Below are 144,179 nucleotides of genomic sequence, written 5' to 3' on the forward strand. Positions count from 1 at the left end.
TATGCATTAGACAAAGATTTTAACTTGAAAAAGAAAAAGAAGACTAATATTATAGAAGTCTACAAAATCATAATTTGTTTGGAGGAGGTAAAGAGGGAAAAATTATCATACAGAGGTTTAGTATTTGCCTTTCCTCCCAGCATAAGTACTTATGAGAAGCCATTAAAATTATCAGGCAAAATATTTAAACTGAAGCAAAAGAGAAGTACTTTTAATAATGCACTAATGGTAGAACTGCCTGCATGAGCAGATTTTGGAAACCAAAAGTGTAAATGAGGACTAGGCACATGAATGAAAAACAGGTCCATTCATGACTAAAAAACTTTCTGATCTGCATATAATCTTTGCTTCCACAAATCCCTAAACTGCTGCCAAAAACTGGGAATATATAACCAGACTATAGGTTAGGATTACTCTACACATGCCTATTGTCTTCTACTCCTGCCCTAAGCAGCTGCTGCTGGCATCTACCAGGAACGGGTTGGTAGGCTAGCTGAACCACCATGGCAATGTCTCAGTCTCATAGCTCTAGACTGTGACATATGAATTAATTCAACTAATTTAACCTGCCCATGAACTTAAATGAGTGCATTAAAATAATATAATTTTCCTGTGCAGTAAAAATTCTAGTTCAGGCAGAATTTAAGCCTAGTATTCAAAGTCTGTCCTTCCAGGAATACCAGGCCAATACTCAGACTGTCCAGACAGATGCACAAGTTATCAAAATTTAAATCCTGAAGTATGAGAAATGGCAAAAACCCCAAAGCACACACAAAAAAAAAGCTAGTGTCACTTGGTTTTCCAGAGAAAATTTTCTGGTGTAAATGGCCCTTCAGCATCACTCTTGAGGGCTGGGTCCAGCTTTGAAAGAAAATGCCTGTGGATAGCACAAATTTTCCTCAGTTGAATACAAGTTTACAAATTTTGTTGCTTGTCTTTTATTTTTCTTTACAACAAGGACATGCGATTTTAAATTAACTGCTCTTATACTTCATAACACCTACTTTTAAGAGATAAATTTGCAATGAGTTATTAAAACAAGACCAAAAAAAAAAAAAACCCAAACTAGAATGTTCTTACTAAAATACGTCAGTCCATCTGCCCAAACTTAACATGTGTTCAGTCCTAAGGTGAGCTATAGATTTGAGTTATTTGATCTCAATTTGAAGAGATGGTTCTGTACCCTTGGCTAGCATATTTCTTTTTATATCACTTTAAATTGAGTTGTAATCTTCTGAGGCAAGTCCATTTTGTATAAGAAAATTTTAAAATCTTCTGATTTCACACTGGTTTAAATAAACCTTAGAGTTGATGGGTAACATTCCTTGATCATTTTATATATCTAAAATATAGATTAAAATTACTTTCTAATTTGTCATGGTTGGGTATTATAAATTTCAAATAGACTGTGTGGGTGTCAACCTTATCATTGCTCTCTTAGCCTTAATTGTCAAAAGGCAGGTGGGCTGAGAGGCCTTTAGAACACCTGTGGCTGGTAGTCTTCAAAAAGCTTTGCAGCTTGCAAGAGGATTCCTTTGTACTTAACCGGCAGGGCTGGCTGGAGGGAGTTTCCATGAGTGTTGAGAGTTCCTTTAGAGGCCAAGTGACAAGCTGCATCAAAGGGAGAGGCCTTTCCTGCGTCACTGTTTTCCAGTTTTCCCTCTGTCTTTGAAGTTTTATTTTTTTCCCAAAGGTGTTTGTGACTCTTCAGTTTTAACTTCAGGTATCATTGCTCCACTTGTCTTGAGGGTTACCAAACAGACTGAACTTCATTCATATGCCATGAGTGACTCTCTTACACTTTCCACCTAATGTTTGACTTTCTGGAAAGCTTTCACCCAAAGCACTGCTGAAGCTTGCTGACTTTATCCAAAGCACTGTACAACTGCACTCTAGCAGGGAAATGCAGTTATATGTTGGGGTTAAGATGCTGGAAGTCATGCAGGTAGTCAGCAAACACCAGAATTTATGAAGGATACTGTTTAATGGGGGTAAGGATGCATTCTCTACATCAAGCTTCAAAGACTTTTCTGATGTATTTGTGAATAGTGAGCCCTCAAAACAAAAGACGCACATTCAGCATCAAGTTAAAATTCCCTCAGTTAGGCACTCAAGTGATCCAAAATGAAATAAAATGAAGCAAAATACACATATGGAGACTGACAAGTGCTAAGATATATCATAATAACAGCCTCTCATGAATACACCAATAATTGCATTTTGTTTTCAAGAACATTTGTGTTGATGAACTTCTCTCTATATATTGGATAACTAAATTTGTTAGCTTGTTTAAACATGTATTTATGGCACCTCTTTGTTACTTGGCCATTGATTTTTTTTACTTAGAGGGAAGTACAAGGAGCTGACAACATTCAAATCACTGAAGTTTAGAATTAAGTTGCTAAAAACGAATGCTTGACATGGTGGCATAAAAAAAAGAAAAAAAAACAGGACAAGATGTCTTTGTCACACAACAGTGGCAATCAGTTCCCAAGCTGCTGAAATAAATGAAAATTTCAGCCAGCTGTCAGGCTATTAAATTGATTCTGACCAAATCAGGAATTGGGACAGCCACAGAAGCAGGTGAAGGCCAAATGTTTGCCTGGTCCCAGATGTCTGTAGACTTTATCCACAGTTAGGGTCAGGCTAAAAGTCAGAAAGTATTTGTCTTGCCTCTGTAGACTTGCAGCAGGAAGACAATAAATCTGCTTGTTGACGTCTGAGGTGTTGAGCAGCACTTGGTGTTGCTAAAGATAAGTTAAAAATTAGATGTTTCTGCATTTCCTAAAACTGGAGATTTAAGAAGATACTTCAGGAGATCACAGTCTAATGATGTGATGGGAAATAAGAAAGAGGGCTTTGTAAAAACCTAAGAAAATGCCATTCTTTTATTCAGACCCATTGCAAAATATCATTTCTTGTCAAGTTTAAAAGCATAATTTCTCACACTCTTTGGTTATATTAAAGTGACTTTTGAACTGGAAATGTTCAAGTCATCAACAAATATGTTTGGATCATGCTGAGTTAGGTCTTTTTTGGATGAAGTTCCTTAATATTTAGATATGAAAAAAGGTCAGGGAAAGATCACAGAAAGGAAGTTACTCAATCCCTTACATTTAATTTGCCTCAGGAAGTTTAACTGCCAGAATTCTTGGTGTCCTGATATGTACAGAATGGTATGAATTTTAAAGAAACTAGAGACTTGAAAAAACTCACTATTCTTTTTGTGATTATTTGCCCAATTTCAAGGAAAACACATTCAACATTCAAATTCCCATTTGATTATCACAAAGCTTTAAAAATCCCCCTTTTCCCAATGTTTTCCATTTTTTTCCATAGCCTGCAGTCTGAGGGCACTGCTTTACATTTATCATAAATCCGCCAGTTCAAGCACCAGTATTATTTCCCTTAACTCTTTTGTGTCAGAGAACTTTTGAAAAACATTGTGCACTAATGGTGCTATAATTGTAAGAAGGAGAATGACAGTGGATATTTTTATCAGGGAATCTGAAGAAGCAAACAGCAGATATCTATTACATGGGTAAAAAAGTCTCATATATGAGTTAATGTAGTTGTTTGCAGTGAAAATTACATGTTCAACTTATATTCCTTAAAGATCTCTTATCTACTCTTCAGACAAAATATTTTAGGGACATGCTTATGACAGAATTATTTCAGAACACCAAAAAGAGTAGGAAAAAATTAATTAACACACAGATCCATCATGAATGTAGTGGACACAAGCTGCATGTGTACTCTGCCCACTAACAGGAAACTCCACACAACAGTGTTCAATTGCTTCTGCATGCCTGGGAACTGTAGGTGGTTGAATGCTTACCCTACAGCAGTTTATTACTTCTTTAGTGCTGTGCATCCCTTCAATAGCTCTAGACTTGGTTTTGGAGACTCACAGTAAGCAAAAAGCTCAATGAAATGCAATATTTTGTTAAATTCTTCATTTCTTTACTCTCTTACCTTCTTAAGCTCTCTTTGACCAGGATATTTGAAAGCCTAGTTTCTTTTGCTACTGAATGTCATTAGAGTAAACTAATTTGAGGAATTATTCTTCTGTCTCCTTTTATTCCCCCCCAATTGCATTGTGTTGGGACTAAAGTATCCCATAACAAATACAAGGATATCTCAATATCCCAAGACAGACACTAAACTGGGAAGCATTTCAGACAGTTGTATATCCTTCTATCATAATAGGGGAACATTTGATGATATATTCTGTCCTCTGCACAATGTGCTCATTTCCCATGAACTCAGAGAAAAACTCTGTGGGATCAGTACCTGAAAATCAGATCATGCCAACTTGAACAAGGTCATAAGTAAATGCCTAGCTTCAGGCATGCAGTTTTAATCTCTGAGGACTCAATTATGTGCTCAAATGTTTGGCAGAATTAGGTTTATAATGAAATGAAGAGAGCTTAGTTCCCCTTTTCCTCTTCTTTCAGAGAAGCTTAAAAAGATATTCTAGGAGAAAAGTAGTTCAATGAAAAAATAATTAGCATTCATAATTGCTAATATTTCTTTCTGATTTCTGACAAACTAAATCCTGTAATTTGTGACTATTAATAAGGAAATCAAGGTATTTATTCTCTGAAACACAGTGTGTAAAATAACATTTAATTTTGAATATTTTGAGACATGATTTAAGATTTATTTAAACATTGATATTATTCATTTTTACCAAAGTAGAGAGGGAGTGATGTTCAATTGCCAGTCAGATTGACCATTAAACTGCTTGTTGAGCAGAAAATAGGTTTCCTGTGTTACTTTGGCTTCTTTCGGAATGAAAAATACTCAGTTATGTATGTGGGAATTAATACATTTTTTCTGTGTAGTTTAGTTTCCCTAAAGAATTTCCAAGACTGAGTCAATTTGGTGCAATTCCAACACAAATGCTCAAATTCAAAGGGCTTTTATTGGCTGTTTCCCTACTTTCTTATTCTAACAAGGCGAAAAAAATACTGAAATCTGCAAATCTTAACACCTGTCACTGAAACTCAGTTTTTTGACATGAAAAAAAAAAAAGAAGTTTCAGGTTTTTAGTAAGAGCTCTTTAAGGATATACTGCAATGTTCATTCAGGGAGAATGAGCAATGGCTGGGCAGACACCACCTCTCTCTGACCCGTGCAACTGGCCTGCCACCTCATCCCAAACACATCCAGTGGCCTGAGCTCTGAACTGAGCCTGCTAGCCTCTGTCTGTGTCCATCACTGGTGTTTTAAAACAGCCATCCATCTCGGTTACATCAGCTCATTGCTTTCTGACAGACCTCACTGAAAAGGAGGTTCTGGCCTTTTTGGCACATGTAAAAAACTGTGTAAAATATGCCATTAACACCAAGGAAACAACTTGGTTTTTTTACTGTCCACACCCTCTTTTTGATTTCTCCTTGACTGCATTACTGAGTCATTTGCCTGTTTCCAGCTTCTTTCCTCCACTTCCTCTGGCTACCAATACACGCCAAATACAACCATTATCAGTAGTGTCACACCACTGGTTTTGCTGAGGGCAGACCCTGCACTCCTACCTCTGTCCCCCTCACCTGGTTTTTATGCCTGCTTGTGGCCATGCTTCTCAGCCCCCGTGAGTAATCTGACTGCAGCAATTTGAGGTAACAAGCCTATATAAGTTCCTTTTGGAAACGTGAGAAAGCAAAGTGTTTATAACTTTCTTTGCTCCACTGAGTTCAGACACTTGCTGTAAAATTAATAGCTGGCGTCAGAGCTAAAAATAACTGCACTTTTTAAAACAGGCATGTCCCATCTTGACATTCTTCATTTTTAAAGTGTATTACATTTTGTCTGAGAGTTAACAACCTTTATTAGTATCCAATGGCACTAAGGTGGTGTTATTTTTTACTTTTTTTTTCTTGGATCTCTCTGTGGCATTGTAGAGAGATTTCAGTACTTTTCCACACAAGAACTATATGTAAATATATATATAAATGGGAACACTTATATATAAACATGTAAATATATATATATATATATATATATATATATATATATATATATATATATATATACATTAAAAATGAAACTTTTGCATTTTCAAAAGGTAACCCTAGTTAGAAAATAACTGTAGAATTCTCTAGCTTCACCCCTGGTAAGAACTTAAAATGAATGTGGTTTCACAGCCTTCAGAGAGACTTGAAAAGTGAGATGTTCAATCCTCTCCTTGCATGAGTTTAGCCATGGGAATGGGTGAGAAAAATCAACTGAACGAACAAAGAGTGCTTCCAGCTGAGATAAAATGTATGGAGATAGAGGGTGAGAAAATACAAAATTAAAAGTGTTCTGTCCTTTCAAGACAAGGAAAGTGTGAAGAAGAAGATCAAAACAAATGCCACTAGTCCTGAAAGGCACTCAGCATGTTAATTTTCACTGAGACCAGTATGAGCTTTGCATCATCTCCCTTCAACAGAATTGGGGCTTATTTCCTCTCATGTCTCAATGGAGGGAAAGCTTCTCTCACTACATTTCATTTTTGGTCTGCTCTTGGGGTGTTGGGAGTCCAGTCTAGCCACTATGATCTGTTCCAGTATAAATCATGTGGAGCAGGAGAGGAGGTATGGCAGGATCAATCCCAGAAGTTAAGTTGATTCACATTCTTCCTTTATTAGTATTTTGTTTTCACAAATGTTGCAGCATATCCCTGCCTTCTAATTCAAAAATGCTTCTTGTTCTTCTTAGACAGATAATTAGATATGGGCATAACTGTCTCTGTATTAATTTTCTTTCTATAAGGAAACAATGCCTTACATTAAAAAAAAAGGAGAAATAAGAGAGCTACAAAACAGGCTAAGATGTTTTGTTTGTTTGTGTTTCTGCAGAATAGCTTAGAAAATATAAGTACAAACTTTTTCATCTTCAGGACAACAATAACATTCCGGTAGACTTTTTTTATTTTCAGATTCAATTAGCTGGTTCACTGACCCATGAATTTTGTGTGTCTAAATGATGCATCTTGATTTTGACCAATCTTCACTTGTATTAAGTGACAAAGATAAACCAACCAAAATGTAATAAAAAGTTTCAAATTGAAAAATGAAAACCAAAACTCAAACCCAACAAAACACTTAGATAATGAGGAAACTATTTAAAGAAATGAGACATGAAATTAGTGAATTTTACTCCTATTATCTTTGGAGAGTGTATTTTTTTGCCTGAATTGCTATAAATGCTCTTAACCATAGTATTATCCAGTCCTTCAAGAAAAAAAGATAACCTGTCAGCATACTTCTGTCCTATTGACTTTTCCTCTAGTATGTTAACACCATTAAGTTATTCACTAAGTGATTTAGCAAATATTTGTCATGATTCCCTCTCATTCTCTGTATTTCTTAGATCATGATAGTTTATATTTTTTAGTTAATAGATTCATAGAGATAAAACTCCAAAAAAACAATAATATATGAAAAATTATAAAGGTTTATGGAAAAAAAAACAACAGTCTGCTTTGGATAGCACCTCAAAATTTTTGACTTTTGTATGTGCTCGTATTTTCTCTACTGTTATTTAAAGTAGCCCTTACAGGGCCTGTTTTCTTTAAGAAGTTCCTCTTCATGCTCATGAATTTCATCTTCTTGGATTCAGTATTGACCTAATATTCAGCTTAATGTTCTTCATCCAACTTCATTTATCTTGCTTGAGTAATCAATCAATTTGGCAGTACACGGAAGAGGTCATCTCTGCACTGCTCACCAGAAGCCATGCAATATCACCAGTTTCTTCAATCAGCAAACAAGGTTTGGCAGGGCTACTGTGACAACAGATGTTTTTGAGGGTTCTGAAGCAAAGGTCTAAGTCACAGAGTTGTAACTTCACATCATTGCTTATGAATGTATTTTTCTGTGGATAACTTAAAGAGTCTGGTGTCCGTGTCTGGAAATTTTTCACCTATCCCAAATGGGACCAGAATATCACTGAGATGATAATGCTGAACATTGGGAAAAAAAAAATCAGGGTTAAGTAAAGGGAGCTCTCCATTCTCTGGTAGCAGGTGACCATCCTCCAGGGTCTGTAAGCCTGTTGTGAGAGTATAGCTGTACAGCCAGCCTGCTTGTGAACACACTTGGGTACAAGCCAAAATATTCCTTCAACAAACCTCTACTGTGTTACAAATAGTATATAAGCCTTTTTCTCTTACTCATTTTACAGTGGATATGCACAACTGGGGAAAAAAGAGGCATATTATGTAATTAATTTTGCTGTTCTGCCCTGTTCTGAGCCCTGCTCTTCACTGCAGCCATTAGGATGAAAGTCACTGTTCATACTTGTCTGCTATGTAACTAAGCATCCCAATTTACCCAAAACCAAAATCATTCAAATGGCCAAAAACTGAATAGAATCTGGGCCTGGAGCTATTCCAGGAGTCATCTTTATGATCTATTAATCTTTATGAAGTCACAGTGTCTTCTTACTGCTGCGGTTCAGGAATGGTATGGGTAGATCAGCTGGATTTGTGACAAGTCAAAGAAAAACTTTCCACCAATATCTGTGCCCCTTTTAGAGCAAGGAGTAGGTAAATAAACTATCTATAGGCATACCTGCAACAGCCTTGGGAGACTAAGTGCAGAATGCCAGTAGTACCGGCTGCTAACCATTGCCACAATATCATTATATCTACTCACATGTCAGCAGCAGTCTGATAAGTAATCCAGTAATTGTAGTAGAATTTAAATCTGAAAGAGTATTTAGACTTTCTTATTTAAAATATACATTATTATTAGCCTCATTCTGCCTTTTCTGCTGGAGACAGAGTGTAAAAGTTAAATATGAGCCCAAAATACTTCCCTGTGGACTGTTGAAGCCTAAAACATAAGGGGGATAACGTTGCACACACCAATGCCCAGATGGCTGTGGAGCCAATCAAGGATTTTTGGTAATGACACAGTGTGAGAAAGAATAGGATGTGGTGGGAAAGTGGGAGCATATGAAGGTAGGGCAGCCCTTTTCTGGGACAGATATCCTTGTTCTGGCTCCTGGAGACAAGCCCAGAACAATACAGTACAAGTGCACAAGTGAGGTTGAGATGCAGGTACGGACTACATGGGAGGATCAAGACCACCAAAGACCCTTAAAGCCCTCAGCCATTTCTAGAAAGCGATGCCTCAAGATGCTGAACCTGGAACAGAGACTAGACAGAGCTAAGAGAATAAAGTAGGTATTTATTGAAAGGCCTTAAAGGATATACCTTGGGCAGTAAAAGAATGTGGCCAGGGCTGCACCCAAGAGGGACCCAAAGTGATCAGAAAATGGATGACTGGTCATGAGGTTTCACACTTTTATAAGTTCTGGTCCATTAGCATATTGGGGTTAATTGTCCAATTATAGCTTCGGGTTATGAAGTCCCATCCTTTTTGTTCGCTCCTTTGTTGTTTATACTGTCGGACCTGAAGGTTGCAATGGTTGCCCTTGGTCTCAAGCAGGAAAAGGATTGTTTTGTCTAACTACCCTGTGAAGAGAACTTACCTAGGCAGCATAGAATCTGAGAAATAAGAAAGTTAAAATTTAAGGTGTTAAAAGGTCTAGAAGAATGGACTGAACATGATAACTCATTTGCAGAGAAAGTGAGAAACTTATCTCCAGGGTGAGGAAAACTTCTCCATGAAAAGATACCCCCTTGAGGGCTGGGCGTGGATGTGCACCAGGGCCCTGGATGGCCCATCAGGTGATCAGTTCTGGAGTCAGGATTGGTGATCTCTCTCTTTCTCCCTTTCCTCCTTTCTTTCCCTTTCACACTCTTTTATTAACCTCTCTAGTTGTCTTTTTAGTTTCAACTTATGTCTTTATCTAAACCCCACTTCAATGTATTTATGCTGGTGCCTAAATATTTTTAGCTTTTTATATATTCTTTATGTATTTCCAGCTTTGCAGACTGTTAAATGCCTAGGTATAACTTATAGTACTTTTCTAGCTTTCTTTCTCATAGTGAACAAACATTTATTGATGCATTTTAAAAATTTTGCTTAGTCTTGCTTGTTTGTTCACCAAGGACATTTTATTTTGCACCACATAATCATAGACATAATACAGGTAGGGTAGGAGACTGGAGGGAGTGCTTCAATGGGGAAAAGCCCAGGGGGAGATTACTTAACCAACTGCTCCTTTAATTGGACAATATTGGCTAGATATTCAAATTCTTGATCTTATAAAATCATACGGATCTAATTCCTAGCGCAGTTTTTCACCATACTGTCTACTTGAAGGCTTTCTAATAAAGGTTTTCTTTTATATTATCAGTCTAATGTTGACTGGAAAAATTGTGTTCTATTTCTAGGCATCAGTGGTGGGAGATCAAGGACTAACTTTTACCAATTTCCATGCCAAGTGTAATTTACTAAAAAAACTTTGTAAACTTTTGCACACCTTCTGACTTTTGAAGTTCATTTCAACCAAGAGCTCATTTCAAACAAATCTTGTGTGCTCCCTTCCCATAAAGGTGGGATGCCACATGGACACACATACTGAAAATAAGCTTGAAAACAGCAGGAAACAAATGGAAGGGAAATAAATGTTAGCACCTTCTTTAGTGTTCCATAAAACATCCTTGTTTGTTGTTACAAGGCATAAGAGCATACTTGGTTTAATTCATGTAGAGAACAGTCTGCACAGGGAGTTGAAGTAGGGCTGGTCTGGCATAAAAAAGACACCCTGATTTTATAAAGGTATATAAACATGGTTTGGTGAACTGAACACACTGACCAGATAAAATTCATTCTATTGAAAACTTTTTTTTTTTTTTTCCACAGAGCAACTGCCTTGATCAGGTACTTTTGATAGAAATGTAATATACCATGGATTTTTCTTTCTGTTTTTTTAATCCCAACTGCTTTTAATATGTAAAACCTATTCTATTTTCTACTGTTGGACAAAATTACATCACGTTCAGTAAAAGAAATTTGAAATTCATTTGATTTTTTAACCACTGTTTCAGCTGATATCTTCTCCCTCTCTGTTTCTCCAGGGAAACTTTTGATTTTTCAGTGCTCAGTTTATATGCTAGCCTATTCCCAGCAGAGCTTTTGATTTTCAAATGGAACATAATGTAGAAATCCACAAGCTAGGTCCTAAGGTCCCAGAGCTGTGCTATGATGAGACTGCACTTCAGTAAATGAAAAGACCATATTAGGTGAAACATAAAGGGTTGTTTCTAGTGCAATACTGATTTTGGATCCTGGAAGTTTGGCAGTGGTATGACAAGCACAGGTAAGTCCTGGCAATTCCTTCTTTGGATCAAGTCTCTATCTGCCTGGTTGAATATTAGACATTTATATAATAAAGCTAAAGTGTTTGACACCATATCACATTGGGCTTTACATGGAAAATCTGGAAACTAAAAGCCGGAGATCTCAGGAGAGGTTTACAAAATAGGATGACCAATTCAATGAGCAATGATTTTCAGTGAGATCTGAGCTGTTCTTTTATCAGAATAAGATGTAGGTAAAAAAGATTTTGAAAAGTATGCTTAATTCTTGCAATAGGCATTGCCACGTTTACCGATAAATAAGAGATATGACAACTTTACTACCTAGGTGTCCTTAGGAAGTCCCATGGAGAAATTAACTCTACTCTCTTGCAAGTAATTTGACACAGTTCTACTTTGCACACATCATAAAAGAAAAGATACTTCTAGCTATGACACCTGATATGCTACATTATATAAGACTCCCTTAGTATATTATTCAAGGGATATTAACTTAAAAGATCTTCTCTACTGCAAGTCCAAATAAATTTAATATTATCAAGGTGATTAATCCACTCTCAACAATAGCCATAAATTAATTCAAAGGCACATAAAATGAGTAGAAAGTGGGAAGAAATGTTAACAATACTGAATTCCCATCCTGGAATCAGCAACAACATGTGCTGTCTCACGTTGTCAATTCATAGCTTATTAGGGACTTGGATTTAAAAAGCTTTTCAAGTCAGTAATTTTGGAATCCATCTTTAAAAAATGAAATTAACATTATAAACTTATATTGCTTCAGTTTCTAAATTATTTCAATTATGTTTTAACAGGTTCCATTCCAGTATCACTTGAAAAGATGACAAATTATAAAGTGTTCTGAGTAATTATTGACTACAGTTTTTCACTTTGTTTGATACTTTATGTTTTTTAGAGGTTGTTTTTTGTCATGGCACATGAGATAATTTTCAGGTACTGTGTGGACACTATTTGATGTTGCCTTCAGTATTTTCTGAGTCTTTAAATTCCTCTCAGAGTCTAGGGCCTAGACCCATTAAGAAGCTCTACAAGCAGCCCTCACTCACAAAACCTCAGGGACAGATTCAAACAACAAAGCACCCAACAGAGGTACTGCGCAAGGCTGAGAGTGTTGGGTAAAGAGTTCTTAATTGACAGTCATGGTAGTGACAATCCCTACTCCTTACCCAGCACACGAGACTGGATTATGTGCCACTGAGTCATCCATACTGAGCAGGTAATGTTTTGTCAACAAGGCTTCTCTGCTTCACTCTCATGAGTGTGGTGGGCCTTTGGTCAGAACACTTCTCTTGTGTGACCATGGTCACAAGGGTTTTCAGGATGAAGAGACGAGAATGTTGACTCCATGATCAGAAGGCTTGATTTATTATTTTATGATATATGTTACATTAAGACTATACTAAAAAGAAATAGAAAGGAAAAGGTTTCTTCAGAAGCTAGCTAAGCTAAGAATAGACAAGAATGAATAACAAAGATCTGTGTCTCAGACAGACAGCAAGAGCCAGCTCTGCCATGAGTGGTCAGTAAATCCAAACATCCACAGGAGACCAATCACGGGTCTACCTGTTGCATTCCACAGCAGCAGATAACCATAGTTTACTTTTGGTTGCTGAAACTGCAGCTTCTCACAAGGAAAAATCCTAAGAAAGGATTTTTCATGAAAGATGTCTGCGACACTCTTGGCACTCTGCCTCACACTTAAATACCTGGATATTTAAGTTTCTGGCTGTGATTCCTGATGGACTTTTGAAAAAGAAAGCCGACTGCATCTTTAGATTTAGAATGTTTGGTTATTGTAAGAGATGAACAGATGCATCAGAAAAAAAGGTGTAAATACCATCATATTTCTGATATTGTGTGTCAGAATTTGAAATGGGAGGTAATATTTATGCATGCAGCAACAATCAGCAATAGTATCAGAGGGGAGTGGGCTGCATTAGAAATAGTGGATTTTTTTTATATTTACATGCAAGCTGTGAAGAGAGAAATTAGCACAAGAAAACTGTAGTAATCTATAACTGGGAACAGTAATCCTAGGTATCCCTTTAGCTAGCCTTACTTTAATCTTAGACATCCAGGCTAAGAAGGATGTATAGATTCCAAGCAGAGATGAATTGTTCCATCAAAAAATAAGTTTTCTCTGACTGCCAAAATTATCACAGTGCTGTGGTAATAAAGCAATTAGTGCTGCAATAAATTTTGCTTTTTCTATGATAGCAATACAAGCACAGTACCAAGAAACAAGTTTTCTTACTCATTTGATGGAATATATGCAGTGCTTTTACGTTTCTAAGAAAAGAAAGAAGCCAGATATTTTTTTAAGTCTGCCATTAGTTCTTCACAATAATAGATTTTATCAGGATTTAACTTTATTCATTCACTCTGCTTTTCCAGCTATCTTTGTGTGTGATCTTAGAGCTACTGCAGCTTCTCAACACCTCTGGCAGGAAGACAAAAAAGGGTTTCTGCCTCTACCATCTTTCTTAACTTCTACCAGATATCACTGAGGATATATCAGATATATATATTTATATATTCAAGAATTCTGTTATTAATGGCTAAAGAGAATCTTTCTAAGAAACTGGTGCCCATAATAAGTGTTCTATTCCCTTTTGTAAGTGCAGGGGTTTTTAAAGCTTTTTTGATTCCTGTCTAACGTCATATTATCAGTCTTCCATGCAAGGAATAATCCAGTCAGCTTTTTGGCTGTAACAGCAGCTGTTCATCTAAGTTATTATATGTGGTGTAGAATACTCTCCAAAATCTTCTTTTAATGTGGCAAAATATGTAAAATAAGAGTTAAGACATTAAAAAATTAAAAAAAAAAAGTCCTAGGTTATCAATGATGAGTGCCTTGCTATTTTTTATTCTGAAAAACACACATATGTTAAAATGGGTTATAAACATCCTTACTTCAGATTTTGTGTACTTCTATCCAGTCAAGCCAGATAAATACAGCTCAGGATGTCTTTTTGTGTGTAAATAAGTTATGACAGAAAAATGTACTTTGCATAAAGATAGGGAAACAAACATGAACATATACTCTTCCATTGTTTGTTACTCTACAATTATTTGTTTTGGTTTTCAGTGTTTTATGTTGACTGTTCAAACAGGTTTTAGAAAAGGATTTGTTTACCACAGAAATATAAAAGCAAATTAAGAAACCCAGCAAGACCAAAGACAATTTTTGGCAGAAAATATTTACTTCAGCATGCTGTGGATCTGTTTCAAATATATTGAATTTTTCAGTTACACATTTGTAATTATTTTCTTCCAAATATTATTGGAATGTCTTTATTGGGGCTTAACACCAGCCAGAAACAGCCTCATGCAGCTGTGCTCTATCCTTCCCCTCACTGGGATTAGGAAGAGAATAGCAAAAGAATTGTCAAAAAACTCTTTGTGGGTTGAGTTTAAAGCAGTTTAATAAGGAAGCAGAAGCCACGCACACAACCAAATCAAACAAGGAATTAATTTACCACTTCCCATGGGAGACAGGTGTTTAGCCATTCCCAGGAAAGAGACACTCCATCACATATAACCCTGACTTAGGAAAACAAACACCTTGGACATCACCCTCTTCTTTCTTCTTATCCCCCTAGTTGAGTATGAGTCCATATGGTATGGAATTTCCCTTTGGTCACTTGGTGTCAGCTGCCCCGGCTGAGTGCCCTCCCATCTTCTTGAGGACCACCAGCCTCTTTACTGGTGGAGTGGGGTGGGGTGAAGAGCAGAAAAGACCTTAACTCTGTGTAAGTGCTCCTCAGCAGTAATGAAAATGTCTCTGTTTTATCATCATTGTTTCCAGAACAAATCCAAAACCCGGTTCTATAGCAGTTAGTAAGAGAATTAACTCTACCCTAGCCCAAACAAGCACAAGCTTACATCACCTACCATTTTGAGCATGTTCAAAGTTCCTCTACTGCACCCCAGAGATCATCTGCTGAATAAGTTACTATAATAGAAAGTTACATAAATTATCATTTAATTGCTAGATCTCACTAATAGAGTCTTTCCTTTTTGTTGCATTATATTTCAAGTGCATTCAAAATATTTTATCTGCATGTTTTGTTTTTCATAAATTTAATAAAAAAGTAATCTTATCTAAACAAGTGTGAATGAAATAATATATTTCAAGAAGAAAGAAAAAACCCAGAAGCATCATTGCTTTTGTTGCCTTTCTTCCTGTGAATCTCTACACCTGTCTACCACAAAGACTGAATTCTTGGGCAGCCTCCCCTCCATCATCCCCAGGGTAGTCAGGGGCCTGATGCAGAAATACAGCAGCTTCTCTCCTAGTGCAGCCCAGAGTATGATTCCTCTAAATGTCCTGCTTTTGGCTTAACCATGTTTTTATTCCATGGTAAATCAAATCGCGTTTAGAACTGAAATACTTAGGAAAGAGATAAGTGTCATTGTTGTTTATTAGGCTTGATTGAGGCTTTTCATGACCCTTTTCTGGTTTCCTTGGATTTGGTCTGGTGTTTTGCTTCACCACACAAAAGCTGGTTTCCTAATAATTGGTCACTGTCTTTCCCTGGAAAAGTTGTCACTATCCTGAAATCTTAAACTGGCAGATATTTTCTAGTGTTCATTTGTTTATTTTATGGGAACTACACAGACCATATTGCCATCTTTACTCTGCACAAAATATGTATTTTTCATGACAGAGCTTTTGAAATTATTTTTTGCCTCCCTTCATGGAGAGAGGTGCTATAGCACAGAAAATATGCTAACAGAAAACCAGCTCTGTAAGGGAGAAGAAACACAAACTCTAGCTCCCTGTGGAATATTACAGTGATACATACTAAGTACTTGCAGAACTGTTTGAAATCTTTACATTAAAAAAAATCTATTACTTTTTGTTTGACTATTATGCAAGAATTTTATTTTCAAACTTACTCTACATTTTTATGATTTAATGAGCATCTGAACTCCCAGACATATTGTTGGTCAGAGACTACATTCTGACTGTTGTTAGTTAGTAAGGAGTGTGCAAACATTTTCTTTTTCATGTTGCCTATGTTATTAGTAACATTAGTATCTGACTATAGTATATGGTCAGGAAATCTTTCTTTTAGCAAAGGCTTACTGGGAAAAAAAATGGACTTCATTTTTAATACTTATCTGTGTTTCTGAATGTACCACAGGCTAAAATTGCTTGGGTAGCTCTTTAAATACATATTAAAAGACACATTATATCGCAAAGAGAATAGAAATTTATTCATCCTTGCAAGTGTTTTTCTCACACAGTAACATAAAATAGTTAAGAAAATTAATCATTCCCTCTTGAAAGACAAAAATATTCTGTTGGAACCACATTATTCCAAATCCAACATGTTTGCACCATTTTAAGACTGATCAAATTTGTATTATATCAGTGCTATGGTTTGGGGGTATAGTACTGAATTATTTCTTAAAAACTTGAAAATATCTATTTTAGAATAAGACAAAAAGTAATTTAGAACTTGAAATGCATTTTCAAGTTTAATAATAAAGTACTCTTGCCATAAATACAATTGACCCAAAAACTCATCTGAATGACCCAATTGACCCAAAAACTCATTTTATTCACTCATCTGAATTCAAGAACATTGAAATTGTGGGATTCCATCATACATTTCTTATTGCTCTTCATTATTTTATTGAACACCGATTGAATGTACTGAAACTCTATAGGGATAGAGTTTTTTTAAGAATAAAGAAATACTACAGGGAGCATAAAGTGACAGTTGTCTGGGACAGTGACATCTGTGGCTATATATTTTGTTCATCATTTAGTTTAGTGATGCCCTAGTTTAAATTAGGGCCCCGAGGACTACCTCCCTTCCTAATAGAAATTTAAAGGGATCACTTTCCAGCATAAGTACTTCCCTACTGACATGTCAGAAGAAAGATGTTACTTCGAAACCATGAATATTCCTCTATCAAAGTAGATTAAGGACTTAAAAATGTTTTCATCTGAATTTTGTATTTGAAAGCAGATTGTGAGGGTTAGGCTGAGCTACCCTACTCCACAGATAGTAAGCAAATCAAATTCTGTGGAAGAACACAGGTGTTGTCCTACTTCTAGCAAGTATTAGCTATTTCTAATCCAGTAGGCATATTTAAAAATAGGAGTGAGTAACAGATAACGCATTTGCAGAACCAAAAATAAGAATGCTTTCAAATACTAGGAAAAGGAGTGATTTTTAGTGTACTGTTATATTGCCTTCATCCATTTTGAGGCAGATAAAATTAATCTCATTACTGTGATGATTTCATAGGCAATCTAGATTAATGTTTACTATTAGCAGACACCAGCATCTGGGAATTTCTGGTTTGGGAATACAAACCTTTATTTAGAGAACCTACACATTTACATTTCTTATTAAGTATCTTTCAAAAAATCAGTATAGCAATTAAAGCACATGATAGTGTAATCTTTAGTAATTTGCAATTGGTCTTCATTTGCAAGAAAAATACTAACAAGCTTTCCTTTTTATTACAGCTCTAGTTGGACAAACACTGTGTCAGGAATGTAAAAGCCCCAGGCAACCTTCAAGGATAATTTTTATTACATCCATTTGAAAAGAAAAGGAATGAACTGTTTGTACATCATAATATACACAAATACTAGCAAAAGACCTTTCTTACTTGCTTGGTAACTCATGCACAGCAAATTGTTTTCCTCTGCTCCAACAGATATCATCCATGTAGGTTTGTTTAAATTTCAATATTTTTAAAAGGTTCATTTTCCTTATTTGCTTTATAACATTGCCTGAATTACCAGGATAAAGGTATTGAATTCCTAAAAATATAAAATTCCCATTGAATTCCTAAAAATATAAAAATATAAAATTCCATATTGAATTCCTAAAAATATAAAAATTAAAAAAATAATATAATAAACTTTCTTTTTCATATTCCAAAGCAGAACCTATAAAATTAACTCATAGCAATTTACAAACCTGAAGAGAGCTCAAGCATCTCTACTGTTTATTTCTTTAAGACGTATAAATTTATATGTATTATTAACTGACTCATGCAGTAGGAGACCAGATGGGTTTGTATTGCTTAGATTTGCTGGAGGAAAGCTGAAAGAGGAACGATTCCTAAGTGTAAATATGTCCTGAAATGAGTCCATGATAAGGAAAGGAACTGAGATCTAGCTTACTACTTTTTTCATTGCTAACTATAATGGTCTTACTCTTGGGCAATACAGTTCTGTGACTTGTATATTGATATATTGTTATGCTCTGATCCTTTTTTATCTCTCCCAATAAAGTAGATAACTTCCATTTCAAATCCCTTTTTCAGACATTGAATAAATGGAATCTAGAGAAGCTGTAAAGATGCCTATTTCTAAACCATCATCCAGAATGCTGACAATTAGTACAGGTAAACAGCAACATATATCAGAAAATATTTGCAAGTTCTCTAGTTTCCAGAGCTCTATTCAAGGAGAGAATAATGTTGACCAATGACTCAAGAAATTATACTTTCTATTAAGTAAATAATTCAGCTGTGTTTTATTCCATTTAAATAACCCCATAAAGTGCATTATCCATATCAAAATTAAAAACAAACAAACAAACAATCCATTATTACTGATAAAAATTATTATTTTTGTCAAATTCAAACACCTGCAGCTCTTCTGGAATCTATCACTGACTTTGATTTGCCAACCTGAAAGATGAGGCATGCATTTCTTATTCTCATCCTGATTAGGACAAAATGAGGAAAAGTGTACAAAAAAAAATAAAAGTGGCTCTTTTTCAATGATTTTTTTTTGAGAGCAAAAGGAGATTTCTGAGACAATAAGTCAAAAAAAGCAGTTGATATAACTGTATTTGCTCATGTGGGGAAGTACCTTTTACAGATTCTAATATCCCTGAAACAATTATGCTTCTTGTTCAGAATATCTCCCTTAAATTCATCTCCCACCTCCTTTGGCTGGAAGGTGAGGACCAGCTACCTCTGTGGCATGGTGTATGCCCACAGGGAAAAGGCACCATGCCATCTATAGAAAATTAGATTAATTGCTGACTATTTCACTTCAGAGTACAACTCAATGATCCTTGTGGGTCCCTTCAAACTCTGAGTTATCAGTGATTCTGTGCTAGTAAATCCTGTGATGTCTCTCCATCTCAATTGAATTTAAAGATATGTGTCAAAAATCAGGAGCATTTTTACACTGGGTCTTGCAGAAAAAAGGTAATAATATTATCTCATGGGTCCCATTTGATATAATTGACTTATTAACTGATCTTCATGAATGGAAATATTATTAAGAAAAAAACTCACAATACTGAAATTATTTTTTTCAATGGTTTAACACTTGTGGGTGAGAGCAGAATTAGGTCAACTGCAGTACATCTGTGACTAAACTGCACTCTGAAAATTAACTTTTAAAAGAATATACAAGTGGATTTGTAGTTAAGGAAAGCAGAAGGAGCACAATGTAAGTCTAATAATTTGCTGAGAACTACATTTTAAAAATAAGGGAAAACACATGAACATATACTCATCTTTGTCAGCTTACAGCAAAGATGTTTTACCAACTCTTGTAGAGCTTACCTACTGTTGCATAAGTACAAAACTACTGGTATCATCTGGCTCTATTTTATCAGAGAAACAGGACACTTTCTAAGCATCTTAGCTGAAATCATATCTTAACATTTATTCTTTCCACCAAGTCAGTGAGTCAGAGTGAGTTTTATTAACAGTAAAAGAGATTACTGCAGGTATGGAAAATCCTCCTCGATCTTACACAGATCAAAAAGAAAATGTTTATGCATTTATATATTTATTTATGCATTCACTGTCGATGACTACATCTCTAAGTGAACATTTTCCTGGCTGTGAGAACAGGAAAGACAAACCCTCATTATTGTGATTTATTTGTGGAAAATGTAATGTGACAAGGCTTGTTTATTTTACCATATCTGTTTTTCCTTTCTGTACAGTCAAATATAACCTCCAGTTAGACTTGTCTTTGAAGTTGTGTGATAGACCTGAATGTCACTTCAATGACAATGTATTTTTGCAATGCAATTTTTTAAGTTCACCAAAAAGTACGTTGTTTTAATACAGACTATCAGAAAAATTGTATGTGAAGGCATATTTGGCTTTTGGTAGCATAGCACATAGTCATTTAAGCATCATCGGCTGATGGACCTCAAATACTGCATCTATCTTTTAAGGTAACAAATATATATACCCAAGCTTTCTATCTAAAGTAAATTCATACGTGATTTGGGTCATCCCTAAATGAGTGATGAAGTTGTATGTTGAGTAGTTTGTTCATCAAAGGTTTAAATTGCTGTCTTATGTTTGAGAAGTCACAATCTCATGTCTCTGGGTAAAGTAGGGAATCCCAACAGAAAGTAAGATTCAGATCCATCAATACAAATGAGATTTGAATAAAGAAAATAAAATTGGCAGCTGGTTGGATAAGATATTCCTTCCTTTCAAGAGCAAATCATCTTCTTAAAGGTAAGAAACAGATATCTATAGATATTTAAATCACTGTCCAGTAATGAATAACTGCAAAATACATTTGTAAAAGTTGGCAAAATACTGGATGAGTAAACAAATAGATGGAAATACAGAGAAAAAATATTGTAAAACTTTTGATTGTAAAATGATGTTCACAGAAATTTTAGCAAAAGCCTAATCTATGCTGGAAGGGTGAGCTTACACCATTCAATTCCACAAAGTTTTATATTTTAAACTCATTAGTTAGAAGGAACATTATGTAACAGTTCAGCAATAAGGCAATACCCTGAAGTGATAATATTTGACTAGTTTGGTTCAGCTAAGGTAACTCAATAAAATAAAAAGCAACTTAATACAGTAAGTCTAACTACTTGCTTCTGTTTCTTTATGCATGTATTTATTTTTTTACTTATTTAAAGGCAGTCATGCTTTTGTTGTACTTTAGAGACAGAGCCTAAGAGCAATCCCTATTTTTTATCTTTCTGGTTGGATTACTAGTTAGTTGGCTCATCAGTTTTTCCAGATGTGGAAGGCATGAAGGTCAGACTTTTTCAGAGTCTTAGGAAAAAATTGATCTTCAGCTGTGCCATATATTTTCTGGTAAACATAACTATCTATGAATTACAAAGAGACCCTGTACCTGTTGGGAAAATGCTCTCAATGTCTTAGGAGACTATATAATCTAGTAATAATTAATTAGTTGACTTAATCAGCCTGATAAAATTTGAAGAGTACATTTCACCTTCATTTGCCTAATCTACTTGTCTAGGCAGGTAAATTAGGAGTTAGGTCCTCTTTCTTTAGTCATCTCATCACAAGCTGTTCTGGTTAAGTTGTTTAAGACAATTCTTCCACAGATGTGTAGATCTTTACCCTCTGAAACTTCACCCAAACTGTGTTTAAATGCTGTATCAGAACAAAGTCGCAAGCCCAGTTCCTTAACCAAATAAATCTGGCAGCCTATTCCCACTCAGTAAAACCAATTTGAGACTCACAGATAATGTTGCACTTAAACTGTCTATATAAAAACTTTCTGTCTTTTTTTCCCCTGCTTTTGTCCTTGAGAGAGTTGATCCAGTTTGTTTTTCAATAGCTATTAAGAGTACCACAGGTGGTGAGATGAGGCTTACTGATCAGGATGGGGGATGGGGACATTTCTCCTGCCACTATGGAAATGGAGGAGAAAGCTGGAGCATAGGCTAGAGATCAGGGAGGAGCCATGAGCATAGGGGAAGGAGGGAAGATTGGAAACTGGTGTCTTGAATGCCCCCCTTAGTCACTGGGACATGCATATATTGTCCTAAAAACCACATTCCTCTGACATTGCTTCAGCTTCCACATGTTATGGATGAAGCAAGAAGCAAGAAACACTGTCCCAAATCTGAAACTTTACAGCATGATTTTTTTTTTTGAATGCTGTTGTTGGTGTGGAAACCATGAAAACATGTAAACATATCTCTGGAAGACTCACCAACTGCTCTCCATACATGGGCAGCCAGTCCACACAGAGCCGACCCTGAGCAAGTTCAGGAAGATTATCTGCAATTTAACAGCCATGGTCATCATTTTCCCAAAAGAGCAGTTAGTTGAGAGCTGGACGAAATATGACTTCATCTGAAAACACAGAATTTCTAGAAGGCTGTGAGTAGCTAATGGGACTGTACATTGTGAGGTGACAGAAGGTCTATGCCATTAATTTGGCCATCTGTGACACTAATGTAGAATCCATCAGCACACTTTACAATTTTCCAGGGCCTGTCCCAGGCACCAAAATCATGTATCAAACATACACCAGCTTAGTTTCAGCTCATACCTCAGCCTAAAAAAATCCAACATCTAACTCTCTGCTCTTCCAGCTGCTGTTTGGTAGTTGCCTGGATGCAGCAGACAATCTGTCCCACATGTCCTCCTCCTTTTACATGCTCCCCTATGTGCATCCTCTGCATTCCTGGACATTACTTCTAAATAATTTCCTCTTTTCACAAAATGCTGCAATCATTTCTTTCATTTTCACTCTTCATTTCTGGTAAGTCCTTCCAAACACTTGAAAATGAGCCCTTCAGTCAGACTTCTCTAAGACATCAGGTCTCTGGAAATCTCAAATGTCGGTAGCAGAACCAGTCTAACAGTCTAAAAATTCTTTTGGATATCTTCTGGAAAGTCTGTTATACTTTTGCTGTCTCCAAAAAATATATACCTCTCTTAAAATCTACTACTCTCTAAGGTCCAGGAGGAAGTAGCAGACATACGTGACAGTGAAGAGTACCTCTAGGACTGGCACTGTACCACAGTTGTGACATGGATGGTCAATAAGGGCAACTAATTTCCAACAATCCTTTCCTAAGAGTATAAGATACAGGTATGCAAGAAAAATCAGTCCACTGATCCACTAGGATCACCAGAGAACAGAAGATGCTGAGTAGATGCTCATCCACCAAAGGAAAAGGTGTCCTGTGCATAGACTTCTGAATCAGAAAACTGGTGGCAATACTAGGAGGAAATAAGGGACTTATTACAATACTAAAAACAGCATGAAGAAGAAGTGGTGCATAATTTAAATTTTTAAAGTTTCTTTGTGCACCACAAAAATCTCAGAGAAGGATGTGTTGGGAAGGATGTGTCAAGAATTATGGTTCTGATCTAGTGGAACAGCACCATTTCAAAGGAAACAGCTGAAAATCAACGGGGTTCATTCACAGTAGTCTTTCACTGGGGCTACAGCTCCTTTTTTGCTTTGATAACTTGGACAGAATTTTAAGTCAGTAAAGCATTGACGAGATGTTTCTAGTACTTTTAATATAAGAAATACTCCAAAAGAATAAGAGGCCTTTAAACTTAAAAAAGATTAGACTGATGGAAATATAAATAGAATTTTAAAATTTTTTTAAAAAGAAATTAAAAAGTCATATGGAAGAGATATCAGAATATTATATAATCTATCCACTGTGTCAGTGAAGCCACGTATTTGCTTCCAGGAGCAATTTCAGTATACCTAATGGCTTTCTGAAAAACCCACAGCATCCCTCTGGTCCCATGATAAAAGGAATGTATGTCTTCAGGATCATCCCTGGAATGTTCTTCTCCCTTTGCATGCTTGGTGCTTCCTATGGGAGAAAGAATTTATGTCTCTGTTTACAGCAGTGCTCTTGAACTGCTTTTCTTTAAGAAGCAGCACACAATGGAGGAAACAGAAAGTAAAACAGATGCTGTTCACTACTGTAACCATGGCATCTCTGTAATGAGGGGAATCATGACTTCTGGACAGGACTTGCCATTTGCAATGTAGAGGAGGTGGTCTTCTCTGAGGGGCCAGTGCTTCCCTATGAGATTTTTTCCTGTCTTTTTGGACACTTGTGCCTTGTGGAGCTGTCCATCTCTTTTGGTTTCGCTCTTGTAAGTCAAATCCGAGTGTTTGAAGAGTGATTATTTGCACTTCTGAATGGAGCAGAGTCAAAATCTCAGTGGCTATAGGATAGATGAGGAACAGCCCAACCTTCTATTATGAGCAACCTCATATGAGCTCATCAGATATTTGTAGGCACTGCTCTGTTGTCTGTCTCTCTGCAGCACCACTGAAATGCTGAGTGCATTTGTAAAGCACTCATTGTGATGATGGAGTTGGACAATCTGCTCATGAAGCCTCCTGCTTCCATTTCCCACTTTTCTCCAATGCCCACTGCTGCAGAAAGGTGTGGAGTCCTTAGAAGAAGCAATATAATTTATAGCAGACAGGTTGGTGGAAAAAAATTCAGCACAGGCCCCCTTTGAGCCCTGCCTGAGGGTATATGCCCAAGGGGCACAAGAGATGTCAGGGAGATTAAGAGACTGAGTCTGCACAGTCAGATATGTCTCACCTTAATCAGATGTACACCTTTTTTTAGTTTGGTCTGAACACCACAATGTTTGATGTGCAGGAATGAAATGTTGTTTGGGGACCTGTGTCTGGGAGTCCAAATGCATTTGAAGGGACATGAAAGCATGCTTACAGTGATAGACCTCAAAAAAAAAAAAAAAAAAGAAGTTGTGTGTCTATTGCTTTTGATGGGCTCTAAAAATATTTTATCTTTTTTTTTCCTATGGATTTAATGACAGGGTTATGTATTCAAGACCTGCTTCTCTCATTCTGAGAAAAAAGAAGTGAAAACTGAAAGCCAAAAGTGATAAAAATATATAAATTTCTTTATAAAGATTAATCTTAACATTGCTTAGATTGATCTAGAACTTAACACCAGAAACAGGAATACAGAAGAATTAATCTTTGGGTTAGTAAAAAATCTGGTGTGAGCTTCTGAATACAAATATCAAGTTGAAATCTTGAACACCATAACAAGGAAAAGTCAAATTTGTCATGGTATTGTTCTGTGTTGTACTTGGAACACTGAAATTTTATTTAAAGATAATAAGGAAGACATGAAAGCATTTCCATGCCACTAAATAAAAATACTCTGGGACTGCCTTAATCTTCATTAAGACACATACCAATACCATCAGTCCGAGCTTTACAAAGTGTGTTCAAATAGCTGAGAAAAAAAGCATAAATGAACTGGAGAAGCACTGTAAAGAAGACCTAATTTAGAAAGCAGTCTGTGGAGACAGTACATAGCGAATCAGTAAAGTATTCTGTTAACATGTGTAAAAAATGCTGCATGATGGAACAGCTCATTTCTTTACAGAAGATCTCTGCAGAGATCTCCATCTGTGCTGCACTATGTCCCCTTCCATCTGACAATGCAGCTTTTAATAGTCATATTTCCAAGATGTTTTTGTAGGTCTGGTAACAATGGAAGAATTAAAAATGTTTTCTTCTCTTCCCTTGAACACGTTACTTCTGGTTTTTTTTCATTCTTCTCTTAAAACCTTTTCAGCTGCTCATCTAAAAAGTTACTGAGTGAAAAATTTTAAAGCCAATGAAAATATATGGTCAGGATGTCACAAGGGCCAGGTGGCAACACACCAGTCTAGCCAGGAGTATGGCAGTAAGGGAACACTGGGCCAGGTCCAGCCCTAGGAACTGAGCACGTCACTGGGATGGGAACCAATCAGAGTAGGCTGGGAAGGGGGCCCACAAGCGGTCCTGGCTCAGAGGGTCCAGGGACAGAAAGGTCAGAGCTGCAAGGAGTTGGAAACTGGCCCTACTGTGGCATCACTGAGGCAAGTGCTCATGTCCTGAGAGGGGTGAAATGGTATCCTGGGCTGTGGTCAGGATTAGGGAGCCCTAAGGGACAAGAGCAGTAGGTTCTTCTGTGTCCTTATGGCCTATAAATACACGTTCACTGTACAGAATCATTGTAAATAAAGATTGCAATGTTAGAAATAAACATTTTCATAATATTTTCAAGTGCATCTGAATGAAAGCACTAGTTTCCCACACAATTAGGTCTTCTCTAGGAACATTATTCTTAATGAGACGCTTCATAGTGGTTTTCAAAAAGCTTCAACTTCCTGTGGAGTAGTGTTATCCTTCCTAATACCTGTACTAAAATCTCAGAACTATGAAAAGTGATTTGCAATTCATTAGTTTTATCACCTCTTCAAAAAAAGGTTGTTTTAGAGATCAAAGAGAGATCTGAAATCCCAAACATCTGATAAAATTAAAACTAATGCTATGTTGGAAGATAAGGTCTGGCTCCAGCGTAGGACAACCTATGCACATCATAAGTATCTGACAGAGTCTAAAAGAGGTTGTGTTGATAATGAGGTGGCAAGGGAAAACTCACTTAATCCTCTCACTTTAAGGTGTCAAGAACTAAAAGCTTTTCTATACTTTTTCCTATTCCCACTCCTTTGGAGTAGTGTTTTGATGTTGAAATGGGGGATGTAAAGAAAGGGAAATAAAGATATAATCCTTTTATCTTTCATGGCATGATGTAAAGCAGAAAAAATGTTTTCATGTCAATATTTCTTTCTGATAGACCAGTATGAAATATAATTTTATGTCATATTTTTAGTCCAAGCAAGCAATTTACATGATGATACATGATATAGATCTCCAAAAACAAGGGCGTGGAAGGATGCATTCTCACTGCAGAAAGCTCAGGATATATTGTATGTTAACTGCCTACAGGTGAAGGGCTTGACAAAATGATTTTCTGTAAATCAGTGAAATGGTAAGATGTCATAAGGAACCTGAAGAGCATGAACAGCATTTGGTGCATGAAAGGCTTATAAGACTTCATTGACTAAGCATCAACTTCAGAATCAAGGCATCAGCAAACTCCATCATCAGCAGTACTGCAGTTCTATAGAATTCTTTAGCAACTGAAAATGGTCTCTAATTAGTGAATAAATAGCAACTATGAATATGCAACAGAAAGTATGCCAGCAAAATTAAGGGTTGCCTCTTATTGATTTTTTTGATCCCTAGTAGACTGTCCCAATACTTTTTTCTAAGTAGAAAATGACTGTTGCAATTTTCTGGCCTTGGCTTTAAACGTATAATGATTTCATGGCAACAATTATTTTTATTGCTGTAGTAATAGTAAGACCTGTTTGAGCTGTCCAAAGTACTTCTCAACAGTTCTGTTTACTTCTCAGTCCAGAAAAATAAAGAACTTGTCTTGACAAGTATTGTCCACTTTGCTTGTAATTGTTTTACAGATCTAATTTTCATTTTTATTACACATTCTGCTCTGCATTTGGGTCCTGGCAAGCTAAGAGAATTAAGGAAATATTTCTCAAAAGTGTAAAATCTTTCATTTCAGAAATAATGTTGTAAGTATTGCCAGTGTATTATGTGCTTCCCAGCAGATGATCTTACAGGATCAGTCTCTTTTTTGTAGAAAAAACTCAAAAAATCAATTGGTAGTTTAGTCCTATTCTTATCCCGTACAAGGTGACTTCCATTAAGAAAATAGAAAAATGCATTTTATGACTGTGGCATAGTAATTCTGGTACAGTTTTTCACTTAACTTCAAGGAAATATAATTATATTTGCTGATATAATAATCAGCACCAGATGTGTCAAATGTCTTTGATTAGAGAATGAAAGCTATAATCCCTGTTGTTTTCTGTGAGTTTATATTAGACTGCAATCACAACAATTTAAGGTGCAATATAACCCATTGCACCAGCTTTTCTGAAGCTAAATTATGCCTTGACTCTAATGAGACTGTGAATGCAAATACAGGTACCTAGTGCTGCAAAGCAAACTTTGAGGCCCTTAACATTGTTTAGCTAATAAAAAAAACAAACCAAGAATAATCAGTATGGGTCAAATGCACATGTTATTTTCTGAAGCTTTCTTAACACAGCAGAATTTATTAGGCAAAATCTAGCCAAGAGATTTGTCTTTGTCTGGAGCTGCACTGTTAATGACAGACATTGAATACACATATTAATTTTCTACAGTTCTCACAGTTCAGGACTTTTTTTTTATCCCAGCAGTTTTCACTTTCAAAATTCAAGTGTTTCACCATGTTACAAGTTTCTCTAAAAGGAAAAAATTGAAAAATTTTTCTTCCAGATGCCTTTTCTTTCATTCTTCCTTCTTTTCAAAAGACATAAGGAAAGAATATATTTTAATTTATTTTAAAGATTTCCCTTATTTATCAGAAACATTATTTGTCCTTATTTGACTATTTGGGTATGAAGTCTAGAATGAAACCCAAAAACCTAAATGAAGTTGAAGGAATCACACTGATTGTTGGAGCTGAGCATTTTTGTCACACATTTATTATTTTCCCTTCTTTTGTTCGCTTTTTGTTTACATGGTAATTTCATTAATCAATTTTTGCACGGATTTCATAAGCATTGCTGCATTTCACGATGTATAATAGATGACATTTTTCCCATGGAAAATATTGATTATTAAAAAAAATCTTAGAGCTGAAAATTTTGTTTCATCCAAGGTTAAATTAAGTTGGGATTGTGTACTGGGTTTGCATGGCCTGGGTTTTGGTAGCAGGGCTACAGGGATGGCTTCTGTGAGATGCTGCCAGAAGCTTCCACCTTGTCTAACAGAGCCAATCTGTGGCAGGACCAAAGATGAATGTGCAACTGGTCAAGGCAGGGACAGTTAGAAATGGTGGCATCAGAAATGTGATAACAGATTTAAGAAGAAAGAAAAAAACAAAGTTTTTGTGAAGTTGTAATCGCGGCCAGAGAAGAGCGAGGTGAGAACATGGGAGAGACAGCTCTGCAGACACCAAGGTCAGTGGAGAAGGAGGGGGAGGAGGTGCCCCCAGGCACCTGAGGCGGGATTCCACTCTAACTAACCCATGATGAAGACCACAGTGAGGCAGCTGTGCCCCTGCAGCCCTTGGAGATCAACAGGAATGCAGACCCACACCCCATAGAGGACATCCATGCTGGAGCCTGAGATGAGGCTGTGACCCTGTGCGAGGTCCATGGAGAGAGGGGCCTCTTCTCTAACAGCCTGTCCTTGAAGGACTGCGCACCATGGACGAGTGCAGTCCCCACACTTTGGCAATTTGTGAGGGACTGCTGCCCGTGGGATGGAATCATGTCGGAGAAGTTCATGGAGAGCTGTTGCCCATGGAAGACCCTCCAGTGGAGCAGGGGAATGATTCCTCTCCCTAAACAGTGGGGAAGCACCCTGTGATGAACTGACCATAACGCTCCCCCATTCCCTGACTCTCTGTACTGCTGGAGAAGGAAGCAGAGATGGGAAGAAGGGAGGGGTGGGGGAGAAGGTGTTTTTAAGCTTTTATTTTTCTTCTCATTATCCTACTCAAAATTTCCATGCACATTTACAGAAGAATATAAAAAATCTGATGCTGGAAGAATGTATCAGTAGAATTAGAGCTATGTTTTTTCTGCAGTTTGCCCTTTTTAAGGTACACCAGTAATGTTCATAATGTTGTCTTTTCAAAGACTGAAAATGCAATGTCTAAATTACAGCTGCTGTCCACAGATTTTTCTGTTTCTTTCTGGCCTGATCCTACCCATGAACACCATTTCCTTACCAAGAAGCACAAAAAAGACAAAAGATATATGCTTATTTCATATAGTGAAATAGCTGTAATGTTTCTTATGTTTTATCAATAAGCACTGTAATTACTTGGACTAAAGGTAAATGTGTCCAAATGTTTTCTCTGTCACAAAAAAAGAAACAAACAAAAAAAAAAAAGAAAAAAAGATTCACATATTTTATTCTCTAGTGACAGTGAAGTTCATGGAAGAAATGCATGATATTTCCCTGAACTCAGACAATCCTAGAAGCTTAACATACCACTAATTAAACTACTGTCAATGAATAATTCTGAAAGAAGCCACAGGGAAGTGTCTGAGATCAATTACTTCTAGATTTAATAACTTAATAAAAATTGATGGTGCATGTCTTAGGTATCTCCCAGACAGCAATGTAGTCAAGCCACTCTTGTAAAAGACCATGTCTAATCCATGCCTTTCTGACTTGAACACTTTGTCATGGTAGAGTTCTCACTGTTCTTCGGTACCTTTTTTCCTTCTTTGCTAAGACAGAAATCATAAATTCATTCCAGCAGGCTACAGTATCTGCAAATCAGACTTTATGATATATTGAAACACATGAAGACCATCCAGAAAAAAACAATTCATGAGAGAATTTAAAATGGTAAAATATTTTTTTTTTGTCAGAAAAAGATTGGTAAAACCCATATTTTGGTAAGTTGAAGTTTTCAATAATACTTTCAAGGAGAAATATTCTTAAAATATGTATTTCAATGAATTCAAACATTTTGTTTACTTTTTATGCAACACAGCACATAATAAATATGTCAAAAATTATAGATTTTTTCTAGTAATTGATTCAACATGTTGTTATTACTGAAACAAAATTATGATCTTATTAAGTTTCAATTACATATTTTGAATACAACTGTAATATGCCAACATTTCAAAATTCTCTGTGTAATTACTATATGGTCTAAAGAAGGCCAATGAAAGTGACATTTGAGTTAAGAAAGCAGAACAGTGAACTAACCCATCTGGGAAAAAAAACTCTGTGAGGGAAATTTGCAGGGAAATCAAATTATACTATGCTTCAAAAATATTAGATTTCTGGAGATATTTTTTTCCTCACATTTCTGAAATTTTGGTAAGCCAACATTAAGAAATACCCCTTTCAGTTTTATGTATCATAGTTTTTCTTTTCTCCTGTTACATGGCCAGTGGTTCAGTGGTTATTTTCTCAAGCAGGCCTTTTTCATTGTGATACAAGATAAGTAAACAATTAGCAGCAGCACTCCCCAGTGTGTTTCATGATATTCTCGTTGTTGGTGTGCTGAATTGATTCAGGAGTTACATTATTGCTTTGAATAAACACTTTCAGATGTCTTATTATCCCAATCTTATTTATTCATTTATTTATTTAAAGTTGAAAAGGTTCTTTTAAAAGGTATTCAAGCAAATTTCTTTGAAACCATCTTAAAAAGAAACAATTCCAAAGTGTTTTTTCTAATTAGGAAATCTTGAAGTAATCCAAATTATTGATTTAAGTGCAAACAGATAAATTTCAAAATGAAGCTAAATAAGTCTTAAAGGTTGATGGTCCCTTGGTAATGCAAAAAAGGGTCAGCACAATTTCATGAGAACTAGCCAATTATGTGATTAGGAACAGTCTTTGAGTGATGTTCACACAGAAAGTAAAGAATCTTTCTTGCTCTCTGCTGCAGAACTGCAACTGTCTTTTTCAAATGTGGAGGGATTTTTTCAGAAAGCAATCTGATAGTCTAGAAAATCGTTTAAATTTTATTTAGAAATTAAGTTTAGTAATACCTTTATTTTTTAAAATTACCAATTTTATTTATTAACATTTTCCTTATTATTATATACTTTTATACCATAATAATACATTATATTAATAGCATTGTAGTATTATGTAATAATGTGTAATGCAATTATAACATATGTTATATTACATTATAAATATTATATAAAATAACAATTATATTAATAATATTAATATTTGATGAAATAATGTAATTATTTGAAAACAAAAAAAATTGAGGAACAATTTTTTATACTTTTTTCTTCTTTTTTTCCCCTCTTCTTTTGCTCCACACTACAATTTTTCATATCTAAACAAGACCACTCTCAATTACAGTGGCAGTTATTGATACCTCTTGTCTTAGTCCTTTTGAGTTCACACGTTTTCAAGTCATTTCAAGAAATATGATAATTGAGGATCTAATTAGATTCTAATTTCATTAGGGTGTGTCTCTCTTTTCACACATATTAAGAATCATTCATTCTTAGGACTTAACTACTTATATTCTAGTTTAATATGATTGAAGTAACTCTTGAAACAATTATCATGCACCTGGAAAACAGTCCAGTAGTAGCTTCCACAGATTTTATTTCTCTCTCTCCCTTCTCACTATCATCCTCTAATTCCACTTTTTTTCCAAAACAGGGGGCAAAAGGGACAATTATCATGACTATAAGATCATGGCTTCATTTTGCCTTAGGTTGTAGCACTAGAATACAGAAAAGACTAAGTAATTTTAACTAAAATAGAAAGAAATCTGAAGCTTTGTCAAATTTCTAATTTTAGAGTTGAACTGGAGCTCTAAATGCTCAAATTAGATAATAATTATAAAACCAGTTTACTGTTAATAATTATAAAACCAGTTTACTACAGTTTACTTCTGGCCAGTACCACAGAACCTGGCTAGCAGTTCTTCAAGAAGCTATACAAAATGGATAAGACACAGCTTGAGCTGTTCTTTGGCATCTTGAAGACAAGGAGAAATTAGTAGAGTGGAAGACCTAGTAGCAGACGATTACAAATCCTCCTCTCAAGGAAATGCAAGTATTGGAATAAAAATTTTTAGATCGGCAACATTTGAGAAACACCAAATAAGGAAATATTGCCATGTAAAGATCTTAATCCAAGGACATATATAACACAGTTTTAATCAGTGTTAAACCATATCATGAAAATAAAAAAAATCTGGCTCCATCATTTAGAATTTAATTTCTGATTTAAACTGACTTATGGGCAAATATAGATTATCATTGTGAAATCTGAGAGGGCATTTTCTTTTGCTCTATGTAAAGGTACTGAAAACTGACCCTGTCTCCATCTTAAAAAATGTCTGGATAAGATGTAGAGTGAGATATACACTGAGCATCATTACGCATATGCAAATATTTGGCACATTCAAGTTTAAGTTGCTTTCATCTAACTGCAGGCATTTAATTGAGATGCCTGGCTTCTACAGGGTCTCTCTAGAGTCAGCAGAGAGAAGAAAGCATGTCCTCCAGGTAATTCAGGCCATCAGCCTCATAATGTGGAAGCACAGTGATTACAGGGATAGCTTAGGGTGATGAGGGTCCTCTATGAAGTACTTCATACTTCAGGTTAGATTGACTATATCCCAGGGTTATGTTTTAAACAGAATTTATATAAAGCCTAAAGCAGCTTGGTCAGATTTAATTAACTGAGCAACTCATATAATATACACTGTATATTTAATAAATGTGCTACCTTTATGCAGTCCTTTTGACTTGCATTAGAATATTCTGATGAGTCATAGATTAAAAAAATAACTTATTTTCACAGATCTACTCTCCCTGCACTGGCGCATCATCATGCTCAAGGGGTTCATGGCAATACACCAAGAATTCTTACCTTTCTGTAGCAAAGTCTCCCTGGTTTGCATAATGGATTCTGTCCATTGTAATGCCTGTGTCTAGTCATCCATCTTTTCGGTCCTAGGCATCCCCTGCCCAAGCACCAGAGGGCAGAAAAAATTCAACTTCTCTTTCAAGAAAACCTCTGGCTTTTGCCCTCATATACAACTTCTTTTTTTGACTTGACTTGCAGTCTCTTACAGTTAAATACAGTTAATGATTCTCTTAAACTACAAAAATTAAGACAAAGGTAATGATGAAAACCTGTCAGAAGAATTATCCTTACATGTTTTCCATCTGTTGATAGATACTCTAGATACTTTTGATCAAGTCCAAAGACACATACAAGCTTGCTTTTAACAAGAAAGTAAAAAGTAGAAGTCAGAATTAGTATGCAAATTCTACTAAGAAAAAAGATAGCTGTTCAAAATCTTTGCTGTTTTTTTCCTTCTTTAACAGCAGGCACACATTTTAGAGGCTGCAAAGTGGTATAAAGTGAGGAGCTTGGGAAGGTAGCATACACGTCCACCTGACTGTATACCTATACTAAGCAAAGGCTGCTGCAGCTTGGCTAGTTCTGCCAGACAATTTGTGCAGGTGATTGGGAGATAGAAAATCTCCATTTCAGTGTGGAATTTCTCTGTCCTACAGCCATTAGAAAATTCCTTTTTTTTTTGCTTTCATCAATATCCATTTGTGAAAGATAGTATCAGTATCACAATAATTTCCTGAGGTGTAAAAGGATATTTCCTAATGACCTGTATCCTCATTAAAGTCCTTCTGTATTGACACAGTTGAAACTTTTGATGTTCCCTTTTTCAGAACAATGACAAAAATCAATAGAAAAAGAGCCATGTGTTTAGATTTCAAAGATGAAGTAAGTTGGATCTTGATTTCAGTCCATAGGAGAATCCTGGCCCATGAATCTTTGGAAAGATTAAAATATAAATAGAAACTAGATAATTCTTCCTCTCAAAATAATTATCAAGTCCTCCATAATTTCACTTTGTCAAGCATCAGATGCCATAATAAGAGCTAAAGAAAATCATAATGTCCGTGCATCCATTCATGCATGCATCCATCCACATGCTTCTTTTTCTATTTATTGTGTGTTTCTAGTAGATACTGCAAAAATAATTATTCTCACTTATCTTCTGCCTTGATTGGAATATTTTTGAAACAAAAAAATATAATATCTTTATGTATTACAATAAATATCTCTGTTGTAGTGCGTTTTTATATTTTGTAATACTTTGAAGTAGTTTTGTTTTGTATTCCCATATTTTTCCCAAATGGTTTATCCCAGACTGTACCCCCCTCCCTTTACCTGTGTTATCCCTTTCCCGGGATGAGATCATCCCCAAACCCCCACCCTGGCTCTCTGTCAATCACTCAGCATCCCATCCCTCCATCCAGAAGTTTCGGTCCAAGTTGTCGAGTGATCAGCCAGAGGCCAGGGGTCAGCCCCCCAAGCCTTGCCCCATACGCTGTCCTATATGTCTATCCCCCAGTACCCATCCCTTAGAGTCACTTATTGGTTGGTAAAATGTTATCTGCTTTCGGTTTCCACCTCCCTTTAAATGTAACCTTGGCACATCTCCCGGGGCTCTGGGCAGGAGGCCCCCTGAGGTGCAGGAGCTCCTTTGGGATCCTAATAAAACTTTGGATTAACCCCTGCTCAGAGTCGGCCCTTTCTCTTCTACCGATGTCTCTGGTATCTCTTGTGCTGCACAGGCGCCAGCCCAGGTGCCCTCAGTACCCTCGGGGCACAGAGAGTGTCTGCCCCCAGCCCAGGTGCCCTCAGCACCCTCGGGGCACACACAGAGAGTGTCTCCCTGCCAGCCCAGGTGCCCTCAGCACCCTCGGGGCACAGAGAGTGTCTCCCTGCCAGCCCAGGTGCCCTCAGCACCCTCGGGGCACAGAGAGTGTCTCCCTGTCAGCCCAGGTGCCCTCAGTACCCTCGGGGCACACACAGAGAGTGTCTCCCTGTCAGCCCAGGTGCCCTCAGCACCCTCGGGGCACACACACAGAGAGTGTCTCCCTGCTGTCAGCCCAGGTGCCCTCAGCACCCTCGGGGCACACACACAGAGAGTGTCTCCCTGCTGTCGGCCATGTTTGGGCTCCTCCCCCCGGTGTCTGCCGACTCGGGACTGGCCCAGGGTTCCTGAGAGGCTCGCAGAGAGACCGAGACATATCTCAAAGACAAAAAAATTACATATAGAAGGAAAGACAGCAAAAGAATCCAAAAACTAACTTGTTTCTTTTGTTTATTTGTGGGTTTGGGGGGAGGGGGGGTGGTGTGGTTTTGGGTTGGAGTTTTTTTGTGCCAGTATATTTAGGACTTGGTCACTGGAGCATTTTTACAAGGTAGCCCATGGAGATGTCTAAATCAGGGAGAAGTGCAAATGTAATAATAAACCACAAAAGTTTGCTGTAGTTTTGTTGCATTGCACTGGAGCATGGTGAGAATTTCATAAGCACTCTGGGTGCTCTCAGAGCAAGAGGTCTAAGAGGGATAGCACACCTCTTCTCCTTTGTCCAAGGACTGTCCAAGGACTGTCCCCAGTGCAGATACACATGGAGTAGTTTTTGTCAAATCGTTACATTTCCAGTTGTGTACACACCACAGGACAGAACTCAGCACCCTCTATAAACCTGCTCAACAGGTGCACAGACGGCCCTGTTTCCATGGTTATACTGTTGTTCAGTGTCACAGACAGGGGGTTCAAATTTCCATCACTAAATGCAAACTTCAGTTGTTCCATAACCTGTGGTGTAAAAAACCCTGAAGTCATGGATCCCAGGCCACAGTCTACCAACCACCTGTTGTTTACAGATACCCATAAAAGAATGTAGACAAAAAATCCTACAGTCTATCAAGCCTGTACTCGCATGAGACATAAATTGCTCTCCTCAAGTACCAGAGGAAATATATCTAGCTGTGCTCCTCCTGCTTGCAAGAAAATAACTGTGTAACTCTTTGTTTAATCCTGGGAAAGTGACTTAATCCTACTGTGCATCTACTTTCCAGTCTGCTAAATGCTTTGAAATGACAAGGATTATCTATCTCAGAAAAAAAATACTAGAATTCATTAGTGTTACAAAACAGTTTGAGTTTATTAAATAAAAAATGATAATATTTTGCTATTTTTCTGTCTTAGATTGTATTAAAATTGTAATAATTTATAATTGAAATGTTAAAATATACGGACAAAACTTAAATGGATGAAAACATAAACCTGGAATATAAATAAACAGCTATAAAAATGTCATTTAGAAGAACTGATTGAGTCATGAAAAGGCACAGTATGCTTGTAAAAATATTTTTAAAACAGCAGGAACCTCATTTGGCTGCATTTCCACAGTAATACCTGTTGGTGGCTTGCTAGGAAAAAGACATTTTCCTTAAAAAAAAATCCCTGTTAAAAATGAAAATCCCTCGAATGTGCATTTGAGAGGAAAACAAAAGTGCAACATCTGTATAATGTGGAACTCTATCTAAAATTAGATAAGAAAAACAATCTCTTGCTAAAGTATTAACAAAGCAACATGCTGTTAAAGCAGGTTTATGATACAACCTGAATGGTTTTTAAAATATGTTTCAAGGTTTTCAGGTGGTAGAAGACTCTGTAAAGCTCTTAGCCACTTGGCCTGAGCACCAAGTTGATTCTAATTTTTGTTCTGGAATTTAGAAATGTCAGTTCATGATATTTGAATAGAAAGGGTAGAGATGGAAAATTTATCAGAAATTTAAGGTAAATACCTAAACTTTTTTTAAAAAACAAATTTTGAACAACAAATACTTTAAAATTAGTAATTATAGTTGTGTGATTAACAAGAATAAAATTCTCTGTTGCTTCTAAAACTTATCACTAAAATCTTATATGTTTTTTAAAAATTTCTACCAGTACAGACATAAAAATACAAAGAAAAAAAAAACTATTTGAGAGATCAGCAGTTGCTAATATTCAATAAAACCTCTCACAGACACTTTTTCAGGATTAATACAGGAAGAATATTTTCATCCTGAAATATACTATCAGTCTGTATATGTATTCCAGATTGGACAAAATGTTTGTGATTATGATAATGAGCAAAACAATACTACAGTTGAGATCTGGTTTCTGACTATTTGTGGAAAAGAGACTGTATGTGGGAGATGGATAATTTAAACTCTGTATTTTAGTGGCACCATATTTGTAGAGTTCATCTATCAGTAATAAATCTCTGGTTTTTTACAGAAAATAAACAGATCCTCTCTCCCCTTCCTTCTATGAAAATGCTCTAAAAGTTCTGAAAACTAATTATCAACCATTTTATATTAACACAGGAAAAAAGAGAGATGCCAATCATTTACCTGGAATAGTCACTGAAAATATGAAATACTCACTGATTTGAAAATTAAAGAAAATCTAGTTTTTCTTGGTACCTGAGAAGGAAAACCAGCAGCAACTATATCCCAAATTAGCATTGCGAATAACTGATTTTTACATGAGTACCTCTACATTTACAGATTTAAATTTACAGCTGTAGGCAGTTTCAGTCAATGTAAAATCTGATGAGAACGCCACAGGTAGGGTTACCTTTAAGCCAGCTTGTATGAATAACCAACCACTGAAGGTGTATAGTGTTTGTTCAACTAAAATCTTTCTAAATCTATTGCAAACTAAATCACTAGTCAGGAAATTAACAAAATTACTATTTTTTAGAAAGGATGAACATTAACAAATCTTTCAGTGAATACTGAGCTTAAGAAAACCAAGCATGAATATCTTTAAATACTGCATTACATCTGGCCTCTACTCCAGGCTTCTACTGTGAGAGCTGGATATATGATTTACATATCCACAAAGAAATGGTGATTTCTATGATTGAAACTGACTATTCAGAGGTGCCTCATTTACTAAGAGATCTGTATTTACTAAATCACAGAGGCTGAGAAAGCCATGGTGGAGATATGAAAAAGCTCTCACATTTAATGATGAATGGTTTGGATAAGATTGCTGATCACTATTCAAAATAAGGGCAGCTTTACTGCAGTGGTGAGAACGTTAAAGTTCTTTAGCAGCAAAATACTTTTTGGGAAATAACAGTCCTATCGACAGATTTTATTAATACTTGCAAAGACACAAATAAATAATTTGTATTTATATCAAACTTCTACCTAAAGAATTACTGAGTTAAATAATTATCTCTATAAAGAATTACTAGCTTTTTCTGGCCCTTAACACACTTTGTACCAACATAGCTATAGTTATACATCTATATCAATATATTCTATGATATTCCTCAGGTACCCATATTGGCTATTGTTTCATGGGCTAGCATTGGACACAAGTTCCCTCATCCCTTTCAACTAATAGATTTTTGAGATTAAGAAAGTTTGAACACTTATGTCTCATTTTATTGATCCTGAGTTTGTGGCAGTCATATATATTTACTGAAAAGCAATACTCATACTTTTGCAATGTAATACAGATAATTGTTAGTTTATTAGACACAGATAAAAACTGTACACAAAAGTACAGCTGAAGAAATTGCACAGAGTAGCCTGAGAAGATGTTTTAGCATATTTGCTGTTTACTGGCCATTGCTACTACCTTTGTAATACAGCAGGATAGAGGGAAAGATGCAGGAAACTTACACATTCTTACAAGTCAGTTCACATACCGTGATCATTATTTTTTTCATTATTTTTGAATGCCTACTCGCTTATCTAAAATAAAAGTCTAGCTGCAATGAATTTCAGTAAACACTGTCTTCTTATTTTGTCATCTTTTTTCATTCAAGTACAAAAATGTGAAAATGGGCTAGCTTCTCCCACTACACTGGTCAGCTCAAGTTCTTGCCAAATCCAAAATTAAATGCAGTTCACTTCTCTGCAGGAGACTGATTGACCTATCGTGGCATTTTTTTATTGCACATCTACATTGTGAAATGTACTAATCCCAGTTCAAGATTCTTTATCACCTTCACAGCCATCTATCTGACAGGAAGATATATAGAGGCAAGCACTGGGTAGCTAAGGTAAAATATGAAGATATTGATTTTTCAGGTTGTAGCTGATTAACTCACCTGTAAAACCCAAAACTCATCAGGAACAAAAAAGGTTCAGGTCAAGTGCCCTCATGTCTTCAATCTGACTTGTTATTTTTGGATGATAAAGAGGAAAACATTTTTATTTCTTCAAAGGCTGTGTATTTATTGCCTTTCTTTAAAAGCTGTAGTAGTAGTATTTGATAATATATCTTTTTCTGGACTGTAGCAAACACATACAAAAAGACACACTGAATCTAAAACTAAAGTCAAGTGTTTCTATATAAGGGGAGGGAAGTTCCTGTCACCTTTTTGTTTTTGGGAAAAATTATACCCACATGTTCAACACAAAATCCAATTTGTTATTAAAAATTGGTCCTTGAGAAAAATCCTTATGTCTGGTGTTTCTGATAATCCTTAGATTTAATCACTCCTCCCTTATTTTTTTCCAAAGCAGAGGGAAAACTGAATTCTCAGTAAACACAAGGGCAATGATAATTTGACACTGTTCTTGCACTTCCATATTAAAAATGTTTCCTGTTGGCTTGCAATAGCAAGGAAATGAGGACCAGGATGATGTTATTGTGACATGTGGCTTTTAAAGGCCAGCCATGAGCAGAGAAGATTCAGAACTATCCAGAAAATTACTACCATCAGAATGAAGGAAAAATGTTTTTCTCCAGTCTTATGATGAACTTCAAAAACAAGTCTTTGATTAACCCTCCAAACTGACATATCCCTGCTTGATAATTTTGACAGTAATATTATAAATGCAATTTTGATGCATACAATACCTGGTAATATTCTGATGCCCTTATTGTGTCTTCTAGTTATGGCATTCCAAAATAATTTGTAAGGAAAACAAAGGATGTTTCTTTTATAAAAACTTAGGTTGTTCTCAAGATTTTGTTAGAACCTTGTTGCAATTTTCAAGTCTGGGAATGATTAACACATTATAAAGCTCCCTGAAGTCAGTAGATCAGTCTTTCAGAGAGGTATTTTATATTATATGACTGTAGGAAGTAATTCAGAAGAAACAACATCTCAAACATCATAGGCTCAAACATCCATCCTCATCTAGATATTGTTACTGATCTTCTCTAAGAGATTATTGGCACCATTCTGGGGCTGGCAGCTGAAATGAACTGACCATTCCAAGGAAGGAGGTATCAGACTGTCAAGCTGCAAATCTGCATGTGATCTTCCTCAGCAAGCAGCATTCTGGTAAGTACAACAGCAGGCTGAAATGTGAAAAAGGTCTTCAGCTCTAGATCTTGTTTAAAATACCAAATCAGTCTTCATTATAATAAACAGCCTATATTGCTTCTCTATTTTTCTCCCTCCGCTCTGCTCATCAGAGATTCTTCCTCTTTTGCTGGAATTTCTGTAGCATCCTCCATCCTGCGAGCCTTTTTGGAGAAAATTTGGAGAAAAAATATGGCAATTTTGGAGAAAAAAAATGGTCCTCACAGTAAAAGTAAGGCATTATTTGGGACTCTTTTATCATTTTATCAGGAAAATGTGAACCCCCTTAAAGGGGTAAAACGCAATTTCTAAGTATGATATTTGTACAAGTCTTTGGATGGCTTCTCTTTCCTGCCCTATGCAATATTTCTGATAGACCCATAATACATCACAGAATGAAGAGAAGAAGACAATATTTCATACATTCAGACAATCTGTTTGATATACTTTGGAATTTCTTTTTATGTTTTACTTTGCAATTACCTAGTACCATACAGGTTTTTCTCTGTTTACTGTTGACAGATTGGGTTTGTGTGTGTGAACTGTGTGTGCATCCTGCTGTGACCTGTAAAAAAGAACCCTCCAGACAATTGCACGTATTTAAAAACAAACAAAACATGCATTAAGCAAAGCATAAAAAGTGCAGTGGCAATCCAGCAGTGTCTAGGGAATAGGAAAATATAGGCATCCAGTCTTGAATGTGAGAATTATAGCTGCTCTGTATTTTTTGAAACTAGCTGAATGTGCAGAAGTACAACAGTGAGCTGGAGTTTAATAAACAGGAAGAGTGCAAAGTAGATGATGAGGAATAAGTCAGCTGTTCTTAGGTCAACACACAAGAGATGGAAATCTCCCAGTCAGGAAATTTTCTGATGAGAAATTGTTAAATACAGGATTGCCATCTGAGCCATATGAGCTTTATGATAGGGCCATATTTGAAGAAAAGCCAAGAATATCTCAATGAAGAATCCCTGAAGATATTTAGTAAGAGCCTGAATGAGAGATGTGGGACTCCAGGCGGCTTTTCAAAATGCAGTTTATTGTATCCAACATGTTACAACAGTCCAGGGACATGGGTGACAGAGCCTGTGCCTGCAGCTATCAGCTCCAGCTGCAGACGAGCCTGAAGACCCCTTTGTTACAATGCATCATATACTTTTCTTTGCTGAGCATCTTAATACATAAGAACCAATCTATACCTTTGCTTTTACCTATAGCCTATGGTAACTACTATCATTACCATATTCATGTTGCTGTTCTCCAATTACTAAAAGTTAGTAAATTACGGTTTAAGCTAGAAGTTGTTTTTCAGTTTTCTTGCAGTGGAAAATTCTTTTTTCCTACTTGCAACATCTTGTTTGCCTGTGGAATCTTTTTGCTTGGTAAAAACATCTTCCTTTTTGAGATGGGTTTATCCTTTGCTCTAAGCCATAAAATCCCCTTCTAACTAACATACGCTTTGCCTTCTCAGTTATCCAGTAAGACTGGCTCAGCAATTCTTTTCCTCTCTATCAAAACTTGCTTTCAATTATATTCCTTCTTGAGATTCTACATTCAAAAATCTTTCTGCCAAGCATACATATCTGTTAAACTTTCTTGTCAAACTTTCGTCCTTCCCAACAATATTTTGTATATGAAAAGGAAAGACACCTCATTGTGGACACTTAAGCTGGAAGAGCACAGCTTATAATAGTCTGCAAAATACTCCTTTTCTGTTCCTTTTCTCTCATGTGGAGTCAGTTCTGCAATTAAGTAGCATAAAATATATTTCCCCTAGACTGCTGCACAAAAATCAGTCAATATGAAAATCAGAGAACCATTTTGTATTAATGGAAGGGGACTTTAGTTGATGTTGTTCTTGCTTGTATTTTTATTAGCTGCTCAGAATAAGGGGAGAAGATTCAGGCTGTTGCCTGAATTCTGTTTACCTCACTATGGACTTAATAATTTATGTACCAATCTTGGCCTAATTTTTTTTGGGCCTTAAAAGACATTAGGATACATAAAAATAATTTTCGTTGAAATTTTTTCAGCTCGTAACAATGGCAAGCCATTCATTTATTTAACTGGCTTTCATATATGTGTGATTTCTCTGAAAAAGCTTTTGTCTCTTGTGAGTTGAGGCAAGAAAGTACTTGGAAAAACATTATCGGAGAGAAAGAGTTGGTCAAAAAGCACCAAACATATAAAATATTCACTAATAATAAAAGAATCTCAACACATTCAGTGGAGATAAGGAGTTCTCTACAATGCCCTGTGAAAAATTTACTTATTCAAGATACGAAACTTCACCTCAAAATAAACTTTCCCATAAGTTACCAAAAACTGCTGTCAATTTCAATGTGCCAAATGGGAATGCTTGTTTAGGAGCCATATATCTGGAGTAAAACTGGTGATTTGAGTGAAGATAGGTGTTCAAACTGGCTTTATTTTAAAATCGTAACACCCTGCTCTTTCCCACCCTCCTATGCTAAATCTTAATACTTTCTAGTAAATATTGACAAGTCAGTGTTTCCCTATTGCTGACATGATAGGTTCTGAAACGCATGAACTAAAATACAATTAAAACATCCCATTAAAAGAAGTATTATTTTTTAAAAAAAATTCAGCTATTTTAATTCTTACAGTAGAATTCTCTTTGTACTTCAGAGAGTTTAGTTTAAAACCTATGCAGTTGCATTAAATTCTGGTTTTATGGAGGAACATTAATTTGAAGTGCATTTCTCCTTTGATGTTCCTGACACCAAGAGCTCAATTGCTTGAAAAGATTCTTAGTCACATATTTCTTAGTTCAAATAAAACTTATTTATTGTGTGTTTTTTAGGTCCCTTAAAATATTGAGCAGAAATATTAGCAGAACTTGATTGATTCTTTTCCCCCTACACTGTTAGACACCTGAAATATCTCCCCACAAGTTTAGTGTGAAAAAATGGCTATGGATGGACATTATGAGAGTGTAAGGAAAGACAGATGCACTGATTAAGAAATTAGGTATTCATTGTGACATTGCCACAAACCTTATGTCTTGCCTATCTGAACTTGTAGCATTCATCAGGACTAGCTCATTGATATGTCAGTTGGATATTTCATGTTTAAATGCACCATGCTACAAGCAGTCCTGTAAATCTTGAGCACTTAGCTATAGCTGAAGGAAAACTCTCAAATCCTGTACAAAATGACACCAAAGTTGTCACTGTCTAGGTTAACAATGACAGTGGATATTTAGCTACATGAATTTTTCTGGCTTACCATCTGTCATCATGTTCTGCGCTTTCACTGGCACATAAAAGCTGATTAGTCCACATCAGCAAGTGCTGCTTTGAAGAACAAATTAAAATACACCAAAAGTTATGCAGTACTTTAATTGCCTCCCTGGAATGCATCCAAATTAAAATATGTTTGCATGGATAAAAATGATAAAACAAATCTCCAATGGACAGCAGAACAAATCCATGCTATTTGGTTAAGGTCAGAGAGTCTTGTCCAATTGGGACACAAAACACTTCAAATCCTGCATTGGATTTTGGGCCCCCAACTATAGGAAGGACATTGAGGTGCTTGAAGCAAGTCCAGAGAAGGGCAACTGAGCTGGTGAAAGGTTTGCAGCACAAGTCCCATGACAAGCACCTGTGGGAACTGGTGTTCACAACCTGGAGAAAAAGAGGGCCAGGAACCATCTCATCACTCTCCACAACGACCTAAAAGGGGGCTGTATCTAGGTGGGGATCTACGTCTTTTCCCAGGCAACTAATGACAAAACAAGAGGAAATGGCCTCGACTTGTGCCAGAGAAGGTATTCACCAAATACACATATTAAAGCCCTATGTGTAGTTCAGCTACTTACAGGAGCACAAATATTCCTATGTTTTTAAGAAAGTTACAGCTAATTTTTTAAAAGTGTAATATCTTCTATTGGCAAAGTAGACTCAAAGAAACTAAACCAGAGAGTAAAAAAAAAAAAAAAAAAAAAAAAAACAAGGCAACTAAGGAATTTGTGCTACCTAAATGTTACACTTCTAAAGTAAGTAGCTAAACATTGTGTTACATACATTATTTGTGCATAAACTTTTAAATACAAAGAACATAAGATTGCTATGGAGACAGGCATAATATGATACACATCTAGTTCATCCCCCTTTCTGTCATCCCTTTGTTTTCATCTAGTATGTATCACCAGTGTTAATCTTTCTATTTTATCCCAGCAGCATGAAATAACCACAATAATTACATTTGGGCCTGCATTTTAGAAAGCAAGTTGCTGAAAATGCTTTTTAGTATTTTCTTATTATGCAAGTTCATAAAATGCAAAATTACTATATCTCAATCTCCTTTTTTTAAAGTCTGTCAAAGATGAAAAAAACCAAACCACAGTAAAGCTAGAAATTATTTTCACCAGAAATTGATCTAGAAATAATTTAAGTTCTAGTAGGAAGACAGAAATTTTACAAAGAGTGGAACCTATCTGGAAAAAAAAAAAAATTATATATTTATAATACTTATGTGTGCATTTCTTCCCTTTCCCTTAGGCAGTAGGTGTTTGCCATGAAAACACATCCAGATTGTCTCTATATATTTATACAAGTGCTGTCACCTCTATGGTTCGCCTAAGTATACCTTTATTGGTTTTATGATGTTCTTGCAATCCTGGCTTAGAATAAATACTTCTACTCCTCACAACTACCAAGATAAAATCTTTTAAGAGAAGGGCTCTCAGCTGCTGTTAGCAGTCAGTGCAGAAGGCAGTACCACACCTGGTCTACAACTGGAACACAATGATCAAGCATACGTTCCTGCAAATATTTGGTATTTTATACTGGATGTCTACAAAATACTTAATGTCAAGATGGCTTTTCCTAATCTTCCAGTACTTTGGGGTATAAATTTTGAGTATATGCCAGGTTCCTTTTGAACAATGTTGTGACAAGAATCTGTGCCAACAGAACTTGGGTAAAATATCTTATCCATGCAATTCAGGTGTCAGGTATTCCTACTTTTTTGAAAGAGATTCAATGATGTGGAATTTGCTCAGCTTTAGTATGTATAGCCATTCTTCCTTTTTTCATTTTCCTTCATCATTTCTTTGTATATGGAGTGGTTTAAATATTCATCTAAGATCCAGACATTAACTTATTTCATTCCATTCAACCTTCACATTTGAGTCTCAGTGGTAGAATATATGCAAGATGCAAATGTTTTAAGGGCTTCCAGAATATATTAGAAACAGATTTTTGATTAGGCTGCAGTGGTCATGATATGGATGAGTGCAAGTGAAGCGTGATATAAACAAAAGCATAGTGGTAATGTTTATTATGCCAAAACCTTCTACTGTTTGACCCCTCCTGGCTCTTTTTTTGGTTTTATGACATTCCACTGGTTCATATCCACCTCTTGAAATGTCAACAATACACTTTAAATTTTAGAAATTTAATCAACTCTCCACTGAAAGTATGGAATATGACTCTCCTATTTGATATGTTGCAGTTTGCCGCTAGCTCATTTTAGATTAGTTCTCATTACTAGTTGGGCTGTGAAAGATACTTGTTAAGCACCATATGCTCAAAAGGACATAAGTCTTAAGATTAAATTCTGCTGCCTCCTCTTGGCCAACAGTTCATTATAACAGACCTTGTTTGCATGCATCACCAAGTGCTCTTGCCAGAAAAAGGTGCAGTAGCATTTTGTGGTTTATCTGCCAAAAATCCAAAATAAATAATTTCATTTCAATTTGTTAGTTCCAAATTCTTAGCATTGATGCAATGATAATAAAGAAAAAACACCCTAATAGTTTTGCAGGGATCAATGGCAATAAGGCCTTCAGGCTGCATGGAAATAGAAAAGAAGCTCCCAGAATAAGTGAAAATAATCTTGAAGTCATATGTTTTCTGCCCCTTTAACACTAACCAGATCCATTTGATATATCAATGTTTTCAAAATGAAATTCAACATGATCCTGAACCAGCTGTTGTTCATATACACATATTTGGGCATATTTTTCAACAGTGAATTACACAGTAAGTACATTTAAAATTCCTTTTTTAAGGATAAGGACAGCTTTCTTATAGAATTGGACAGCCGGGCATTTATTTGGCACATTTCAGTGAAGCTGAAGGAGATAAATTAAGTCGTGGCAGTAATAACCATGCTCTGTCCAGGCACTAAATCCTGCTTCTCAGCAGGACAAAACAGCTTGGGGACAGTTATTCTAACATGGCCATGCTGTTTCAAGAACCTGAGCTAGCTTATTAAAGGGTAGTAATGGTACAGCTTCATGGCACAGCAACATCACTGGTGCACTCAGTCTTCATCTGCAGACTACTCAGTCCAAAGAAGGATAGAACTAACTTTAACTGAGAGTTTCTTACACAGACACTATTATTGTGCTATGTTTTCAAGCTTAGCCATCAAAATAATTATTCCTTTCAGCACTAAGAACCTTATTAGACCTGTCATTTTAAATCATCCTTTCACCCCTGTGCTACTACAATTCTTATCAGAAGATTCTCAAAACACCTTTAGGTGGGTGGGTGTGTGCTTCATAATGAAAGGACCTTTATAAATACCTTCAGAGTGTTTTGACAACTTACAATTACATTAATGTCAAGTCAGACAAACAATACCTACTTGCTCCCTACAAAAAAGAAAAAAAAAAGCCTACCTAGAAACGGCAGAAAGACACCTAACTAACATCCTCTTGTGTTAATGTGTAGGTCTGAGCTGGAATAAAAGCTGTGTTCTCCCCTCAACACCACGGCAAGACTCAAAGCACAGCACCATCTGACACCTTGTCAAGAAGTAAGAGCCATCTGACTTCAGGATGTGGCAAAGCCCTATTGTACCAATGAGGAAGATAAGAGCTAGTTCCAGGAATCCTGAAATAGTTCCCTAAGAAAGCAATCTATTATGGTTAATGCTGGGATTGTTTCTACAGTTTTCATTCTAATTTCTTTACCACAAATATGGATAGAACCCAACATTTTGACATGTAAAAGGAACGCATTTTAAATGAAGCAAACAACTGTGTATAAGTATTTGCACAACTCCTCTTACAATAGCCTAATGCAATTCAGGATAGACTTTTAATAACATGAGAAACATAAAGACATGTCAGCCAAGTAAGGCTGGCATTTGGGGGCAATATAACAATAAGCTCATCCGATGTTCTCAAAGACAGAGAGGAGGATTTTGAAGTTATACAGAAAAATTGCAATGCAACAATATTTTATGTTGTTTTAAAACGAGCAAAACCTACTAGCCTTAAAATTTACCATTTTTAAGACTAATAAAAACAAAGAAAAGACAAAACACACACACAAAAAGCCAACAAAACCAAATAAACAAACAAAGGAAAAGAAAAACAGAAAAAGAATAAAAGAAAAAAAGATGACACTAACCTTCATTTCATCTCACTAGTATTCAAGTGCATCAGACAAACTTTTACATTTCTTGGATGTTCTTTGTTTCATTTCAAAGTCATTACCTCCAACAGTTTGATTAAACAGTATTCTGGGTGGTGAAAATAAATAAATAAACATGCCAGCAAAAGTGCTACTTACAAGTATTTCTACGAAATTGAGTGAAATGCAAAGTGGAAGTCAGATTCTTCAACGCAAATACCTGGGGACAGAAAGAATTCTCTCACTTCAGTCATAAAAAAGGTGGTAAACTAAGAGAAAATCAGTGGTGCCAAGCAACAAGACAAGAGGCAACAGGCAGAAACTGATGCACAGGGAAGTTCCACCTGAATGTGAAGAATATTTTACTTCTTCACTGTGCAGGTGACCGAGCACTGGCATAAGATGCTCAGAGAGGTTGTGGAATCTCCCTTACTGGAAATCTTCAAGAACTGTCTGGATATGATTCTGTGGAATGTGCTGTAGGATGAACCTGCCCTAGCAGGGAGATGGATCACTCCCAATCTTACCCATTCTATCTTCAGTGAAAAAATAAAAACAAATTTCAAAATGTTGCCCAAGACAAAAGAGACTGCTTTAGAAAAGAGAGTGTACTGCACAGGAAAAATTACATAATGATTCATAATTACATGAAGGACACTCACATAATTAATGCAAAGACAGTCTGCAAACACCCTTAATCCTCCAGTATGTATTAAGCCTGAAGAAAAGGAATCACTGTTACAGAAAATGGGTAAGCTTTAATCTATATCTATACTGTCCTTGACATTTTTTCTGAGATTCTTGATTATTACCAGTTCACATGGTAATGCTGAGGATGTGCAGAAGTTTTATGCTATAGGATAGTAAGCCTTTTAATGAATTTAATTTAATCTTATTTCATTTGTGCAAATCATCCTGCAACAAATACTGAATTCTTTGCAAATAGTGAGTATAACTTTTAAAACATATTATGCAAATAAGATTTCAATCTGGCAAACATTACAAACCAAACATTTCAATATTGCCTGTAATAATATGCCTGGATGAATAAAGGGAGGTCTATACATATATCTATTTATTATACTTAGGCTAGTTCACATTTTTATCTTGACCTCATGGTGATGTCTCTACTAAAATGAAATATATATTTTCCTCTCACTTTAAAGGAAACTGAAGAGAAGAGAAACAGCTGCTGTGGAGATATTGCATGATAGATGGCTAAACTGGAGATTATCTGAACCTAGGTCAGCACCTAACCAAATGAGAGTACTATTTCTGCTACTTGATCAAATGACTGAAATCTCAGATAACCTGGAGAAACACTTATATTACAGAATAAAAATTACTCTTCTCATCTGGAGTTAGCTTAAACTTCATTTACAAAAACGTTTTAAATAACAACTCATCTTCTTCCATTAAAGGCAGTAGCACTTCTGTCAGAAACATTATAGAAAAATAAACAATATGAAAGTGATTTAACGTAAAAAAGCATTCTCAATTTTTTCAGCAGCTTTAAAGAAACTGCTGTAGATTTCTTTTTAAACAGGGTATTAACATCTCAGAACAAACTCACTTTTAATCACTAATGATATGAATTGGGTTCAAAATGAAAACAGAGAGATGAAAAGAAAAACTTATTCCATTACTCATTTCCCAATATGAGGAATTATGTCTCAAATTTAATTGCAAAGTCTTGATAATTTAGCCATGGAGGTCAATATTGCAATGTCAAAATTTTCCAATAGTTATCTCTAAACAGGAAACAACATTTTCATCTGTCATTAGCATAGGAAATAATTATGGAAACATCATAAGTAGGCCATTACTTTATCATAATAGTTGTCACTGCATATTTTGGTGTGTGTGATTTTGTTTAAATAAGAAGTGATGCTATTTCTTCATATTTTACATGTAAATGAATATGTTATGCATGTCATAGTTTACATGCATAAAAAAAAGCTGTTGGCCACTGAACATCCTCAGTAACTGAGAATTCTGGTGGGAAGGAACAATGGACAGGACACTTTCCGGTGTGTTCTGATCTCAAAGATTCCGCATAAGCTCCTGTGTTTCTACCAACAGTCTCAAAAAATAGCAATGGGCTCATTTGGCAAGTGATGTTAATTGTATTCTCTTTGAGTTCAGGAATTTGGAGAGCATTTCTATGTTTTAAATTAAGCCTCCTCACCAGGGACCAACTTCAGAAATGGATTGAAGGCATTGGAATTATATAAATAGATACCTTATTCTGACTTATTAATATGCATATTGCACTAATCTAAACTCCCCTTATATTCTCTTTAGATTTCCCCAGGCAATTCTGTATTTTTTTCCTCTCATTTCCATAAATTTATCAATATATTACATCCCACTCTTTAACTTTGTCCAGTGTATTCCCATGAAAAAGAGTGAGAATGTGTTTAATTTCTAGGCTGAAAAGTAGATGAGCAGGAAAAGGGACCCAAAGGAACAAAAAAGCAATAGGTAAATGATATAATTACATTATGCATCATCTAATTGAATTTGTACTAGTTTCTAAGTGTACTGGCAACTTACATATGTATTCTTTTAAGTGTAAGTAAATGGAATGGATGAAATTATGCTAAAGACCTCTAAATGAATAGAAATCTAGAAACTGAATTTTGTAAGTCATATAAATACATTAAAGCTCTTGAAAAATTTCAAACCCATTACATTTTAGAAAATAACATTGTAATTGATCACCTCAGAATACCTTAACATAACCTCTTGACTTAACTCTGGCTGCTTTCTAAAGAACATGCTGGTTATCTATGTAATATATTAGACTTTCAAGAATGTGACATTTTATCTGGTTGTCCTTGAGGAGGAAATTACAGACTGTCTACAGGGAAGGGCTGAACATAACTGCAAAATATTTTTAATTAATATGAAATGAATCTGGTAGTTTTTTGACACCAATATAATAGTTGCTCAATTTGTGCATGGGTAGCAGGCATATACGTGGATTCAGAGAAATTAAAACTATTGGGAGTTATTAAACATGTGACCATATGGAGACATGTACATGAAGGCTGAGAAAGCATTTAGAATTTTTTTTGCTATATCCTTGCCCTTTTCTCTTTACTTTTTTTGGTCATCTATGTAATGGCCACTGTCAGAGATGAAATACCAAAGAAAAGGAATGAGGTTTTAGTCTCACTCACCGGAGCTGCTCTTACAGGTTTTTCAACTTTCCACATTCAAGTTCATGGATATCATCATATCCATGATTCCTTCAACAGAATAGAAAAGAGGGAGAAAAGAGTCAAAGAAAATCCTGAAAATTTAAAAAAGCCTTATTAAAAGGAATGCTAAATTCCATGGATGCCAGCTAGTATTAAAACATTTTTTTTAACTGTGAGCTGACCTTAATGAAAGTGAAAACCAACCAGAATTGTAGTCATAGAATGGTTTGGGTTGGAAGGGACCTAAAAGATCGTCTATTTCCAAATCCCTAGCCACAGGCAGAGATGCCTTCCGCTAAAGTATACGTTGCTCAAATCCCCATCCTACCTGGTCTTAAATACTTCCAGATACAGGACATACTTAATTTCTCTGGGCAACCTGTTCCAGTGCCTCACCCTCAGAGTAAAGAATTTCTTCCTAATATCCAATCTTAACCCACTCTCAGTTTAAAGCCATTCCCCCTTTCCCTATCACTATGTTCCTTGCTAATTTTCCCTCTCCATCTGTCGTGTAAGGTCCCTTGAGGTACTGGAAGGCTGCTCTAAGTTCTTCCCAGAGTTTTCTCTTCCCCAGGCTGAATATTCCCAACTTTCTCAGCCTTTCTTCATAAGAGAGGTGCTTCATCCCCCTGATCACCTTTATGGCCCTGCTCTGCACCTGCTTCAACAGGTCCATGTCCTTCCTGTGCAGGGGATCCCTGAGCTGGATGCAGTACTCCATGTGAAAAAATAAGTATCATCTTATATTTTTTTAACTCATTCAAATATAGAGCATTCAATTGTTGACTATAACCCTAGCTCTAAACCCACATGTGGTACACATATTTGGACAGAGATAGATCATATACATGTGTGTTAGCATGTGTGCTAACATATATCAGCAAGAGTGCGCATATGTAATGCGTTGTAGTCAATTGCTAGAATAAAAGCAGTAAATATTTTTGAGATCTGGCTTTGAAATTTCATGTTTATGAAAAATAAACTGCATATTGTATTATTACTAAGAAGAAAATGCTTTGACAGTTTTCAATAAATCCCATTTGATCAGAATAGTAGATTTCTAATGAACTGTTAGGGAGGGAGTAACTGTCCTAACGAAACAGGATGTCCAGATTTTTTTTTTCTGTTTTTAAAGATACTTCTGAAATTATACCCCCAAATGTCTCATTGCCAAGACAAGAGACACACGGTCTATTTGGCTGTGAATTACGTATTTGAAACGGCTTAGTTATTGTATAGGTCTCTAATGAAAATAAACATTCTGATTTTATCTGGAAACATCTGTTTTCTGGATGAGAAAAAACCTGAAAATCTTTTCTATATCTCTTAAAGAAAGGATTATGTCCTGATAAACTACCATTCAATGCATTGTAACCAAAAGAGGCTGTTGAACTTGTACATTTATGGATTTATAGACCTTGTCAGGATCATAAAGATGAAGAGAAATCCCTTGATTGCTTTATGTATATTTCTCATTGCCCTTCATGAACAAAGTTATTGAGAGATAGGTTAAATACTCTTGACCATATTTGTGGTTTTGATGTTTTTATAGGGTATTGATACCTCCCAAAATTTTCAAAAGCATTTACAAATCACAATGAACTTCCTAAGTAAGTTAAGTTCAATCTTAAAATTTATCAATACTGAAGAACAAGACCTAAAAAAAAAAAATTATTGAAAAGGGAACTAGCAATAATATGCATCTGTCTTCAAAATAAATAATGGAATGAGTTTAAAATCACAGGATCACAGATTGTTTCATAAGGGATAAGCAGAAAAGAAAGTATGTTTTCTATGACAAAAAATAGAAAAGGTTGCTGTTATTTTGATGAATAAAACATTAGTTTTATTCAGTGCTTTACAAAAAGAAGCAGAGTTACAGTATTATTCTCTAAAGTAAATTTCCATTAAACTCTTGTTTTGAACATGTAAAAGCCAAAAGTTCAGCAGGAAGTTGAATCTGTTACTCTCTCCTACCTTTCTCCGTAGTCATCCAGTAGAGGAATTGCAGGTCCAGTGTCACCTTACATCATACATTGAACTTAGTTATTCCCATGGCCATTGCCATAATAGTCCTCCATGAAGAAGCCAGAGTGATAGACACGCACAAAAGGTGTTACAGCTCACCCCTGGCCGGGAGTGCCCACTGAAGAGCCTCTCTCTCTCCAGTGCCCATAGACAGCAGTCACAGGGCAACCAGGCTTGCACCTCTTAATGAAGTGTCTGAAGACAAGTGTGGGGAATACAGGGTGAAGACAACAGCGCCTCAGGATAGGAAAGGCTGCCTAGAAAGACCCACACAAAACTACTAGTTTTTGTTTTGCACAAAGACCAGTCTGAGAAGCTAAAACTGCTGGGAAGCACAGCAGTAATTAGTCATGTTACATGTGTTCTCAGGACACAAATGGAGCAATCTTAGACTACTCCGTTGACACCTGATGGGGCATTTTATATATAGAAGCAAAAAAATACATTCATCTAACTCAAAATTTGTCTAGGAAGAGTACAGGATACTTTTTTCCCCTCCCAAATGCCTTTATCTGTGCACTTAACTTTATGACATAACCTGTGTGCACTCCCATTACTTGATAAATTGAGAGGTTTTTAGAGGTCCAAAGAGGACTGCTGTTGACTTTCAATGTAAATCGGGCACTTTTTATTATCTCCCACCAGATCTATAAATGTCCTTACTTGTTCCATACTTTAAAGAATATAGGGTTCCCCAGGCATTGGGTCATTAACTTAAGTGTTCTCTTTTCTTGCCCTAGATAAGGGGTCATGGTTAGTTAATGTGGATATTTTTAAGAAACATCATTAAACATTCATCATGACTTATTAAAAGGAGCCAGAAGCAAAATAATATTTCAGATGCAAAAAATGTCCAACCTTTAACACGTGCAAGAATGGCTAAAGTAAGCTTTTTAAAGCTTTTTTAAAATGGCTAAATTTAATTTTTGAAAGTCTATGATTCTGGTTTTCATTATTATTCTACATTTGAAGACTCCTTCCTCCACAGCCTAGTAGGCACAAATTATTTACAGTCTCAGGCCTTCCCCTCCCGAGTAAGCAGAGGACAACAAAGTTCTGCAGTGATTTGGCCTTTTGCAAGCAAAATACTGAACTTTGAATTGATTTCATGGCAAAAGCAATTTACAGCAGAAAGATCTGATAGAATACTGTAGAGCTGACACTTCATGAGCATTAAAATTTCTACTTCCAACAAATTAAAAGCTGCAGTTGATATGCATATGTCTTTTCTGCATAGTATTTTCCGCCCCCACCTTTTTTTTCCCTTTCTTCCCGTGGACCAGCAGTCAAATGCTCAGCCAATTAGCAAGTATTGAGAACTGGATGATTTTCTGCTCTTAAAATTTAGCTGTTCTCCACAGCAAAGCAGAGAACAGGTGCCTTTACATTGTTAGATTACTGCATATGGTGCTCTGTCACTTTCCATGTTTCAATTCATGCTGCAGCTCTAGAAAAGAAATCGTTTGGAATGAGCAATCCAACAGAATTCAAGAGTTTAGCAAGTGCTTCCTTCTAGTCAAAATTTATTATTGTAATTGCTCAATTAATAATGTCTCTACAATTTGTAAAGCTCAAGGTTCTGCATACAAATCTAAGACTCAAAAGAATCTACACTGAAATATTGCTGAATCTTGTTTTAATATACTATTCAGGTGCAAGCCTGAATCTCATGTATTCTAATAAAAGCAGGGTCTATATTTGCTTAAGAAAAAGAATATTATGAATAATACAGCCATTTTCCGTACCATGCACAAGAGTATCAGCATAGGGAACCCACAGATATGAGCAACACAGTTCAATGTGCTCTCATATGTCATATAAGATTATAATACTGACTGGATTAATAACAGTCTGGTTTGTTCTGCAATGAAGAAGCACCCTAGGAGGTGGTATAACTTGCCAGAAATTCTGTTGCATTATTCCCAAATGACATATAAACTGCTAAGCAGAGTCGTTTATTAAATATTTTAAAAAGCTGTTGCCAATGTAAAGCTATAAATTGAAAACTGAATTGCAAATATTTAGTATGCATGAGACTAGTGCAAAAGAGACATGGTATAAATAAAGAGTACTTGAATACTGAAATTATGGCACTGGGGCGAGACTGGACATTAGTACAACATTTAACCTGGAGCTCTACTCCTCTTTTGCCTACAATAAATGCAGTTGCTCTAAGACATTTTTCTTCCTTGTTTTTTCTCTTTTTTTTTCATAATTTATCTTATCCAAATCCCCCTAGATATCACGTTTTATTTTAGAGCTAGTCAAACTATATTACAGTGTAAATATAGCACTTATCTTCTGTTTGCATATGATTAATTAATAAATTCTGATTTCTGGCTATTTTTGATAAGTAAACATTTTCCAAGTAGTTTATTGATATAAATACCATCTTAAGATTGTCCATGAAATTTCAGCTTTGACAGTTCACAATTGACTGCTTTTGGTCATATGAATTTGTTTTTCTCCTATCTTGGAATTTTTAAATATTTGAAAGTAGGATGATGTGGACTGACAAATTAAACCACAAACACTCAAGCACATCTTCTACTGAGCTTCTTATAGGTTAACATTTGCTCTAGACTTCTTTACACTTTCGAATCATCAAAAACTTGATAATTCTTGGACAATATAAAAAATACCCACAACATTTGCATTATTCTTTGAGAAAATGTTTGTGAAGCTCTTATCTTAATTTGATTAGTCCTTTCCTACACAAAATGTCCTCGTTTGGTTTCTGAATATTTCTCTGAATATTTCTATCAATATTATGTAGGCAAAAGATATTCATATTTCCCTGTCACAAACTGCTAGGTTGTAAGGGAGGGAAGATTTGCCTTAGGATGGGAAATGACCTTGAGTTAAATAAGGCATTGGTCCAACCCACATAATTTCAGCTGCTTTGATGAGGCACTCTTATCCAGACGCTGCTGGTCTGAGCTCCATGCTCTGCTGACAGGAGGCAAAATCAAATTTTGCTGACCCGAGGAGATGGACAATTTTGGGTTTTTTTCTACTCTTTCTCCTACAAGCCCATCCCCATCCCATCCCAAATTTGTGATCTGCTCCCTTAAGGGTAGGAGCCTTTCTGTCATAGTCTTATTAAGCGAGCTCTTTGTCCACCTGTCTGAGCCACCCCCTGCAGATGTTTCATCTTCCTCTCTCCATGTCCATTACAGCATATCAATACTCATTGAAGACCACAAAACTGCTAGCTTGAAATTTAGATTTCTTCCTTGTAGAAGTGAAAGCATGAGCAAAAGATAAGATGAATGATTGTGATTTATGCCAATTAGAATTTGGAAGAAGGTCAGAAAAATATATTATTGCACAGGCAACTGCAAACAGACTGTTGAAATAAAATCTACTACTTCCAAAAAAATCCCACAAAACTGCAAAATAACTAAACCAAACCAAACCAAACAACAAAAAACTCCATGAAGAAAAAATCCAAATATTTTGTTGTGATATTTAGCATGAGATGGTACTCAAGTTGGGAATTTTATCTCCTGGTCAGTCTGTCCAGGTGGTGATGGGAGAACATTTTAAGGGTCCTTAGCCATACCAGAAGAGACTTCTCATACTGTTAGTACTACTAAATTTTTATAAGCAAGCTGAACTGGGATCCTATATGACCACTCCAGGGAATGCATGATCCATTTCTATGAATTAACCTAAACTATAAACAAAATATTTTAATTTTCTGTGCACCAAAGATTGGTTTATGTGAGCATGTCTGCAAGTACAAAAACAGTTTCTGCAAAGTATTGACAAGCAGCTTTGCTGTGTACTATCTAGGTAATTCTACAGCAAGAATTGCCTGGGGAAGTTTCTGCAACAGCCAGGTCGTCCACTCAGGCCGTTAATCAGCATGTTTAAGCATATAAATCATGCCTGGTAATTGGCTTGTGGACAGCAGGAACTGCCTAGGGGAATCTACAGGACTGTTTCAAATTCCCACCTCAAGTGTCCCTTGTAACCATAGTTCCTCAGGAAGCCAGTCAAAAATTCAATCAGTGACCCTGTCTCAAGTCAGCCCATTGTTTAATTGGTGTGGAGAACAGCTGGCAAACACCTGGCCCACCCAAGGAGGTGATGAAAATGCACACTGCACAGGCACCTGAGCACAGTCCTGACAGCCAGCTGCTGCTCTATCTTCAACTTCCACTATGTTATCATTAAAACAAACTCCATGGGCTTTTCCACACTACATGTTTGGGGATTTGGGGCACAGGTTCAATTTCACTCTCTGAGTGTTGTGCTTTATTTAGAAAATCTACTCCATTGAGAATAAATGTCTACACCTCGATGGGATGAACCAGTTTCTATGTGACCTTTGATTCAGCATCTTTAAGCTATGAACAGAAGAATACTAGAAATGAAGCAATTTATTTTGCTCTGGAAGTTTCCAGAAATTATTCTGCCCTTTTTCCCATTTTCTCATTTGCTGTTGTTGAGAGAATGAGGGTAGAAGAATTCTGTATAAAACACAAGTGAGACGTCAACTATAGGCTACAATTTGCAAAAGAGTGAAGAAAGTGAATAATTCAAGATGTACCATGCTTATAAGACTTTGAACAGCTCTAGACACTGAGTATTTCCTGTTGAAGTGCTCTGGCTCTTTGGAAATTCAGGTCATCTAAGGAGGTGCCAGTGCAGCAAATGCAAATAAAAAATGCAAATAAAAAAAGCATTAGGTATTTCTCTGAAGTTTTTATACACTAGGTTTGTTGGTTTTTTTTCCATCCTTCTTTCAGTATGCTATCATTTAGATGATTTCTCTTTTTCTTAATCTCTATAAAACCTTTCTAACATACTAAGGCATTTTCTCAGCTTATTTCTATCTACATCAAGCATTCTGTTGTTGTTGTTTTACATTTTGACACATACGTCAGATAAATATCATTATTAAAATCAAAGTATCTTGTATACCAACTCCTGGTAGTTGATACAGAGATTATTTCAATTAATTATAAATAATATCAAATTGGAAATGGAATTTTGAAGGTTTCCAACAGAAATTTTCTCATTTCATGTGAAAATCTGTTTTAACATTTGGTACACTTCTAGTTAGTTTAGCTAATCTGAATACAGTAAGTCAGATAACTGTTGGGTTTTTTTTTTTTTTCTTTCCAAGACAAAGAGAAATTTATTACAATGAGATGTATTTATTGCACACTTGGATGACCATATAATAGGTCAATCTGTAGACTTGTAAAAATATGTCTCCATAACATGAAAAACATGTATTTAAATTTATATTTGAATTTCTTTGCAATGATACCATGATCTATAAACCGTAATGTGTTTTGCAACAGGCTAAATAATGAGTCGCAAAACACTATCTCCTCATGAGCAAGTTTTAGAAAAAACAAGTAGGGGACGCAACATGAGCTGGAGTTTACTGCTCTTCAAAAAAATCCTCCAGTTTTTTGAAGGGACACATCAATGATAGCATATTTTGGGGGCAGAAGATGGGAAGTGACAAATTCAACATTTGACTTGCTTGGTAACTTTTAAAAGAGTAATGTGAGGTGGTTGTACCACTTCCATCCTCTGAAGTTAGTATTTTCCCTTTAGATATGAAATATTTCAATATTTACTGGGCCTGGGATGTCTTCCAGTTGAGAAACATCTAACAAACAGCATTGTAAAATATGAAATAGATTAGAATTAGAGAATTTCACTCAGGAGATGGAAGTCATATGTTTGAAAGCCTGGTGCTAGGCTAGGCAGAAGAAAAATGGGCACAACACATCACTTGTGCATGAGAAAGGCAATATTGCCCCCCTCGTGGACTTTCCAATGTAAAAGTGAGCCAACTTAGATATCCACCAGTAAGTAAAATGTATTGCCATGTATTGCCATTGTCAAGGCTCTTCAGTACTTGCGCCCTACAGCACAGTCTTGCACTGGGTACTTGGAGTCCCTGCCATGGCTACAGGGAGGTGTTAATACATCTGGATGTGATCTGGGATGCCTACTAAATGCAAGACATATGCTTTACAAATCCAGCCTCTCTACAGAGTTCAGGTACTTTATGCACGTTACAGAAAGGTGAGCCCCTCCTTATGGGATTCAATGTCCAGATCTTTTCCTTGGCAAATATGAGCAAAGCCCACACCTTTGCTCTGTTAAAGGACACAGGTATATTTGTGTACAGAAGGAGCAGAGGTAAAGAAATAGATATTATCAAACATTTGTTGCTGTGTCTGTTAGGTCAAGATTCTGCTGAGTGGGATAGATAGAAAGAAGAGACAAAATATTCCTAACTACTGCTTAAATAAATTATCTTGGAGTGATAAGAGTTAAAGATGTGAATTACAAGCCCTTTTCAAAGAAAAGCTTCTGTGTTTTACAGGGTGTAGTTAATGAAGGACAAAATAACAGTTCTTGAGGGAGAAAAAATATTTTTTCTGGAGTGCTGGAGTGTTCCAGGCAGATATTTGTACCTGTATTAAAGAACAAATTGTACTTACCTCTGTCTTCATGAAACACTGCAACTCCTAATATGTTTCCCTACCCCCCCCCCCCACCCCAGGTAATTTTTTCATTAAATAATTTATTAATTATTTTTAAAAATATTCCTGAAAATATTTGGAGTAATACTTACAGGATTTTAAAATGTATTTATACAGACATAGCTAGGCCTTGGATATTTTCAAGATAGTGGCAATGTTGGCCCACTTTAAATTTCTGTCCTTCAAACAGTACCCAAATGTCTTTGTATAACCACACAAAACATCAAAATTATTACAGCACTTATTACAATAAACAGCTACATAAAAATCACCACTTGGCTGCATTTTGGGTCTGGAACAACCATCAAATGTAACAGCTGCATGGTGTGCAGAATAAAGCACATATAGTATACAGTGATACAAATCACTTTCAGCTAACTTTTTATGATATGCCTCTAAACAGTGTTTGTGTCTGAATTTGTAATTCGTGTACTGAACAGATGGAATGAACCGAAATACTGAAGTGCCCATAAATTGATTCATGCCACCTTGTGATTGCACAGTGTAATATAATTTGCTCACCAGAGCTTTGTCTTGGTAGATAATGTCCCTCATTTACCTTTCCCAGAGGAGAGAGGTAAAGGGAGGAATTTTTTATAGCCCTGATCTCTATTAAGGGGCAAGTCCAAGGAAGCAGCTGCTTCATTGATCAACTTTAAATTACAAAGTGGTTGATAATCATAATGCCAAGCACTCAGAAAAAAACATAATTTAAATGTTTCCCAGAAAGCCTCAAAAAGTTCTGACAGCTGTGAACATTCTCACAAGAGTGAATATATCCATGTCTTTTGTTCAGTTTCTCAGCAACAACTACAGACACCTTCAATGCCTCTAGATGAAGAAGAACCAATTTAATCAGTACAGAGAGGCTGAGGTCCACTGTGACCAATATTTAAAAATGTACTGCCACTTAAATCAGTGACAAGGACTTGACATTCCCATCACTCTTTGTCCAGGTGAAAGCACAGATGTGACTAAGAAGGTGTGGGCTCTGTTCTTGGCTGCAGCACTGAAAGAGACATTTGCTGTTGGCACTCCACATTTCAGTCTTCCCATCTGTAAAATTTAAATAATAAATTATACTTTTCCCAACAGACATGGGGCCTAGTTTGCTACCACCTCAGTAGATGCCATGGTAGGCTGGAATATCCAGTAAAAAATTACCAAAAATTAGTATTATTTATCCATAGCAGCTAAATTATCAACGCAAAAATGGCTAATTTCCTCATTCTGTATTGCCCAAAACCTTCTAGTGAGCCAAGAGTAGTTACAAATCCATCCTGCCAACTGCTTTTTATGGTTGCATCTTGTGTCCAAACATTTGTGAAAGTCAGCTGGCTACAGATGCTATGTTACTTAGAAAGACAACTGTCCTGAATAAAGGCAATGCAATGTTTTCTTACTCGAGATACCACTAAAATTATTATTTTCTAAATTATATGACTCCCTAATTTGCAACAGGAAAGAGGTTATAGTCCTCCTTGACAGTAGCCTTACAGGCATTGATCACTGGCTTTGAGTCAGTCTTTAGGGTGCTTGCATGTAGAAGTCAGTCCTGTATTCTTTGGTATACATGAATTTGGACTAAAAACATACAAGAGCATATATATTTAATGTAGTGGAAAATGGACAATTAGGTGTGGCATTTCAAGATTTTCCCTGAATTAGAGAAAGTGGAGATCCTGGACAAAGATCTGTAGTAAGAGAAAAGGCTACATCTGCCATTCAAGTTTTTATCTTGGAAATATTTTGGGCTTGAGGTTTTGTTTTGTCCTTTTCTTAAAAAAAATCACTGCAGGTCATGTTCTAATCTGATTCAAAGAATGGAAAATACTGGATGGGCTATAAGAATTGGAAGATTTTGCCCACTAACCTTGTTCTGCCTCATATTCCAGGTTTTCAAGAGAGTTGAAAACATGGCAGACAGCTTACTTTAGCTGAATAGCTGAAAAGGGAGCACAATTTCTACATGCTACTGTGCAACCACAGCCAACACGTAAGCACTACACTCTCCCTGCCCAAGATGGACAAGGCTGAGAATCAGAAGTGTAAAAGTAAGAAAACGTGGGGTTGAACTACAAACAGATTAATAATTGAAATATAAATCATAACAAGATACAAAGTAAAAGGAAATAAAAAAAAGTTGGGGGAGGCAAAAGAGGAAAGGAGAGAGGAGGGAGGAGGGCAGTGGAGAGATGGAGCATGAACCAGCTCTTTTTCTCAGGCTTGAAGCAGATACATAAAATAATGGAAGATTCACAGCAGAATGCAAGACCACTTAGCACATTGTAAAGAAAAATAGTTTTTTGAAGAAAAATATCATAACAGATGACAAACTGTGTGTGCTATAGTTTGTTCAAAAGTAATAAAAAAGTAAGTAGGATGAAATAGACAGCATAAAACAAGAAAAGAAGCAACTTCTATTAGCAGAAAAGGACAATTAGGATGCTTAAGGATAAGAAAAATGAAAAATGAGTAGAAAGATCAACTTTACTGAAAATAAATACAATTGGAATGGAATCCTTGACAACAATTATAAAGGAACTATAACTTCCAGTTCAAGGAAACTGGAATATACAGTAAGTACTTTATATACATCCATGTTATTCATTTTTTTTCCATATCAAATACAGGATACATAGGGAGATATGTTTAAAATACATTACAGCAATTTAGATCACAAAGATTTATTCCAAGGCACATGAAGCAATGCAAATTGAAGGTCTATTTAAAACTGCTGGCCATTATTACTTCAATAAATAATAAATCAACAATTTGCCAACAACTTCAGCATGCACAAAGCTAATGCACAATTCATGGACCAGCTGATGCATGACTCTCTGTGCTTGAATTTTGAGAGATATATTTACATGCCAAAGAATATACTCTGCAGCTGAAAAGAAGGAAATGCAGGAGTTATGTAAAACTTAAGAAGAATTCAGGAATGCATTGAACCAGAGAGAGATTAGAACACTTAGAAAAAAATAAGTTCAAAGAATCATATCTCACTTTTCAGCCTTTTACCAATAGGCATGAGAAATGCTGTCCACGTGAGTAGGTGGCTCCACATTTTTGCACTCAGAATTTGTGACAATTTTCCCCTCTGGATCGTAACAATGGTCACTGACAGCATTGGCTCAATACCTTGGCTGCCTTAATTTGGGAGGGCTATGACTGTGACATTCATATCCTTCTACAGGGACCAAGTGCAGGTGGATCACAGAGTCCCAGCCCTACTCTAGTCCCTTCTCTGCTGCGCTTTTGAAGAGAGGGCACTGTATAAAGATAGAGGCAGGAATCTTCATCACCTCTGTAATGACTCCAGGGATTGATTTAGAGAGAGCACAGGTGGCAGAATACAGGTAGGCCTCTTTCCCAGTGATAGTCTGCTAAAACTTTATTTCAAGGAGTGATTTATATATATACTTTTGTTGTTTTTTGTTTTTTTTTTACTTAAATTACAATATGAACTTCATGAGACAATGAAAAAAGAAATCTTTCGCTGTCGCCTATTTAGTCACCAATTAATATGTTGGACATTTTTTGGGTTTTTTTTCCCTAGTATTATGACTCAGGGAGTAATTTTTAAAATAGTAATATGTAAAAGAGGAAAGGGACATGCAAAATAAATTAGGGATATTTATTGTATTTTTAAATAGTACAATGAAAGAATCTACACTCATAAAGGACATAAAAGAGATATATTGAGAGCTCCGTCTTAAGAAATATTTTTATTGCTAGCAATTTTTGCATAGATGGGACTGGATTGGCAAAAGCAAGTTTTAATCTGAATCTCTTTACACATTGTTAACATTGTGTCCTAATAAAATCATTAAGAAAAGGAAAAGTTTTTCTTCTTGCTTGAAACTCATGGGCCTCTGCTTCCCCCAAACCTGTATTTAAAAACCTGACATATTAGTTATGAATAGAATCATAGAACCATTTAGGTAGGGAAAGACCCTTTAGTACATTGAGTCCAGTTGCACTGAACCCAGCACTTCTAATTCTACCTCTAAACCATGTCAATTAAATACCTCTGGGGATGGTTTCTTCACCACTTCCCTGCACATTCTGCACTAACGCCTGACAACATTTTTCACCAAAAGATTTTTCCTACTCTCCAATCTAAACCTCCCATTGTGCAATGTGTGACCATTTCTACTGGTCCTGTCCCTTGTTACCTGGGGGAAGAGACTGACCTTCAACTGGCTACAGCCTCCTTTCAGGCAGTTGTAGAGATTGATAATGTCCTCTTTGAGCCTCCTTTTCTAGAGGCAAAACAGCCCCAGCTCCTTCAGCCCCTCCTCATAAGACTTGTGCTCCAGCCCTTCACCAGCTCCCCTGTTCTTCTCTGGATATACTTCAGAACCTCAAAGGTTTCTTGCAGTGAAGGGCTCAAAACTGAATACAGGTTTTGAGTCACAGCCTCACCAGTGCTGAGCACAGGGGAAAAAAATCACTATCCTTGTCCCGATGGCCCCACTATTTTTGATACAAACTGGCATGCAATTAGCCTTCTTGGCCACCTGGGCACACCCTGGATCATGTTCAGACAGTTTTCAAGAAATGCCCAAAAGTCCTTTTCCAATGGGCTGATTTCTAGCCACTCTGTCCCCAGCCTGTAACACTGCATGGGATTGTTGTGACCAAAGGGCAAGATCTGCCACTTGGCTTTGTTGAATATCATCAATGGCCTCAGCCATTGATCCATGCTGTCCAGATCCCTTTTTAGAGGCTTCCTACACTCCAGCAGATCAACATTCACACCCAATTTGGTGTTGTCTGCAAACTTACTATAGGTGCGCTTGATCCGCTCATCCAGATATTTGCCAAAGATATTAAACAGGGCTGGCCCCATCACTGAGCCCTGGAGTATACCACTACTGATGAGCTGTCAGGTGAATGTCTCACCATTCATCACCACTCTCTGGGCCTGGCCATCCAGCCAGCTTTTATCCCAGCAAATAGTGCAGCTGTCCAACCCATGAGCAGCCAGTTTCACCAGGAGAATGCTGTGGGAGTGTCAAAGGCATTACTGACGTTGAAGTAGACATCCACCACACCTCCTCATTCACTAAGCAGATTACCTTGTTATAGAAGGAGATCACATTGGTCAAGCAGGACCTCTCTTTCAGACCCATGCTGGCTGGGTCTGATCCTCTTGTTGTCCTGTATGGGCTGCATGATGCCACTCATGATGATCTGCTCTGTGACTTTCCCTGGCACTGAGGGGAAAGACTGACAGGCCTGTAGTTCCCTGGATCCTCCTTTTGATCCTTCTTGTAGATGGGTGCCACAATGACTAACCTTCCATCATCTGGGACCTCCCTGGCTGGCCAGGACTGCTGGTAAATGATCAGTGAGCACTTCCATCGGTTCCCTCAGTATGCATGGGTGGGTCCCATCCAGTCCCATAGGCTTGCATGTGTGCAAGAAGTGTAGCAGTCCCAAACCACTTTCCCTTGGATTACGGCAGCTTTGTTTGCTCCCTTCCTTGCCTCCTATATCAGGATACTGAATATTCTGAGAATTGGTCTCATTATTAAAAACTGAGGTAAAGGCATTAAGTACTTCAGCCTATTCCTCAGCCATGGTCACTACATTTCCCCTTGCATCCAGTAGAAGATGTAGATTCTCTTTATCACTCATTTTGTTCCTGATGAATTTACAAAATTTCTAGTGTCTTTTACTGCAGTATCAGGATTAAGTTCTAGTTGGGCTTTGACCATTCTAAATTTCTACCTGCACAACCTCATGACAATCTTATAGCCACCTTGAGTTGCCTGCCCCTTCCTCACTTCTTTCCTCTTTTTACCTCAAGTTTCAGCCAAAGCTCTCTGTTCAGCCAGACTGGTTTTCTTCCTCTACAGTTCACCTTTCAGCACATGGGGACAACCTGCTCCTGTACTTTTAAGGTATGTCCTGTGCCTTTTTGAGGCATATCTAGTGTTCCAGGACTCTTTGCCCTTCAGTAACTGCCTCCCAAGGGACTCGCAACCAGCCTTCTAAAAAGGCCAATGTTTGTCTGCTGGAAATCCAGGGTAGCAGCTCTGCTGAACCCTCACCTTACTTTTCCAAGAACTAAAAAGTCTATCATTTAGTGATTGGATATGTTTTAGTTTATTTCTTTTCAGGGTAAGGAAAAAAATGGCACATGCTGTTTGACACATCAGAAAACAGGGAAAACAAGAGATTCCAAAGAGTAAAATGGTAATATCCTCAGTGATGTGCTGGATAAGTGCACACAGAGCAGAGGAAAAGGACAGCAGTCCTTGAGGTACATGATTTAACTTGATCAGCTCTAAATGTTAGTCACTGAACCTCTGTATAGACACGATTGACAGAAGTGACTGTTTTTCAACAAGGTAAGTAAAAAAGTAATCGATCAAGCCTGGGCTAACAAGTGGTTACTTGGGAATCAGTTGGTTTAGAAGCAAGTTACTGCTCCTGCTCAGGAACAGATACAGTCAGGGTCATCCCAAAGTGGTAATTGTCCACTTCCACTGTCTTATGTTTCACTCTTTCCTCTAGCATAACACCTTTAGTTTAAGAAGTCTCCTATTATAAACTGTTTGTGGGCAGAAAATGGTCTTGACTTTGATGAGCTGCTGTTGTGCATCACTGAAGAAATGTTCTGATAATTCTCAGCTCTGAATATTTTCAGTATCAAGAAAATAGCTGGAGTTTGAAATTACTTTTGTCACCAAATATGCATAACCTATACAGTCAGAGCCAGTTTCTCAACAACTGATGAGAATCAAAGTTCTGATTTTCATCACAATTACCTGTATCTTAGTTATAGGGTTATTGGTATTCACTGAGGTAGTGAGTTAAACAATTTCTCATAGATACCACTAAAACTCACACTACTATGCAGAAAGCATAATTTGATTGACATTGCCAAAACTTGTGTTTTACAGCTGCAGATAATCTGTTCTGTGCTGCACCTACATCAAACAACGTCTTTATTGGCTCATAAATTATAAATGTTGAAAAAAGAAACATGAAGGCAGAGCAGAAAATGCAGTTAAAGAGCCCTATGTTGGTAAACAGCAGTAGATAACAACATGCTAACTATGTTTCCAGAGTGAATGTTTCAGATATCCAACAACGGCATAGCACTGCTATCCATTTATATAGTTTAAATATTTATTTCTTCTGCATTGAATATTCTTTTTTTCCCCCTAAATTATCTCTGGTTTAAAGCAATAGCAAAAGTCTTCTAACATTTTTTTTTTAAAATAACAGCAGTAACCATCAATTTGTCTCATGAGAGCAAGGAGATGGAGAGGTTTTTCAGGGCAAACCCCAAGAATTTACAGGCATAAGTCATATTGATTATTATAGTCTTAGTAGGCTAATAGGACTGTAATTTTGGCTTGCTTTCTATGCTGTTATCAATGGAAAGTAGTACAAAAGTTGTACTGCTCAGCAAATAAACAAGAACAATTTCAGAAGCATAATAAGAAAAGCAAGAGATAAGGTTTATTGAGAGTTTGGGTTAAGATTTTTGGAGATGGATGGATTACAAATTTAGCTCTTCTAAACTAAGTCATTAAAAATGATGCACTATTTCTTACCACCCTACAACTTTGTTCTCATAGCCATGCTAAATTGTCAGAAGCATATATATTTTTTTACTTGATTTTTTTTTTAACCACTACTATGTTTCTTGAGGATTCTAACCACTACTAATATTTCTTGAGGATTCAATCCTGTATGCCAGGATAAATATCTGGGTTATTGGATGGTTGAACAGAGATAGCAGAACAGTTTGTATGATCTTCAAATAAATCCAAGAGTTTTTTCAGTGTGTGCCAGGGAAGTCACTCCCACTTATGGCACTTCGATGTCATACCAGAGATCATACCAGAGTTGCTCAGGGTTACCTCACAAGGGAAAGAAAAACAAGTTTGGTTGATTTTACACCCATGATCTACATATTCTGCAGGATGGAAGTGAAATGCTGTTGTCTGTGCAGTGCATTTACCTTCATCATAATTTCTATTTGGGGTCAGGCTGTCCCAGTTTATGTTGAAATGCTATTAGAAAGAGAGAAGAGCTTCAACCTCTACACCTTTTAAACAAAACACTGCAACTGCACATAAAAAAACCCAACAAAAAAACCATAAAAAACCAACAAAAAAAAACCACTGCACAAGTAGCTGGCTGCTTTGGACTCATGTCTGTAGCAGTCAGAGAGATTCTGAGTTATTAATGAAAACCAAGATTCCTATGTATGGAGCAGTATTTTAAATTGTCTGTTGCACTAGAAGTTTTACACTTAGTAATGACTATTCTAAGAATTAAAAGAATTTCTAAACACAGATTTAATTTGCCTAAATGAGCAACTTAGCAAAGACAAATAATTATGTATCAAGTTTTTCATGTCAATCCTAACAGGTCACTAAGTTAAAGGGATCACCTCCAGAAAAGTTCAACTTAACAAGTAAATTTTTCAGTGTCCAATTAGGACCACTACTTCCCTTACTTTCAGCAATTATTTAATTGATCATGTAAGACAGTTATTGCTTTTGAAGCAATAGGTACTTGGATTATTTTGAAGCACAAATAGGTCCATATAATACCACCAGAATAATTTTCCTTATGCTATGCTCTGTGATGCAAGATCTCACGTCTTGAAGAATCCTGTAATTTATGCAAATATGCCAGTCTGCAAAGCCTGTGAAAGAAATAAGTCAAGAGTTAATTTTCTTCAGCTATCTGGAGTTTACTAAACATGAATTTTTTAGTTATTTTGGTAAAGTTCTATGTGACAGTAGTCCTCGCAATATGTCCACAATACCCTTCAGGAAGGTATTGTTGAAGCAGAAAACATTCATTATTTCTTCTTAGTCCATGAGGTTCCAATAGAACAGTAATCAGCAGAAGAAAAAGTGAGGGCTTTTCCTCCTTAAAAACAAAACCACTAATATGGCTGCCTGTCTTCTTTCCTATTAATATTATCTTTTGTTAATGTACAATATTTTCAGTAAATACAGTATGCTCTCTCCATTCCTTTGCAAGGAAAAAGCAAAAAAAAATCCCAAAAACATGTTATTGTCATTAAGTTAATATTTTTTTCTGCATTTTTGCTATGATTTGCTTTTATTTAATTTCATTTTTTCAGGGAATTTATCTAAAGATTAAAACTACATTCAAATTAAAAAGCATAATTTTATATAGAGGTAAGAGCACTTGGTTTATTCTACAGTTGACTAGCAATAAGGTAAAAAATGCAGTACAATATTATTACTATACTAGGAGCATGGCTTTAAAAACCATTAAGGTCTATTTAGATTTAATGAAGTGAGAAAATGTGTTTCTGGTATTGGTCTAGCACCCATAAAGAGACAAAAGAGAAAGCTTTCTTAGCTGCCAAGGCAATAGCCAAATACATAATAAACATGCACTTGCTGAATACACACTCCATTTAGAAGAATACTAAGTCCTGGACACATTCAAAAACACATCTATAAAACGAAGGATATGTGGTTTCTCACCTAAATTTTACAAGTAATCTTTAGATTAAAGGGCATTCTGTTTACAGACTTTTCATAGGGTATAACTAAAAGGACACAGCTATTACCAGTTAATTACAGTGAAATGACAGACAGATGGTCAGATTCATAGGTGAAGGAACATATTGAAAATACACACACACACACACACACACACACACACATAGATGATAGATAGATAGATAGATAGATAGATAGATAGATAGATAGATAGATAGATAGATAGATATCTTATGTAAACACCAAGATGTACAATAAATCTAGAAAATTAAGTTTGGCAACGAAAACTGCTGACAATGTACATACCCATATGTGCATGTATTTTTATATCCACAAAAATGCAGTTTCTTTTTTCAAAGTTAATATGGCCTTACAATACCAGCTAAACTAAATTCTACCCCATAAAATAAGTATATGGCAATAATGAACAAAGACAATATTTTCACCATTGATTCTAGGAATGTCTTAAGCATGAGTCCTACAAAATATAACACAGGTACTCTATAGGACACTTCAAACTGATCCCCATCAACATAAAATCTAAATCTGTCTGTGCAAAGGTGTAATCTGACTTTCACTATGTCCCTGCTATGTGTCTATATGGTGTTTGTGCTTTGCACTCCCTCTCAGCTTATGAATTGGTGCAATAAAGATATAAAAATATGGTGTGAAGAAAACTCATTATGTATTCTTTGGTTAGAGATAAAATCACATTCCTATCTGATCTTTACATTAGACATTAGAAACACCACTGGAGCCAACAGGACATATTTTAAAGAAATCCACTGCTGAGCAGTCAGACTGTATGCCTGGTGAGCTTCTCCAGATCTTACCACATTTTTGATGAACAAAACTGGATGCTGCAGCTTGAGTTACTGTTCAGCTCAAAACAGCATCCCTCCTGACCTATGCCAAAGACTCTCAGTCGGCAGTTCACCCACCAGAGACTACGGAAAATAATTCACCACAGAGTATGCACATTACAGCTTTTTCCCCCAAGCCAGTCTGCAAGATGCAATGGCCACAAACAGCACAATGGTATGTTGAGGTAGAACATAGGTAAAAAGGTTCCTTACCAGCAGCATAATATAGCATTGAGCAAGTTTCAGAGGTGAAGAACACCCACCTTGCAGATTTCCAAGACTTGGAGGCATGTAGCCACAAGTGAACTAATCTAATATTGGATAGCTGGAAAGGAGTTTGGACTGCATGACTTCCAGAGGATCCTTTTATGGTTGTCTGAAAACTGTGTGATGACCATATTTTTGATCTATTTAAGCAGACTCAAAACACAGGAATAAGTTTTTCAGGTTATACACTTCTTGCAGTAGACTTTATTCTTCTGCTGATTGAAAGGGACATTGTTAATCAATTTACAGCTCCTGCTATGTTGACATTAGCAATAAATCCACAGTGCAGTAAGAACAATGACAAGATTGTCGTTCTGTACTCCTAAGAGGAGTTCTGACTTGAAATGGGGGAAATAAGAGATGAAGGCCCATATTCATCACAGACTTTCTACCTAATTTATACATACCTTAGGCCATGCCTTCAGACATTCCACCTGAAGATCTCTTGTGAATGGCTTTTTACGTTGTCAGATATCCTGCATGTAGCCCTTCTCTGTGGTGAATGACAACAGAACTGATTTCATACGCATGGTGCACAATGAAACCTGTTTCATAGATCCATGTATCTCTACATCCTATGATCTATTTAAATTTGGCCAACTTGTATAGCAGTCAAAATAGCAACTGATTGCCCAACCCTCTTGTACCAGCCAACCTCTTATGCCATTAAATTGGCACATAAATACCTGAGGAAGTGCTGATTTCTCAACAATCACTATATATGCAGCAATTGCTTAAAATATAATCATCAACTGGAGATGGAAGAGGAGAAAACCTATTTGCCCAGCCAAAATGCTGAAATATTTTGTACATCATACCTTCTGTAATCTGTTAGGCAAGTTGCAGGAAACAAAATACTTTTTAGAACCATTATAAATGTCAGACTGTAAACAGCTGGGCATTTAGGCCAGTTCTGGTATTAGTGTTTACTCTCCTGAAAGAATAATTACTTTCCTAGAGGAAGTCTATCAAGATTTCAATGATGAGCAAATTGATTTTGTTTGTGCTAGGTATTGCAACAGTGCTGAAATATTAAATCAGAACAAGAAACTATGTAAGGCACATCTTTTCAATTGCTCCTGGATTTTACAGTTCAATATTTTTAAATAGATGTGTTTTGATACCTTCAAACTACATAAACATAGCTTTACTTCTCTTTTCTATCATAAGAATCTGTAGAAAAACTACTATATTTCCATTTTTGTCATTACTTACTGGCACATCGTTAAGTTTATTATCTTAAGCTTCAAAAAGACAGATAAAGAATTCATTAGACCTCATCAGACCATTAGAAAAGGGTGACTTTTTCCTCCTCGAATTTTTAAAAATTATTTATGACTAGTAGTATTTTCTCTCTAGTGTGCAAAACAGTTTAATTTACTTTTCAAAATGCATGCTTTTCTCTTTTATCAGCATTCTTGCATTTGCTTCTGATGCTATAATGTCCGTCAAAGGTGTAGCATTAAAAAATTACCTCTTAAGATAGCATTACAACTCAGGTGAAGATTAAAGAGCGTGACTTTTGAAATATTCAATTACTTGTCAATGTTTGTGAGTCAGTAATCTGCCCCAGTGTCATCAGCAATCACACCTGTTACCTATTTTATTTTTCAGCTGAAAAATTACCAATGTTTGCACGTGAAGTAATGCTGCAGAAACTACATTGATTTTCATTCCACAACATTTTGACTTGAAATAAGGACATGTATTGCATTTGTTTTTCTTTTCTGTTCCATCTAGCCCCCTTGGGGTTTCTTAGGTAAAGAGGATTTTGAAAGAGAACATTTGTCTTAGCCAGCTGGAGCCAAGGAAGTGTCATAAACCACGCACATTAAATGACATAATGCTCCATCCTATGTGATCTCTCCAGCACATAATGCAGACAACACTTGTTTTCCACTATACCACAGTCTGGACATTTTTCTATGCACACAGACTTCCTACTACTTCAAACAGTATCAGGAGACAGGTAAAACAGATTGCAAGAGACATCTGATGCAAAACTCAATGTGGCTGAGCAAGCCTCCAGTACTACTATTGGTTTTCTGCAAAATGTAAGAGCAAGGACTTAAATCTTCAGTAGATAATCTTTAACAGGTTAAATTCTCATTATTTTAATTTAAATTATTTTTAAAATCTCAAAGTTGAAAAAATAAGATTTTACCTTAATGAGATATTTCTCTCACGCGGCAATGAAAGGCATATTGAACAACACATAGATCAGATCACTCATCACAAGTAAACCGAGATCCAAGGAGCTAAAAGGATTGGCAATGGAATACTGTTTTTATAAAGAATATTTGATAGAGTATGGCTATAGGTACACATCTCTGTGAACTGAAATCTTAATAAAATATTTTATTTGGTTCACAAAAACATTAAGAACAGTTATTTTTTAAAACCAACTAGAAATTAAGCTTCAAGTGGCCACTTGCCTCCCCCTGTCCCTCCAATGAGAAAGGGGCAAAAAGGCAAAGATTATGGGTTGGTATAATGATTTATTAGAAAAATAGTAATGAGATAAGGAAACAAACACTAACACCAACAATACTAACAAGAAAAGTGTTTAAAAGAGGGTTATTTCATGGAAAAAATGCTCATGCAATTCTGACTGACCCAATGCTGCTGCAGCCAGCAACACATGAGCTCCCAAGACAAGGGAGAAAATGGTTGCTGTTACCACAGCCAGTTCTTTATTCCCTCAAGACAATAAGGAACAATGCCAGAAAATTGTCCATACTCACACTTCTCCCTGAAGCCCGAAACAAGGAAAAACTGTGATGGACAATCCCTCCAAGCTGGATCATCTTCATGACATCGCCCCACCACTCTGTGCCCCACTTTGCTCCCCAGATAAAAAAGGAACAGAAATGGTGGTGGTTCCACATCATGTTCCCTTTTTCTTCCACCAGAAGCATGTCCCCCAGAGATTATGTGCATGATATAGAATAAATAACCTAGACATGCCCACATGGATCCAGGCTCCACAACCCCCTCATAGCAACTGTGACAAAATTAACTCTGACCTAGCCAAAACTATGAGAAGAAGACAGCATGGCTGCACTTGGATAATATAGTATTTCATCTGAGTTACGTTCTTTAATAATAGAACTAATGACAATAATTGCTCTTTTTAAATTAGTGGGACACCTTACCCAGAAATCCATCGTAGATACTGCAGAAACTGAAGCAAATACAACAAATACCCAATTATTTGCATTTTCTCTACAATGCAAGTAACTATGTCTGAAAAGGCACTAATATTCCTGCTGCTATTATTTCTTGAAATCTGGATCTCTTTGTCTGCAGCTGTCAACAATGCTATTGCAGACTGAAAGGATAAACTTTGGAGTGCTACTGAGAGAAACTTGCCTAGGTATGGCATTAAAACTTGCTGGTTTCCTAGACATCTCCTCAAATATTCTGACAGACCAATTATTATGATTAAAATTTTGACCTGGCATAGCATTCTGGCACTTTACTCAAAATTCCATTTTGCTGGAAGTGTCAGGAGACCACAAAGGCCTGCCCTTATTTGCTTGCAATCTAAATATAATATAACACTGATTCAGATAGTTGAGGGACTGTCATAGCACTAAGACAATATTAGCCAACATGACAGCAAACAGAATAACATTTATAGAATAATTATTATTCAGTGTTAACTTAGCATTTTGGATTGGTGCTAAGGGCTTCCTGCCATTTCTTTTCCTTCAAATGGAGCTCTTGCTATTACTGCAATTCAGCATCATTTATGAAGTGCATTTTGCCCTTAAACCCAAATTGAACATTAGCATTTTGCAACATTACCCTCTTATATGTTCCAGTATGAAGTGAAGCCAAAGTAGGTTCAAGGGATGAGGGAATCCAGCTCATAAAATGTTAATTATTGCTCCTATAAAAATGTTAATTAACTCAACTCTAAAATGCCAACAGAAATATGAGCATCATGTTCATTGTGAACTTGGAAGTACTGGTGGTCTGATACGTCCTGCAGAGAAATAGCCACATTTACCTAACAAAAAGTAGATCAGGATTATATATTATAAAAATGAATAATACATTTTCTGACTTAATACCATGTACATAAAAGAAGTAAGTCTCAGAATACTGAGAAAGGAGACTTTGTCTCACTTCCCCTAAAAAAGTTTCTGAGCAGCCAGTGCAGCAACTGCACACACCAGAGAAACATTATTCCTACTTGAAGCTAATAATTTCAGAGCAGATCTCTCAGCAGCCACTGAAGAGTCAACGAGGTATACAGGCTCCTGTTGGTTTCCTGTTACTCAGTTAGACACTTTCTTCTTGAGTTTAACTTTTCCTGTTGATATTTATCATGATTTGAACAGTGGCATGACCCACAGGATGCCCAGGCACTTCAGTGATTAATCAGTGCAACTCCTTTAGTCCATGAGTAGTGTGAGAGTTTTTGACAGACACACTTGACCTCTTGATGTATTTTTTTTCAGGCTGACTAAGGAGCAACAAACCTCACACCCTGTGGTGAATCTGTGAGCTGGAAAGCTCCTGTTTCACATATAAGGGAGTAAAGGTGCCTTGGAAAAATATTTTGTAGCCTGGCTTTGAAACCCTAAAAATGAAAGATAGCCAAAGTACAAAACTAGACTCTAGAGCTAAAATAAAGACATCTAATGTGTCTATATTGCTGACTAGCAGCCAACTACTTCACTCTATAAATATTCCCATCAGGATAAGCACAGTTTTGAGCTCTCCCTGAAATGCAGCAGAGCAATTACTCTCCCCTTGAGCAGAGACGACTCACAATGTTTGAGTTTCCTTACCTGAAACTGAGAGTTCTTCCTTGTCCAAGATGGAGAAATACCTTTACTCACAACAGATCTTTGTAAGTGCCTGATAACACTGAATTAATACTAATGAAGCCTTACTAATCCATGTATCTATTCAATAATAATTAGTATAAACTTTATGCAGATATATAAACCATTGTCCAAATCTATGACTGAGATTGGACCTAGCCAAACCTAGGCTGTTTAAGGAGTAGAGAAAGCAATGGGATCCATTTTGAGCCTCATGACTGAAAGGAATGGTTTTCCTTATCCTTTGCATCTCTGGTCTCTGTGTGAAACTCGATTCTAACTCAATGTGCCCTTGTGTGTTTCTTCCATGCAGTAATTAATAAGGTGGACCTCACTGTGAAACTTAATTGAACCTTGGTAAAACAGTAATAAACTTTCTTAAATTCCATTGAATGTACTGAACTCTGTTGGATTATTGAAGTCTGTCAAATTATTATTTTACATCCATAAAACATATTGCTGCTTAGCTCTTTTGGGTGATGAGCCTTTCATTCATTTACAACAAATTGGGATTGTCAAAAGTATGGCAAGTAATATCACAAATTATTTATAGATTCATGAAATAAATCTGAATCCCAACTTTTCAGAAAAATGTACTTGTGATAACTGACATGATTGGGAAGCTGTGGAAGAACAGCCAAATGTGGACAGTGGGCATATAAAGGATGGAATAGGGAAAGGAATTATTTTTAAAATGGCAGGTACTTGCTAAGAAGTTGCTTATCAGGAGAAGAAGAATAATAATACAAAGGAGGAAGACCTAAAAAAGGAAATAGAAGACAAAACAGCAACTGAGTTACTACTGTATTTGAAAATTGAGAAGCTGCTGAAATAGTTACAGGAAGAAATGTAGAAAGAATAAAAGTTAGAAGAAAAGGTCAAGATTATGCTTATGGAGGCTCCTTATCAATCTAAGACTGTGCAGATTAGGAAATTAATAGTATCCCCTGAATTGTGGGATGGAAGCATATAGTGTGACATCAATGAGGGTAACCAAAGGGAAGATCATTCTTTGTTTTCCAAAGTCAGGCCCATCATTAAAACGGAACACTCTGACAGACCTCAGGGTGGTGCTTTGTGATACACTGTGTGAACCACTCCAGGATCTGTTACCATTGGCAAATTTACTAAAAAAATGGCAAAAAGGTGAAATTGAAACATAGTATTTGTGGCAAGGCTGCTAAAAAACACCTACTGAATAATGCTGAGTGAACATAAAGCAAACAAGATCTGGGGTCCAGGATATGTCTTAAATATAGGACTCAAACCTGCATATGGGGTGCCATTGTATCACTAGCAGGGTAGCCTATGGAGCAGGGAAAATAGATGCTATGGAGCAAGATGAACCCATAAGGTGTCTTAATGAGTTCTCTTACGGCCACCACAAAATTTTCCTGCATACAAGAGATGCATAAACAAGAATCCAATTATATTCTATTATCTGCTACAACTGATTATGTGATGCTAAAGCTACTACTTAGAGGAGTCCTAGCAGTTCTAAAACCTACTTATCTGTAAAATGGCATGAAATTAGAAGAGACTCAGAAGACAATGAGGGATTAGATGTTAATGATCCCCACAAACAACTCCCTATCTGGGCAGAACTAATGCATGGCATTGCAAACCATGCTTATGAAATAGGACAAGACAATCCATCAACTGAAAAACAGACCCAAGACCCTGAGCAGGTGGTCAATGAATCAGTGGTTGTGACCTCCCACTGCAGGAATCACCTTTGCCCAAGTTACTGCTCAGTTTTTCTGACTCCTGGTGGCTATCATCCAGGCAGACCATTCATTTCAGTATTTTTTTCCGTCTTCCTTAAAACATAAGATTAACTTAGCATAAAACATTCACAATGCAATTGCTTAATTATAACTGCCTAGCCACAGCTAGTGATTGACAACTAAAATATAATTGTAAAGTTTTCCTCAGGTCTTGAGGGCTTAGATCTTGAGGGGCTAAATGTGACATCCAGCCCCTGCACTACCTGATTCAAAGATTATTAATGTACCACAATACTTGATTTTTCCTGCAACACAAATAAGGATTTCTGAGGCAATAGTGGTCTTGGAAAAACTGCACATTATTTCCAGAATTCACAGCCTGTAAAATTCACTGGTTTGGCCAGTCTAAAAATCAGATAGGAAGTAGAATTTAACAATTGATTATCAGTGTTTAAATGCCAAGAGAGTCCTACTAATGAGTGCAGTACCCAATATTACAATTTCAGCAGCCACACTACAAACAGCCCCACACTCATGGATGGCAGTGCCAGATGTGAAAGATATATTCTTTGTGGTCTGCTCACAAGAAGAAGATAAAGAAGAATTTACTTTTACTTTGGAGGAAATGCACCTTTAACAGACTCCAAGGATATGAACATTCACCTACAATTGCCCATTCTGCACTTGCTGAACTTTTACAGTCTCACTCCCTCAAGATGTGAAACTGCACTAACATGTAGATGATATTCTAGTCAGAGGATCTTTCCCTGTAAATGTGAGGGAAGCAGCAGCATCAGCATGACAAGAACCAAAAAGAGTAGAAGTTGTGATCTCATCTGATAAATATCAGGGAGCGAGTAGAAAGTAAAGTATTTAAGTACTTGGGGAATAGTGGGCACTGCAGTGTTTGCTCTAGATATCTGAAGAAAAATAGAACAGCTGCAAACATCCCAATCTAAGAAAGAGATACAACAGTTGATGGTAATTTTAGAACATTTGCAAAGGTACGTACCTGGATTTTTTTATTATTGTTCATCCATTATATTAAGTTTTAAATAAAGGCAAACTCTGGAAGTGGAAATTAGAATATAAGGAGGCAATAAAAACTCTGACTGTAGAAAAGCATATTAAAAGCATGTTAGTCGTTTGGATCAGTGCATCCTCATAACATTGTAAGAACCAAATAGGGTTTTACTGAATACAGTACTTGCTTATTTCCAACTGGTCCTGACAGACCAAAGAGACTTTTACTATTCAGCTTAACTGTGCTTAAATAGATGGACTTGGATGTTCTGAATAGGAAAAGGGGCTTTTTGTCTTTAGTCAAAATAGTGAGACAAGTTGAGAAAACATACCAAAGACAGCCTGTACAAAGCAGAGGACCATTTAACTTGCTAGAAGCAGTCTTAGAGAGGACTGCTCTTCCAGAAAGAGTTTCACCAAAACTCACAGGCAGAAAATAGTGGGCTTATTTGACAGGAATTTGAGAGGAATGAAAGTAATCAAAGGACATACTAAAGTTTCCAAATCAAAGATACTTTAAAATTCAGATCCATTACTATTATACAAACTTTGAAACCTCACCAATTTCCTATTCAGTGAGGGAAACCTCATATTACCAACTTCAGTGAGAAATTGGTAAAACCAACAGAAGACATTTGATTCAGTGGGACCTCTACAAAAAGGTTAAACAAGTCTGCTCCATTGAACATTACCACTGGCAAACAAATAACAAAAGGAAAAAAAAGGCAGCATAAAACTAGGAGAACAAAGAGAAGTTATTTTAGCAAAAAAAAGGAGCAAAAATTCTATATATAGTTTCCCATACTGGGTGGGCTGTTTAAACAGAGTGTCAATGCAAACCTCTGAAATGGGAAGTAAGCAGATCTCCAGTTTGGAGAACTCGAGATTGACAAGCATTACTAAATACAGCCAGATAAACACCATTCAAGATAAGATAGATGAAGATTCATGCTGAGAGCAACAAACCAGCTGCACAGTGGAACCCAAAAACAAATGCATTGACTAAAATTAGAAAAGTAAAAAGTGTGAACTTTTAAAATTCCAAATGGCACCTCTTTGGAGCATGGCTACATCAAAAATTAGGTCACACAGGTAAATAAGTACTTTATTTTCCTGTGTAAAATAAAGGTTGCCACCTAAATAGAAAAACTAGTGAAGTCATGTCCTTAATGTAGAACAAAATTACAATCAGATCATCCTGCTAAAGCAACACTCCTACATATCAAACAAGAAAAAACTTTGTGGTCAACATGGCAAATTGATTACATCAGGCCAGTGGTATTCTTTCCCTCTGAGAGATACCAATATATCCTCACAGAAGATGAAGTAGTCTCTGGCTTGTTTATGATTACTAAGTGACAAATGGCCAAAGGACAAAATTCAGAATGAAAGCTATAATTTTGGTTGAAGAAGAAATTCAATGAGCATTTCATACCTCATATTATCCTCAATCAAATGGGATGGCAAAAAATGCTAATGGCTTATTGAACAGGAGTTTTAAGCCACCAAGGCCCAGTGGGATACTCGATTTTCCAAAGTATTACATGAATTGAGTAATTGGTATGGGCCTGCAGGAAGCCCTGTGAGCTGAACATTCTTTGCAAAGGAGGGAGCTTGATGGCCCATCTTCTGATCAAAGAAAACATTTGATGGCATGACAATCAGGAAAACCTGTCATAGCAAATTTACCACAAATCAGTATGGCAGCTATTAACAGCAACAGTAGACCTTGTGGTCTACTTGCCATGAAAGCTACTGATAGCAGAGGTGCAAAACTTCATGGCAGACCTTTCTTTTTTTCTAACCTGTCCAGCAAAACCTGCAACCGTTCTATTTTAACCTACTTGCTTTCCCATTAAAACCCACCTGTCTCAATCATCCATCAAGAGATCAGCCACTTTTGTGGTAGTAGAGATCACAGAATACTCTGGTCAGGTCAGGAGGTGCAGTACAGAAAGCAGAAATCAAAGAAACCCACAGGACCTGGTCACCTCTGTCTTAACATGTATAGTAAAGCCCAACATACCAAAATTGACCAGTGGACAGGAAGAATGAAGATATCAATCTGATCACAAAAATCAACCTTACAATTTGCCTATGTGTTTATAGTCTGTGTCCAGGAATCTGGACATGGGTTGGAGACACATTTGCATTATAGATGGAGAAACTGCCCTACAGTACGATCATGATACTGCTGAAGGACCTATTAAACTTGTCCTTTTAGACAACTGCACACAGGTAACAACACCAAGGTAAACCCAGCAAGGGATGGCAATGCCCAAGAGGAATGTAGACATTTGGATTCATTGTGGGAGTTTGTGTGCCAGTTTACTGTCAAGATCATGGTTCAGGTGCCACAGTGGGCACTGGGAAGTTTAACATTTCCCTTATTCCCACAACTCTACTACAAAAGCAGCCACACCTATTGCCTATCAACATAGTTCCTACCATAATAATCCCAGAATCAAACAAACCTTCTCCTCACAAATTACTGAAATTAGACCTTATTCAATTAAATACACAGGTCAACAGTGTGTGTTTAATTCATCATGCTCCCTCAAATGAATGAAATTACCAATAAAACCTATTTGTTCACTATACTTATGTATGTCCCATGCAGGATGGTTGGAGTGGTTGCATGGATCAACCCCCACCTCTCCAAAAAAATCAAGATATGTGACTGATATCTAAGGAGTAGGATTAGGAGTATTAAACAGCATGGATGCTGAAGTTTTAGCCTACAAATGTGCTCTGCAGCAAGTAATTTACACAAGTTAGAACATCCATAACAATCCTTGTTATCACATTGGAAACTTACCAATAGCTCTTATATGATGTATTTTCCCAAAGGGAAATAAGGAAAGGGACCACCAACTAATTGCAAATGCACTATGTGCAACCCAAGTTAATGTCTGTCTCACTCTCCATTGTTTTCAGGCTCAGTTGTGGGTACAATCTACTGTGGCAGTAGATTTGTAGGAAAAGGTGAAGAGACCACCTTACCCACTGTAAGAGGTAATCTGGGATAATGCAACTGAGTTTGAAAAGGCAATTCAAATCCTGGTGGTGTCTAGTCAATTTTACCTATGACTCTACTGACAGTAAATCTACAACTTTTAGTATAAATATCCAATGCTTTGGTATATACTACATCCCATATCACTGGGCTGAAATTAAATCCTTATGGAACTGCACTCTGTACAATGGAATACAGAGTATGGGCTCAGCAAAAGGGAAACAAGTAGGAGACTGTTGATGTTGATATATGTGTTGAGTGGGAACAAGGATTTGTGAAGGCAATGCTATTAAAGCCTTAGACATTTGTCTTGACACTGAACAAGTATTTGCCATTTTGAGATATATACTGACACAATCTCTGAAACTGTACTTGTGTATATTAGAAATGGATGTGTTTGTTATGAGAACTGTCTGTGATTTTATATTTCTAGGCAATATCACTGTAGATAGAAGCAATCACTCAAATGTTTTTAGATTTAATTTTACTGAAATTATAGGCTGTGACTTTAACTATTCAGCTCCTTCCACTTCTCATCAATTACTACAATCTAACTCTACATCGTATCAAGATTTACTACCTAACTCCATTGGAATGAATCTTACACTGTTAAGAAAGCTATTACAGCATGATGATCTCTACTCACTGCAGAAAAAAAGTTCAAGAAAACGGACAAAGAATATGTATTACTGCTCACTATGAAGCAAAATAAATATGCCATGTCCAGAAGACTGCCAATGATAGAAAAAATTGGAGGGATAACTTATGCAGATGGTCACTAACAGCAACAAGAAACTTGATTCTGGGCCTTCATTCCATTTTGATTTTGTTAGCTCTAACAATAAGATGCTTTTTACTTACAATCTTTCCATGCAAAGTTTTAGTACTTAAGAAAGCAAATGCTATGCATTCTTTATATGAAATCACCCAATAATGTAAAAAACCCTATAAAATTCATAGTAATATTTTACACTGTAGGTTGTTTTCTTACCATGTATCCTCAGGTGTGTCAACAGGATATATCAAGTGTATATAGTATAAAGACAAGAGGTGAAAACACCAGGACTCTATCAACATGAAGTAGGTTGACTCTAGTCAGGGATGGAGTGTGATACATACACTTTACCCCTCACTGCACATTCTAATTCAATGTTCTTTTGTGTTTCTTCCGTGCGGTAATTAATAAGCTGAACTTTGCCATCTAACTTTATGAACCATGGTAAACCACTGTTAATCTTTATTAAATTCCATTGATTCTATTGAACTCTGTCAAAGTATTACCTCAGTAAAACTTCTTGCTGCATCTCTCTTTTGCATGAGGTGCCTTTCATTCCTCCACAGCAGAGTTGTAAGACACCAATGCAGCAGACCATGAACCTGCAACCAAATGAGATCCTGGAATTTTTAGTTATACTCAGCCCTAGCAGTATCAGATGAAGAGTCAGACAAATTTCAGGACAAGTACAGCATCTACTTCACATCTTGGGCATATGAAATTAATTTATGCTTTTCCAATTACTTTAATCAGAGCAAAAACAGACCACTAGAAATACAAAAATAACCAAGTGACTCAACAGAGGATTTTTTCTTCTTTTTATTTCTTCGTAAAAAGAAATGGTAAGAAGAAAGACTAAAGGAAGGAATAAAATAGATAAATAATGAACAAAAGATATTTAAGTAATTCTATGAAGTTTTTTAACAAGAAAAGAATTATTTACCAAAATCAATCTGTTTTGCAGCATATTCCAGTGAAACATATACACTTACACAGTTCAGAGAAAAAAAGCTTAGTTCATTATTTTAGGCTAACAAAAGGGCAACACTGAGAAATATCTCGCTCATATCACTTAAAGAGAAAAATATTATGATAATCAGTTGTACTAATAACATCCTTACAAAATGCTTTAACTTTCAAAAAATGCTCTTGTTTCAAGGAGATGCTAAATCAAAAAGTAATTACAGAAATTTTTCTTATTCAAATGAGGCAAAAGATCATCTGTATGAAGTGGTACAAAATGTAATTAATATCTGCCTCTTGCTCTTTGCTTAGTCTTTTTTGTTTCCCATTTCATTCTGATTCATTTTTAAGAAGACACTAACTTGAAAAACTGAAAAGCATTCTCTCACAACATGGAAAAATAAATTTCATTCTCTTCTTGACAGCACCAGGCAGAGATGTTGACACCCTGAATATATCACTGGGTATCAAGAAAAATTGGTAGTAGACAAGTTATACTGAAAATATATTTACCGCTACTTTGTCATGGCTTGTTCACTGAGCACATGGAAGTCATTCTGTATCACACCTTCCTATTTTAAGGCAAAACTGTTTGCTCATTTAACCAGTGATGATGTGGCCGTCACTGCCTTGTAGATTTCCTACTGAGTGGGCAGACCACCACTTAAAATATTAGCCTTCTTAGTACAGGGAATAGAGGCCTAGTAGCTCTCATTTCTTCTTGCCAAAGAAGAATGAAGCACTGCTTGTGTCAGATCAAAGATAGAAAATTTCCCTTTCCATCTGTCAGCCTGATATATTTCATAAGGGTTAAATAATATTTTTAAAAACTCTTACCGGTGTTTGCCTTTTTTTTGCAGGTCACACACTTCAGCTTGACAAGTTTCCTTGTGTTTGGTTTTGAATGGAAATATAAGTGCACAGTCAAATTCAAAATGGTTTGTCTGCACACATTACCAATGACTTAAAAAATGCTCTTCCCTTAATGATGAGACACAATGAAGCTTGAAACATGTATACCTTTGAAAACAAAGTCTCGCGTTTAGCTGTATACACATTCATTGCTAGAGCCTGGCCTGTGGAAGCAGTGCTAAGAAAAGAGTCTAGACAGAAGCACTTTCTTCAAAACCAGACTGGACTCAAGTACCCCAGCATATTACCTGCTTAAGGAAATCTAGATCATATACCCAATGAAGAAAGAAAAGAACAGGTTTAATTAGAGAGCAAGACTAGTAGAATATCTATCAAAGTAGAGACAGACCTCAGTGCAGAGTTACATGTAGTCTGATTGTGAAGCAGCAGCTTGGACTAGATAGTGAAGGATGGAGACAGCAGAAAGGAGCAACAGGAAGGAAAGCAGAAGAAAAGATGTACTAACAGCTAGTCTTTGACAGAATGAATGGACTGGAAGAAAGAAGAATGTGAGGAAAAAAGGAGTGGCCACAATGAAGAGCCAGAAAGAATACCCATTTAAATCTTTGGATGAAAAGATGAATTTCAAAGGTCTCTTTCCCTCATGGGAAAATATCCAACTTAATATTGGCAATTTCTTCCCATGCAAGTGATCTCTTTTGAGAGAATAATCATTACTAGCTACGTATTACAAAATATAATTGTGGAAGCATAAAACTTTCAGGCCATTATAGTTATGTATGTTTTGTCATGATTTTAAATAGGAAACTGAAACACTAATATGCTGGCTGACTTTGAATTATAATGTCAATTAGACAAAGCAGGCAGCTAAACTCCATTTCTATAAATGTGACTACAGGAGAGAATGAATTCTCTGCTGGTATTAAAGATAAAATTTTGAGAACTACCAGGCTGACCCAGCTAGCATTTACTGTACTCTTTATTGCACAAGGGAAAAATACTTGCAGGTTCTTCAAACTGTGAACAAAATGAGCAAATCTGGGACAAATTAGCCAACTAAATCATTAAAATAAATCATCAAATTGACTCCCATCTGCTTGCACTGCATAGATGGAAATAAAAAGAGCAACTCTTCCATTCGTTTTTCTCAGGTTCCAAATAAGTCCAGAGAGTCCTATACTGAGTCAGACAAAAAAACAAATGCATAGTTTTTATAAATATTTAGTGATGTGCATTTAGCACTTTGTGGGCCCTATGAAATGAATTCACAGCAGTACTAGTCAAGTGTTTTAATTACTGTAATGTCTGCTGTAGCAGTAGTCATGTAGTAGAATTTGAACTTAACATGTGGGTACAGCCTCAGGAGCAGCCCTGATTATCTGGGCTTTGCAGCTTTTGTCAAAAGTCGTTGAAAATTTACCCAACATTTTTCCATAAATCTTTTTTAAAAGTGAAATAAAATGGGCAAATGTGTCAATCTTCAGAGTATGAAGGCTAAAGAAAAGCTAAGTCATTACAGAAGAGTAAAACTAATGTCATTTTGAGTCAGGGCTAACGAATGTGGAGATTTTATGCTCAGCACATGAGTTACATACGTCTTAAAACATTCCACCTGCTCTTAATTAAGTCAGAGGTTACCTAACTTGTGGGAAGAGACAGGATAAAATTGAATTGCAGGCTGTGGGGGGTACCTGCAGAATGCCATGGCAGGCAGCACAGAGAAGCTCATGGCAGCGCAGAGAGTCTGTCTCTGCCTGACCTTGGCAGAAGACATGCCAGTGGCACAGCCCCACCAGAGAGGAGCCTGCCAGAAACTGCCAGATGGGTGAACAGCGCCTGATCACCCACAGAAGGACATTGAGAGAGCGTTGCTGATGTGGCAGTGTGGGATAGGTCACGTAGTGAGAATTACCATAGAAGGAAGCACTGTGCCTTGAAAAAGTGTATAAAACCAGCTTGTTTCTTTTGAATAAACAAATCAGATTCCCTGCTGGTCTGGGCCTCTGTCATGGTCACTCACACTAACTAGTACTACCTTACAAACAATAATCCTGAATTTAATCCCATGCCCTACATCCAGAATCCCCTTCAAAATTAGGTACATGTTCTTTAATGTGTAAAAAAAAAATCTAAGTATTTGCAATACTTATGATTTTTTTTCAAGTTTCTAAAGGTGCAGCCAACTGTTTGTCTTTGATCATCTCAATACAGTGTTTTGTTTCTGCCCATCTCATACTTTGTGATCTTGCCCCTTTCTTCAGCTAAACATCCCTGGAAGCAGCCAAACCTTTGCAAGCTCAGCTTTTTATGCCATTTACAAGTAATATCTGAAGAAGTATGTTCTAGAAAACAGGAAATATCACTCATGCATAGAATTAATAAACAGATTTTCAAAAAAGAAAATGTGGGAAAAAGGACAGATTAGTCTCCTTTTTTCCTAAGACTGATCCAAGGATAGAGCTCCTAGGATCTGGAAGTCCAGATAGTAAACAGATTACAATTTTGACAGCCTTTGTCTTTCTAAGTCTGCTTTCTAAGTCTTTCACCTTTCAAAAAATCCCTGAGGAATGTTGCAATTAAGCCAGTCAGCATGTCTGTGGCAGGAAGAATGTTTCAACTTAATATAATTTAGGCAGAGAATATTTCCGTACAAAATCACATTTTCTTTCCAACTTAGCCCAAAAGACCTACTATAACCAGTATTGCAGTATTTTTATTTAATCAAACATTAATATTCACAACTTAAAAGTTTCCTCTATTCATGTATTCTTTGATATTTTTTCCCACAATACTTACTAGCCTTTTAATGCAATCTTTAGTTTTACAGTCCTATCTCATCAGCTGTACTTCTGAGAAATTCCTATTTTTCAATTAGTTTGCCTTTTCCTTATTTAATTTTAGAATTAGCAGCAGAGTATAAAATTCAGAATGAGTACAGGTCACAACAATGTCCATGAAAAAGAAATAAAATTAAATAGAAATAATGAGATATTACATTAAAAAAGACTTCATTGCTTATTCAGCAGTGCTTTGTCATAACAACAGCACTAAAAATGGTAATGTTATCCATGTGATCAATAGACCCATAAAAGCAGTTATCTTAGATATATACCAAAATATATTAAAACAATTGTGCACTGAAACTTCTGGGAATATTAAAACACTCACTGGCAACTGCCCAACTTGCTTGTTTAGGAAATAAAAACAACTGGAGATGAATTCTTGAGTTGCAAGGAAAGGGAACAAAACCCCTTACTGGTGATTTTTATTTGTCATTCAATGATATTCCAACATATCCTTAGTAACAAAAAGACAGCTATAGACTAAACAGACAGAAATATTTGATATTCAAAAAGCATCAACTATGTTTCAAATATGTATAATTTTTAAATGAAGCTTTATTATTTTAGAAAGTTAAAGGAACAGAACAAACATTTTTTGTCTCTTGTATTTGAGAATCCAGTTACTAAGCCACGTGTCTAGACTTGGGATTCTGTAGATGTCTGGCAATAACTCAGTCATTACATTTTTAAGCACCAACATTCAGCTAGAAGCATCTCATTGCTGAAATCATAACAGCTGCCAGAAAACAGGTCAAGAAGAGGAAAAGTGGAGCAGAGAACAAGGTACTATTGCCAGTCTATTCTCTAGGAATAAAGTGAAGGCAAGCAAGGAGAATCTAACTACACAGTGAACTTGCTTCCTCCTTCAGATGATCTCTATTCCTGAGCTCCTGTATAGAGAGGTCTCCATACAGGAGGAAACACAGGTGAGGTTAAACTGATTTCCTTTCCCTTCTGAAGGGAGGAGGCATTGAGATTTCCTAAATGCCTCCTCCCTTCAAGCAGCAGAGAGGCAAAAATCACCAGACCTCTCTGGGTTGATATGTACAATCAACACAGCCATTCTTCTCCAGGGGAGGCTTGTCCTGAAGAACATGAATATAAGCCATTCCATGCCAGCCACCCCTGAGGCTTGTTCACTCCCTGGTGCCTTCACAAAGACAGCTTTTACCTTTCTATGAAAGACAGAATGCATAATTTAACACCTGTCTTTAGGAGTTTCATCTATTAGATCAATTTCCTAAGTTCAAACTCTAGTGAAGAATGTTATAACAAGGGATGTAAAATCGATGAAAGCGCATAAGTTTGTCAGGGCTGTGCTTAATTATGGCCATATAGTTTTGCAATTTGCTGAATTAAGCCCTAGCCGATTTACAGTCCATCCCATTTTCTTGCAAATTTTTTACTTTGGTATACATTAATTATACCAAAAGACATTTGGATCAACAAGAAAGTGTCCACTTAATAACTACCTGACTTTTCTGCCTGTAATTCAAAATTTGCCATTGCTAGGAACCTGCTTATTTTTTCAGACATTTGTATAATTTATCAATGAAGAAATATTTTTCTTGCATGTCAAATCAGATAGTATCTTGACACCAAATGGTCTACTTTTTGCTTAAGCAATCTTCTGAAGGTTTGACATTGCTACTAATGCAAGGCACCCGATTTCATTTAACTATCCTCTGCAGATGTAATTAAGTACTTCCAAATGTTTTTCTTAATTGCATTCCTTAATGTTCTGAGTGATGTTTTGCACTTTTCCTTCAGTTATGAATTGCATTTATAGCTTCCAGTAATGCCATTTATCACTGCAATTTGCTTAGCTTGAAATGTGCTACATTAATTAGTTCTTTCCAAGTCTTTTGAAAGAAATGTCAGGAGATCATTAATTCTATATGGGCAATTTATTATTGCTTAAGAGAATTACATATTGTAGTCTGTTTCTTTTAGAAACTTCTTTTAGAAACTTATTTCAGTATTTCCCTGTATAAAAATTATCTTACATGATCACCTTTCATAAACCCTCCCTAGTGAGTACCATTGTAAATTTTGTGGTTATAAAAGGCTCCCAAGCATTCAGCAGCCACTCCAAACAAATAGCACAAAGATTTTTTTTTTGTAAACTGTTACTCTAAAATGAGTTCACAAGGCTGTATATATCATAGGAATATTTCCATGATTTATTAGTATGTAACATGATGAAGGTACACCATACAAAGAAACACAGGGAACTAATAGCAGAATTGTTCTTTTTACAGTTAGTTATCTGTAGAAGAGATGATTGATTATTTCTTTCTTGATTTAAAATAAGAATACAAACCTGGTTCTGCATTCTCCTGGGTTTCAGCTTTGTGTCCTGGTGTAAGAGTTTACTGCTTGTCCACCTGCTTGATTTCAAACACATCAGTTGTCACATTTAGTGCCTTTAAGCAGAGGAATAAGTCTTAGTAAGATCACAACGCTCTTCACAACATGTTGACTCTGGTCCAGGGGAATTTATGAAGCCATCTGTTCCCCTCCTGAAGAAGATATGAGAAAGACCAAGTATTTTAAAAACCCTAGGAAAAACTCAACTCCTGAATCGACTGACATTCATACTGTTATAATTCAAAAGGAGATCTAAGAAATGGTGGAATAATTAAGTGAATACTAAACTTGAAAATCAAGATGGCAATTAAATATGAATAGTATTACCTGCTTAAGGAAGATTAACAGAGGTTTTCAGGTTACGCTGTAGATTTGAAGTGGGGGGAGTTTCAACTCTTTGGGAAATTAGCAGAGCATGAGCTCATATTTCTCATAAGAGAAAAGGCACATATTTCCTTCTAAAATGCCTGTTTAGATGTCCTTGATCATGCACTGTAACAGTGATTTGACTAGTTTCTGTTTTATCAAACTGTTCCAAAAGGAAACATACTTTTCTAAGGGTATTTTTCTGTTTGTTTGTTGGTTTTCTGGTTTGTTTTGGGTGTTTTTTTTGTTTTGTTTAATTTTGGGGGTTTTTGTTTGGGTTTTTGCCTTGTTTTGTTTTGGTTTTTGGTTTTTTGGGGTTTTTGTTTTTGTTTTTTTTAACATTAAAAGAAATTAACACATCTTTATGTTTCAGTAAATATATCTTGGTTCTTTTACTTGTTTTTGTTAATACAATAACTAAAGCTTGGTTGATTGCCTATAAGTAAGAGAAAGCTATAAAGCAGAAGCTGTTTAAAAAAAGCATATAGTCTATTATCAGTCCCTTTGAACTATTATTTGAAACACAATGACACTACAGTACATTAATTACTTCTAAATGAGCCACCAGGGAAAGAGCATGTGTCTTTGGGAGAAATGTTATGATTCACTTTATAAACTTTAGATTTCACACCCTAGAAATAGAGCAATTAACCACTTTCCATAAAGAAATCATTTCTTGTGAAAATAATAATATATTAGGAAAACAAAAAAATATTTTAAAAAACAAACACATTAAAGGTATATTTCAAGTTTATAAGTTATCTAGAAGTTTATTTTCCTTTTTAAGTCTAAGTAGCAATGTGGAGTTTATTCATTTTACTGGACTCCTTAATGATAAAAGCAGTATTTAAGATCTTTAAGAATCTTGACCCCTTTCTTCACCTTGACGGGCAATGGGACTGTATCATACATTTTGTGGATCAGAAGGAGACTTTCTGAGTTGGTCTTGGTTTTGCAATATGAGTGCTGTCACATTATGACAAAACTTGAAGACACAATATACAGACTATGCAGTTTGGGATATGATAGATTTACTTGATTTCACTTCAGCTAGTATGAAAGAAAACTTAATTTTTTAAGACATCAATTATTAAAACATAGATATGAATAAGAAAGTTCTCTATGATCTATACATGATTGTTCAAATAATAACTCAGATTCTGGATTACACTGAAAACTGTCTCCACTAACTTATTCATATCTCATTTGCTTTATAAAAGAACAAAACCCCAGTAACATTTGACTGGAATTCTTCAGAAGTAAGCCTGGAATGGGATGAAAACTAGGAAAATACTATTAAAGAGATTCTGAGTAGGAAAGAAAATTCGTTCTTTATATAAGAAACAGAGCAAAGGATTAAGGAATTAATCAAATACCAGAGTATGATGAAATAACAATTCAACACAGAGTCCCTGGCCCTACTCCCTGGGCTTTTCTTACTCATAAAAGTAGAAACTTGCTTAGATTAGGACAGACTTATTTAGTTCTTACCTTCCATTTCCTTTTCAGGTTATTACTGTCTGTAACATAGTGTCCTTGCAGGCACCTCTTGTCTTTTTCCTGTGATATACAGGAGGAAGCAGCAGGCTAAGCAACAATAGGATATTCCAATTACTACTCTCTATACACAGTATCTAGCAATAATAGAATATTATTATGCTTTTCTTTCTATCTATTTTAAGAATGGATAAGATTGGAATCTCTGCAGAGGGTTTCCAAGCCAATAGGTTTTTTTCAGAGTAGAGTTAAGAGCTAGATTACCTCCTGGGGGCCCTTTCTAAACCTGAATTTTTATGATTGTATCAATGCTTTGAAGACCTATAGATTGTGCCTTGTTCAAAGTAGAATATTCTCTCATCACTTGGACAACGTTTGAGTAATAGCTGAAATTATAGCTACCTTTCTATATTAATACAGCCAGCACTCTTCTTGACCTTTAGATATTTTGCCATTATCTTCTCTGGAATGAGAAACAGTTTTACATCCTTCTGCCTCAGCAGTACGTCATTACCATTTGAAATCTCTTATAGAAGTAATTAACAGAAATTTAAGGAAAGAAAGTCATCAACATGTATTTTGCTGTGATTCATAGCTACCATTGCAATACTTATGTGTTTTAATAACACAGAAAATTGAGGTTAAATAAATCCTATTAATCAAGAAAATTGATGATTACTAGTGTTTTTGGTATATGCAGTTTTTTCATGATTAAAGGGTTTGCAGGCATGTTACTGGTTAATCTCAATTCTTTTTATGCTTCATCTACATATGGAACTCCAATTGCAACTATCAGTATGTATAAACCACAGTCTTCAGTAAAATTTTTAAATATACACATGCTTCACAGACCATAATGATCAGCTTTCAGACTATCACTGATCCACAGACTGGAAAAAGGCTACTTCTTTTCATTGATTAAAAAAAAAATCCTTATTTGTACAATTTAATCCTTTAAACCTTTTAAATTAATAAACATTGAAAATAAATACTGTCAGTCCTGTCTTAAATGCTCATAATGTTTTAAGAATTACCAGCAATAGAGTATCTAACTTAAAATGTAGGTATTCTATATGAATCTTTTATGCATAATTCCTTAAACCATTTCCCAGCACCAAAACAGGTCAGTATTTCAATTTATATTTAAAAGAATGAGAAATCCTTCATGTTCAGAAGTGATGATTTTCCATTTAAGTATACCTTAATACTACATTTTATCTTGTGGAAAAATATACTGCAGTATTACAAAGAATTTATGTTTCAATATTTTCACTTATCTCTTACAACACTGAGCTACAGATACTGTTTAAATAAATACGTGCATTAGTACCTCAAAACATTAGACATATTTTGACCCAGATACTGCTCTAAGTTCCTTTCTGAAATAACACAGGATCTATCTTCCCCCATATATTATATACATACTCAGACAAGACAAGGTTGATTGAAAAGATAGGTATTGTAGAAAGATTTTTTCTTTTTCCTTCAATCTTTCTGGTGTTTGAAACAGTTAATATCAGCTAAGAATGGCTTTGCAAACTGCAGAAACAGCATGAAGGAGGATCCCAAAAGCTACAGGCCTGTTATTGTCACTTTGGGGTTGGTAAAGTTATGGCGAAGCAGTTTATTCTGGGAAGTATTGAAAAATACCTGAAAGACAATGCAGTAATTGGTCACAGTCTTCATGAGAGGAAAGTCCTGCTTATCAAACCTAATTTGCTTTTATGACAAGGTAACCCATTTTGCTGATCAAGGGAAGCCAGTTGATGTGATCTTTTTCAGATTTCATTAAAGCTTTTACTAGTGTCTCTCACACAGTCTATCTGGAAAAAATGTCAAGCCCACAGCTGGATAAACACATCGTGTGATGGGTGAGCAACTGGCTCACAAGTAGGGCTCAAAGGTTTGTAGTGACATGGGGTGGCATCAAACTGGTGATCTGTCACTACTGGGGTTCAGCAGGCCTCCATCTTAGGCACTGTGCTCTTCAACACCTTCATAAAAGACCTGGCCACAGGACTGGAAGGGATATATTCATCAAGTTCACAAACAGTGCAAAGCTGGGAGGGGCTGTTGACTCCCATGAAGGTAGGGATGCCCTGCAGAGAGACCCTGACAAATTAGAGGGCTGGGCAATCGCCAACCATATAAAGTTGAACAACACTCAGATTCTGCAGGTGGCATGGGGCAATCCTGGGCTTGTGCATAGACTGGGGAAGGAGATCCTCAAAAGTAGCACTGTGGAAAAGGGCCTGGAGGTCCTGGTTGATGGCAAGTTGAGCATGAATGAGCTCTGGCAGCCAGGAGGGCCAGGTGTGTCCTGGGGGGCATCAGGCCTGCTGAGCAAGGGAGGGGATTGTCCGGCTGGTCTCTGCACTGAGGAGGCCTCACCTTGAATCCTGTGTGCATTTTTGGCTGCCACAATATAAAAAAGACATTAAACTATTTGGGAGTGTCCAAAGGAGGGCAACAAAGATGGTGGAAGGCCTTGAAGGGAAACTGTAGTAGGAGGAGCTGAGGTCACTTGGTCTGTTCAGCCTGAGAGGGTGAGACTGAGGGGAGACCTCATCACAGTCTTCAACATCCTCATGAGGAGAAGAGGGGCAGACACTGATCTAATCTCTGTGGTGACAAGGACATGACCCGAGGGAATGTCCTGAAGCTGTGTCAGGGGAGGTTTGTGTCATATACTAGGAGGAGTGGCTGGACACTGGAAAAGGGCTCCCCAGGGAAATGGTCACAACACCAAGCCTGACAGAGTTCAAGAAGGATTTGGACAGTACTCTCAGGCACATGATGTGACTCTTGGAGATGGTTCTGTGCAAGGGCTGTAGTTTGACTTGATGGTTCTTTAGGTCACTTCCAACTCAGTATATTCTGTGATTCTGTGAAGTTAAGTCTCAGGCACTGTAAATGTACTGGGCACAGGTGAAAGTCACCCTCAAATTGAAAACCCTTTCAATTTGTCAATTCAGTGCAAAAAGTGCAGTTCACTTCAGTGCATATTGATTTAAACAAGCTTTTATTTCAGCACACATTTTTTTACATATCTATTATCACAGACAATAATAATTTAGATATTTTATAGCAATTTAACAATAATGAACTTTTCCCTCTTTTGTTAGATATAGGAATTATGAAAATACCAATCTGCATAATGTGGAAATGATATTATCAGCACTTCTCTCAGCTTTCTAGCAAAGTGACAAAAAATGTTGAACAATCTACAAATTTCAGCACTGTGCTTTTGAACTTATACTAAGGGAGGAAAGATAGCATATAGATAATATATAAACTGTGTGTATATATGCAAACAGATCTTTCTTATTTAGGAACATGAGGACAATATAGGATTTTGGGGGTCTCCACAGATGATGAATCTGGACCATACATTCCATAATTTGAAATAATTTCTTGGGATCAACATTCATTTCAGAACTTTCACAAAAGCAATTTTACAGAAAGCTCCCTCTAGTCAGCCACTGGGTAGACAGAATCACGGATGTCATCTTTAGCAAATGTTAAACAGAATGTCAATGCCTGTGCAGTGCTGTTGGAGCATGAACTTGGACAACAGAAGTCCTGGAGTTGATGGCTGGTTTTCATGGTTTAGGAATGGTATTCCCCAGTCTAGAGTTCACCCTGAAACATTCCAAACCACATGCTACTTGGTCTTCCCCTCCCCTCTCCCCTGCAGCAGGCTGGAGAGGAAAATTTGGGGCAAAAATTGGAGGTAAAGTTCACAGGTTAAGATATGAACAATATTTTGAAAACAACAGTGAAATAAGACAACGGACAGTAACAGCAATGATGCTGAGGACAGTGTACAGGAAAAGAGGAATGTGATTCACACATGATTGCTTACACCCAGCAATACCCAACCACTCCCTTTGCCACATTCCATCACCCAGGAAGGAGCCTTTCCTCCTTCCCCAGAAAATGATGTGAGGTGATACAGAATAACCTCTGGGTCCTGCCATGCCCCATCTTGGCTACTGCAAAAATTAGTGCTGTCCTGGCCAGAACCAGGGCCCTGGCAAAACTAAATAGACAATAACAACAAAAAAAAATCCCACTTTGCTCATTTAGTTGTTTTGGTTTTTTATGCATGAGTCCTTGCAAATTCATCTTTGAAAAAATAAGCAAAGAAAAATGTGTATTTCTGTGATAATCCATTCATAAATAGAATCAAGCATCTAATAAAAAAGACTTATTTATTTGAAGATCAGTGATTTTCCCAGCAGCAAAACACATAGATGGGACACAGTCTTTAATTATGGTGCTAAACAAAACAATCTAATACTGGACAATAATCTGTTGTGTTCAAAAAAAGTTTTATAAGACTTTCAAAATTGCAATTAGATTAAAATTAGCCCTAAGTCTCAAAAAAATATTTTGCTTCATAGGAGTATAATAACATTTGCATAATACATTTTATAATCCTATTTACAGTATATTATTTAAAAATAATATGAGACAAAGTACAGATGAGAAATTTAATTTTTGACAACATTTTGCCACTTGCTTTGCAACATCTATGGATTCTTCAGCACTGTAAAATAACAAACTTTTTAAAGAGTTTTTCTGAAAATATATTCTTATATTATGTCATGTTTTCTTTGTTAATGTTGTAGACACACCACAGAAAGCCAGGGATTGCTAGGGATTAATGGTACAGTATTTAAAAAACATATTAGCTAGAACAGCTCAGTTGATGCATTCCCACCTTAAAAACAGTAATGAATTAGTTTTATTTTCCAGTAACTAAAGATTAGACAGCTTCCAAAATCTGTGTATCATTTTCAAAATTATAATCTTTGATACATGAAAAGGGAATGTGGAACAGAAGGAAGAAAATTATTTATACAGTTGTTCAACAAGGAGGGTTTTTTTCAGAAACTGTTGCAGTGGATAATGCATGAAACGACATAGAATCATCTAGGTTCGAAAAGACCTTTAAGATTATTGAGTCCAAATTTTAATCCACCACTTCCAAGTGCACCATTAAATAATGTTTTTAGGAGCCTGCACCTATCTTTCTTGCACAATCTTTTAAATATCTCTAAGGATAGAGGCTCAACCACTTCCCTGGGCAGCCTGCACTGCATTTCCAGCAGACATCTGGGTGTTGAAATCCTGCCTGAGAACAAAGACTTCATCTGCCTGTTCATCCTCATTGGGTGGTCTGTAACAGACTCCCACCATTCTCAGGCACATCCATGATTTCTAACACATCAATAAACCTTGTGTCTTTCCTACCACATGAATATCCTTCCCCTACCTCCACTGAGATGACAAAGAGACCTGAGACCAAAGGACCTGGCTAGAAAATCATACCTCAAACACTGGCATGCCTAGACTTATCTCTAAAGACCTTGGGCTTTTTTCTCTTTCCCTCTTCAAGTTTAAAGTTTTTCAATGAGCCCTGCTAACTCCTGCAGAAAGGTCCTTTATTTCCCATCTGTCACCAACAGGTCTGATCTTGTGTAGACCAATCCATGACCAAAAACCACAAAATTCTGCTGGGGGACACCAGGCTCAGAAACAAATCTTCTGATTTGTCCTGCTTACTCCCTCATCATTACCTGCAGCTGGAAGTATTCGGGAGGACACACACCCACAAATACCGTTTCCCCTGGTTATTGCTCACAGAGATTTTTTAGTTATTCTGTCACTAAGGTGGATCATTACTGTGATGCTGTCTCAAGATACGGCCTACAACTTACGATAACATGAGCAAACTTAAAAGATGGCATGTGCCTAGGGTGGGTATAAAAATTGAAATGATGATTTGTATCTGGAAATCTGTATCAGAAATGTATTGTGCTTGAATCTGGAAAAGCAAACTGCAAAAGGGGTGTTGATAAGTACAGAGCCTACAAGCATGTAAGCAAGTAAACTGCAAGATTTAATTGCTAAGCCCTGGCAAATTCAGTGTAGAAGCAAGACTAACTTTTAAAATTAATTAATTATTTTTTTATTTCTGAGTAATCTCTAGTATTTCCCCTGAATTAATTTCTTATGCCTCTTAAAATATTTCCCAGGAGATATAGCCACCAGTTACAGGTTAGACATAGGAATACCTGCATGAGAGACCACAGACCTAGACTGTATGATCTAAGGGGTCCTTCTGACCTTGAATATGATTAGTTTGCAGAAAGTGTGCATTATGTTTCAGCAAACAGTAATAGCAAAAATACTTCTGTCGAAAGCCCACTAAAACTGCAATTAGTCTGTAGATTTCAGCCATGAAAGAATTAATTTCAATTGAAGATGTTTATTTGAAATGCTGACAATGAGTGCAGTCTAACAGGTGCTCCTATAATTAACAGCACATTCTGAATGATGAAATAATTTGGAGCAGTATTACTTCCATTGCAATTTTCACAGATCTTAGGCAACTAAAATAACCCTTTTGGATAAAACTGCTCAATGTTCTTATTTTAATTTATTTATAAGTATACTCATGGGACTGTTCTCTTTATCCAGTTTGTGCATTGACATTTGACTGTATTGCTGAGTTTTACATGTTATTTTCCTTTTCCTTTCCAATCTACACTACACACTAAATGCTTTTAAACTATATAAGATTTAGATATACTGTTGGGGTTTTTCTGTGGGGTTTTTGTCTGTTTGTTTGTTTGGATTTTTGTTGTTGTTGTTGCTGGTTTTTGTGGTTTTTAATTCTAGTGTTATTACTCTGTTCTTTATAAGTTTCTTTTACTAAAGTAAGAGGGAAGAGGCATAAATATGTTTATAAATACATCTAGGTGCAAAGACTATTGGGAATTCAGTTAAAACCTATCTGTATTTGAGTATGTGTCTCATCAGTACTTAGCAGAAGAAGCAAAAAGCCAACAAGAGAAGTAAAACCAATTTTCTTTTGCTGCTTTTCAGGGATCTGATGAACTTGACTTTTCCCAAGCACAGGGCAAAGACACCAAATAATTATATGAGAATACAAATACTCAAGGGACTCAACTTGGACTCAAAAGGAAAGATAGAACTCGTCATTAGTTAACCACAGGACTAGCTGCATACATTAAAAAAAAAAATCTCTTTTCAGAAGAGTCTGAAAGACTCAGAGGGAAAAATGTGAAGTAGATAGAACCAGAAGACCTTGACAATTCTTCATGACCTAAAAGTGTTTAAGCATGATATTCTTTCTCAGCTGAAATACAACTACAGGCATTCTATTATTTAATTTCTTCTTCTCTCCCAGCTCCAAAATGGTGGCTGAATTTCAAACCTTTTTAAAGTCTGTATTTCAATTTGTGTACCAAACCCAGACATAAAACATAATATAAATGCTGACATAATCCAAACCAGGACTGCCCATCTGTTACTGAGACTTTTGATTCCGGTATTAGTCAAAGGATGTAAGTGTTCACATCATAATATTTCTAGTACTGGGAAAGAGACAACACTGTGGAGCTACAGATTAAAGGGATGGGTAGAGATACAAAGCTAGAGACAGCACTTGAATTCTACTCTGATACAGGTAACTTTAGGCAGCAGCTTAAATGAAAAAAAATGCAGAAGCTTGTGAAGGGTCTGGCAAGGGAAATCCTTGCCAATATTAAAAGAAAAAAATGTTTATCTCTGATAGTGTATAGTGAAATGTGAAAATTGTACAAAATTTGTCTTGCTATTGAGCTCCAAATCTATGAGAGACTAATAAGCTCCAAATGTTAAGATCAAGTTTCTGTGTTAAAACTCAATCTAATGAAAAAATAATTTTAATATTTTGTCTATATTAAAGAAAGTTACTTAGTCTACAATCAGCTCTAAAATCACAGTAATACTTTTCTTCCCACCACCATTTTGATACCAAACATTATTCTATGTAGCAACTGTAGATTTTCGTACAGATGTCCATGAAGGATGGTGCAATGCATCTTTCTCTTCTTTTTCATCTACTGCTTTGAATCTACTTTCATCTGTTTTCATCTACTACTGGGATTAATATATTCTGATATCCCATCTGCCTAAAGTCATTATAAGCAATAGAATTTGACACATATCCTGGACTCCAAGACAAATTAGATTTTTTATTTTTCCAGCCTTTCAGAATTACACCTTACAAAGTGGGCAAAGGGAATCCCTTACAATATACAAACAGGCACAGGTATGGCAGCATTAACAGCTAAACATTGAGGAATCAAATATTTGTTCTGATTTTAATTAAAAGTTGCTCTTTTTACTTCCATTTATTCATTCCAGTGCTACTGAGTCTGTCCTAAAGAAAATTTTACCAGATTTGATAGTCATAACCTTTACTGATTACCCTTCTAATCCACATTTAGTAAGTATGCTTTATCATTCCTTTCTTGCTTTCATCAGTTCTTTGAATTTAATACTAATTTGCCCAGCAACTGTCAATAATATCTTTCTTCTGGGTTTTTAGAGTGCTAGTTTATGGTAAAGTTTATGCACAATTGCCAATTATACTGAGTAACAAGTGATTTATTCTGCTGAGATAATGATTACAAACTGCAATTGCTATTACAAGTAGTGAAATAACTGTGTCCTTAAGCATTTAATGACAGTTTTCAGTATATTTCACTAGACTCAACTGAAAATGGATGCTCTTAGGCCCTTAGAGTTATCTTTCTTCTATAATAGCAAATACCTTTCCTGTCAAAGAATGGTCATGGCAACATGCATATGATAATGTCTAAATTCAAGTGCAGTGGTCTTAAAGCTGGTAATGTATTCCCTCTGCAGTGCCAGACCAGAAAAAAGTGGGACAGAGGGTGAGAGAAAAAGAAAGAGGAAGGGAGAGAGGGAGAGAGGGAGGAAGGAATAGGCTGTGGACTCGGCTCTCAACTGTTGTTACTGTCTCCTGACAAGCACAAAACTAACTGTTCTAAAGTGAGCTTCCTTCTCTGTGCATTTTTGGTTAAAAACAAGCACATCTCTGTAAATCAATTTTTTTTTTCCTAATTTTAAACTGAAACAGCAGGGGAAGAGACTCCATCCACAGGCAGCATTAGTGTTTGTTGGTACAGAATTACAAGCAGCACCATCCCTCAGCTCAGGCAGGAGATAACTTTTGCAGTCCCTTTTATCTGGGTTACTGGAAGTCCTGTGTGACTCAGGGACAGAATGGAGAAGGCACAGTCATCTAGGCCTTTAAGCATGTTACTTGAGCAAAAGGGCAGTGATTCCCCACACACACCAGCATGGGCTCCAGACACAGCCTGACTTTTCCATACAGTCATCTCTGCAGAATTCATTGGTGAGAAAACTGCTGTGTCCCACCAGTTTGATTTCTGCTCTGATTCTGCTCATTCTGGAAGAAGAGCAATAAAAAACCCAAAAAACCTAAAAACCTAAAATACATTATTCCAATGAGGATAATTTGTTTGAGTTTATGATGTCCTTCTTTCCCTGGTATTTAGTTGACCACAAGTGAGAAACAGCATGTGAATAAATTTTATCACAATGGGATGCATCCTGAACACGTTACCAGAACTATTAGGCTAAACTATATAACTGAAAAATACACTGTGTGGCAAGCTACCTGTCCTCAGGCAACTTCCTACAGCCAAAGCCTGTTAGTTCTTGTTGATTTGCTTTGGAAAGATACGTCTTCCCAGTCTTTTCCTTTCTTTTAACTTCAACTATAATCAAGCTGCTAAGACCAAACTACTAACATCACATTATTAATGCAGTAATACATTGACTTTCTGCAGTTAAGATCTGATTATGAATTGTTCAAAAAGAGTATTATGACAGAATTTTTAAATTCAGTTAGTAGCTGAAGATACCAAAATGGTCTTAAAAGGAAACAGAAGTTTTAAGCACATTTCAAACACTTTCTCAGCCTACATGAAGGGAAAATAAAGACCAGAAGGAAAGTGACAGCAAAACTGAATATACACAACTCATCAAAGCCCAGAACATAAGACCAAAGTTTAGGTGATTAAATGCTAATTAGACAATTAAAATCATTTTAGATCCAAACAACAGATTGCATTACTGGGAGCAGCTAAGAAGATTTTGGTTCATCAGCAGTTCCAGAGCTACGACTGGAAAACAAAAAATCCCAGAGGCAGTAATAGCTCAGATAGAAACCATCCTTCTGCAACAAGTCTGAGAAATAGGACAAAGAAGAACAAGAAATGCTCTGTTGTTTGTTCATTTTTGTTTTGTTTTTCTTTTCCCATGGTCTTAGTACTTTCAAATGCTGGAGCCACAGCTACCTCCTAGCGAAACTCTGGCACCTCACAAGACCATCACAAAGCTGGCCTTGCTCCCCATGTTTTAAGATGGAGAATGGGCATGGGAAGAGAGGCACATTGAAGGCCAGGAAAAGACCTGGCAAAGAAAGTACAAGTTGATGTTTACTATATTCCTCTTTCTACAGAATTTTAGACGCCATAATAAGGGACAAGATTTGATGAAACTACAGAGTTTTTTGGACCATGAACAATCAGAGACTTGTTCAATTTTGTATCAGAATGCTTAAATTCAACTGTAAATCCTTTTCAGTACCTTTTGCAGTTTTCATCTATCTTATTTTGGCTTCCCAGGCACTTACTGAGGATGCAAGTAAATAGTGCATGCATGTCTAATGAGCCTAGTGAGTTTCCTGAAGCAAAAAAAAGCTCTTGGAGGCAGGAGTACAGAGGAACACAGGAGAAGTCTGAATATTTAATAATTAAGAAATAGGATAGGAAGGGCAGGGTAGATTATAAAAAGAAGAGAAAGCCCTACAGACCTCTTAATCCTACCATGGTGTGTATCTGTAGCAAACATCAGCACCATACAAAACCTTAGATGTAAATTTGTATTTATTACAGTAAAGAAAACCTGGTGTCACTCCTCTATATCTATCACTCTTATTTCCACTCTTTTTTATACTGCCAATATCACAAGATAGTTCTTTTTTCTGACTTTGTTATATTTATAGATTGTTATGTCATTGGGATTTTTATACCTATCTTGTCCTAAAAATCTTCTGAGTCATCATCACTGGAGAAGTATGGTGCTTCATGCTACCATTTAGTGATGGACTTGGCAGAGCTGGGTTTATGGTTCAACTTGATCATCCTGAGAGTATTTTTCAAACTAAATGGTTCTATAATTCTATGATTTTCTGTCAGTACAAAAGCTGTGGATCAGTCAGAATGATCTCTATTCAAAATATGACTGGCTTCCCCTCATAATAGTAATCTGAGATTAGTTCAGTTGGTGAGAGCTTGGTGTTATTAATGCCAAGGTCATAGGTTTGAGCCCTATATGGGCCATTCATTTAAGAGCTGGGCTCAGTGTTCCTTCTGGGTCCCTTCAAACTCAGACTATTCTGTGATTCTGTAAACACCATGAAGCTGTATTTGTGAAGAAATTATTTTCAATCATTTCAGTTTATGGACCTCTAAATATTTCCCATGACAATTGTGGAATTTAATTCTGCAAATTTAATACAAAGCTTTGAACATGTCCTATAGATTTCCATGTACCACAAATAAAAGATTGAAAATCTCAGACTTATACTCTAGCAAAGCAGATCAATAAATCTGACCACCAACGGGTGCTTCTAGGAATTTTAGTACATGATTTCCATTGCTGCAGAAGCAACTGCCACTTCCACATCCACTTCAAAATTTGCTTTTTCAGGTATCTCTTTCACAGAAATGCTGAAGGCAGTGAAAAGAAATGTAAAAAAAAGGAAGTGTTTTAGCCTCCCAGTAAAGCAGTCACTACTTGCATACAATTTTGCCACAATAATTACTTGCCAGAACTGAACTGTGTTAATCATGGAATGTTTGGATTGAAAGGAACCTTAAGGATCCTCTAGTCCTAATTCCCCTGCCACTGACAGAGACACCCCCCACAACCCCGGGCCACTCAAAGCCCTGTCCAAACTGGCCTTGAACATTTCCAGGGATGGGGCATTCACAATTTCTCTGGCTGGAAACCTGTTCCAGTGCCTCACAACTTTCACAGTAAAGAATTTCTTCCTAGTATCTAAATCTACCCTCTTTTGGTTTGAAACCATTATCCCTGTTCCTGTCACTACAGACCTTTTTGAAAAGTCTTCTCCAACCCTCTTATAGGCCCTCTTCAGGTAGTGGAAGGTGCCATAAGATCTTCCTGGAGTTTTCTCCAGGATGAACAACACCAACCCTCTCAGTCTGTCCTCTCCTTCCACCCCACACCACAAAAAAAAAAAAAAAAAAGAAAAAAAAAGGCAAAATTTGGAAAACAAATTAGGTTTTTGCAGTTCTTTTTATTAAAAGTAAATTCTTTGACTTGAACAACTGCTGAAAAGATCACCAGATGGTGCTTTGTACAACCAGGCTGGATATGCCTGATAGCCAAAATGGCTAGCAGTTTACAGTGAGGTTCTTAAATCTGTACTTCCTTTTATTGGCAGAGCATATCAGTGTTACCTCAGCTGATTGGACAGTCGCTTAGAATACTTGTCTGTTATGTTAGCATGCACAGTGTCTGTGCATGAAGTACAAAATGTTCTTTCAAAATTCAAGGAATGAAAAGCTAAGAAAAACAGGGAGCAGGAATATTTTTGACAGAAATTTACAGATGAACACAGACTGAAAAGCTTCCTGCTGTGCCCTAAAGGCCAGCTTACTTAACCTTTGCAGTGCTTGGACTTTTACCTTCAGGAAAGCCTAGAAAAAGGTAGAAGGTACCAGGAAATCCCACTGTGTCCAAGAAGGGAATTATTCATGCTGCATACTCAGACATATGGCATGACCTTCTCAACAGAATTACAAAGCAATAGCTGAGAATTCAATAAATAAACTACCAAATTTCCTATAGAAATTGTGCTTTTTAGCATGTAGGGATAGAGCAATATTAGGATGAAAAAATTCTAAAATATAATCTGCAAACTTGAAAACATAGTCTGTGTACATTCAGCATCATGCTTGCTTTTTTTGGTGACAGAAGTTATCTTTCTCCTTTTAGCTCAGAAGAACCAAACAGACAGAATAGAAATGGAACTTTATTTCTTCCTTCAATTCAATTTAAAAGTCAATTAAGTTCAAAGCAATAGATTCGAGATTCCCCCATGGAAATCATTTTGAGGCATGGAGGCATGGATGGCAGTGTTGAGTGAATTTGTAGCACAGGAGAGATCAATAACTGAGTGAGGTGACAATCTGTGAATGCAATACAAAAAAAAAAAATGAAACTAACGTCCGTGGGTACTTGGAGGAAGGGAGAGATGGGTCTTCAGGAAGCTGTATATAGACAGCCCTCATGATAAGCCATATGGGTTTCACTGGAGCTAAAAGCATTCCCTTATGTTAATCATTGTCATACTGAGAGACTGTGTACACACAGATAGGCAAGCAAAGGAGGACAGGATATGGCACCTAAAGAAATGTGAAACCACCATTAGTGTCTCTGCTACACAGCGGTGCAAGGATAATTAAAGCTTAGAAGCTTAGGTATTCATACTGATTATAGCTCTGTCATACATTTCTCCCCTAATGTTTGATTTTGTTGGCCTATTTTACCTATGTTTTTATTGGTTTTTTGTGGCCTCAAGGTTTTTTTTTGGGTTTGTTTTTTTTTTTGGGGATGGGGAAGCTACAGGCCTGGCTCCAAGCTGCTAGAAGCTTCTTCCATATCCAGCAGAGCCAATCCCTGCTAGCGCCAAAGATGGATGTTGCTGCTGGCCAAGGCTAGGACAGTTAGAAATACCTCCATGATAACATATTTAAGAAGAAAAATAAACATAAAGTTGTTATATAGCTGTGATTCCAGCCAGTGAAGAAAAGAGTGAGAACACATGAGAGAGGAACAGCCCTAAAGACACCAACATCAGTGGAGAAGGAGGGAGGGGAAGGAGGCTATCCAAGCACCAGAGCCGAGATCCTCTGCAGCCTGTGGTGCAGACTGTGCTCCTGCAGCCCATGGAGATCCATGGGCATGCAGAAATCCACCTGAAGGCCACGGAAAGCTCTTGTTCATGCAATGGATTCACTCTGGAGAAGTTCATGGTCTCCCACAGGAGTGACCCCATCCCTCCAGTGCAGGAGGGGAACGACTTCTTCGCCCTGAGCAGCTGGAGAAATCTAGGGTGATGAATTGACCAAAACATCTATGTCTCCCTGTGTCCTTGCACTACTGGGGGAGAAGGTAGAGATGGAAAGGAGGGAGGGGTGGGGGGAAGGTGTTTTAAAGGGCTTATTTTACTTCTCATTGTCCTGTCCTGATTTGGTCAGTAATAAATTCACTTCATATCTCTGAGTTGAATCTGTTTTGCCCATGATGGCATTTGATAAGCAACCTCTCCTGTTCCTTATCTCAACACATGAATCCTTTGTTCAGCTGCAGAGGAGGAGTGAGTGAGTGGGTTTTGTGGGTGCCTGGCATCTGGCCTGAGTCCACCCATGGCAATGTTTGATATCAGGATCAACCTTTCAAAGTCCTTGTTGCCATCAGGGGAAACACAAAAGAAATTAAAAACAGGTAGCAGATGCCCCAAAAGAAAAAACGAGTTGTAGCTTAAGCCCAGCAGAATTATTTGAAAATATAGAGCCTTCATGCAAAATAGAAAGACTAAACCTGGCTTTTTAAGTTCTTACAGTTATGAACTATTTACATGCTAAATTAATATGAAAAAATATATCTTCCATTTAATATGTAAAAATATGCAAATATCTACACCACCATGTCTTAAAAAATTAGCCATAATAAAATCTTTCAAAATATGGTTTTCTTACAGCTACAGATATTGTGCTATTTTGCACTTTATTTCAATGACTAGTTGTGTTCAATATATCCTAAAAACCCCACAAGTAACTAAAGAATTCATAGACAGACACATTTGCAAATGGTAAACACTTTCCGATTTATAGGTATTATGTTGCCTTTTTGCTCATATACGTCACATGTCTTTACTTCTCTCATTAATTATAAACTTGTTGTAAAAGGACAAAAACATTACATGGGATGAAAATAAACTTCACAATCAAAGTGTAATGGCATCATAAAACCAGACATGTAAAAAAGTTGAAGAATTTTCATAATAAATCCCAGAGTTATAGTTCTGAATCTTACTTTAATTAACATAATTAAATCTAGTAGCTCCTTTTAGAAATACTATATTTTAGCTGAAAAAGGAGCTTAATCTGATGTTTAGAAATACTGCAGACAGTAATACATCTGCACTAAAACCAAATGACAACAAAAATGCATACCAATTCAGAATTGTCATTGCTTGTACTCCTGGCCAAATTCCAGCTTAGAATTTATGCTCTTTTTATATGTCTTTCAATATACAAAAAACCTTAAAGGAATACATGTCACTCATACCTAGTGTACTGCACTTTGTACAAGCATAAAATGCATCTGCAATGTGGGTTCCCCCCCCCCCCCCCCCCCGGTTAACTAGAACAGATATTTGGTAGATTTTAAAATAATCTTGCAACATAAAATCCACAAGTGTACACATGCGCTTGACTTTATACTGTATTTCATACTTTCTTTAGCAGGAAAAACCCCTAAATGAAATGCTCTCCCTCTACATAACTTTTTCCTTTCTGAGCCTTGTGCTGTGACACACTTTGTACTACCACTGCAGTATCTCTTCTTGTGCTAGGCTGGCTTCCCACTTTTGCAGGTTCAGGAAACCCTTGACAAGCTGTTGCACCATGGCTGTGGGTAACACCCCATCATATAATCTACCATACAGTTATGTTTCCATCACATGGACTTCATTGGGGAAGAGGAGAGATCTGCAATTTACATTTTTCCATACAATATATTCTGTTTAAATGAGCTGACATCAAAAAATGCTGTGTAAGGGGAGATGATGTTATGTTCCTTAAAGATCAGAGGTTGTGAAATTATGAATATTTCAAGTTCATGGCTTTTGCTGAAATCAAATGCAAGTTGCTATCTGCTGCAGAAAACTGGGTTGTCAGTGCTCTATTAGGGCTCCATTATGGACTGCTATCCTTGATGAACTAATCAGAGCACTGTAAAATGACTCCAGTTATCCCTGATTATCAAACTAAGATGGGTTCAAAAATGAATGGGCCAAAGTCAATAAAAATGTCTCCATCAAAATGCTCTTTGTTACACCACAATCAAATAATCTCTACTTACAGCATGAAGAGCATATCTTGAAAACACATGCTTAAAACTGATCATGTGAAATAAATTCAACAGTCCCAGTCATGGAATATGTCTTAAGTAATCACTAGATTAAAAAGCTTCAGCTTTCTAATAATCACAGACTTTGCAGAGTTTTGGTGACTTAGCTTTACATTCTGCCTGTTCTGTTATCTTCATTTTTATATTGTATTATTTAATTTGTTTTCAGAATGGAGAGTATTCTTTACATTAAAATAATAGACTAAAGAAAATATTAAAAAAATCAGTTTGGTCATAATAATATAATAAATATATTTTATGGCTGTATTACAATAAAGACAACATGCCTTTGATCCTTCACACCACAGCCATGCTTTCTAATGCAAGGTATAGTAGCTAATGCATGTTAAATAACACCATCTTGAGAAAGATTCAAACCTAGTGAGTTTTGTCTTTCATTATTGTCATGAGGGATGCAAACTTAGTCATTTGTTTGCTTAAACAGTGTGAATTTAAGACATTGAATTACTTCTAAGTCTTATATGATTTATGAGACTTAGAAGTAATTTTGTTTATGCATCAGGACAGCCACTTTTGTATTGCAGGAAAACAGACAAACCATGAGTATATCTATATCATATCAGGAAGGGCACTTCTGCCACATAATTTTCTTTGCATCCTTTAGTTTTGCAATTTCTTTCTCTACACAACACCAAACAACCTAAAATTCCCCAGTCATCAGTGCAGTGGTACACCAGAAGACTACAGAATGAAGAGTTTGCTATCTGTGTGCTAGATTCCTTCTCAGCTATATAGATTTCACACTGAATAGTCTATGAGCACCTATTCCCCAGCTATGGCAGAGTGGTGATGATTACTCAAGTGCCTCCTCTGGACCAAGGATACATGCAATAATTAACCTGTGTAAAAATAATCAGTGCAAAGTCGATTAAAGAGCATGTTTTTAATATGCATTCACTCAGAATTATGTGTAATATTGCTTTTCTTGAAATATTATATGCTCTTGCTTGGGAACTATGTCTTTACTGAGATATGTGGAAGCATATTTTACAGTGGCTTCTCCAAGTGCACATTCTGGATTTGGCTGCTATCAGTGACTAATGAACTTACATAGCAAAACCCTACAAGAGTACAGGAGGACTTGGAGCTGGGAAATGCTGCACAGCATGCCATAATCCACGTGGAACAGTTTGTTCAATGCTGTAGCAGAGGTTTCCAGCAAAAATGTTTCTCATACATGAGATAAGAGTTTGCTATCATTTTTTCTAAAGTTTCCATCATTTATTCCATAATTCAGTTTACCAGTTTAGAGTGGTAGTTGCTTTTCTTACTGAGATCCAAAAAAAACCTGACACCCTCACAGTACACAATAGTTAGAGGAAAGGGTTCAATAAAACAAGTATTGAAAGAAAACAGATACAAGTATAAAAAGGTAATGATCAGTTGTAAAAGCAACTGGCACTTCTGTGATTTTTTTTTTTATTTGTGACTTGCTATCTTTATTTCAAAAATTCACATAAGCAACAGGAAGTTATCATTTGTATTTAGCAACAGGAAGTCATCATTTGTATTTGGGTTCCTGAATGTGTAATAGGGTTTTTTTTTTTGTTGTTTTTTTGGGTAGGTAATGTATATTAATGTATATTTATCTGCCTAGAGTAATGTATATTAATGAATATTTAATTTCTATTGGTTTTAAATTGTGGAACTTCAAATAGGTACAAATACTGAATTCTTATACATAACCACCTGATGCTGAGCTAATAGGAGGCTGTAGTTTGAAATTTCTGCACAAACTGAATGAGCCTCTCCAATGATTTACATCCAGCTTTGAAAATTATATCTGAATTGTTCTGAATTTCACTTTTAATATCCTTGATTGCATCAAGTTTTTGTTTAAACAGCATATACCTCTAGAAGTTTAAAAAGAAAAATCTCCAACAAAGCCATAAACCATAGTTAGGAAGATCACACAAAATACTGGGTTAATTTTGAATGAGATTTTTTTCATGCCTTGTATGCCACTACCAGAAGAGATTTCACAAGCGTAGATTAGAATAGAAATGGGTGAGCCCGAACCTTTTATTTTGGGATATCCAATATTTTTCTGTCATCTGAACTTTGAACCATGCTTATCCTTAGTCACATTTATACATGCTGCAATTTACTTTAAAACACACTATTTAAAGTTTCCTGCAAACTTTCCAACATTTCTGTGCTTTTTAAATAAAACCATTTATGCTAATAGCAAAAAGAAGGCTAATATATTTTATTTGCCCATTAATGACTGAATTCTTTAGTCAAATTGGCTATATCCTGCTTCCACTTCAGTGAATACACTTTTTTCTTGATTAGGAAGATGTGTCCAATGTTTTCAAAGACTTAAAAGAACATTTATTCAGGGTACCCTTCTACTTGCAATAGTGCAAGCTGTTTCTTACTACATTAGTCTAAAACATATATAAGATGAAGAAATCACACAGTAATTTTTCAGCTACTTCAACACTGCCATTAGCAATCTTAACAGGTAAAAATTGGTGGGAGTCACTTCTGTCTTAATGGAGACACATGGGCAAAACCTAAGCCAGCCCTATATTCAGCAGTGTAACTCGGCTACATTAATAGTTATTCATGGATCAATCAGACGGTTATGTCATGGCTGAAATCAAAGCCGTATCACAACCTCACAAAAGAGGTAAAGCAGAACATAGCCATCCCAAAGACAAGAACATGGTGGGAAAAAGAGAAGGAGGAAGAATGTGAGTCCTAGAAAACCAGACCTGTTCCTGCCTGCTGGTCCTGAATACAGAACCATGACTGGGTTATGTTTCCCCTTGTTGGTCAGACAATATCTGCTGCTCCCAGAGCTCTGAACAAGACAGTTAACTTTCCAAGGCTCTGGCAGAGGAAAAGCAAACAAGTCTGTTTTGCTGCCCTAAGAACCTGCTCATGTCAGTCATTCTGACAGATGGCTCTAGTCAGACTATCATTATCTACTAAAGTGGACAAAAAGATTATCATTATTCATGCTGGAGCTGTGGACTTGTATTAAATCACCAACTGCACATGACTGACCTACATAAACAGACTTCAGATTTAAACTGGGTTAGAGTTCCTTTCTACTTGTTTCATATGAAGAATATTACAAAAAACCCAAACTATCATAAATTGTCTGCAAGTAAACCCATTACTAAATTAAAAAACCACTATAATAATAAAATTGAACAAAATTAGAACATAAAATACAACAATAATAGGAAACTTATAATCTCACACTATCACTGCCAAAAAAAAAAAAGCTGCAGTGTCTGGAATCAGCCTCTTCAGTTTGTCACATATTAAAGAGAAACTGCAGCTACATGTGAAAGATTAAAACAGGAACTCTCCCTGCACTTACAGCATGCACCACCACCTATCTTTATATTCCAGTCTGCAGCAGGGACAAAGGAAAGCAGTTATTCTTAGGCCATAAGTAATAGTTATGAAGTAGGATGCTGAGTGATTAATCAAACTTGCCACAGCTCTCTTAGTTTTGGGCCCTATACTCCAAAGAAATCTCCATCTGTCTTATTCTAACCTTTTCCATGCATACAAAATGATATGGGTAGACTTGCAGCTGCAGTCTCCAGGCACAAAGCTGAGTTTAAACCTAATACTATAAGAAAATACTTTAATGTAATTTGCCAAGTACTACCACAACTATTTTGCAGATAGGAAGTGTATGTGATTTTGCTTTAGCTGAGCTTGCAGATTTCCAGTGTGTTCTCACAAATGTTCAAGCAGCTGAATATGGAGTGCTGACTAGTCAATAAATGCTGGTCACGAATCAGGCTGGATAATGGATTCAAAATTGTATTCATTTTTGAAGCTCGCTGATTCTAATTTAGACCTCAAGAAGGACTTAAGAGCCCTTTTTTCCTCACTCTGTCCATTAGGTCTAATTAAAAAGGCTACCACTTACAGTATTGTCCAACCAGTGATTTTATGTAAATATTTACAGAAATCAGACTTGTCCAGAGAAAGAAGAAAAAGATTAAACTATTGCATCAATTTTCAAGAAACCTTTTATTTTCTGATATCATGACAGTTTTCAAATTTACATTCAGCCCACATACAGAATTTGCAAGCAGAAAATATCTAGGCAGATGATTTTGAGTTATTATATGTGGTTATATTTTCAAGCTATTTTTCAGGTAAGTCTGCAAAATGAACTAATGTATCAAAAATTTATTTACATCTTCCCAGTTCTACAAGACTTAAAGGCAGATGACTCCTCAAAGTTGTGGATCTGGGCCTGTATCACATTCTTAATTGCCATTTTTAAAATGCTAGCAAATCTCTAAATTTTCTAGTATTGAGGAAAAGCTGGAAAATTACCTGTTTAGCCTTTCATGAGAAATAAAAGCAATAACACAAAATATATCTTTTTTTCCCCCCATTTTTTTTCTAAACTGCAAAATGGCCTTATAACTTTCAGCAGGATGACAAGCAATCATCTGGTGACACAGGAAGCTGGCAAGCAGAGATTCTGGCCAGCTGGCCAAGAACATGTCTGGCTACTGCCGAGCTTTCCTGCTGTCCAGCTTCTGGCTTCCTGACAGATTTCACCATTCTCCCCTGGCCAAATGCCTTATCCTCTTGCTGGCTGCTTGATTTGCCACAGCTCTGGGCTCTGTGTGTCCGGCTGGCTGGTACAAAGGGTTGAGCCAGCTCTCCAGCTCCCCAGATGCACAGGCACCCATCTGGTGTTTGGGATGTCCAACAGAGAGAGGGGTCAAAATGGACTGTTAACCTTTGCCAGAGATTCCAAACTGCTGATATTTACTTCCAATGTAAAACAAACTAAAGACTCCTCAACTTAGGATTGTCTATAAAAGGGCAATTCCCTGTTTCACCAGCTCTGACTGAAGACCTAACAGCAGAGAAACAGACTGGAGTGCTTTTCCACTTTCAGTAGTATTCTAGTCCATGCAATGTTCAGTCAGATCTTCTTTGGAATAAAATAAACTAGGCTGAAATTGAGGTAAGAAAATTATTTTTGAAGGTCCATATTCTACATCTCTTTATGGGGAGGCAGTGTGCAAAATACACGATAAACAATAATAAAAAACTTGTGCATGTACTCTCCTGCTTCAAAGAAAAGAAAAAAAAAGGAAATAAAATTAAAGCTCCAAAGATCTCAGATTAAACCTGAGATAGAAAGACTGCAATGCAAAAAGGGGTCCTGATGTTTGTGTAGAAAGCCTTTCTTCAAATTAAGTCTTCAGAATCTTACCTCTATATCAAAGGCATGCAAAAACATCTTTCAGTGGTCTCTGTATATATGTATACACACATTATTTATATGATTTTGAAAACAACCCTCACCATAAGGTGACAATTCTACTGACCTGGCTGGGCTTCCCTCCACAGTAGTGAAGATATCCAAACATACTGGTAAGTGTATGTATTTAACACTGCATCATGCATGACTCCTTCCGTGGTAAAAAAAAAAAAAAAAAAAAAAAAAAAAAAAGTAGAATGGAGTGTAGACTAGAATATAAAAGAAGTTTTGTATTTCTGCAATGACATTCTTGAGAAGTAAGAAAAACCCCATGCAAGCAGTAAGTCTAATGTTCTTCCTGCCTGAACCCACTCCTGCTGCCACCACCCAAAAAAAGCAGTGGTGAGAGTTTGTGGAAGAACCCAAAATTATTTTTCCTGGCAACAAACAACAAAACCCAAGAGACCTATAGCTAGAAGGACTTAGATGCACTAAGCCATCCTACTTCAATTCAGTGCTACCATCTTCAGGAAATTAGTTAATACCTTCAATGGAATAAAGAAGACAGTACTTAGGGAAAAGATCATGAATGTTACTCACAAAGGACAGGAGAAAATGCAAGGTTTCATCAGTCTGCAGAGAGGATGATCTATAACTATCCATAGATTTATCCATGTTCAAGCTATGTTAAAATCTCCAGTCCCTCTTCCTTCTCCCTGTACTACAACACTGAAATATGGGTTCTTGGAGATTCTGGGATTGGTTTAATTATTTCAGTACTCATAACCCATACTAGCAATGAATGTTTACAAGAAAGTTACGCAATAATTTTCCTAGGCATTGAATAATCCTACAGTTTATTCAAAAACCTAGATCGAACCAGATCCATAAAATTGACACATTCTTTACACTGAGTCTAATAAAAACTGTGAGGAACAGTACAGCTTTATTAGTCATACTCTTCCTTGGATGAGTTTAGCAGTTGCTTAGTACTTAGAAGTACAGATGAAACCTTCATAATTTACACGCTCCCTTTTAGCAAAACAGCAGCAGGTTTATTTCATTATTAGCTCTGAACATTTTAGTGAGAAATGGTGGGGGCTGACCCTATTCCTTATGGACCCTCCCACAGCTCAACCCTAGGGAAAGGTTTTCCTGCTTTTTAGTAGAAAGGATAAAGGAGGCTATCAGGGAAAGAATTTTTCATTTTCAGATCTTATCCCATCAAGCACAGGACTGGATGACACTGAATTGGGTGATACATAACCATGCAATGTCACATTCTACATACATTTATTAGTCAATGTTGGGTAAATATATTAAGTAGCAAGGCATATTCCTGTTTACTAGGCTGTGGAATATGGAGCTGTGGAGGAAAATCCTCATATATTTTAAATAAAGATGAAATATTTTTTAATAAATTAAGTACATTTTTACTCTAGAAAATGTGGAATCCAAAACTTATGAGGGTAAACATCCTAAATTTTTAGATATGTGAATAATTTATAAGAGTACTCAGCCAAGCTCATCTTTTCCTATTGCCTTGGAAATCTGTTACATGAACTAAGGGAAGTCTTCTTAGCTGAAAATGGGTGTGTGGCACAACTTTCCATTTTTAGGTGAAACTGACATTTCATTACATAACCACATTGCATAGTGTAACAGTGTGGCATGATGAAATGATGAAATAGCCACTCTTAGATGCAGAATTGAAGTACATTGAGCCAGGAAAAATGTTGTTAAATTTTACAGTAGTTATCCCCTTTCCCTCTCCTCCCAACTTCCTTCCTCCCCAAAAGAGAAATCAATAATTTTTCTTCTGAAGATATTCAGCAGTGTCATCACAAATGTTATTACAGGCACCTGAGAGATCCTTATACCATTGTGTCTGGTAAGGAATGAAATGTTTGCTCTATGTATTGAAATTTTTAGCCTGTTTTACTGATGATTTTTTTTAATACCTGACTTTTAATCTAGCAGCTCTTCTATTTTCCAGCCACAGAATGATTTTCAAACACCTATCCTTCTTTCTAGATCAAACTGACAGTTTGCAGATTTTCCTTTTACCACTTTGAATGGCAATATGAATCACAAAGATGAAAGTTTGGGACTTACTGTGTTGGACAGAATTTAGAAGTCCAGAAAAAAGCTCATTTTGAATTCTAATATTGAAGGCTAAATTTATAATGAAAAAACAAAGATGAGGATAATATTGATGGCAACTTCACAGGGAAACTATGGAAAAGTTTTTTTCAACTTCCTTTAAGACTCAGTTAAGACCTGTTTTCTTCAGCAGTGTAGGATTAGGACCAGTACACATTAGCAGTCTTAACTCACCATGCAAGGAGCTAGTGAAAGATATCAGTACATGGCAGATAGTCAGAATGGATTACTTTCATGTTTAGGCAAAAACCTCATTTTTTGTCTAGCTTCAGAAAATGCATTTTGTAGTTCTGAAAGTTATTTATTTGTTAAAAGACAGGACTAAAACCACAACACTGCAAGAAATTTCTGCCAAGTCATATGTATTTCCACTTTTTCCTTGGGGGGGAAAAAAATCCCCACTACTTTCCTAAATTTGACACACACTCTTCACAAAGAATGTTTTATAAAACAAACAGCTGTCCCAACAATTTCTCACAGCAAAAGTGCAGTGTCATAGACAAATTAAGCTGTCCAAGAAAAGTAGTTTAGAGTAGAGGGATATCTGTACAAACAAAGAATTAGGAGCATGTCCAAAGCAGGCTGTAGTAAAAAGATGAGGTCTTGCATACTTGGTGGGGTCCATGGAATTGCATAGGTTGCCCCTTCCATGGAGCACTGTTGGCCTAAAAGTACTCTATAAAAGAACCACAAAAAATAAAATTGGTGATATTTACTTGCTTCAGATAAATCTGCAACTCAGGTGACAACACAGCTCTTAAACTTAATGTACTATCTTTCAAATTTCTGCATGTTATTGTCTTTATACCAGATTGTATCACCAGATATATGATACATATGTGTCAGGAGAGGTTTAGGTTGGATATTGGAAAAGGTTATTCACCCACGGGGTTGTTGGGCACTGGAACAGCTCCCCGGGACAGTGATCACACCACCAGCTTGGCAGAGTTAAAGAAGGGTCTGGACAATACTCTCAGGCACAGGGTGTGACTCTTGGGGTATCCTGTCAGGGCCAGAAGTAGAACTCAAGGACCTTTGCGGGTCCCTATCAGGATATTCTATGATTCTATAGTTAGGAAGTCAACAAGAGGGGAAGAATAAGGGAAAGTCTTGTCCATGATGAGCACATTTTTTTCAAGTCAACATTATTCAGAACACTCTGAGTTCTAGTTTTTGCTAACATATTTTGGAAAAACTCGAATCGTTAACTGATTTTCCAAATTGTTTCCAATACTGTTGGAAATACCATTCATATTGGTTATTCACCTTCCAGAAAGAATAATTTCAATTTCTGAAGCTATGAGACATTTTAGGAAAATAGGCATTTTTAAATATACATGCATGCATATATGCACACATAAATATATATTTATATGTATATAAATATAAAGAAAAAAATAAAAAAGCTACATGAGAATGAGAGATCTTAGTTTTACCACATGTTACTATTAGCTCAAAGCAATACAGAAATTTTTCATGTTTTATTTTATTTTTGTTGTGTTTTAGAAGTATAAACTAGATCTGAAACTGCAGAATTTTTCAAAAAATAGAAAACCCAGTTATGTTCTATTCTAAATCATTCTATTACTCTATTGTTTTGTGCCTTTGTGATCAACAATAACTTATTCATTGTCATTGTCTTCCTTATTACACATTGTATCAGCATATATGCAACTAAAATTCCATTCACAGGACGCAAAGTATCATATTGTCAACCCAAATCCATAATCTGAAGAAAGGCCTGAGGAAAATTACTGTGGTGTTTTACTGTTAGTTTACAAGAAGCTCAAAATGACCCAGCAATGTGCACTCCCAGCCCAGAAGGCCAATAATATCCTGGGCTTCATGCAAAGCACTGTGCCCATCAGGGTAAGGGAGGGGATTCTGTCCCTCTATCCCACGCTGGTGAGACCTCACCTGGAACACTGTATCCAGCGCTGGGGTCCTCTGTACAGGAAAGACATGGGCCTGAGTCCAGTCACAAAAATTATCAGAGAGGACTGAAGCACATCTGGAGTTAGGCTGCTCAGACTGAAGAAAAAAAGGCTCTGGGGAGAGGTTATTGCAGCCTCCCAGTACCTGAAATGGCAAGTAGAAGGACAGAGAAGAACTTTTTACAAGAGCCTGTAGTGAGAGGTCAAAGGGAATTGCTTTTATCTGGGAGTTGATTTGGATTTGGTATTAGGAAGTGACACTTTACTGTGAGGGATATAAGGCAATGGGACAGGCTGCCCAGAGAAGCTGTGGATGTCTACTCCTGGAAGTGTTCAAGGCCAGGTTGAATGGGGCTTTGAGCACCCTGGCGTAGTGGAAGATGTCCCTGCCCATGTCTGGGGGATCAGAAGTAGATGATCCTTCAGGTCCCTTCCAATTCAAATCATTCTATAGATTCTATGATCTTTAAATGTGCTTTTTACACAAATATCATGCAGAAATGTACTCACTGCTATTCACATTTCCTAAGGACATTATAATTCAAGTTATTCCCAACAAGACATCTATTGTTCTAAGAAGTAAAACAAACCAACAAAGTGCTGTGTCTGAGTTCTCACCCATACTACAGTCAAAATGACAATACACTGCATGACAATACAACAATAGACTCAAAATCCTGGAAGCTATAGTTACTTTTTTCTACTTTGAAGAAAGCTTATCTGTCACAGCTATTTATATAGTTCATCTGTTCAGAGGTAAAATGCTCTGAGATCACATATGGTAATTTTGTAATTTCATTTTATTTTTTGAAAAGGATTATCTTATGACCCCCTAGCAAATTCTCAATTCCCTCCTTTCATTCAGATTACTTTTGCATTTTCTTTTTTATCCTCCCTTCAACAGGTCTTCACTGACATGCTTTATAGAGGAGGACAATCTAGGGTAGTTAAATTTCAGGAGAAAGGTAATTGAATTCTAATGAGCAAGTGGGATCAGCAAAGATCATTTCAGGTGATAAGACTTTTTCCTCTTTCAAACTAGCTGAAGTTACTCTTTCTTCAAATGCTGAAGTTAAACTGAACTATTTGAGCTCCAAATTTCTATGAACATGGGGAAAAAAAAAACCCTGATTTCCTGCTCTTTGGACACCTGTATTACCACAGCTAGCAAGGGCCATCATTGATTATGATGATATCATATGCCTACCTACAGATATTTCCTATGGTCCTGTGAAACTCAGCATGTGAAATAACATGAGTTCCAGTTCTGACAATCTTTATTTCTAGTGCTAGATATTTTAAATATATTTCTGCAACTACAGAAACATTGTTGAGTATTTAAATGTGTGCATATCCAGAGACTCTAGTGCTTTCTCACTGTTCAGCCTAGGATGTTTAGCATATACTACATAAGGGTGTCTTATTTAGATGAAATAACTGAGCTTGTTTGGCAGTTAGTTTCTTTTATAGATGTGGAGCCTTGTCTTTTTTTCCCAGCTTTGTCATTTTTTCCCCCACATTTTTACTACTTTGGCTTCTTCTTCTGATGTCTCAAGTAAGCCTAAAGAAAATTATTTGCTCTCCTCCTCCCACCCACTGTCAGCTTAGTGAGATAAACTGGCATGCATATTAAGTAGTTCAGAAGCTTAAAGGAGCTGTAAAGAAAAAAAGTACAAAGGCAAGAAGACTATTTGGTCAGGGTTGGTAAGGGAAGAGCAGGCTGTAGGGCAGTTCTACTAGTTGTGCAGATAAGATTTTACACTGGTTAAGCTTTTCTTGTCTCAACACCCTTCATGCATGCAAATAAAAGTTATCGGGGTTTTATTCAAGCAAAGAAAATGAAAATGCAGCTATTTGATGTATCTAAAATTAAGTCACTTGCACCTGTGGCTTTAGGTAGCTGTGACTAACACATTCTCATCTACACTGCAATTGTTTAAAGTACTGATAAAGCAATCTGGTGCTCTGCTGTTCCCTACAACAAAGATTACAATTTTTTTTCCATCTGTAGAGAAAGACAAAGGGATACATTCAAACAAGCTTTTAGGCAGAACTCATTAGGGCACTTGAAATAACCTTTGAAAATCCTTAGAGAACTAGTTATCAACACTTCAAGTTTCATTTCTCTCACCACATCTGGTATATCTTTTTTTTTGGTACAAATAACTTTGATAATTATTATTAAAAGCATTTACTCTCAAGCGTAAAATGCTATATGGCTGATTAGAAGGCATGTCAGTCCAGTGGTTTTTTTCCTTCCAATTCTGAGACTCAGACATTCGCAGTATGAACCTATACCCTTATTATGTCAATAGAAGGCACACATATGAAGAAATATTTTCCTATTAGCATTGATTAATAAGTTTCCTAGCAGCTAGTATCGATGCACTATCCCAGATATTAATTTTCTTGTGTTACACTACTCATACTGGTGGTGTTAATTGTTTATACACTGAGACAAAAAAATACATCAGCCATTGAGAATGGTTATACTTAGGCTTCTTAGCTTTATTATAGAGCCTGTAAATCTTCTAACTCTAAATGCACACAAGATCACAGAAATCTTTCAGAGCAGATTCTCTGCAGCAGTAAATCAATAGAGCTCTACTGAAATCAATGGAGCCAGCATGATTTACAGTAGCTCAAGGTCTGCCCTTTCGATTGCACCCAGTGATATAAGAGACTCAAGAGGGTTATTACAGTAATAATCAGGAATATATTTTCCAGTAAATTACAGTTCTTTAAAGACAGACTGAGGAAACATGCATAGGTATTGCACTATGACACAGAGGATTAGCAGGGGGTGCATGCAGTTCTTCAGTCAGACTTTAGCTACCTGTAGGTAGGCACCAAACTAGGCACCAGAACTGACTTGGGTCTTGTTCGTGCTACAGCCCATCAAAATACTTACATTCAAATCTCCTCTGTTCTGCCTACTCATATGAACGTAAAAAAGTGCTTGGGGAAATCAATTTCCCCTCATTACAAAAGAACCCATGGTGCAGACATGAAACTCCCAGGCTGACAGAGGAGTTCTATCACCAGCCAAGGTGCTGAGCTTCCTCTGTCTCTGTTCTCTCGAGGCAAAGAAAGGCAGCTATGATCTTTTCTCATCAATCTCTACAGGTGAGTCTAAATTTTTGCTCTGATTGACAGTGCAGGGTGATGCCTTAGGATTTTAGCTTTTATATTTTTCAAATTCTGTACTGCATTAGTGCATAAGTCTAAATCCATATAGAGTGTTAGTTTACTGTCTTCACATTTTGGTCAGACAAAACAATGCCTCTAGACCCGAAATTTAAGGACACTCTACTGCTTCACCCCGAAAAGTAGGGAGGGGAGCAAACTGGTTGTATATGACTTCATTACCTGAAGGTGTAACTGTAGGATTAACCCCTGATGTGTAAACGGACCAAACTTTTAATTGTCTGTGTATCTATTGAAGGCCTTTAATAAATACCTACTTTTTATTCTTTTAATCTTGTCTAGCCTCTGTTCTAGGTAGCCATTCCAAGGCATCAAGGGGATCCTTAACTTGAAAACTTTAATTGCCTAAAGCCAGCAAATTCAGCCATCCAGTGATGTGAGAAATTTGTATAAACTGTGTTTATTGGATAAGCACAAAGACTTAGGAGACTTAGAAATTTGTATTATTTCACTCTTAAAACAAATGTAAATGTAGAATAACTTTAGAGTCAAGTAGACCCTGTTATGTAATCACCCTTGCAGTTTAGTTAAATGATATTTCTGTTTTTGAAGATATTTGAACTAGCAATTTACTGCTTTCAGAACATCCCCTGGCAAACTAAATGCACTGGTGAATACAGTTGAGATGTGGCACTGTAACATATACTCATGGCTCTGCTGTTCATTCTTCATATAGCTCTTCTTTATAGCTTCGAGGCACAGAGGAGCCAAATATATCACTGCAGGTACTCTTCTTAGGAATGTTGCCAAATGGCTTTAAGTGACTGTACGCCTGCTTTGCTGTCCAGGCCATATCTTTCTCCTGGATGATCAAATGACCAGAGATCATCTTAAAAAATCTCATTATAAAAGGCTTTAAAATATATTAAATAGAGAGGTATGACATAAAATGTGCCCGCACTACTGCAAGGTTAACCCTGGTGGAGTCTTTTGATCTGGTTTTATTTTCTTTCCCAGTAACATAAACATAACTACCCTGAGCTGGAGACATAAATAGAGCAAAATATGAGAAAAGAGATAACATTTTTCCTGTAGCTGGAAAAAGAAGACCCTCTGTTAAGTGCAGAATCTCTGTGCTAGAGCTTGACTATGTATGTTATAAAAAAAAAGAAAAAAAAAGAAAAAGGAATCTTTCTATTTGCTGTTGACTAGAAATGGTCAACATAAAAATAACAAAGAGAATTAATTTACAAGACTTTCAGCTCAGGTGAATGCACTGCTTTTGTAACCCAACATTTAGCACTTTATAAACTTACAGGTGACTTTGAAGCTTTGTTTTTGTAAACAATTTGGCCGTTTAAAATTTGTAATAAAATAAGGGATTATTTTCTCCTTTGTTAGTGAGCCTTCCACATCTCTTACCACACATCTTGACAGGATTAGGGATTGGAGAGACAATGTTTAATTACTTTCACAAGCTGTTTAATGTTTGCAAAGACTGCTTAGAACTGTGGATGAAAAGAGAACAATTATCATTTAATTACCTAATCTTTAAGAAAACAAGTACATGTTTCATCTTTAACCGTATGAATGACAGATAGCACAATACTATTTGGCTCAAAAACCCTCAGAAATCACTTATAATTTATTATCTGATATCAGTTGTATCAGTTCATTGCATTAATACAAGTACACCAGAACAAAAACCACTGTGTGCAAGTTCTGTGATATATTATGCTCTGTTAAAACTTTGGTTTTTTGGTAAGTACTATGTACTGGAAAAAAAATACAGCCATGGAGAAGAGGAACAGAATTTACACCCTAAAGTTAACAATGGAAAAATAAGTTACATTGTTTTAGTGGATAAAGTAATTAGATATTCTCTGTTATTTCTTACGCTGATTCAAAATCACTGTCCCTGCTATATTCATCAGTAGCATTTTGAAGAAGACATTAAAAGAAATTCACTGATGTGCCTCTTCTAAAGCTGAGGAGATAGGAACATAAAAGAATAACTATTTAATATATTGCTAATGGCTAAGGTTCTTTCTTTTCTTTGGACAGAGATATGTAAACATATTAATTCATAAATTCAAATGTTCAGGTAAATAATTAGCAATAAAATATATAGTTCTATTAATTCTAGTACAAGACTGTATCTTGAAAAATCTGCCCTAAAAGATCTTTAAAACATAGGACCTTTGTAGCATTTCTAAGGCTGTACTACATGAGTTGTGATTATACTTTAAAAAAATTTAATCTGTAGGAGGTTTTTCTATTTAAATACTGAGATTTTTAGCCTTATTAATGGACTAAAGCAGAAAACTGCTCGAACTGGAGAAAGAGGAGGAAAAAATCAGTATTTCCCAGACAGGACATAATTTACTTAATCCCAGTCAGCCTAAGGATTTCTGTAAAATTTTTTGTTGGTTTTTTTTTTTTCCTTTTTTGCTAATATGTCTTAAGGTGTGTTTACTCCATTCTAGAAATTAATTTTAAAAATTTAAGATACATTTGTACCTTTATGGGAGTTAAAATAGCAAGACTCTATTACAGATTTAGCTAAAATCTAAAAGCTGTGAATTTTTGCACATATTTTTGGCATGAAAACTGTCTTTACTTTGTAACAACACAGGTATATATTTAACGATAAAGTCACTGATAGTGTACATTCCTATAATAGTGAAGAACTACCTTGTATTGTGATGTGTTGACCTCAGCCAGCAAACTAGACACCCCCACACCCACTTGCTCATTATTCCACTTGCTCCATCAGGATAGGGGACAGAACAGGATGAGAGAAAGCAGAAAAACTTGTGGGACTAAAATGTAGTTTGTAAATGTAGGAAAGGTGATGGGTGGATTTGCAAAGGCAAAACCCTTCCCACAAGCAGATGGATGCTTAGTCAGCCTCAGAGCAATGGACATAGAGGAAGACAAAACCCCAACCCTCCTTACCCTCATTTGTTGCTGAATGTGATATTATATGGTGTGGAATATTTCTCTGAACATTTTTTTCCACACTTATCTTCTTTTTTTCTTTCCCCTCCCCCATCCCATTGTGAGTGAGCTTTGCAATTTCTCAGTGCTCCTTTTCCTTTGTCTTTAGGCCCATACATGAACATCCTGCTCTGTTCCTGTTAGGATTCAGGAAAAGCAGACAACTGGTTTACTGTCTCTTTATCAAACCTCCATAAGGCATGCCCGAGGAGCATCGAGTGGAGCACCTGGAGTTCTCTCTCTGCCTCTGCTCTAGGGCAGCCCATGGTACACAAACAAGTGAAGACATTAGCTTTCTCAATGGTAGTGTATTGTAGAGTTTCGGCTGTTGTTTTTGGTTTTTTTTCTTTTCCCTAAATATATGGTCTTTGAAATATGCTTACTGTTTGTTTGCCAGAAAATCCACTACTGCCATGAATAAAATTTATTATACCACTAGAAACACTACACTGTATTCTTCATTTTTACATGGAGTCATGGTTTTTAATTAAAAACAATATATGCGTTTCTTATGAAGTGCAACATTTGCATCACGGAGGGTCACCAGCAAAGACTCCAGTACTGCTGTTTGCATGGTATCAGTGGGAGGCCGGCTTTCACAGCTCTGTTTACACTGATAGGGATTCAAAATCACACACGTAACTGCCTTATGTCCTCACTCTGATTTTCTGGTAGTATTCTGTCCTAATTTTACCAGTAATCTTACAGACATAAGTAAATCTGCAAAGAGTCTGCGAAAGCGTCTGCGAGGTTTTCTCCATCTCTAGTTACTCTCTGAGTCATTCAGTCTCCTGGTTTCTGAAAATATATTTTTGCTGCATCATAATCATTACCTTTCACACTGATAAGATGCTCTATATTTTTTCCCTTGCTCTCCATTCCTGAGTAAATTTCATGGATCAGGAGAGAAAGCATACACGCTTTCTGAGGTGAGGTGTTTACTCATCCCAACAGAGTACTCTAAACTAATATACCCTGTCAAGACTTTCCACTTCTATTTATACATACTTGAGATGCTTCCACTTGCTTTACAGACAACCAGCAATACTGCAGGCCTTTCTGCCAGTCATTCCTATTGAAATAGCGTACACATCTCTGAAGTGATGGGAATACTAGTTTCCCAAATTGAACATACAAATGTAAATTCACCTACCTCAACAGAAATTTAAGTCTTCCACCAGGCAGTGTTGTATTTTCTGAATGCTTGATGAGTATCTTCTTTCACTCTTATACAATTTTTATAGTAAAAATAAAAGAAATACCCAAGTTACCACTAAGATCATTCTGTTACCCTATCCCTGTCTTCACCACCAAACCCTTCTGAAAAAAAAGGAAAAGAAAATAAAGAGAAAAGTACATTGAAAACTTGCAAGTTAATCTATAAATACAAGGGCTTTGGGTCCTCCTCATTCATTACGGCAAACAAAAGTCTTGTACTTCTGTACACCTCAGAATATTGCAGACAGCCAGAGACCTTTATATGCCCAGCCACTGATCTTTATACTTTACCGAACCAAACAGCTATATTTGGTGTGTTCACATCAAAAGAACATAACATATACTATACCAGACAGAGATCTAGCTGGCTTGGTATTCTGTCTCAAATACTGGTCACAAGGAGATGGTTAAAACAGAAAAGAACCAGAACCAGTGAAGGACATTTCCCATTTACATGTATGCCCTGCCAAATATTTTCCATATGATGTAAGTAGGATGTATATTACTACTTCTATGAAATAGATGGCATCAATTCATATTTAATATTCTTAAGTGGCTTTATCTATCATGGTTTTGTCCAGTAATTTCTGCATCTAGGTATCCTTTCACTATCTATAACACTCTCGGTCAATGAGCTCTACAGCTCTACCATCCACTGTGTGAAAAACCATCTCCTCTGTTTTGTCTGAACCCAACTCAGCTTAGTTCTGTCTCATTACCTAAACACCAACTTATTTTAAGGAGTTTCATCTTTTGCTATGTATGTGCAGTTAGGGTCCTTCATTATTATCTATCAACTCATCTGATGCTGAGAATCCATTTGTTTAACCCTTGTTCATGAGATTGTTTTGTGAGGAATAGATGAAAACAAAATCATGATGTGTGCCATCTCTGAGCCCAAGATTCATGCCCCATGCTGTGGTACCTGCACTGCTTGTGAGCAAGCATCAGCAAGTGGGAATGCCAGGAAGATAAAAATGAAGCCTCAGATCTTTGTCTCCAGTTGTATCACAGTTGTCCAAAATTTCCTAAGTCTTATAGCAAAAGCTATGATAATAGTTTTATTGCTTTGATGTGCAGTGTAAAAATATGCAGTTCCCACAAACTGCTTGCAGTCACACAAACAGCTTGCAGGGCACAGCTAATGATATGAATTACATTTGTGCAACTGTATCTTGGTGTGACATCAAATTCATGGGAATCCTGGGTTAATCTATCCAACAGGAATTGCAAATCTATAAAACTGAGTTTCTTCAAAAAGAAACTTCTGAAAACACAAGTAACAGTCCAAACTGCTGAATAAACACAGGCATCATCAAATCTATGTCAGAGCTTTTTCAAAGGAATAAAAATAAATATTTTATAAAATGCATCTACAGCATATGCTGCATCTACAAATAAAATTCAAGCTCAGGTTTGGGGACATAAAAATTATATTGCAGCAAAGGGCTTACTCCCTTAGAAAATAAGGCCTAAAAACAGTCCAGCTACAATGAAAAAATGCATTATTAGTCCCTAATGCATTCATCATAAAATAAACCTACTCAGCTTTGAGAATATAGCAGTGTAATTAGCAATGAAAGGAAACCGGTTTTGGGTTGTGACTGCTACAAGTCCAAGAACACTATAAATGTATAAATGAAATATTTTAATAGCTTGCTATGTTGATCCCAAAATATTGTAATGTAGAAATATAACTGTGCATGTCTTTTCAGAGATGAACCTTCCATTATTTCCTTCATTTATCAGCTATAACCATTTGGCAGACTATGTTGCTCCCCTCTAACAAACAGCAGGTTCTACTATTCCTTTAAAGTCGACCCTTTCAGAGAATAAGGCTGTCAAAATTGATTTTACCAGTAATATAGCTTACCTACAGTGAGTCAAATTCCAGCCTGGAGTACAAGATATCTTCTGAGGTCAACTTCCCTAAAGTGAAATATTTAGAAATCAGTCAAGATATTCTGAAATCAGACTACATTTATTAACACAGTCACCCTTTCTTCTTCTTCATAAGGATACAAAAAATCAGTAGAAAAACATCAGCTAGATCTGTTTCTCCATAATAAAAATGCTTCTTACAAGTGTAATACCAGATATTTTTTGATTAGTCAGTGAAAGAATGAAGACATTGACAAATAATCCCTTGTGAAGGCTATAAAATACAGAAATATAATTCTGTCTCTCAAAGTACTCTTACATTGATCCTTGAATTGGAATTACTTTGGAGGATATTCCAGAGACATATCACTGTCTACTTGCCCTATTTCCCTAATAAGAATTCATTCTTGGCCAGAGTTAGAGATGCAATGGCTGGCTTTGGTCTGACATAGCCAAGCATTCTTAGAGCATGCTTCTGAAATTCTTCAACTCATTGGTATCGCACACTGAAGCAATTACAAAGTTTAGCAGGATAACTTCAAAAATACTGAGCTTATTCCGAATCAAGAAATTCTTTTCCCATCTTATGATTAGAAATATCTTCTTTTGGAACCTCCTTCTGCAGAGTATCTGCTCCATACTTGACATTCTTGTAGATCTCGATGGTTTTTGACCTGAGATTAGTGATTTGAAAGGAAAGCAGGAAGATATCTTCCTCTTTCCTCTCTACTTCATATCAGAATAAGCTTATTCTTTTGAAGAATTTTTTGTTTTATAACAAGAGATGATAATATGGTGAGAAGGAATTAGATCCAAGTCTCTTGACTGTTGAATGAATGAGGGGAAAAAATAAGTAAAAGGGGAATCTGAACCTAAGAATACCCCAGGGGAAGTTGCTGAACTTACTTCCTTGTCTTAATGAATCCATCTTTTCTTCCATCCTATGAAGCTGTTCTTGTCAGAACTGGCACAGGCATCCCTGAACAGAGCTGTAGATGTCAGCCTCTTCCTTGCTCTTTCAGGATGTTGTTTTTTTTCCCAAAAGCTTCAGGCTTTTGACACATATGTCATGTAAGAGTTTAAACAGCAAATCCCTCCTTCAGCCCTGACAAGGCTGGAAAAGGTCAACTTATTACACACTTGGTGGGACAGAAGGAGATAAGTCAAACCTCTCCTTTCTTAGTCATCTTCTTTGAGTGCACTGGAGGACTCCTCAGTCTTTTTATTCCTGCCCTTTGGACCTTTTCCATGGGGATCTTTCTTGGAGCTGGATACTTGTTTCTGGTTTTCTTTGTTAAATCTTTTCTTCTGTGAACTAATTAATATTTTTCCTGGTCATTCTTTCATACCTTTAAGGAGAATGAGAGGAGTATTCTCCACAGAAGCAAAGAACTTCTTTTTCTCTTTGTATTTTTAAGATAGAAGATGAAGAGGTAGCAATGACAGAAATATGCAGCAATCACTACTCTGTGTGTATGTCTTTGTACACACTATCATGCACACAGAGATTATCTCTGTGCTGAGATTATTTAAAACACCCCAATTTGTCTACACTAATGAAAAATAAATCTTCCTCCTATTCATTACTTCACAATTGAGTGCAAACTGCCACAAAATCCTAATTGAATCGTAATAACAATAATATCATAATAACAATCATAATATTATATCTGCTTTGCAGCAACTCAAAAACTTCAACATGAACAATACCTTGCACCAGGGAATGCATTTCAGGACATCCTGCGGTTCTTTCTTTTGGGAGAAACCTGCACTGAGGGGCAGGAAGGACAAGAAAACTGGTACTATTTACCATGTGCAGTCATGTGAACACCCTTCTTTTTCCTTGGCAGCTTGTTCAACAGCATTCCTGTCAGTGTTGGGGGAGCCACATTTAAAATCTGTATTGCCCATTTTGATGGTGTTTGCTATTTTGTTGCAACGGTGTCTGAGAGAACATGCTCAAGAGAAATGTTTTTTTCAGACAACTTCAAAACAAAATTTGACAAGGTACTATTGAAGAGCAGCAATTTTTACAACGAATGCTAAAATCAGTTCTTCCATCTGTGTCCTATTCAATTTTTCTCATGCCACAGCATGGAACTAGAATGATGGCAGTGTAAAAATAGGTCAACATATGGAAAATCTCACTTACTGAAACTGAGTACACACACTACTTGATCAATGGGCAGCTGTGTAAGAAGACAAAAGTATAGTGGGAGCAAGTATAAGACTGTCCTTCACTTCATCTAGAAATATCAATTTTTAGAACAGAATATAAACAACAAAAGGTATCTAAAATAAATAACAAAGGCATCCTCAAAAGCCATAAACCCTTTACCTGATTTTAACAGGGTTGTGCACTGTTGCATGAAAGATCCCAGCTCAAATTCCCTGAGCACTTACTAGGTTTTTTGTTTTAATGAAAATTGTGGGTTATTTAAGATGTGGAGGAGAAAAATCATTCTCAGCTAGTGTAGAATTATTTTATATAAAAAAGAAATTAATAAACCACACTAAGTATCTCCCAACCACCTTCAAATACAGATATTTTTTCTAATGTTACTTCAATTTTTTCCCTTTGGCAAACTTGAAAGCCTGATTTGTTCTGATGTAATTACAAAACAATTCTGGCAAGACAGTAAAGAAATTCTATTTTCTGACATAAACTAGTTACAGAAAGTCACAGAGAAATGAAATCTGTAACTGCACATATGTACAGCTAATAGCTTCAGATGGAAAAAATCTTCAGTCTCTGTGCAACCAGCTCTCACTCAGGGATCCACACTGCCTCCTCACCAGCAAGCATTCAGCAAAGATATTCTGCACACATCAGAATGATGTTGTACTATTTCACCCAGTCATTGCAAGAATAGCTTATCTCTAAAACAATCTAGCATAATCTTTTCATTCTACATAGTAATAAAAATAAATAGTGCAAAAAACCCCAACCCAAAGCAAAATAAACAAACAGGCAAACAAACCCCCAATCACTTGCCATGCACTTGAAAGTAACTTCAGGCTGATTATTTTTCAGCATTTAATTCTATAATATATTTTTGAAGAAAATGAATCTTCATCTCTACATTAACTCAATTACTTTCTGTCAGTTCCTTTTGATACCTGTTCCTTGTAGAAAATATGCTACTTTGTCAAAAAATCTCTTTCACCTTTACTAAATATTGATAACTCAGTTAACTCTTAAGAAAATAATTACTTTGAAATAGAATAACTTATTTTCTGGTAATGGTTCTACATATTCCTTTAAAATATTTTTGAAAATATTTGAAAAATTACATTGAAAAAAGTTCAGATAAATCTTTACCATTTAGATTGTCACTTCCTAAAGAGATTTATAAGCAAGTTAGAACTGATATGAAACAGTGTTACCAGGTCAGAAGCTTTCTGGTTCAGCTTCAAATTACGCATTAATCACACAAGTCTAGACACCCCTGGACAGGCATTGTATTTTAAGCCTTAAACCTTCATCCCTGCATATTTTCATCCCCACAGACAAAATCTGAAGATGGTACTGTATCAATTTCTTAACAGACAATCTGAAACCAGACTCAAGATCATTTACCAAAGGTAATAGACATGTAAAAACATTAGATTTCCCACATACCTGCTCAAGACATAAATATTTTAATTAAAAGAGGATCATTTATCCTCCTTAAGAGATTTTTCCTCTTAGTTATTGCAATGCCCTGGCCTGCTTGGTGGGTTCAGGGGACAGTAATATGATCTATTCTGAGCGGTGTGGGGGAGAAACAACAAAATTCTCAGGAGGTCCAACAAAAAAAGTTTCACTTGCCAGCTTCAGAGCATTAAGGTAGTGTAAGCTACTTGGTAAATTTAAAAACAACTTCCAGACAAAGGCACTTCACAAATTTTAACGCAGCAAACTTTTTCAGATACTACAAGGCCCTTACTAAGGCATTGACTGGAAGTTTTTTAGTCTGGTTTACAATATATTTTGTGAAGAAGTAGTTGGGAGAGAGAAAAAGAAAAAGAAAAGGAAAATAAGATAAAAAGGTATATAGTCACCACTCTGGGACCCAGTGTGGTCTCAGAGTCTTTTAAATCCAGGATAGCCGAGCACACCACTCTAGAGGTGTCACTGTTTTTTTAGCTGCTCTGGTCAACTGAGGCTTCTCCACTGGCATGGGTCGCGCCTGGTGTTTAATGTGTCCCACAGGACCCCCATGGTCAGCTGACACTATTTTGGGGCTGGCTCTACTTTTGAGGCCAGTCAGCCATTTTGAGGCAGGCCATGCCGCTGGACACCACCATTTCAGTCTGGACCAGTGTCTGACTAAGGCTTAAGGGGGCAGAGTGGAAAAGTGCACATTAAATGAGATTTCATGGGGAAAATCCTGTGGCTGCAGTACTATGATGGATGGTTATAGGCTCTTCAGAAAAAATAGGCAGGACAGATGAGGTGGAAAGGAAGTGTTGTTCATAGAGGAGGGGCTAGACTATATAAAACTTGCAGCTGGGGATGGTTGATAGTCTCTAGGTAAGGAGGGGAAATCTACCCAAAGTAGGCAATCACCAACCATATGAAATTTAACAAGATTAACAAGATTCTGTGCTTGGGAGACAGTGTAATGTTGGATATATGTATAGACTAAGAACTAGAAGTTGGAGTGCAGCCTTACACAAAGGTGATTGATTCTATGCTCAGTATGAATCAACAATGTTGCCTGGAGTTCAAAGTGGCGAACCAAATCCTAGGGTGCATTAAGTACAGTAAAAGTAAACAACTTTCACACAGAGGGTGATGGAGATGAGAAAGAAGTACCCACATAACACCTGAAATTCATAAAATTAATTGTTTACTGCTCAGAGATCTTGACGGTGAGCTTGTGGAATGTCCACAGTTTCTCCTGTCCCAGCTGATGTTGGGTGCAGAGGTTGCTCTGCTATCTGGGAACTCGCCTGGTGCTGCTCTGACAGCCGTTTGTGTGATCTCATGGAAAGCAGTCCAGGTGTGCTAGTGTCATGAAATATCAGACCTGTCACAGGTTGGTCCACATCCCTCAGTTCTTCATCTTAAGGTGGGTCCACCCCTGTGGGCTCCATATCCTTTTGTGTCAGATTGGCACTTGTAGACTCACCATGCTTTGATGGGTAATATGAGTGGGTCTCACACAGCTCTCTGATAGATTGACACAACAAGGCCCCTCACTGTTCCTTGGTGGATCCATATTCATGGACTCTACACCATCAGTCACACAGCAATCATTCCCATGGATGGTGCTTCTCCTCCATCAGTCCTTTGGCACACCGACACACCTGGGCCCCATGCAACTGTCCAGTAGAGCCACATCCATTTACTGCACATCGTTGGTCCCATGAGAAACCACAAATATTCTCATGCGATTCTGGGTGGTGTTCCACCTCCTCTGATTCCACTTTCTCCTACTGGGAAGTGACTTTCTTCTTTGTACTTCTCACAGGAGCTACTCCCACAGCCCCTGTGTACAGGGACCATGCTCCACCTCCCTTCCTGAGCCCATGAGTCTTCTCCATATCCCGTGCCTGAGAAGATGGTAGTAACAACGTTCCTGGAGGGTTGGGGTCCTATGTGATCCTTCCCTCTTAGCTGGCACCCTGCAAGGAGCATGCCCACCTGCACTCATCAGTTGCTGAGGGGAGGACAAAGCATCCAGATGTCCCACTGACAGGAAATGGAGGCTCAGTCAACCTGCATAAAGTCTCTGCCTGCACTCCATAAAAGAACTGCTTATTGTTAAATGTTGCAAGGGCTCTTGTCCCCTGGCCCTGGCCCTGGCCCTGGAGTGTGGAGAGATGCCGTTTCTTCTGCACAGAGGGAATGGGAGGGCCTGACATCCTTTGGGAGGCTGTTGCATTCTTTTGAAAGAACCTTGTTGGAGACCATGGAGAGATGACTTTGGATTGTAGAGATGGTGGTGGTTCAGTCTGAGGCGCACCCTTGCTCTGTTTGTTCTTATGAAGAGCAAAGCTTCTCATCACTTTATTGGTCTATTTCTTCCCCATTTCAAGGAAGATTTCTCACATTTTTTTTGAAGAATCAGAAGCAGCTCCTGAACTGCAGACTTCTGGCAGATTTCCAGGAATAAGCTCTTGCCCTTCTCATCTGCCAGAAGATGGCTGGAAGCACACAAAGAACAAGGTGGTTTGAGTGACTAGCCAACACAGCTTCACCAAAGACAAATTGGGCTGGGACCAACATGAGCCTCACTTGAGGAGGTGATAGTGCTAGTGGGACAATGGTAGAGCAGTGGCTGTGTGGTGGATTGACCCTGGCTGGACACCAAGTACCCACCAAAACTGCTCTATCCATCCCTCTGCAACTGGATAGGGAGAGAAAATATAATGAAAGATTCATGAGCTGTAATAAGGGCGGGGAGAGATCGTTCATTAAGGGGAAAGGATTATCATGGGCAAAACACACACCACTTGGGGAAATTAATTGAATTTATCACCAATCAAATCAGAGCATGATAATGAGAAGTGAACCAAATCTTAAAAACACCTTCTCCCCACTCTCCTTGGTGTCCATGTCCTTCCCACTGGGAGCATAGGGGCATGGAGAATGGGGTCTATGGTCAGGCCATGACTGGTTGTTTATGTTGCTGCTCAGGGAGAGGAGTCCTTCCCTTGCTCCAGTGTTGGGTCCCTCTGACAGGAGACAGGTCTCTATGAACTTCTTCAGTATGAGTCCTTCCGATAGGCTGCAGTTCTTCATGAGCGGTTCCATGTGGGTGCCTTTCCACAGGATGCACTCCTTCAAAAACAGCCTGCTCCAATGTGGGTCACCCACAGGGTCACAAGCCTGGCCAAAAAAACTGCTCTAGCCTGGGTTCCTCATTCCATGGGTTCCAAGTTCCCTTCCAGGAGCCTGCTCCTGCAAGGCTTGGGCTTCCCAAGGAAGTGGTAATGTCTTCAGCTGTTCACAAAGCATTTGGACAATGGTGTAAGATGCATGGTTTAACTTTTAGGTTGCCCTTTGTGAAGTCAGGAGTTGAACTTGATGATCTTCATGGGTCCCTTTTGACACAGGATTTTCTCTTCTGTGACTCTATTCTATGATTCCATACGTCTTTTTTACATTTTTGTCCCTCTTTTTGCTATTCTTTTGATGATGTTAAGCATCACTTCAGGAACCCTGAGGAAAGACTAAAATAATGAACAGATCTATTTGAACTATAGTACAAAACAAAAAGATTATATGCAATTCACCTTGAAAGTAGAAGCCGTTATTATTCTTTTTCACGGCTATTTAAAAAGTTTTTTAAAAAATAGAAAGCTGCTGAAGTAATATCTTCACCTTTAGACATTGTCCTAAAGAAAGTGATATGTTTGAAAAATCATCAGAAATTCTATTTCCCACTTTCATTGTGAAATTAAGAGAGCTTTTGCATTTTGAACTCTAGCCACACACTGCAGCAGCAGTCCCCTGGATTGTTCTGAGCCTTAAATAGGTGTGCTTTGGAGAAAGTAGAAGGAAAAAAAATCCTTCAAAAGATCTCACGCTAATGACATTCTAAACTTTTAAGAAGTTTTCTTTCCATATTTATTGAAGCCAGACATTTAATTTTGTATTCATGGTTCCCAATGTATTCATGGATTCCTACGGGAGATTTGGATATTTCTTTGCTTGGACAATTGTGGCTGTAATTATCTATTATTCCAGCAGCCTGAACCTTTTTGTGAGCACATATTATTAGTTGGTGGCAGTGCTCAAATGTTATCTGACATTGGCAAAGAACAATCTCTGGGCCTAGCTTTTCTTCATATATGCCTGTATGTGAATCAATAATAGCTCTTCAGAACTCAAAAAGTCTGCCCCAGAGTGAGATTGGAGTAATGAGGGAAAAAATCAGACTCCCCAGTTTGAAATTTTCTTATTAGAGAGACTAGTTTGTACTTAAAAGTGAAAAGTTTTATTTTATTTTTTACCTCATCTGTGAAAACTGTGGGTCTGCTGATGAGGTTGAGCAGGGCCAAATATAATCATAGTCCCACCCAAAGGGATGTGGTGGGCTTCAATACTTCTTCTAATGCATCTACATGCAAAGCATGTGCCACACTGAATTATATAGTATTTACCCTGTCAGCAAGTCCCAGCTGAGAGGTCACTGGAACTTTGCATATTGTGGCTTCGTTTCTAAGACATTTTATGTCATATTTCAGTTAAACTGTTAGAAGTCTTTTAAAGCTAAGTGGAGGCACAGCATTCAGGAAAGCTTGTCTTTATCCTTGGACTGTACACCTGTGCCCTTGAGGCTAAGCAAGCTGTTTCTTAGGGATGGGATGCTTCCATAGGAGGGGTGAGGCACTCTCCACAGCCGGTGAGTGCTGTGCAGTAATGCATATTTAGTCCCCTGCCTTGTCTGAAACTGTGTGGCTGCCCAGCTTCACAGAAGTCCACAGACCTGCTGCATGATCATAGGATGGGCAGTTTGGAAAACTTCCAAATTGTGATTCAATTGTGTATGTTGAAGAACTTTCCTGTTCCTCAAGCCAGTCTACACCTAATCTGTAGGGAATACTTAAAGGACAAGCTTTGTTAAGTTGCTGCAGTTTGGTCATGTGCATGTCCAAGCATGTATAGTTTCTAGTAATACTGAGCAACAAAACTCCTAAAATCACCAAGGTTCCTTCAAATCATTAGTCACTTTGAAGAGTTGGCTGATAGGACTGAGAGTAAGGCATGCTGTCTCTTCCCTTCAATCTTTACTTCATCTCTCTCAGAGATAACACACTTCTGCTCTATAAAGAATATTTCTTTAGAAATAAAGGGTTTTCAACAGCACAGTGAACTACATGCAAATTCAATAAAATATTTATCTTTATGTCCAAGACTGAGTTAACGTAAGCATATGTAATTTTTTTTGCCCTCTTACATTTTTCACTGCCAATGAACCACTGATCCTTCAGAACCTTTTTCCTGTATTCATTTTAGCACCACTGAATTTTAAATGCTTAGAAAAATATAGAGAGAGCTTGTACATATTTATGATATATTCTGTTAAACTTTAAAAATGTATCATCTTGAAAATGCAGTGGAAACTTAAGCTTCAGATTTATGATAGTAAAATCCATATCCTCATTTTGTGTTCCACATTAATTGAATTCATTTCAAGATTTCTGAGTTTGGACATTAAAAAGTGTTGTGTAAGTATGAAAACACATACAAAGTGGTTGCATGAGTTTTATACCAGGAAATTAATGTGGAAATGCCCTCATTGTTTCCTCTGGTTTTGGCCCCTTTTAACTGATGCCAGTTAAGACAAATCACAGCCAGTCATTAGAAATGTAAATAAGGATCCTATTGAGAAGTATTAAAGCTCTGTTTCCCACCTTGCTTTCTGAAATCCCAAGCCATCAAAAGTCCACTTGCTGTGTGCATGATCTCATAATGAAACTGTGCTTTAAAATGAATTGCAGGAGTCCATACAATTCTGTTTTCTGCAGTGTTAATTCATTAAAGTCTGGAATTAAGTTGTGCAAAGTGTAGAACAACATGGCTCTAAGTAACCTATGAAAAAGATAGGTGTTGAAAGGGATATGGAAATCAAAATTGACTTTGCATCTGAATTAAACTCAATATCATGTAACTTCATTATAAAATTTCCCCTCTCTCATCCTCCATGAAAAGTCTCTATTCAGCCATTATTCAGCTATAATATTTATGAGGGAAAAAGAAGAAAAAACCGGAAAAAGTAAAACACTAATAAAAAATAACAGCTTCTGGTGGTATGAGGACTGTTTGGAAAAAATGTTACAAAAAATCTGTTACAAAAAATAAGTGCACCTCAAAAATCCATATTAGTTAAAGAATAGAAGAAAATGTTTGAAAAAAGGTCTCAGAAAGAAGAAATTGTGTGTGGCTATATAAAAGTTTTTAAAAAGCTTTAGAATTTATCAAGCTGAAGTGTAAATGGGCAAAAAAGAAAGTAACAAACATTTACTGAAGTAGCTTTTCATAGCTATAAACATTTTCAGGGTAACATTAGAATACATTGTGTGCTGTGTACTTATACAGCACACAAGTTTTCGCAGAGGAAGTCGTTGCAGTTTAGTCCTAGTGAGGACTAAATTTATAATCAGATTCAAAACACATCAATCAAATGCCGGAGGACATATACCCTGGGAGTGTTAAGTACGGTAACCCAGAGAATCTCCAAGATAAATCACTGTCTGCCAAGATCTTAAAAAGTATCCCAAGGGAAGTTCATACACCAGGGATACACCTACACTTGCTAGTAGACACCACCAGAGACAGCATATTGGCCAAAATAAATATTTGCTGTGACTTGCACTATGATTCTCTGAATAGTAAAATGAAAATCAGATTTTCATTTCAGAATTCCTTCTAGACTTTATGATTTATGTTTTGAATGTAGCAAGTAAGGCAAAATGAAATCATTGCATTTGACAACCAGTCTTGATAGAAAATAGATTTCTAGGGGTCAGAGTGATTAATTCCTTTAAACACCATTTGGGCAAGTGAATTTAGTAAATTTTGATTGTATCTATATTTTGAAGAAAAAAACCCTATCACAGAAAAAAAGTCCTGTTGGTTATTTGGAATCCCAGTGAGCCATCCAAATGAGGTCGATAAACTGGTATTGAAACGACAGGTGTTAAGAACAACCATCATCTCCCAGTGTTCACAGAACACTTTGACCTTTTCCTCTGATTTATTTATTAATACAGCTTATTGAACAATCAGAAGGCAGATTCAATATGTAAAGAATACAAAGGATATACATTTGGCCTTCTTCAGTCATTGCAGTTCATATGTATCTTTAACTTATGAAAGACAAGAGTTTATAAGGGGATAAAATAGCAAAAGAGATCAAAATATTGTGCACTAAACAAAATCACATTGGATCTCTTTTTCCTGGCAGTACACTAAAGGTTGTGCTTTTTAGTTTTTCTTTATCACAAACCTAATAGATGAGTCCGGCTATAAATTAATATCTAACTTTCAATGAAGTGGCCAGTTGATAAAGTTTCCCAAATTCATTCATGTAAAAACTGGGAAGAAGAAAACCCAAAGAACTATAAAAAAGATAAAGCTTGATGAAATGAAATTTCTCCTGAAATTCCATTTGGAGCAGAATATAGGGAGCTTGGCCACTTCATATTAAAGATAGTGGCAAGTACCACCATTTCAGTAATAAATAATGTTGACATTGTGCCTTTCAGCATGCAGAAAGTTATTAACAGATGATGAAATGCAGTCAAGCTAGAGCAGCATAATAAGCAATTGTTTAAAATTTAAGGCACTTTAGGTATCTGTGCATACATTTGCAAAGATAAAGCATGCTAGCTTAAACTTCATCAGTAGAGGTTTTATTTAAATCCTGCACCTCACACATTTAAAGACACATATCATCTTACATCTGTTTATATGATCAGCTTCCTAAAAAGAGTTGTCCCTTTAAAATATGAATTAGACCATAATCTATAATATACTGAGGCTCAAAGGGCACCAGAATTTGGCTCCAGGTTTCTTAAGTTATTGTACTGAATTTGAATTAGAGAAAATTAATGCCAGCTAAAAAATATACTGAGTTTATAAACTAAATAGAATAACACAGGTTGGAAAAGTCATACATATTCAATATTAAGAGAGAGACAGAGTGGTGTATCTGTCAGTCATGGTCAAACTGTGAGCAAGATCTGTTCAATTCAACAAGCTGAACAATGCAAATTGTTTCTAAAGTATCAAACACCTTGCAGGAAGAAATTGCTTTTCAAGTCTTTGGGTTTCTCTTTGAAAGTGCGGTACTCTGGTTTCTTCACTGAGTTGTAGAGGACCATCTGATGTAAAGGACTTGGAGAGAGAAGAGGCACTTTACAAAAAACAAAAGTGCTGAAAAGCCTCTCTACACTAGTAATCAATAGTTATTAATGTATTAAAAATTCAGGTCAAATGTTGTTTAATTTCCTTAAACACTATATAATGTCAAATAAAAACTATTCTTAATCCTGTTAAATTCTCCAGACTGGTAAATATTGTGTTTTAAGTATATATGTATTGTAATGAAAATATTAATGTCTGAATGATCATATTTAATCAGCTTGAAAGTGAAAAAAAGTTCTCAAAACAAATTATAAGATGCAGAATTTTAATAGTTCTCTGCAACTGCTTCAGCTCTCCATGTTCATTAACATCACACTAGGAAAAACTTCACTTTCTTATTTCTTTCAACACATACATGACAAAATCATGTCCTCCAGCTGGTGAACATCTGTCATAGTTATGTGGGTTCATCTTAGGGGACACAGAGTTTCTCAGCATTACATTTCAGAATTATATTTTGCAGTCCTAAGCAGTGTTACTGGTGACACTAAAAATAGCTGCTGCAGGTCAATGAGTTGCGGAGTTTCAAGGGTTTCTGATTTCCTGCTGTCTAACATTTTTATTCTTTATTTCAACAGCCATGAAAAGGATAGCATCTCAGGCCACGTACATAAAAAAGTCAGCTAACAAAGCTAATATTTACACTTCTAGGTAAATATCATCACAATGCCAAAAAAATCTTCCTTTATGAATATCCTCTTGCATGACAAAACAAAGTAAATACTTAGTAGAAACATTTACTAAACTTAGGGCAAGACAAGGTTGTGTCTAAATTTTCAAAACTACAGATGACATGTGAATTGAGGGAAAACTCTGATGAAGCTAAATATTCATACAGGATGGGATTTTTCTTTTCCATCAAGAAACTGGAGGAACCTTCATTTATAAACAGAAAAAGAAAAAAATGGTACATGCAGCACCATTCAAGTGCCAGAATTAGGTGCTGGTCAAGTTAGGTAGCTGTCCATGTTATTGTTGCTGTCTCTTTATATGCTTGTGCATAAGAGTAATACAAAATATACTTCTGACATAAGCAAGATGCTTGCAAGCTACATTAACCCTAGGCAGAGAGGGAAAACCTTAGAGGTTACTAGAAAATAAAAAAGACAATGCTTAAGTTGGCTTGGAAGTGCTCATTTCATTAAAAATTGAACAAGAGAAGGTTTTTCTTGGTAACAACAATATCGATAAAAAGAAAATCCCACAAAAAAATCTTCAAACAAATTTCTGCTGTGATATATAAATAAGTTCAATACAGAATTCTGAGGGACTTGACTAAAAAAAAGTAAAAAAGAAGAAAGGTGACTGGGGAGTTAAAAAGAGGCTAAGATCTGTATAATCCAACAAACATAGCTACTTTCTACCTGAAATCAAGAGTCCCTACTTAGCTCCTTGCCCCTCCACATCTTTAAAAGACATCTAGGATGCTCAGAAAAGGTGATTTTTTTTTCTCCTTGCTTGCTTGTTTCCTTGGGTTTTTTTTCCCCAGAAGTGTTTTTCTAATTAGCTGTTTTTTTAATTTTTTTTCCTTCTTGCTGTGCAATCTGGAAAGCAAAAGCATGGTTTATATGGATGCTGTTCAGAAATTCAGCCCTTTAGCTACTCTTTTTTTTGGTTGATATATTGCATCTCTTAGACTGCAGACTTGCCAGCTAATATTTAAATTAAACCTGATAAGCAATTTCCACGTGGTGTCATTTTTACAGAGTATCCCAAATCCCTCTTACTCTAATGAGGGTCTCTGCTGACCTCTGTCACTTGAGATTTATAATATCAATGAAGTCAGAAACTAAAGGTGTGCTACCATATTAATATTCCTGAATTTCTATTCTAAAAGACAATACAATTTAATTGTGTTTACAAGACATTCACTTAGATGATAATTCTACAGAAGACTGACTTTTCAGATGGACCTTCAATGAGCTTTTTTGATTTGTATAGGGTAAATTATATGTAATCAAGATCCCTTTGAGGCCCTTCAATAAAAGTATAAATTAATTTTAAAAATAATTCTGAAGTGATGATGGAACTCTTTCTTTAAGAAATATGTAAACAATATCTGTAAATTTGCATTTATTGTCATACAAATTAGAACTATATCTCACTCAAAGCTCATTGAAATCAAAAGAAATCATTCTATCTACTTTAACTGTAACCTTAATTTTTTTTCCATACAACTGGTATTAATACAATGTAAAATAAATGTAAGAATAAGAGAGATCCAGGAACATCTTTTCAAGAAGTTCTTTCACTTGTTGTGGTCTCATCGTTGCCAAAATGGGATAAAAATATTCTGCGGTTATACTTTTCATGAAATCTGGGCAAAAAATACTGTGTAACGATTGCATGAAATTCACCTTGGTACAAAGTTATTGCATTTTTCATATGGTGTGCTTTTTTTACAGAAAGTGAGTGCATGGAAGAAGGACCCATACAGCTTCAGTCATGCAGAATTTCAGTACCTAGCCTGGTTTACGAAACTGATTATGAAAAGTGCCTCTGTTTAGGGAGAGAAGAAACATGTATCTACAGGAGGACATTTGTCACCCCACTGAGAGAACCATATACTACACACCTCAGATTAATTGTAACACTTGAGGTAAATGTTTACAACTAATTTATTCAAGATGTGTTTTCCTTAGAGACACACAAGAGAAACTTCCTTGTTTAATAAATGGCTCATGGTGTATGTTTCAGAAGTCTGCTCTGGGGTAAGGCAACTCATAGCATGTATTTTGTTGACTAGATGGGTGATCATCAACTATGGAAAGAGTTCAGGGTGAATAGGTGAGACAGAGACAGTAACCTAAGTCACAGGAATCTTACCTCTCACTTAAATACCACAATGTAGGAAAGATCTAGCTTTTTTTAATTGATTCATATTGATAAATCAGCTCAACTATAAAGAACACCACAATCTTAGATTGTTTAAGACGTGCAGCCTTGAAAATCGATATGCTTATCATTTGGTGCTGGGTGAGTCAGCTGTATTTTTTTCCATCTGGTAGTTCTGCTGGTTTTATTTTAAAGATGAGCAATGACAGCAAAGACTTCGGCACATATTCAATTCTATGTACAGATAAAGACAAGAAACGCAATCTATTATCCTACCTTTTCGCAGGCTTTTACTAATTTATTCAGAATTACTCAAGACCTAAATTTATTCAGAATTACTCAAGCTCCTACCAATGATTCTACCACCAAATAATGTACAGCTAGGGTGATTGAGAGATATGGAAGAAAAAGAGAAACAGAAGATGTACTAGAAAGCACCTACTTGGTTTAGACACAAAAAGTTATAAAAACTGAAAATCTTGAGAAATCAAGCACAATTTCATTTCAGGTTAATATCATCAGTATATATCTGTGAAAAATTCAACCCAGTGTTATAAAAAAAGACCTGCTACTACCCTGTTATATAGTAGCTGTGGCTTCTCAAAGTCCAGAAATTAATGTTTCATTATTTTATTTTTCTCAGACATTTCAAATAGGAAATATAGTGTATAGAACTCATTTTTTCCCATCCATTTTATTTTATTCCAGTTAAAAGTGAATAGATTTTCAGCCAGTGTTCACTGGCAGACTACAAAAAAGGGTTTAAAGCTTTACTGATTTATATGTGTTGAAAAATATGACAAATTATATTTTCAGAGCAAAAATATAGAGATTCCTGGTGATACATCCTTGCCCTTTTATAAAAATGAATGGTTTATCATGTTCAGACATGATAGTAAATCAAGATTTTAAAAAATATTGCCTTATATCAAATCCAAAGTTACATGCTCCTAAGCTGTTAATGAACAATTTAACAGCAGAGAAGGACAGTGGAGCTGGATAAAAACATTTCATCATTTGAGCCTGACAACTTTGTGCTTTCAAGACCTAGGCAATATATGAGGAAATATATGGCCTTCCAATCTGCCTGGAAGCCCATAAAAAGGCTTGGATATCGTACTCTTCTCAGCTTCTAGAATACCATTTGTTCAGCATCATTTATTAATCATTTGATTAAGCTAAAAAGAGAGAAATCACAAATTTTTAACAGCAGTGGACAACTCCAGTGCATGATCATGACTCACAAACTGTAGCTGGCCCTGGTGACTTGGGAGCTTAGTTCTTCTTCATCCTTTAAAGGAATGAAGGACCAGCGTTTGAACTCTGTCTACATATCTAAGGGCTCTCTATGAAAACACAGGCATAATGTTTTACTAAACACTGGGATTTGTTTTGAGGGGTTTTATTTGCTCTCCAAAGATTTCTTTACCTTTTCAGTTTTATGGTTAGGATAGTATCCTACCAAGTTTCTCATGGAACCTTTCAATTTTTTTCATAAGTTACCATAGTTTCCATTGTTTGATAATATAGCTCATTCAGTCCCAATACTGTGCTGTTATTCTAGTATTTAATACTTGAATAGATGTTTTTTCCCCTTAAAAAAACAAAAAAAGGGCAAAATTTGCATCCCCGTAATTTCCTTGCATCCATGTGCATACAAAAGATCACAACTTTCTGAAATTAACAAGGGAGAGGTGTTTGATATAAGCTTTCATGAACAATTAGAGGATACCAAAACTAAATAAATCCCACTCCTACTTCTTAAGTACAATAGTGACATTTTCAAAAGAATTTCAAACTGACAGTGTAGCATGAAGTAAGAAAACAATTAAGTTTCCAACTCTCAGACACATCACAGGATATTTACACATGCAGGCTGATCTGCCTTTATGACTTTAAGCATGGAATGACAGGCATGCTGCTGGCCTGCACTTTCACTCCTGACATCCCCAAAATGCCAGAGAGCTCAGATCTTGCTATTTCCCTTTTGATTTTGACAGACAAAAATCATCTGGAAGGTGTATGCAGACATAGATGGGACAGAAGTTGAGAAATGCTTAATATCAGCCCAGACTTCTCTGCGCAACAAACTGGTCAGCTTCTTCTACTGGCCACTCTTACTGCATGTGTCTTCTACTGACCACAGGGTACATTTGCCCCAGCTGTCCACTCAGCTCTGACTCTTTCCAGCTATAGGTACTGGAGCCTGACAAGGACATTTTATCTTCTTTTCCTGACACTAAGGCCTTTCCCCCGCCATTCCCATTCATTGCACTACATATTAATCTAGGACAAAATCATCACCCTCAAATATTTATGACTTGACCTCCCCCAGCTCTCTCAAGGTACCCCTAAATCCTCTACATACACATCCTGAAAACACCAGTGCAGTGTCATCCTCTCCCTCCTCTCTCTGCTAACAAACAGTAACCATCTATTCCCATCAGTTATTCAAACATTCTCTTAAAATCATATATTTTAATTTCCATGACCCTCAGATACCCATCAGCTACTTCTAAAATATTATTTGGTTTGTATCCACCCACTCTGCATAATTCCTCATTCTTCCCTTAGTATTTTATTAATATGTACTGTATTTCACATTAGCATAGTACTGCTCAAGTCCAAATAAAATGGTTGAATATTAGTATTTAGCTAAATTATATGTTCTTATATATCTTACTTGAAATTTTGCAAAGATTAAAGTTTTAGTCTACAGAAATAAGCTGTGCCATTTCCCAGTGCCTGATTACAAGAGATCTCCTTCACTGACTCAAGTTCTTGTAGATCTTCTCAAAAGTTGTGTGTACTCAGTCTAGGGAAAGATGGGGGCAGGGAAACGGACAGAAATTCAGTCAACTACAGCTGGTAGAATTGGGCTGAGTTAAAAGTAGATGGTGGGACTGTTCAATTTGAGGAAGGGAAGGTGTACTCCAATTGGTACATGACATCCAATTCTCAGAAAGCTGATACTCTTCTTATTGTCAAGGTTGAGTAAGTTTAATATGCAGCTAATAAAACCAGATTATTTATAATTTAAATAGACTATCTAGAGCTCAGTTTTCCTAAACAATCCACATACATTGCAACAACGAGTGCATAAAAAAATTCCCACTAGAATGATATACAGCCTATACGAGAAATTAACAAACTTAATATGTCCTGACATTTTGTACAATAAAAGAGCAGACAGAACTCTCAAACTTCACTTTATTTGGTGACTACAGTTCAAGTAGATGTATTTTTATTTTTGACTAGGGCATTCGATTTAGGTTTTGCAGCTGTAAAGAGGAGAGGGGGAATAGTGTGACTCTTCCAAAATTGTGCTGGATTTCACCTATGTAAAATAAAGTGGTTTCACCAACTAGGGACAGGATCCAAACTTCCTTTGGTCTATGTAATCTCACAGTACTGTATTTCTATTACATCTACAGTTAGCATTTACCTACTCTCATAAATCTGGAGTAATTCTATTACTTACTTAAATTCTGATAGCAGTATAATTGCAGAATTTCAGCTGCTTCCTTTATAACAGAATAAACCACAGAGAGTCTCTGATTTGATTTTATTTCACCCCACCTAAATGTTATTATTTCCTTAAATCTAGGATTTAAGGTACTTTTTTGAGGTATTTCGTTTATAAATAAAAAAAACCATATTTATGTTCTTATATTTTAGCAAACCACAAACTATAGAAGAGATAAATTTCCTTAAAAGCACTGAGCAGGAAGAAACTGATTTCACTGGTCAGGGAAATTAAATAACTAAATCTTCTCAGCATTGTGCTTTTCTTGGAGGATTTAGAAGGTCAAAAGAGGTTGTGTTTTGGTTGTTTTTTTTTTTTTTGTTGGTTGTTTGGGTTTTTTGATGTTTTTTTGGGTTTTTTTTTGGTTTTTTAGCGAGGTTATATGGACAACCTGCTGAATAGTGATGTAATTTAATCTTAATTTTGTCAGGTCTCAAACTGTTTGTGCTAGAGAAGATTCCACCATTACTGAAAGAAGGACCACTATGTTGTTTACTGAGTTTTGGCACATTTCTGTTTCTTTCACAAGACATCCCTGCAATGGGCAGCTGCCCCAGAGACTGGAAGTTCATTTC

Source organism: Molothrus aeneus, chromosome 1 (genome assembly GCF_037042795.1).
Source record: "Molothrus aeneus isolate 106 chromosome 1, BPBGC_Maene_1.0, whole genome shotgun sequence".
NCBI classification, from domain to species: domain Eukaryota; kingdom Metazoa; phylum Chordata; class Aves; order Passeriformes; family Icteridae; genus Molothrus; species Molothrus aeneus.